The sequence below is a fragment of the Lonchura striata genome, chromosome 11, assembly GCF_046129695.1.
Source record: "Lonchura striata isolate bLonStr1 chromosome 11, bLonStr1.mat, whole genome shotgun sequence".
Taxonomy (NCBI): Eukaryota; Metazoa; Chordata; class Aves; order Passeriformes; family Estrildidae; genus Lonchura; species Lonchura striata.
The window spans coordinates 596,624-739,499 of record NC_134613.1 but is presented as its reverse complement, the minus strand read 5'-3'; positions in this window follow the sequence as shown (position 1 = coordinate 739,499).

The window sequence follows — 142,876 nt, the reverse complement described above, 5'->3', positions numbered from 1 at the left end:
TGGACATTGATGAGGAAGATGAAGAGGAGGCCATGGTCCTGGGATGAAGAGCGATGCCAGCAGCAGGACAGGCATGTGGTCCCCACAGGCACAGTGGGTTCCCTGCAGCCAGGCTGGGGCGGGATTGGGCTGGCTGGTCCCTGCTCAGGAACGTGGTACCCAGTGCCTTGGGTTCTGCTGGCCATGCCCAGCCTGTCCTGTTCTTGCTTTGGGCCACACAAGCCCCATGGCAGTGCCTGGGGCACAGCCCCCAGACCCAGCCAGCCTCAGCTCTGGCAGCAGAGTCCCAGTGTGCCAGCCTGGGGACACACGGAAGAGCCCTCTGTGCCTGACTGGAGTGACCATGGCACCTGCTTTTCTTCCCGGACTGATGGAGATCCTGGACTGAAATGGCACCTTTTTGTACATAGTTTTTAGAGTTTGTTCTTGTTTTTGGCATATAGGTTTTAGGGCTTCGTTTTGTCTTCTGTAAATACATTTCAAATATTGTTGTTAGATATGTTCTTAGGTATATACCTTCTATAAATTGTTGTTATTACAAATATTCTTACAAAAGTAAATGTGTTCTGTGTTTTCATTGCTGTTCTTATGTAAATAAACAACCTTGGGTTTTCACACCCCAGTTCTCTTTCCATTTGCTTCCGGCACAGGCAGTATTGGCCAAGTTGTGTTTTCCACTTGCTCCCGCTTCCCAGGGCTGGAGGTTCATGGGGGAGCTGGCACAGCCACCCCAGCAGTGGTCGTCCCACTCAGAGGGTTCCGCTGACAGAGGTCACTGTCTCCTTGCTGTCTCTCTGGACACACTGGGGAGCTGCAGGGGCGAATCCCAGCCTGCCCTGTCCCATGGGATCCCATGTTGGGACTCAATGTCCCAGCCCGGGTGAGCATTGGTTGTGGCCCTGGGCTCAGCATGGCAGGCCTGGTGCTCACAGCAGTGCAGACTTCAAGCTGGCCATGCACAGCTCCTTGTTTCTCCCAAAAATATCACTGCTGCAGCACCTGGGGTTCCCCAGTGCTGGGCTTTTTATCCCCACTGCATGGAGGATCACATGGCAGGGCAAAGGATGGATCCCATGTGGCATCCAACCTGCCCTGATCCAGGCTGGGCACAGCCTGATGAAGGATGAGCACATCTCACATGGATATGGAAACCTCCCCTGAAAACCCAGTTCAGGCAGAGCCTGAGCTCTTTTGTGGCTCTGGGCAGGAAGATGCTCAGGATCTCCCAGAGAGGCTCAGCGGGCAGTAGGATTGTGCCTGGATCTCGCTCTGGACATGCCAGTGGCTCAAGTGACAGCTGTGGGAATGATTTATAATGCACCGAGAGGGGCCACAGTCCTGCAAGGCTCTTACATCAGGAGCAAAGAGCAGCCTGCAGGGTGGGGAAGGCTGGAGCTGTAGCACTGTGTGCTCATCCCTCACCTTCATGGGGAGCTGCCCCCAGAGTTGCTATGTATCACTTTGATGGTTCTCCTGTTGGGTGTATTTTGGAGCAGCTGTTATCTGTGGCTTTTTATGGTGATCCTGTGGAAAGCAGCCATTTACCTGCTGTGATGAACTCAAAACTAATACTAACTCTTCATTCCCTTTGGTTTTATTTGGGGTTTTTTTAGTCTCTTTCTTTGATTGGTTTGCATGGGTTCGTTTGTTTCTAGGTTTTGTCTGTTTTGGTTTGAGTCTTTTGTTTGCTTTTTCATAAGACTCAGGTGAAGTTGGCATAGCCAAAGTCAAGAGAATGTACACCAGGCTTGACTTTCCAGAAATTCCTTTTGGCTGGGTTTAACTGCATTCTCTAGGCTCAGGATGACCAGTCCATTTGCAGGATTTGCTCTGCAACATCAGCTTGCCCAGACTCTGCTCGGTGATTCACAAATGGAGAAGACAATGGATATTGTGCCAAGCTTCCTTTCAAACAGCCAAAAGTGCAACGGCATGAGAGAAAAAAAGAAAAAAACAGAGACTATATTCACCAATTAGAGCAGAAGCAGTGTCCCACCATCTTGCCCTCCACTCTTATTAATTTTGTACATTGAGAGGCAATCCTGGGCCTAAAGCTTCCGTCTCTCAGTTCCTGATGCCATTTGACTCCAGCCTGGACTCCCCCTGATCACACTGCCTGCTTTCCACGTGGGGCTGGGGATGCTCAGCCTGGAAAGAGGAGACCCTGGGGAGGCCTCACTGCAGCTCTGCAGGACTGCAAGGGTGCCACAAGAAAGATTGGGACAGGGTGTTCCACAGGGCCTGTGGCAACAGGACAAGGGGGGGACGGCTTTCAGCTGCAGGAGGCTGATTGAAGTTGGATCTGAGGAAGCTGCTCTCTTCCACTGAGGGTGCTGAGGCACTGGCCCAGGCTGTGGATGCTCCATCCTTGGGAACAGGGCTCTGAGCACCATGGTCTGGGGGAACGTTGCTAAGCATGGAACCAAAGGCTCTCTAGCTCAGTGGTCATGTCACAATCCATGTCCCATCTGGTCCTGCCAGCAGGCAGCAAGCAGCACAACACAGCCGTTGGCCCTGGGCTCAGCACACGCTGCACGCTGCTCCTGCTGCTCCTGTCACCCTTCTTGTTCCTGCCCCCGAGACCTCATCTCATCAGTCTCAAAAGCTGCCTAAGGCCTGGATTGTGTCATCCATCCCTGCAGGATGCTCACATTTGTCCTGAGGAAGGTACGGTGCCATTCCATGGAGGTGGATCCCCCCAGCTGCCCGGGTGTGGGCTGGAGTTCTGGGGGGATGGGGTGGGACAGGGACCCCACTCTGAGGTTTTGCTACCTCTGCAGGCTGTTGCAGGTAGAGAAGACAAGATGGAGGTGGACAGACAGACTGATAGAGAGGAGAAGATGGAAGTGGAGGGAGAAAAGAGAGGAGAGGAAGAGATGGAGGTGGGCACCATAATGGATACGGAGGAGGAGATGGAGGTGGATGGAGAACAGACTGGAGAGGAAGAGATGGAGGTTGATGAGGATGAGGAGATGGACGTGGAAATGGAAGAGTACACCCAGGAGATGGACATTGATGAGGAAGATGAAGAGGAGGCCATGGTCCTGGGATGAAGAGCGATGCCAGCAGCAGGACAGGCATGTGGTCCCCACAGGCACAGTGGGTTCCCTGCAGCCAGGCTGGGGCGGGATTGGGCTGGCTGGTCCCTGCTCAGGAACGTGGTACCCAGTGCCTTGGGTTCTGCTGGCCATGCCCAGCCTGTCCTGTTCTTGCTGCGGGCCACACAAGCCCCATGGCAGTGCCTGGGGCACAGCCCCCAGACCCAGCCAGCCTCAGCTCTGGCAGCAGAGTCCCAGTGTGCCAGCCTGGGGACACACGGAAGAGCCCTCTGTGCCTGACTGGAGTGACCATGGCACCTGCTTTTCTTCCCGGACTGATGGAGATCCTGGACTGAAATGGCACCTTTTTGTACATAGTTTTTAGAGTTTGTTCTTGTTTTTGGCATATAGGTTTTAGGGCTTCGTTTTGTCTTCTGTAAATACATTTCAAATATTGTTGTTAGATATGTTCTTAGGTATATACCTTCTATAAATTGTTGTTATTACAAATATTCTTACAAAAGTAAATGTGTTCTGTGTTTTCATTGCTGTTCTTATGTAAATAAACAACCTTGGGTTTTCACACCCCAGTTCTCTTTCCATTTGCTTCTGGCACAGGCAGTATTGGCCAAGTTGTGTTTTCCACTTGCTCCCGCTTCCCAGGGCTGGAGGTTCATGGGGGAGCTGGCACAGCCACCCCAGCAGTGGTCGTCCCACTCAGAGGGTTCCGCTGACAGAGGTCACTGTCTCCTTGCTGTCTCTCTGGACGCACTGGGGAGCTGCAGGGGCGAATCCCAGCGTGCCCTGTCCCATGGGATCCCATGTTGGGACTCAATATCCCAGCCCGGGTGAGCACTGCTTGTGGCCCTGGGCTCAGCATGGCAGGCCTGGTGCTCACAGCAGTGCAGACTTCAAGCTGGCCATGCACAGCTCCGTGTTTCTCCCAAAAATATCACTGCTGCAGCACCTGGGGTTCCCCAGTGCTGGGCTTTTTATCCCCACTGCATGGAGGATCACATGGCAGGGCAAAGGATGGGATCCCATGTGGCCTCCAACCTGCCCTGATCCAGGCTGGGCACAGCCTGATGAAGGATGAGCACATCTCGCAGGGATATGGAAACCTCCCCTGAAAACCCAGTTCAGGCAGAGCCTGAGCTCTTTTGTGGCTCTGGGCAGGAAGATGCTCAGGATCTCCCAGAGAGGCTCAGCGGGCAGTAGGATTGTGCCTGGATCTCGCTCTGGACATGCCAGTGGCTCAAGTGAGAGCTGTGGGAATGATTTATAATGCACCGAGAGGGGCCACAGTCCTGCAAGGCTCTTACATCAGGAGCAAAGAGCAGCCTGCAGGGTGGGGAAGGCTGGGGCTGTAGCACTGTGTGCTCATCCCTCACCTTAATGGGGAGCTGCCCCCAGAGTTGCTATGTATCACTTTGATGGTTCTCCTGTTGGGTGTATTTTGGAGCAGCTGTTATCTATGTCTTTTTATGATGATCCTGTGGAAAGCAGCCATTTACCTGCTGTGATGAACTCAAAACTAATACTAACTCTTCATTCCCTTTGGTTTTATTTGGGGTTTTTTTAGTCTCTTTGTTTGATTGGTTTGCATGGGTTCGTTTGTTTCTAGGTTTTGTCTGTTTTGGTTTGAGTCTTTTGTTTGCTTTTTCATAAGACTCAGGTGAAGTTGGCATAGCCAAAGTCAAGAGAATGTACACCAGGCTTGACTTTCCAGAAATTCCTTTTGGCTGGGTTTAACTGCATTCTCCAGGCTCAGGATGACCAGTCCATTTGCAGGATTTGCTCTGCAACATCAGCTTGCCCAGACTCTGCTCGGTGATTCACAAATGGAGAAGACAATGGATATTGTGCCAAGCTTCCTTTCAAACAGCCAAAAGTGCAACGGCATGAGAGAAAAAAAGAAAAAAACAGAGACTATATTCACCAATTAGAGCAGAAGCAGTGTCCCACCATCTTGCCCTCCACTCTTATTAATTTTGTACATTGAGAGGCAATCCTGGGCCTAAAGCTTCCGTCTCTCAGTTCCTGATGCCATTTGACTCCAGCCTGGACTCCCCCTGATCACACTGCCTGCTTTCCACGTGGGGCTGGGGATGCTCAGCCTGGAAAGAGGAGACCCTGGGGAGGCCTCACTGCAGCTCTGCAGGACTGCAAGGGTGCCACAAGAAAGATTGGGACAGGGTGTTCCACAGGGCCTGTGGCAACAGGACAAGGGGGGGACGGCTTTCAGCTGCAGGAGGCTGATTGAAGTTGGATCTGAGGAAGCTGCTCTCTTCCACTGAGGGTGCTGAGGCACTGGCCCAGGCTGTGGATGCTCCATCCTTGGGAACAGGGCTCTGAGCACCATGGTCTGGGGGAACGTTGCTAAGCATGGAACCAAAGGCTCTCTAGCTCAGTGGTCATGTCACAATCCATGTCCCATCTGGTCCTGCCAGCAGGCAGCAAGCAGCACAACACAGCCGTTGGCCCTGGGCTCAGCACACGCTGCACGCTGCTCCTGCTGCTCCTGTCACCCTTCTTGTTCCTGCCCCCGAGACCTCATCTCATCAGTCTCAAAAGCTGCCTAAGGCCTGGATTGTGTCATCCATCCCTGCAGGATGCTCACATTTGTCCTGAGGAAGGTACGGTGCCATTCCATGGAGGTGGATCCCCCCAGCTGCCCGGGTGTGGGCTGGAGTTCTGGGGGGATGGGGTGGGACAGGGACCCCACTCTGAGGTTTTGCTACCTCTGCAGGCTGTTGCAGGTAGAGAAGACAAGATGGAGGTGGACAGACAGACTGATAGAGAGGAGAAGATGGAAGTGGAGGGAGAAAAGAGAGGAGAGGAAGAGATGGAGGTGGGCACCATAATGGATACGGAGGAGGAGATGGAGGTGGATGGAGAACAGACTGGAGAGGAAGAGATGGAGGTTGATGAGGATGAGGAGATGGACGTGGAAATGGAAGAGTACACCCAGGAGATGGACATTGATGAGGAAGATGAAGAGGAGGCCATGGTCCTGGGATGAAGAGCGATGCCAGCAGCAGGACAGGCATGTGGTCCCCACAGGCACAGTGGGTTCCCTGCAGCCAGGCTGGGGCGGGATTGGGCTGGCTGGTCCCTGCTCAGGAACGTGGTACCCAGTGCCTTGGGTTCTGCTGGCCATGCCCAGCCTGTCCTGTTCTTGCTTTGGGCCACACAAGCCCCATGGCAGTGCCTGGGGCACAGCCCCCAGACCCAGCCAGCCTCAGCTCTGGCAGCAGAGTCCCAGTGTGCCAGCCTGGGGACACACGGAAGAGCCCTCTGTGCCTGACTGGAGTGACCATGGCACCTGCTTTTCTTCCCGGACTGATGGAGATCCTGGACTGAAATGGCACCTTTTTGTACATAGTTTTTAGAGTTTGTTCTTGTTTTTGGCATATAGGTTTTAGGGCTTCGTTTTGTCTTCTGTAAATACATTTCAAATATTGTTGTTAGATATGTTCTTAGGTATATACCTTCTATAAATTGTTGTTATTACAAATATTCTTACAAAAGTAAATGTGTTCTGTGTTTTCATTGCTGTTCTTATGTAAATAAACAACCTTGGGTTTTCACACCCCAGTTCTCTTTCCATTTGCTTCTGGCACAGGCAGTATTGGCCAAGTTGTGTTTTCCACTTGCTCCCGCTTCCCAGGGCTGGAGGTTCATGGGGGAGCTGGCACAGCCACCCCAGCAGTGGTCGTCCCACTCAGAGGGTTCCGCTGACAGAGGTCACTGTCTCCTTGCTGTCTCTCTGGACACACTGGGGAGCTGCAGGGGCGAATCCCAGCGTGCCCTGTCCCATGGGATCCCATGTTGGGACTCAATGTCCCAGCCCGGGTGAGCACTGGTTGTGGCCCTGGGCTCAGCATGGCAGGCCTGGTGCTCACAGCAGTGCAGACTTCAAGCTGGCCATGCACAGCTCCGTGTTGCTCCCAAAAATATCACTGCTGCAGCACCTGGGGTTCCCCAGTGCTGGGCTTTTTATCCCCACTGCATGGAGGATCACATGGCAGGGCAAAGGATGGGATCCCATGTGGCCTCCAACCTGCCCTGATCCAGGCTGGGCACAGCCTGATGAAGGATGAGCACATCTCGCAGGGATATGGAAACCTCCCCTGAAAACCCAGTTCAGGCAGAGCCTGAGCTCTTTTGTGGCTCTGGGCAGGAAGATGCTCAGGATCTCCCAGAGAGGCTCAGCGGGCAGTAGGATTGTGCCTGGATCTCGCTCTGGACATGCCAGTGGCTCAAGTGCGAGCTGTGGGAATGATTTATAATGCACCGAGAGGGGCCACAGTCCTGCAAGGCTCTTACATCAGGAGCAAAGAGCAGCCTGCAGGGTGGGGAAGGCTGGAGCTGTAGCACTGTGTGCTCATCCCTCACCTTCATGGGGAGCTGCCCCCAGAGTTGCTATGTATCACTTTGATGGTTCTCCTGTTGGGTGTATTTTGGAGCAGCTGTTATCTGTGGCTTTTTATGGTGATCCTGTGGAAAGCAGCCATTTACCTGCTGTGATGAACTCAAAACTAATACTAACTCTTCATTCCCTTTGGTTTTATTTGGGGTTTTTTTAGTCTCTTTGTTTGATTGGTTTGCATGGGTTCGTTTGTTTCTAGGTTTTGTCTGTTTTGGTTTGAGTCTTTTGTTTGCTTTTTCATAAGACTCAGGTGAAGTTGGCATAGCCAAAGTCAAGAGAATGTACACCAGGCTTGACTTTCCAGAAATTCCTTTTGGCTGGGTTTAACTGCATTCTCTAGGCTCAGGATGACCAGTCCATTTGCAGGATTTGCTCTGCAACATCAGCTTGCCCAGACTCTGCTCGGTGATTCACAAATGGAGAAGACAATGGATATTGTGCCAAGCTTCCTTTCAAACAGCCAAAAGTGCAACGGCATGAGAGAAAAAAAGAAAAAAACAGAGACTATATTCACCAATTAGAGCAGAAGCAGTGTCCCACCATCTTGCCCTCCACTCTTATTAATTTTGTACATTGAGAGGCAATCCTGGGCCTAAAGCTTCCGTCTCTCAGTTCCTGATGCCATTTGACTCCAGCCTGGACTCCCCCTGATCACACTGCCTGCTTTCCACGTGGGGCTGGGGATGCTCAGCCTGGAAAGAGGAGACCCTGGGGAGGCCTCACTGCAGCTCTGCAGGACTGCAAGGGTGCCACAAGAAAGATTGGGACAGGGTGTTCCACAGTGCCTGTGGCAACAAGACAAGGGGGGACGGCTTTCAGCTGCAGGAGGCTGATTGAAGTTGGATCTGAGGAAGCTGCTCTCTTCCACTGAGGGTGCTGAGGCACTGGCCCAGGCTGTGGATGCTCCATCCTTGGGAACAGGGCTCTGAGCACCATGGTCTGGGGGAACGTTGCTAAGCATGGAACCAAAGGCTCTCTAGCTCAGTGGTCATGTCACAATCCATGTCCCATCTGGTCCTGCCAGCAGGCAGCAAGCAGCACAACACAGCCGTTGGCCCTGGGCTCAGCACACGCTGCACGCTGCTCCTGCTGCTCCTGTCACCCTTCTTGTTCCTGCCCCCGAGACCTCATCTCATCAGTCTCAAAAGCTGCCTAAGGCCTGGATTGTGTCATCCATCCCTGCAGGATGCTCACATTTGTCCTGAGGAAGGTACGGTGCCATTCCATGGAGGTGGATCCCCCCAGCTGCCCGGGTGTGGGCTGGAGTTCTGGGGGGATGGGGTGGGACAGGGACCCCACTCTGAGGTTTTGCTACCTCTGCAGGCTGTTGCAGGTAGAGAAGACAAGATGGAGGTGGACAGACAGACTGATAGAGAGGAGAAGATGGAAGTGGAGGGAGAAAAGAGAGGAGAGGAAGAGATGGAGGTGGGCACCATAATGGATACGGAGGAGGAGATGGAGGTGGATGGAGAACAGACTGGAGAGGAAGAGATGGAGGTTGATGAGGATGAGGAGATGGACGTGGAAATGGAAGAGTACACCCAGGAGATGGACATTGATGAGGAAGATGAAGAGGAGGCCATGGTCCTGGGATGAAGAGCGATGCCAGCAGCAGGACAGGCATGTGGTCCCCACAGGCACAGTGGGTTCCCTGCAGCCAGGCTGGGGCGGGATTGGGCTGGCTGGTCCCTGCTCAGGAACGTGGTACCCAGTGCCTTGGGTTCTGCTGGCCATGCCCAGCCTGTCCTGTTCTTGCTGCGGGCCACACAAGCCCCATGGCAGTGCCTGGGGCACAGCCCCCAGACCCAGCCAGCCTCAGCTCTGGCAGCAGAGTCCCAGTGTGCCAGCCTGGGGACACACGGAAGAGCCCTCTGTGCCTGACTGGAGTGACCATGGCACCTGCTTTTCTTCCCGGACTGATGGAGATCCTGGACTGAAATGGCACCTTTTTGTACATAGTTTTTAGAGTTTGTTCTTGTTTTTGGCATATAGGTTTTAGGGCTTCGTTTTGTCTTCTGTAAATACATTTCAAATATTGTTGTTAGATATGTTCTTAGGTATATACCTTCTATAAATTGTTGTTATTACAAATATTCTTACAAAAGTAAATGTGTTCTGTGTTTTCATTGCTGTTCTTATGTAAATAAACAACCTTGGGTTTTCACACCCCAGTTCTCTTTCCATTTGCTTCTGGCACAGGCAGTATTGGCCAAGTTGTGTTTTCCACTTGCTCCCGCTTCCCAGGGCTGGAGGTTCATGGGGGAGCTGGCACAGCCACCCCAGCAGTGGTCGTCCCACTCAGAGGGTTCCGCTGACAGAGGTCACTGTCTCCTTGCTGTCTCTCTGGACGCACTGGGGAGCTGCAGGGGCGAATCCCAGCGTGCCCTGTCCCATGGGATCCCATGTTGGGACTCAATATCCCAGCCCGGGTGAGCACTGCTTGTGGCCCTGGGCTCAGCATGGCAGGCCTGGTGCTCACAGCAGTGCAGACTTCAAGCTGGCCATGCACAGCTCCGTGTTTCTCCCAAAAATATCACTGCTGCAGCACCTGGGGTTCCCCAGTGCTGGGCTTTTTATCCCCACTGCATGGAGGATCACATGGCAGGGCAAAGGATGGGATCCCATGTGGCCTCCAACCTGCCCTGATCCAGGCTGGGCACAGCCTGATGAAGGATGAGCACATCTCGCAGGGATATGGAAACCTCCCCTGAAAACCCAGTTCAGGCAGAGCCTGAGCTCTTTTGTGGCTCTGGGCAGGAAGATGCTCAGGATCTCCCAGAGAGGCTCAGCGGGCAGTAGGATTGTGCCTGGATCTCGCTCTGGACATGCCAGTGGCTCAAGTGAGAGCTGTGGGAATGATTTATAATGCACCGAGAGGGGCCACAGTCCTGCAAGGCTCTTACATCAGGAGCAAAGAGCAGCCTGCAGGGTGGGGAAGGCTGGGGCTGTAGCACTGTGTGCTCATCCCTCACCTTAATGGGGAGCTGCCCCCAGAGTTGCTATGTATCACTTTGATGGTTCTCCTGTTGGGTGTATTTTGGAGCAGCTGTTATCTATGTCTTTTTATGATGATCCTGTGGAAAGCAGCCATTTACCTGCTGTGATGAACTCAAAACTAATACTAACTCTTCATTCCCTTTGGTTTTATTTGGGGTTTTTTTAGTCTCTTTGTTTGATTGGTTTGCATGGGTTCGTTTGTTTCTAGGTTTTGTCTGTTTTGGTTTGAGTCTTTTGTTTGCTTTTTCATAAGACTCAGGTGAAGTTGGCATAGCCAAAGTCAAGAGAATGTACACCAGGCTTGACTTTCCAGAAATTACTTTTGGCTGGGTTTAACTGCATTCTCCAGGCTCAGGATGACCAGTCCATTTGCAGGATTTGCTCTGCAACATCAGCTTGCCCAGACTCTGCTCGGTGATTCACAAATGGAGAAGACAATGGATATTGTGCCAAGCTTCCTTTCAAACAGCCAAAAGTGCAACGGCATGAGAGAAAAAAAGAAAAAAACAGAGACTATATTCACCAATTAGAGCAGAAGCAGTGTCCCACCATCTTGCCCTCCACTCTTATTAATTTTGTACATTGAGAGGCAATCCTGGGCCTAAAGCTTCCGTCTCTCAGTTCCTGATGCCATTTGACTCCAGCCTGGACTCCCCCTGATCACACTGCCTGCTTTCCACGTGGGGCTGGGGATGCTCAGCCTGGAAAGAGGAGACCCTGGGGAGGCCTCACTGCAGCTCTGCAGGACTGCAAGGGTGCCACAAGAAAGATTGGGACAGGGTGTTCCACAGGGCCTGTGGCAACAGGACAAGGGGGGGACGGCTTTCAGCTGCAGGAGGCTGATTGAAGTTGGATCTGAGGAAGCTGCTCTCTTCCACTGAGGGTGCTGAGGCACTGGCCCAGGCTGTGGATGCTCCATCCTTGGGAACAGGGCTCTGAGCACCATGGTCTGGGGGAACGTTGCTAAGCATGGAACCAAAGGCTCTCTAGCTCAGTGGTCATGTCACAATCCATGTCCCATCTGGTCCTGCCAGCAGGCAGCAAGCAGCACAACACAGCCGTTGGCCCTGGGCTCAGCACACGCTGCACGCTGCTCCTGCTGCTCCTGTCACCCTTCTTGTTCCTGCCCCCAAGACCTCATCTCATCAGTCTCAAAAGCTGCCTAAGGCCTGGATTGTGTCATCCATCCCTGCAGGATGCTCACATTTGTCCTGAGGAAGGTACGGTGCCATTCCATGGAGGTGGATCCCCCCAGCTGCCCGGGTGTGGGCTGGAGTTCTGGGGGGATGGGGTGGGACAGGGACCCCACTCTGAGGTTTTGCTACCTCTGCAGGCTGTTGCAGGTAGAGAAGACAAGATGGAGGTGGACAGACAGACTGATAGAGAGGAGAAGATGGAAGTGGAGGGAGAAAAGAGAGGAGAGGAAGAGATGGAGGTGGGCACCATAATGGATACGGAGGAGGAGATGGAGGTGGATGGAGAACAGACTGGAGAGGAAGAGATGGAGGTTGATGAGGATGAGGAGATGGACGTGGAAATGGAAGAGTACACCCAGGAGATGGACATTGATGAGGAAGATGAAGAGGAGGCCATGGTCCTGGGATGAAGAGCGATGCCAGCAGCAGGACAGGCATGTGGTCCCCACAGGCACAGTGGGTTCCCTGCAGCCAGGCTGGGGCGGGATTGGGCTGGCTGGTCCCTGCTCAGGAACGTGGTACCCAGTGCCTTGGGTTCTGCTGGCCATGCCCAGCCTGTCCTGTTCTTGTTTGGGCCACACAAGCCCCATGGCAGTGCCTGGGGCACAGCCCCCAGACCCAGCCAGCCTCAGCTCTGGCAGCAGAGTCCCAGTGTGCCAGCCTGGGGACACACGGAAGAGCCCTCTGTGCCTGACTGGAGTGACCATGGCACCTGCTTTTCTTCCCGGACTGATGGAGATCCTGGACTGAAATGGCACCTTTTTGTACATAGTTTTTAGAGTTTGTTCTTGTTTTTGGCATATAGGTTTTAGGGCTTCGTTTTGTCTTCTGTAAATACATTTCAAATATTGTTGTTAGATATGTTCTTAGGTATATACCTTCTATAAATTGTTGTTATTACAAATATTCTTACAAAAGTAAATGTGTTCTGTGTTTTCATTGCTGTTCTTATGTAAATAAACAACCTTGGGTTTTCACACCCCAGTTCTCTTTCCATTTGCTTCTGGCACAGGCAGTATTGGCCAAGTTGTGTTTTCCACTTGCTCCCGCTTCCCAGGGCTGGAGGTTCATGGGGGAGCTGGCACAGCCACCCCAGCAGTGGTCGTCCCACTCAGAGGGTTCCGCTGACAGAGGTCACTGTCTCCTTGCTGTCTCTCTGGACACACTGGGGAGCTGCAGGGGCGAATCCCAGCGTGCCCTGTCCCATGGGATCCCATGTTGGGACTCAATGTCCCAGCCCGGGTGAGCACTGGTTGTGGCCCTGGGCTCAGCATGGCAGGCCTGGTGCTCACAGCAGTGCAGACTTCAAGCTGGCCATGCACAGCTCCGTGTTGCTCCCAAAAATATCACTGCTGCAGCACCTGGGGTTCCCCAGTGCTGGGCTTTTTATCCCCACTGCATGGAGGATCACATGGCAGGGCAAAGGATGGGATCCCATGTGGCCTCCAACCTGCCCTGATCCAGGCTGGGCACAGCCTGATGAAGGATGAGCACATCTCGCAGGGATATGGAAACCTCCCCTGAAAACCCAGTTCAGGCAGAGCCTGAGCTCTTTTGTGGCTCTGGGCAGGAAGATGCTCAGGATCTCCCAGAGAGGCTCAGCGGGCAGTAGGATTGTGCCTGGATCTCGCTCTGGACATGCCAGTGGCTCAAGTGCGAGCTCTGGGAATGATTTATAATGCACCGAGAGGGGCCACAGTCCTGCAAGGCTCTTACATCAGGAGCAAAGAGCAGCCTGCAGGGTGGGGAAGGCTGGAGCTGTAGCACTGTGTGCTCATCCCTCACCTTCATGGGGAGCTGCCCCCAGAGTTGCTATGTATCACTTTGATGGTTCTCCTGTTGGGTGTATTTTGGAGCAGCTGTTATCTGTGGCTTTTTATGGTGATCCTGTGGAAAGCAGCCATTTACCTGCTGTGATGAACTCAAAACTAATACTAACTCTTCATTCCCTTTGGTTTTATTTGGGGTTTTTTTAGTCTCTTTGTTTGATTGGTTTGCATGGGTTCGTTTGTTTCTAGGTTTTGTCTGTTTTGGTTTGAGTCTTTTGTTTGCTTTTTCATAAGACTCAGGTGAAGTTGGCATAGCCAAAGTCAAGAGAATGTACACCAGGCTTGACTTTCCAGAAATTCCTTTTGGCTGGGTTTAACTGCATTCTCTAGGCTCAGGATGACCAGTCCATTTGCAGGATTTGCTCTGCAACATCAGCTTGCCCAGACTCTGCTCGGTGATTCACAAATGGAGAAGACAATGGATATTGTGCCAAGCTTCCTTTCAAACAGCCAAAAGTGCAACGGCATGAGAGAAAAAAAGAAAAAAACAGAGACTATATTCACCAATTAGAGCAGAAGCAGTGTCCCACCATCTTGCCCTCCACTCTTATTAATTTTGTACATTGAGAGGCAATCCTGGGCCTAAAGCTTCCGTCTCTCAGTTCCTGATGCCATTTGACTCCAGCCTGGACTCCCCCTGATCACACTGCCTGCTTTCCACGTGGGGCTGGGGATGCTCAGCCTGGAAAGAGGAGACCCTGGGGAGGCCTCACTGCAGCTCTGCAGGACTGCAAGGGTGCCACAAGAAAGATTGGGACAGGGTGTTCCACAGTGCCTGTGGCAACAGGACAAGGGGGGGACGGCTTTCAGCTGCAGGAGGCTGATTGAAGTTGGATCTGAGGAAGCTGCTCTCTTCCACTGAGGGTGCTGAGGCACTGGCCCAGGCTGTGGATGCTCCATCCTTGGGAACAGGGCTCTGAGCACCATGGTCTGGGGGAACGTTGCTAAGCATGGAACCAAAGGCTCTCTAGCTCAGTGGTCATGTCACAATCCATGTCCCATCTGGAACTGCCAGCAGGCAGCAAGCAGCACAACACAGCCGTTGGCCCTGGGCTCAGCACACGCTGCACGCTGCTCCTGCTGCTCCTGTCACCCTTCTTGTTCCTGCCCCCGAGACCTCATCTCATCAGTCTCAAAAGCTGCCTAAGGCCTGGATTGTGTCATCCATCCCTGCAGGATGCTCACATTTGTCCTGAGGAAGGTACGGTGCCATTCCATGGAGGTGGATCCCCCCAGCTGCCCGGGTGTGGGCTGGAGTTCTGGGGGGATGGGGTGGGACAGGGACCCCACTCTGAGGTTTTGCTACCTCTGCAGGCTGTTGCAGGTAGAGAAGACAAGATGGAGGTGGACAGACAGACTGATAGAGAGGAGAAGATGGAAGTGGAGGGAGAAAAGAGAGGAGAGGAAGAGATGGAGGTGGGCACCATAATGGATACGGAGGAGGAGATGGAGGTGGATGGAGAACAGACTGGAGAGGAAGAGATGGAGGTTGATGAGGATGAGGAGATGGACGTGGAAATGGAAGAGTACACCCAGGAGATGGACATTGATGAGGAAGATGAAGAGGAGGCCATGGTCCTGGGATGAAGAGCGATGCCAGCAGCAGGACAGGCATGTGGTCCCCACAGGCACAGTGGGTTCCCTGCAGCCAGGCTGGGGCGGGATTGGGCTGGCTGGTCCCTGCTCAGGAACGTGGTACCCAGTGCCTTGGGTTCTGCTGGCCATGCCCAGCCTGTCCTGTTCTTGCTTTGGGCCACACAAGCCCCATGGCAGTGCCTGGGGCCCAGCCCCCAGACCCAGCCAGCCTCAGCTCTGGCAGCAGAGTCCCAGTGTGCCAGCCTGGGGACACACGGAAGAGCCCTCTGTGCCTGACTGGAGTGACCATGGCACCTGCTTTTCTTCCCGGACTGATGGAGATCCTGGACTGAAATGGCACCTTTTTGTACATAGTTTTTAGAGTTTGTTCTTCTTTTTGGCATATAGGTTTTAGGGCTTCGTTTTGTCTTCTGTAAATACATTTCAAATATTGTTGTTAGATATGTTCTTAGGTATATACCTTCTATAAATTGTTCTTATTACAAATATTCTTACAAAAGTAAATGTGTTCTGTGTTTTCATTGCTGTTCTTATGTAAATAAACAACCTTGGGTTTTCACACCCCAGTTCTCTTTCCATTTGCTTCTGGCACAGGCAGTATTGGCCAAGTTGTGTTTTCCACTTGCTCCCGCTTCCCAGGGCTGGAGGTTCATGGGGGAGCTGGCACAGCCACCCCAGCAGTGGTCGTCCCACTCAGAGGGTTCCGCTGACAGAGGTCACTGTCTCCTTGCTGTCTCTCTGGACACACTGGGGAGCTGCAGGGGCGAATCCCAGCGTGCCCTGTCCCATGGGATCCCATGTTGGGACTCAATATCCCAGCCCGGGTGAGCACTGGTTGTGGCCCTGGGCTCAGCATGGCAGGCCTGGTGCTCACAGCAGTGCAGACTTCAAGCTGGCCATGCACAGCTCCGTGTTTCTCCCAAAAATATCACTGCTGCAGCACCTGGGGTTCCCCAGTGCTGGGCTTTTTATCCCCACTGCATGGAGGATCACATGGCAGGGCAAAGGATGGGATCCCATGTGGCCTCCAACCTGCCCTGATCCAGGCTGGGCACAGCCTGATGAAGGATGAGCACATCTCGCAGGGATATGGAAACCTCCCCTGAAAACCCAGTTCAGGCAGAGCCTGAGCTCTTTTGTGGCTCTGGGCAGGAAGATGCTCAGGATCTCCCAGAGAGGCTCAGCGGGCAGTAGGATTGTGCCTGGATCTCGCTCTGGACATGCCAGTGGCTCAAGTGAGTGCTCTGGGAATGATTTATAATGCACCGAGAGGGGCCACAGTCCTGCAAGGCTCTTACATCAGGAGCAAAGAGCAGCCTGCAGGGTGGGGAAGGCTGGAGCTGTAGCACTGTGTGCTCATCCCTCACCTTCATGGGGAGCTGCCCCCAGAGTTGCAATGTATCACTTTGATGGTTCTCCTGTTGGGTGTATTTTGGAGCAGCTGTTATCTGTGGCTTTTTATGGTGATCCTGTGGAAAGCAGCCATTTACCTGCTGTGATGAACTCAAAACTAATACTAACTCTTCATTCCCTTTGGTTTTATTTGGGGTTTTTTTAGTCTCTTTGTTTGATTGGTTTGCATGGGTTCGTTTGTTTCTAGGTTTTATCTGTTTTGGTTTGAGTCTTTTGTTTGCTTTTTCATAAGACTCAGGTGAAGTTGGCATAGCCAAAGTCAAGAGAATGTACACCAGGCTTGACTTTCCAGAAATTACTTTTGGCTGGGTTTAACTGCATTCTCCAGGCTCAGGATGACCAGTCCATTTGCAGGATTTGCTCTGCAACATCAGCTTGCCCAGACTCTGCTCGGTGATTCACAAATGGAGAAGACAATGGATATTGTGCCAAGCTTCCTTTCAAACAGCCAAAAGTGCAACGGCATGAGAGAAAAAAAGAAAAAAACAGAGACTATATTCACCAATTAGAGCAGAAGCAGTGTCCCACCATCTTGCCCTCCACTCTTATTAATTTTGTACATTGAGAGGCAATCCTGGGCCTAAAGCTTCCGTCTCTCAGTTCCTGATGCCATTTGACTCCAGCCTGGACTCCCCCTGATCACACTGCCTGCTTTCCACGTGGGGCTGGGGATGCTCAGCCTGGAATGAGGAGACCCTGGGGAGGCCTCACTGCAGCTCTGCAGGACTGCAAGGGTGCCACAAGAAAGATTGGGACAGGGTGTTCCACAGGGCCTGTGGCAACAGGACAAGGGGGGGACGGCTTTCAGCTGCAGGAGGCTGATTGAAGTTGGATCTGAGGAAGCTGCTCTCTTCCACTGAGGGTGCTGAGGCACTGGCCCAGGCTGTGGATGCTCCATCCTTGGGAACAGGGCTCTGAGCACCATGGTCTGGGGGAACGTTGCTAAGCATGGAACCAAAGGCTCTCTAGCTCAGTGGTCATGTCACAATCCATGTCCCATCTGGTCCTGCCAGCAGGCAGCAAGCAGCACAACACAGCCGTTGGCCCTGGGCTCAGCACACGCTGCACGCTGCTCCTGCTGCTCCTGTCACCCTTCTTGTTCCTGCCCCCGAGACCTCATCTCATCAGTCTCAAAAGCTGCCTAAGGCCTGGATTGTGTCATCCATCCCTGCAGGATGCTCACATTTGTCCTGAGGAAGGTACGGTGCCATTCCATGGAGGTGGATCCCCCCAGCTGCCCGGGTGTGGGCTGGAGTTCTGGGGGGATGGGGTGGGACAGGGACCCCACTCTGAGGTTTTGCTACCTCTGCAGGCTGTTGCAGGTAGAGAAGACAAGATGGAGGTGGACAGACAGACTGATAGAGAGGAGAAGATGGAAGTGGAGGGAGAAAAGAGAGGAGAGGAAGAGATGGAGGTGGGCACCATAATGGATACGGAGGAGGAGATGGAGGTGGATGGAGAACAGACTGGAGAGGAAGAGATGGAGGTTGATGAGGATGAGGAGATGGACGTGGAAATGGAAGAGTACACCCAGGAGATGGACATTGATGAGGAAGATGAAGAGGAGGCCAGGGTCCTGGGATGAAGAGCGATGCCAGCAGCAGGACAGGCATGTGGTCCCCACAGGCACAGTGGGTTCCCTGCAGCCAGGCTGGGGCGGGATTGGGCTGGCTGGTCCCTGCTCAGGCACGTGGTACCCAGTGCCTTGGGTTCTGCTGGCCATGCCCAGCCTGTCCTGTTCTTGCTTTGGGCCACACAAGCCCCATGGCAGTGCCTGGGGCCCAGCCCCCAGACCCAGCCAGCCTCAGCTCTGGCAGCAGAGTCCCAGTGTGCCAGCCTGGGGACACACGGAAGAGCCCTCTGTGCCTGACTGGAGTGACCATGGCACCTGCTTTTCTTCCCGGACTGATGGAGATCCTGGACTGAAATGGCACCTTTTTGTACATAGTTTTTAGAGTTTGTTCTTCTTTTTGGCATATAGGTTTTAGGGCTTCGTTTTGTCTTCTGTAAATACATTTCAAATATTGTTGTTAGATATGTTCTTAGGTATATACCTTCTATAAATTGTTGTTATTACAAATATTCTTACAAAAGTAAATGTGTTCTGTGTTTTCATTGCTGTTCTTATGTAAATAAACAACCTTGGGTTTTCACACCCCAGTTCTCTTTCCATTTGCTTCCGGCACAGGCAGTATTGGCCAAGTTGTGTTTTCCACTTGCTCCCGCTTCCCAGGGCTGGAGGTTCATGGGGGAGCTGGCACAGCCACCCCAGCAGTGGTCGTCCCACTCAGAGGGTTCCGCTGACAGAGGTCACTGTCTCCTTGCTGTCTCTCTGGACACACTGGGGAGCTGCAGGGGCGAATCCCAGCCTGCCCTGTCCCATGGGATCCCATGTTGGGACTCAATGTCCCAGCCCGGGTGAGCACTGGTTGTGGCCCTGGGCTCAGCATGGCAGGCCTGGTGCTCACAGCAGTGCAGACTTCAAGCTGGCCATGCACAGCTCCGTGTTGCTCCCAAAAATATCACTGCTGCAGCACCTGGGGTTCCCCAGTGCTGGGCTTTTTATCCCCACTGCATGGAGGATCACATGGCAGGGCAAAGGATGGGATCCCATGTGGCCTCCAACCTGCCCTGATCCAGGCTGGGCACAGCCTGATGAAGGATGAGCACATCTCGCAGGGATATGGAAACCTCCCCTGAAAACCCAGTTCAGGCAGAGCCTGAGCTCTTTTGTGGCTCTGGGCAGGAAGATGCTCAGGATCTCCCAGAGAGGCTCAGCGGGCAGTAGGATTGTGCCTGGATCTCGCTCTGGACATGCCAGTGGCTCAAGTGCGAGCTCTGGGAATGATTTATAATGCACCGAGAGGGGCCACAGTCCTGCAAGGCTCTTACATCAGGAGCAAAGAGCAGCCTGCAGGGTGGGGAAGGCTGGAGCTGTACCACTCTGTGCTCATCCCTCACCTTCATGGGGAGCTGCCCCCAGAGTTGCTATGTATCACTTTGATGGTTCTCCTGTTGGGTGTATTTTGGAGCAGCTGTTATCTGTGGCTTTTTATGGTGATCCTGTGGAAAGCAGCCATTTACCTGCTGTGATGAACTCAAAACTAATACTAACTCTTCATTCCCTTTGGTTTTATTTGGGGTTTTTTTAGTCTCTTTGTTTGATTGGTTTGCATGGGTTCGTTTGTTTCTAGGTTTTGTCTGTTTTGGTTTGAGTCTTTTGTTTGCTTTTTCATAAGACTCAGGTGAAGTTGGCATAGCCAAAGTCAAGAGAATGTACACCAGGCTTGACTTTCCAGAAATTCCTTTTGGCTGGGTTTAACTGCATTCTCTAGGCTCAGGATGACCAGTCCATTTGCAGGATTTGCTCTGCAACATCAGCTTGCCCAGACTCTGCTCGGTGATTCACAAATGGAGAAGACAATGGATATTGTGCCAAGCTTCCTTTCAAACAGCCAAAAGTGCAACGGCATGAGAGAAAAAAAGAAAAAAACAGAGACTATATTCACCAATTAGAGCAGAAGCAGTGTCCCACCATCTTGCCCTCCACTCTTATTAATTTTGTACATTGAGAGGCAATCCTGGGCCTAAAGCTTCCGTCTCTCAGTTCCTGATGCCATTTGACTCCAGCCTGGACTCCCCCTGATCACACTGCCTGCTTTCCACGTGGGGCTGGGGATGCTCAGCCTGGAATGAGGAGACCCTGGGGAGGCCTCACTGCAGCTCTGCAGGACTGCAAGGGTGCCACAAGAAAGATTGGGACAGGGTGTTCCACAGGGCCTGTGGCAACAGGACAAGGGGGGGACGGCTTTCAGCTGCAGGAGGCTGATTGAAGTTGGATCTGAGGAAGCTGCTCTCTTCCACTGAGGGTGCTGAGGCACTGGCCCAGGCTGTGGATGCTCCATCCTTGGGAACAGGGCTCTGAGCACCATGGTCTGGGGGAACGTTGCTAAGCATGGAACCAAAGGCTCTCTAGCTCAGTGGTCATGTCACAATCCATGTCCCATCTGGAACTGCCAGCAGGCAGCAAGCAGCACAACACAGCCGTTGGCCCTGGGCTCAGCACACGCTGCACGCTGCTCCTGCTGCTCCTGTCACCCTTCTTGTTCCTGCCCCCGAGACCTCATCTCATCAGTCTCAAAAGCTGCCTAAGGCCTGGATTGTGTCATCCATCCCTGCAGGATGCTCACATTTGTCCTGAGGAAGGTACGGTGCCATTCCATGGAGGTGGATCCCCCCAGCTGCCCGGGTGTGGGCTGGAGTTCTGGGGGGATGGGGTGGGACAGGGACCCCACTCTGAGGTTTTGCTACCTCTGCAGGCTGTTGCAGGTAGAGAAGACAAGATGGAGGTGGACAGACAGACTGATAGAGAGGAGAAGATGGAAGTGGAGGGAGAAAAGAGAGGAGAGGAAGAGATGGAGGTGGGCACCATAATGGATACGGAGGAGGAGATGGAGGTGGATGGAGAACAGACTGGAGAGGAAGAGATGGAGGTTGATGAGGATGAGGAGATGGACGTGGAAATGGAAGAGTACACCCAGGAGATGGACATTGATGAGGAAGATGAAGAGGAGGCCATGGTCCTGGGATGAAGAGCGATGCCAGCAGCAGGACAGGCATGTGGTCCCCACAGGCACAGTGGGTTCCCTGCAGCCAGGCTGGGGCGGGATTGGGCTGGCTGGTCCCTGCTCAGGAACGTGGTACCCAGTGCCTTGGGTTCTGCTGGCCATGCCCAGCCTGTCCTGTTCTTGCTTTGGGCCACACAAGCCCCATGGCAGTGCCTGGGGCACAGCCCCCAGACCCAGCCAGCCTCAGCTCTGGCAGCAGAGTCCCAGTGTGCCAGCCTGGGGACACACGGAAGAGCCCTCTGTGCCTGACTGGAGTGACCATGGCACCTGCTTTTCTTCCCGGACTGATGGAGATCCTGGACTGAAATGGCACCTTTTTGTACATAGTTTTTAGAGTTTGTTCTTGTTTTTGGCATATAGGTTTTAGGGCTTCGTTTTGTCTTCTGTAAATACATTTCAAATATTGTTGTTAGATATGTTCTTAGGTATATACCTTCTATAAATTGTTGTTATTACAAATATTCTTACAAAAGTAAATGTGTTCTGTGTTTTCATTGCTGTTCTTATGTAAATAAACAACCTTGGGTTTTCACACCCCAGTTCTCTTTCCATTTGCTTCTGGCACAGGCAGTATTGGCCAAGTTGTGTTTTCCACTTGCTCCCGCTTCCCAGGGCTGGAGGTTCATGGGGGAGCTGGCACAGCCACCCCAGCAGTGGTCGTCCCACTCAGAGGGTTCCGCTGACAGAGGTCACTGTCTCCTTGCTGTCTCTCTGGACACACTGGGGAGCTGCAGGGGCGAATCCCAGCGTGCCCTGTCCCATGGGATCCCATGTTGGGACTCAATATCCCAGCCCGGGTGAGCACTGCTTGTGGCCCTGGGCTCAGCATGGCAGGCCTGGTGCTCACAGCAGTGCAGACTTCAAGCTGGCCATGCACAGCTCCGTGTTTCTCCCAAAAATATCACTGCTGCAGCACCTGGGGTTCCCCAGTGCTGGGCTTTTTATCCCCACTGCATGGAGGATCACATGGCAGGGCAAAGGATGGGATCCCATGTGGCCTCCAACCTGCCCTGATCCAGGCTGGGCACAGCCTGATGAAGGATGAGCACATCTCGCAGGGATATGGAAACCTCCCCTGAAAACCCAGTTCAGGCAGAGCCTGAGCTCTTTTGTGGCTCTGGGCAGGAAGATGCTCAGGATCTCCCAGAGAGGCTCAGCGGGCAGTAGGATTGTGCCTGGATCTCGCTCTGGACATGCCAGTGGCTCAAGTGAGTGCTCTGGGAATGATTTATAATGCACCGAGAGGGGCCACAGTCCTGCAAGGCTCTTACATCAGGAGCAAAGAGCAGCCTGCAGGGTGGGGAAGGCTGGAGCTGTAGCACTGTGTGCTCATCCCTCACCTTCATGGGGAGCTGCCCCCAGAGTTGCAATGTATCACTTTGATGGTTCTCCTGTTGGGTGTATTTTGGAGCAGCTGTTATCTGTGGCTTTTTATGGTGATCCTGTGGAAAGCAGCCATTTACCTGCTGTGATGAACTCAAAACTAATACTAACTCTTCATTCCCTTTGGTTTTATTTGGGGTTTTTTTAGTCTCTTTGTTTGATTGGTTTGCATGGGTTCGTTTGTTTCTAGGTTTTATCTGTTTTGGTTTGAGTCTTTTGTTTGCTTTTTCATAAGACTCAGGTGAAGTTGGCATAGCCAAAGTCAAGAGAATGTACACCAGGCTTGACTTTCCAGAAATTACTTTTGGCTGGGTTTAACTGCATTCTCCAGGCTCAGGATGACCAGTCCATTTGCAGGATTTGCTCTGCAACATCAGCTTGCCCAGACTCTGCTCGGTGATTCACAAATGGAGAAGACAATGGATATTGTGCCAAGCTTCCTTTCAAACAGCCAAAAGTGCAACGGCATGAGAGAAAAAAAGAAAAAAACGGAGACTATATTCACCAATTAGAGCAGAAGCAGTGTCCCACCATCTTGCCCTCCACTCTTATTAATTTTGTACATTGAGAGGCAATCCTGGGCCTAAAGCTTCCGTCTCTCAGTTCCTGATGCCATTTGACTCCAGCCTGGACTCCCCCTGATCACACTGCCTGCTTTCCACGTGGGGCTGGGGATGCTCAGCCTGGAAAGAGGAGACCCTGGGGAGGCCTCACTGCAGCTCTGCAGGACTGCAAGGGTGCCACAAGAAAGATTGGGACAGGGTGTTCCACAGTGCCTGTGGCAACAGGACAAGGGGGGGACGGCTTTCAGCTGCAGGAGGCTGATTGAAGTTGGATCTGAGGAAGCTGCTCTCTTCCACTGAGGGTGCTGAGGCACTGGCCCAGGCTGTGGATGCTCCATCCTTGGGAACAGGGCTCTGAGCACCATGGTCTGGGGGAACGTTGCTAAGCATGGAACCAAAGGCTCTCTAGCTCAGTGGTCATGTCACAATCCATGTCCCATCTGGTCCTGCCAGCAGGCAGCAAGCAGCACAACACAGCCGTTGGCCCTGGGCTCAGCACACGCTGCACGCTGCTCCTGCTGCTCCTGTCACCCTTCTTGTTCCTGCCCCCGAGACCTCATCTCATCAGTCTCAAAAGCTGCCTAAGGCCTGGATTGTGTCATCCATCCCTGCAGGATGCTCACATTTGTCCTGAGGAAGGTACGGTGCCATTCCATGGAGGTGGATCCCCCCAGCTGCCCGGGTGTGGGCCGGAGTTCTGGGGGGATGGGGTGGGACAGGGACCCCACTCTGAGGTTTTGCTACCTCTGCAGGCTGTTGCAGGTAGAGAAGACAAGATGGAGGTGGACAGACAGACTGATAGAGAGGAGAAGATGGAAGTGGAGGGAGAAAAGAGAGGAGAGGAAGAGATGGAGGTGGGCACCATAATGGATACGGAGGAGGAGATGGAGGTGGATGGAGAACAGACTGGAGAGGAAGAGATGGAGGTTGATGAGGATGAGGAGATGGACGTGGAAATGGAAGAGTACACCCAGGAGATGGACATTGATGAGGAAGATGAAGAGGAGGCCAGGGTCCTGGGATGAAGAGCGATGCCAGCAGCAGGACAGGCATGTGGTCCCCACAGGCACAGTGGGTTCCCTGCAGCCAGGCTGGGGCGGGATTGGGCTGGCTGGTCCCTGCTCAGGCACGTGGTACCCAGTGCCTTGGGTTCTGCTGGCCATGCCCAGCCTGTCCTGTTCTTGCTTTGGGCCACACAAGCCCCATGGCAGTGCCTGGGGCCCAGCCCCCAGACCCAGCCAGCCTCAGCTCTGGCAGCAGAGTCCCAGTGTGCCAGCCTGGGGACACACGGAAGAGCCCTCTGTGCCTGACTGGAGTGACCATGGCACCTGCTTTTCTTCCCGGACTGATGGAGATCCTGGACTGAAATGGCACCTTTTTGTACATAGTTTTTAGAGTTTGTTCTTCTTTTTGGCATATAGGTTTTAGGGCTTCGTTTTGTCTTCTGTAAATACATTTCAAATATTGTTGTTAGATATGTTCTTAGGTATATACCTTCTATAAATTGTTGTTATTACAAATATTCTTACAAAAGTAAATGTGTTCTGTGTTTTCATTGCTGTTCTTATGTAAATAAACAACCTTGGGTTTTCACACCCCAGTTCTCTTTCCATTTGCTTCCGGCACAGGCAGTATTGGCCAAGTTGTGTTTTCCACTTGCTCCCGCTTCCCAGGGCTGGAGGTTCATGGGGGAGCTGGCACAGCCACCCCAGCAGTGGTCGTCCCACTCAGAGGGTTCCGCTGACAGAGGTCACTGTCTCCTTGCTGTCTCTCTGGACACACTGGGGAGCTGCAGGGGCGAATCCCAGCCTGCCCTGTCCCATGGGATCCCATGTTGGGACTCAATGTCCCAGCCCGGGTGAGCACTAGTTGTGGCCCTGGGCTCAGCATGGCAGGCCTGGTGCTCACAGCAGTGCAGACTTCAAGCTGGCCATGCACAGCTCCGTGTTTCTCCCAAAAATATCACTGCTGCAGCACCTGGGGTTCCCCAGTGCTGGGCTTTTTATCCCCACTGCATGGAGGATCACATGGCAGGGCAAAGGATGGGATCCCATGTGGCCTCCAACCTGCCCTGATCCAGGCTGGGCACAGCCTGATGAAGGATGAGCACATCTCGCAGGGATATGGAAACCTCCCCTGAAAACCCAGTTCAGGCAGAGCCTGAGCTCTTTTGTGGCTCTGGGCAGGAAGATGCTCAGGATCTCCCAGAGAGGCTCAGCGGGCAGTAGGATTGTGCCTGGATCTCGCTCTGGACATGCCAGTGGCTCAAGTGAGAGCTGTGGGAATGATTTATAATGCACCGAGAGGGGCCACAGTCCTGCAAGGCTCTTACATCAGGAGCAAAGAGCAGCCTGCAGGGTGGGGAAGGCTGGAGCTGTAGCACTCTGTGCTCATCCCTCACCTTAATGGGGAGCTGCCCCCAGAGTTGCTATGTATTACTTTGATGGTTCTCCTTTTGGGTGTATCTTGGAGCAGCTGTTATCTGTGGCTTTTTATGGTGATCCTGTGGAAAGCAGCCATTTACCTGCTGTGATGAACTCAAAACTAATACTAACTCTTCATTCCCTTTGGTTTTATTTGGGTTTTTTTAGTCTCTTTGTTTGATTGGTTTGCATGGGTTTGTTTGTTTCTAGGTTTTGTCTGTTTTGGTTTGAGTCTTTTGTTTGCTTTTTCATAAGACTCAGGTGAAGTTGGCATAGCCAAAGTCAAGAGAATGTACACCAGGCTTGACTTTCCAGAAATTACTTTTGGCTGGGTTTAACTGCATTCTCCAGGCTCAGGATGACCAGTACATTTGCAGGATTTGCTCTGCAACATCAGCTTGCCCTGACTCTGCTCGGTGATTCACAAATGGAGAAGACAATGGATATTGTGCCAAGCTTCCTTTCAAACAGCCAAAACTGCAACGGCATGAGAGAAAAAAAGAAAAAAAACAGAGACTATATTCACCAATTAGAGCAGAAGCAGTGTCCCATCATCTTGCCCTCCACTCTTATTAATTTTGTACATTGAGAGGCAAACCTGGGCCTAAAGCTTCCGTCTCTCAGTTCCTGATGCCATTTGACTCCAGCCTGGACTCCCCCAGATCACACTGCCTGCTTTCCACGTGGGGCTGGGGATGCTCAGCCTGGAAAGAGGAGACCCTGGGGAGGCCTCACTGCAGCTCTGCAGGACTGCAAGGGTGCCACAAGAAAGATTGGGACAGGGTGTTCCACAGGGCCTGTGGCAACAGGACAAGGGGGGACGGCTTTCAGCTGCAGGAGGCTGATTGAAGTTGGATCTGAGGAAGCTGCTCTCTTCCACTGAGGGTGCTGAGGCACTGGCCCAGGCTGTGGATGCTCCATCCTTGGGAACAGGGCTCTGAGCACCATGGTCTGGGGGAACGTTGCTAAGCATGGAACCAAAGGCTCTCTAGCTCAATGGTCATGTCACAATCCATGTCCCATCTGGAACTGCCAGCAGCCAGCAAGCAGCACAACACGACCGTTGGCCCTGGGCTCAGCACACGCTGCACGCTGCTCCTGCTGCTCCTGTCGCCCTTCTTGTTCCTGCCCCCGAGACCTCATCTCATCAGTCTCAAAAGCTGCCTAAGGCCTGGATTGTGTCATCCATCCCTGCAGGATGTTCACATTTGTCCTGAGGAAGGTACGGTGCCATTCCATGGAGGTGGATCCCCCCAGCTGCCCGGGTGTGGGCTGGAGTTCTGGGGGGATGGGGTGGGACAGGGACCCCACTCTGAGGTTTTGCTACCTCTGCAGGCTGTTGCAGGTAGAGAAGACAAGATGGAGGTGGACAGACAGACTGATAGAGAGGAGAAGATGGAAGTGGAGGGAGAAAAGAGAGGAGAGGAAGAGATGGAGGTGGACACAATAATGCATACGGAGGAGGAGATGGAGGTGGATGGAGAACAGACTGGAGAGGAAGAGATGGAGGTTGATGAGGATGAGGAGATGGACGTGGAAATGGAAGAGTACACCGAGGAGATGGACATTGATGAGGAAGATGAAGAGGAGGCCATGGTCCTGGGATGAAGAGCGATGCCAGCAGCAGGATAGACATGTGGTCCCCACAGGCACAGTGGGTTCCCTGCAGCCACTCTGGGGCGGGATTGGGCTGGGTGGTCCCTGCTCAGGCACGTGGTACCCAGTGCCTTGGGTTCTGGTGGCCATGCCCAGCCTGTCCTGTGCTTGCTTTGGGCCACACAAGCCCCATGGCAGTGCCTGGGGCCCAGCCCCCAGACCCAGCCAGCCTCAGCTCTGGCAGCAGAGTCCCAGTGTGCCAGCCTGGGAACACACGGTAGAGCCCTCTGTGCCTGACTGGAGTGACCATGGCACCTGCTTTTCTTCCCGGACTGATGGAGATCCTGGACTGAAATGGCACCCTTTTGTACATAGTTTTTAGAGTTTGTTCTTGTTTTTGCCATATAGGTTTTAGGGCTTCGTTTTGTCTTCTGTAAATACATTTCAAATATTGTTGTTAGATATGTTCTTAGGTATATGCATTCTATAAATTGTTGTTATTACAAATATTCTTACAAAAGTAAATGTGTTCTGTGTTTTCATTGCTGTTCTTATGTAAATAAACAACCTTGGCTTTTCACACCCCAGTTCTCTTTCCATTTGCTTCCGGCACAGGCAGTATTGGCCAGGTTGTGTTTTCCACTTGCTCCCGGTTCCCAGGGCTGGAGGTTCATGGGGGAGCTGGCACAGCCACCCCAGCAGTGGTTGTCCCACTCAGAGGGTTCCGCTGACAGAGGTCACTGTCTCCTTGCTGTCTCTCTGGACACACTGGGGAGCTGCAGGGGCGAATCCCAGCGTGCCCTGTCCCATGGGATGCCATGTTGGGACTCAATGTCCCAGCCCGGGTGAGCACTGGTTGTGGCCCTGGGCTCAGCATGGCAGGCCTGGTGCTCACAGCAGTGCAGACTTCAAGCTGGCCATGCACAGCTCCGTGTTTCTCCCAAAAATATCACTGCTGCAGCACCTGGGGTTCCCCAGTGCTGGGCTTTTTATCCCCACTGCATGGAGGATCACATGGCAGGGCAAAGGATGGATCCCATGTGGCATCCAACCTGCCCTGATCCAGGCTGGGCACAGCCTGATGAAGGATGAGCACATCTCGCAGGGATATGGAAACCTCCCCTGACAACCCAGTTCAGGCAGAGCCTGAGCTCTTTTGTGGCTCTGGGCAGGAAGATGCTCAGGATCTCCCAGAGAGGCTCAGCGGGCAGTAGGATTGTGCCTGGATCTCGCTCTGGACATGCCAGTGGCTCAAGTGAGAGCTGTGGGAATGATTTATAATGCACCGAGAGGGGCCACAGTCCTGCAAGGCTCTTACATCAGGAGCAAAGAGCAGCCTGCAGGGTGGGGAAGGCTGGAGCTGTAGCACTCTGTGCTCATCCCTCACCTTAATGGGGAGCTGCCCCCAGAGTTGCTATGTATTACTTTGATGGTTCTCCTTTTGGGTGTATCTTGGAGCAGCTGTTATCTGTGGCTTTTTATGGTGATCCTGTGGAAAGCAGCCATTTACCTGCTGTGATGAACTCAAAACTAATACTAACTCTTCATTCCCTTTGGTTTTATTTGGGTTTTTTTAGTCTCTTTGTTTGATGGGTTTGCATGGGTTTGTTTGTTTCTAGGTTTTGTCTGTTTTGGTTTGAGTCTTTTGTTTGCTTTTTCATAAGACTCAGGTGAAGTTGGCATAGCCAAAGTCAAGAGAATGTACACCAGGCTTGACTTTCCAGAAATTACTTTTGGCTGGGTTTAACTGCATTCTCCAGGCTCAGGATGACCAGTACATTTGCAGGATTTGCTCTGCAACATCAGCTTGCCCTGACTCTGCTCGGTGATTCACAAATGGAGAAGACAATGGATATTGTGCCAAGCTTCCTTTCAAACAGCCAAAACTGCAATGGCATGAGAGAAAAAAAGAAAAAAAACAGAGACTATATTCACCAATTAGAGCAGAAGCAGTGTCCCATCATCTTGCCCTCCACTCTTATTAATTTTGTACATTGAGAGGCAAACCTGGGCCTAAAGCTTCCGTCTCTCATTTCCTGATGCCATTTGACTCCAGCCTGGACTCCCCCAGATCACACTGCCTGCTTTCCACGTGGGGCTGGGGATGCTCAGCCTGGAAAGAGGAGACCCTGGGGAGGCCTCACTGCAGCTCTGCAGGACTGCAAGGGTGCCACAAGAAAGATTGGGACAGGGTGTTCCACAGGGCCTGTGGCAACAGGACAAGGGGGGACGGCTTTCAGCTGCAGGAGGCTGATTGAAGTTGGATCTGAGGAAGCTGCTCTCTTCCACTGAGGGTGCTGAGGCACTGGCCCAGGCTGTGGATGCTCCATCCTTGGGAACAGGGCTCTGAGCACCATGGTCTGGGGGAACGTTGCTAAGCATGGAACCAAAGGCTCTCTAGCTCAATGGTCATGTCACAATCCATGTCCCATCTGGAACTGCCAGCAGCCAGCAAGCAGCACAACACGACCGTTGGCCCTGGGCTCAGCACACGCTGCACGCTGCTCCTGCTGCTCCTGTCGCCCTTCTTGTTCCTGCCCCCGAGACCTCATCTCATCAGTCTCAAAAGCTGCCTAAGGCCTGGATTGTGTCATCCATCCCTGCAGGATGTTCACATTTGTCCTGAGGAAGGTACGGTGCCATTCCATGGAGGTGGATCCCCCCAGCTGCCCGGGTGTGGGCTGGAGTTCTGGGGGGATGGGGTGGGACAGGGACCCCACTCTGAGGTTTTGCTACCTCTGCAGGCTGTTGCAGGTAGAGAAGACAAGATGGAGGTGGACAGACAGACTGATAGAGAGGAGAAGATGGAAGTGGAGGGAGAAAAGAGAGGAGAGGAAGAGATGGAGGTGGACACAATAATGCATACGGAGGAGGAGATGGAGGTGGATGGAGAACAGACTGGAGAGGAAGAGATGGAGGTTGATGAGGATGAGGAGATGGACGTGGAAATGGAAGAGTACACCGAGGAGATGGACATTGATGAGGAAGATGAAGAGGAGGCCATGGTCCTGGGATGAAGAGCGATGCCAGCAGCAGGATAGACATGTGGTCCCCACAGGCACAGTGGGTTCCCTGCAGCCACTCTGGGGCGGGATTGGGCTGGGTGGTCCCTGCTCAGGCACGTGGTACCCAGTGCCTTGGGTTCTGGTGGCCATGCCCAGCCTGTCCTGTGCTTGCTTTGGGCCACACAAGCCCCATGGCAGTGCCTGGGGCCCAGCCCCCAGACCCAGCCAGCCTCAGCTCTGGCAGCAGAGTCCCAGTGTGCCAGCCTGGGAACACACGGTAGAGCCCTCTGTGCCTGACTGGAGTGACCATGGCACCTGCTTTTCTTCCCGGACTGATGGAGATCCTGGACTGAAATGGCACCCTTTTGTACATAGTTTTTAGAGTTTGTTCTTGTTTTTGCCATATAGGTTTTAGGGCTTCGTTTTGTCTTCTGTAAATACATTTCAAATATTGTTGTTAGATATGTTCTTAGGTATATGCATTCTATAAATTGTTGTTATTACAAATATTCTTACAAAAGTAAATGTGTTCTGTGTTTTCATTGCTGTTCTTATGTAAATAAACAACCTTGGCTTTTCACACCCCAGTTCTCTTTCCATTTGCTTCCGGCACAGGCAGTATTGGCCAGGTTGTGTTTTCCACTTGCTCCCGGTTCCCAGGGCTGGAGGTTCATGGGGGAGCTGGCACAGCCACCCCAGCAGTGGTTGTCCCACTCAGAGGGTTCCGCTGACAGAGGTCACTGTCTCCTTGCTGTCTCTCTGGACACACTGGGGAGCTGCAGGGGCGAATCCCAGCGTGCCCTGTCCCATGGGATGCCATGTTGGGACTCAATGTCCCAGCCCGGGTGAGCACTGGTTGTGGCCCTGGGCTCAGCATGGCAGGCCTGGTGCTCACAGCAGTGCAGACTTCAAGCTGGCCATGCACAGCTCCGTGTTTCTCCCAAAAATATCACTGCTGCAGCACCTGGGGTTCCCCAGTGCTGGGCTTTTTATCCCCACTGCATGGAGGATCACATGGCAGGGCAAAGGATGGATCCCATGTGGCATCCAACCTGCCCTGATCCAGGCTGGGCACAGCCTGATGAAGGATGAGCACATCTCGCAGGGATATGGAAACCTCCCCTGACAACCCAGTTCAGGCAGAGCCTGAGCTCTTTTGTGGCTCTGGGCAGGAAGATGCTCAGGATCTCCCAGAGAGGCTCAGCGGGCAGTAGGATTGTGCCTGGATCTCGCTCTGGACATGCCAGTGGCTCAAGTGAGAGCTGTGGGAATGATTTATAATGCACCGAGAGGGGCCACAGTCCTGCAAGGCTCTTACATCAGGAGCAAAGAGCAGCCTGCAGGGTGGGGAAGGCTGGAGCTGTAGCACTCTGTGCTCATCCCTCACCTTAATGGGGAGCTGCCCCCAGAGTTGCTATGTATTACTTTGATGGTTCTCCTTTTGGGTGTATCTTGGAGCAGCTGTTATCTGTGGCTTTTTATGGTGATCCTGTGGAAAGCAGCCATTTACCTGCTGTGATGAACTCAAAACTAATACTAACTCTTCATTCCCTTTGGTTTTATTTGGGTTTTTTTAGTCTCTTTGTTTGATGGGTTTGCATGGGTTTGTTTGTTTCTAGGTTTTGTCTGTTTTGGTTTGAGTCTTTTGTTTGCTTTTTCATAAGACTCAGGTGAAGTTGGCATAGCCAAAGTCAAGAGAATGTACACCAGGCTTGACTTTCCAGAAATTACTTTTGGCTGGGTTTAACTGCATTCTCCAGGCTCAGGATGACCAGTACATTTGCAGGATTTGCTCTGCAACATCAGCTTGCCCTGACTCTGCTCGGTGATTCACAAATGGAGAAGACAATGGATATTGTGCCAAGCTTCCTTTCAAACAGCCAAAACTGCAATGGCATGAGAGAAAAAAAGAAAAAAAACAGAGACTATATTCACCAATTAGAGCAGAAGCAGTGTCCCATCATCTTGCCCTCCACTCTTATTAATTTTGTACATTGAGAGGCAAACCTGGGCCTAAAGCTTCCGTCTCTCATTTCCTGATGCCATTTGACTCCAGCCTGGACTCCCCCAGATCACACTGCCTGCTTTCCACGTGGGGCTGGGGATGCTCAGCCTGGAAAGAGGAGACCCTGGGGAGGCCTCACTGCAGCTCTGCAGGACTGCAAGGGTGCCACAAGAAAGATTGGGACAGGGTGTTCCACAGGGCCTGTGGCAACAGGACAAGGGGGGACGGCTTTCAGCTGCAGGAGGCTGATTGAAGTTGGATCTGAGGAAGCTGCTCTCTTCCACTGAGGGTGCTGAGGCACTGGCCCAGGCTGTGGATGCTCCATCCTTGGGAACAGGGCTCTGAGCACCATGGTCTGGGGGAACGTTGCTAAGCATGGAACCAAAGGCTCTCTAGCTCAATGGTCATGTCACAATCCATGTCCCATCTGGAACTGCCAGCAGCCAGCAAGCAGCACAACACGACCGTTGGCCCTGGGCTCAGCACACGCTGCACGCTGCTCCTGCTGCTCCTGTCGCCCTTCTTGTTCCTGCCCCCGAGACCTCATCTCATCAGTCTCAAAAGCTGCCTAAGGCCTGGATTGTGTCATCCATCCCTGCAGGATGCTCACATTTGTCCTGAGGAAGGTACGGTGCCATTCCATGGAGGTGGATCCCCCCAGCTGCCCGGGTGTGGGCTGGAGTTCTGGGGGGATGGGGTGGGACAGGGACCCCACTCTGAGGTTTTGCTACCTCTGCAGGCTGTTGCAGGTAGAGAAGACAAGATGGAGGTGGACAGACAGACTGATAGAGAGGAGAAGATGGAAGTGGAGGGAGAAAAGAGAGGAGAGGAAGAGATGGAGGTGGACACAATAATGCATACGGAGGAGGAGATGGAGGTGGATGGAGAACAGACTGGAGAGGAAGAGATGGAGGTTGATGAGGATGAGGAGATGGACGTGGAAATGGAAGAGTACACCGAGGAGATGGACATTGATGAGGAAGATGAAGAGGAGGCCATGGTCCTGGGATGAAGAGCGATGCCAGCAGCAGGATAGACATGTGGTCCCCACAGGCACAGTGGGTTCCCTGCAGCCACTCTGGGGCGGGATTGGGCTGGGTGGTCCCTGCTCAGGCACGTGGTACCCAGTGCCTTGGGTTCTGGTGGCCATGCCCAGCCTGTCCTGTGCTTGCTTTGGGCCACACAAGCCCCATGGCAGTGCCTGGGGCCCAGCCCCCAGACCCAGCCAGCCTCAGCTCTGGCAGCAGAGTCCCAGTGTGCCAGCCTGGGAACACACGGTAGAGCCCTCTGTGCCTGACTGGAGTGACCATGGCACCTGCTTTTCTTCCCGGACTGATGGAGATCCTGGACTGAAATGGCACCCTTTTGTACATAGTTTTTAGAGTTTGTTCTTGTTTTTGCCATATAGGTTTTAGGGCTTCGTTTTGTCTTCTGTAAATACATTTCAAATATTGTTGTTAGATATGTTCTTAGGTATATGCATTCTATAAATTGTTGTTATTACAAATATTCTTACAAAAGTAAATGTGTTCTGTGTTTTCATTGCTGTTCTTATGTAAATAAACAACCTTGGCTTTTCACACCCCAGTTCTCTTTCCATTTGCTTCCGGCACAGGCAGTATTGGCCAGGTTGTGTTTTCCACTTGCTCCCGGTTCCCAGGGCTGGAGGTTCATGGGGGAGCTGGCACAGCCACCCCAGCAGTGGTTGTCCCACTCAGAGGGTTCCGCTGACAGAGGTCACTGTCTCCTTGCTGTCTCTCTGGACACACTGGGGAGCTGCAGGGGCGAATCCCAGCGTGCCCTGTCCCATGGGATGCCATGTTGGGACTCAATGTCCCAGCCCGGGTGAGCACTGGTTGTGGCCCTGGGCTCAGCATGGCAGGCCTGGTGCTCACAGCAGTGCAGACTTCAAGCTGGCCATGCACAGCTCCGTGTTTCTCCCAAAAATATCACTGCTGCAGCACCTGGGGTTCCCCAGTGCTGGGCTTTTTATCCCCACTGCATGGAGGATCACATGGCAGGGCAAAGGATGGATCCCATGTGGCATCCAACCTGCCCTGATCCAGGCTGGGCACAGCCTGATGAAGGATGAGCACATCTCGCAGGGATATGGAAACCTCCCCTGACAACCCAGTTCAGGCAGAGCCTGAGCTCTTTTGTGGCTCTGGGCAGGAAGATGCTCAGGATCTCCCAGAGAGGCTCAGCGGGCAGTAGGATTGTGCCTGGATCTCGCTCTGGACATGCCAGTGGCTCAAGTGAGAGCTGTGGGAATGATTTATAATGCACCGAGAGGGGCCACAGTCCTGCAAGGCTCTTACATCAGGAGCAAAGAGCAGCCTGCAGGGTGGGGAAGGCTGGAGCTGTAGCACTCTGTGCTCATCCCTCACCTTAATGGGGAGCTGCCCCCAGAGTTGCTATGTATTACTTTGATGGTTCTCCTTTTGGGTGTATCTTGGAGCAGCTGTTATCTGTGGCTTTTTATGGTGATCCTGTGGAAAGCAGCCATTTACCTGCTGTGATGAACTCAAAACTAATACTAACTCTTCATTCCCTTTGGTTTTATTTGGGTTTTTTTAGTCTCTTTGTTTGATGGGTTTGCATGGGTTTGTTTGTTTCTAGGTTTTGTCTGTTTTGGTTTGAGTCTTTTGTTTGCTTTTTCATAAGACTCAGGTGAAGTTGGCATAGCCAAAGTCAAGAGAATGTACACCAGGCTTGACTTTCCAGAAATTACTTTTGGCTGGGTTTAACTGCATTCTCCAGGCTCAGGATGACCAGTACATTTGCAGGATTTGCTCTGCAACATCAGCTTGCCCTGACTCTGCTCGGTGATTCACAAATGGAGAAGACAATGGATATTGTGCCAAGCTTCCTTTCAAACAGCCAAAACTGCAATGGCATGAGAGAAAAAAAGAAAAAAAACAGAGACTATATTCACCAATTAGAGCAGAAGCAGTGTCCCATCATCTTGCCCTCCACTCTTATTAATTTTGTACATTGAGAGGCAAACCTGGGCCTAAAGCTTCCGTCTCTCATTTCCTGATGCCATTTGACTCCAGCCTGGACTCCCCCAGATCACACTGCCTGCTTTCCACGTGGGGCTGGGGATGCTCAGCCTGGAAAGAGGAGACCCTGGGGAGGCCTCACTGCAGCTCTGCAGGACTGCAAGGGTGCCACAAGAAAGATTGGGACAGGGTGTTCCACAGGGCCTGTGGCAACAGGACAAGGGGGGACGGCTTTCAGCTGCAGGAGGCTGATTGAAGTTGGATCTGAGGAAGCTGCTCTCTTCCACTGAGGGTGCTGAGGCACTGGCCCAGGCTGTGGATGCTCCATCCTTGGGAACAGGGCTCTGAGCACCATGGTCTGGGGGAACGTTGCTAAGCATGGAACCAAAGGCTCTCTAGCTCAATGGTCATGTCACAATCCATGTCCCATCTGGAACTGCCAGCAGCCAGCAAGCAGCACAACACGACCGTTGGCCCTGGGCTCAGCACACGCTGCACGCTGCTCCTGCTGCTCCTGTCGCCCTTCTTGTTCCTGCCCCCGAGACCTCATCTCATCAGTCTCAAAAGCTGCCTAAGGCCTGGATTGTGTCATCCATCCCTGCAGGATGCTCACATTTGTCCTGAGGAAGGTACGGTGCCATTCCATGGAGGTGGATCCCCCCAGCTGCCCGGGTGTGGGCTGGAGTTCTGGGGGGATGGGGTGGGACAGGGACCCCACTCTGAGGTTTTGCTACCTCTGCAGGCTGTTGCAGGTAGAGAAGACAAGATGGAGGTGGACAGACAGACTGATAGAGAGGAGAAGATGGAAGTGGAGGGAGAAAAGAGAGGAGAGGAAGAGATGGAGGTGGACACAATAATGCATACGGAGGAGGAGATGGAGGTGGATGGAGAACAGACTGGAGAGGAAGAGATGGAGGTTGATGAGGATGAGGAGATGGACGTGGAAATGGAAGAGTACACCGAGGAGATGGACATTGATGAGGAAGATGAAGAGGAGGCCATGGTCCTGGGATGAAGAGCGATGCCAGCAGCAGGACAGGCATGTGGTCCCCACAGGCACAGTGGGTTCCCTGCAGCCACTCTGGGGCGGGATTGGGCTGGGTGGTCCCTGCTCAGGCACGTGGTACCCAGTGCCTTGGGTTCTGGTGGCCATGCCCAGCCTGTCCTGTGCTTGCTTTGGGCCACACAAGCCCCATGGCAGTGCCTGGGGCCCAGCCCCCAGACCCAGCCAGCCTCAGCTCTGGCAGCAGAGTCCCAGTGTGCCAGCCTGGGAACACACGGTAGAGCCCTCTGTGCCTGACTGGAGTGACCATGGCACCTGCTTTTCTTCCCGGACTGATGGAGATCCTGGACTGAAATGGCACCCTTTTGTACATAGTTTTTAGAGTTTGTTCTTGTTTTTGCCATATAGGTTTTAGGGCTTCGTTTTGTCTTCTGTAAATACATTTCAAATATTGTTGTTAGATATGTTCTTAGGTATATGCATTCTATAAATTGTTGTTATTACAAATATTCTTACAAAAGTAAATGTGTTCTGTGTTTTCATTGCTGTTCTTATGTAAATAAACAACCTTGGCTTTTCACACCCCAGTTCTCTTTCCATTTGCTTCCGGCACAGGCAGTATTGGCCAGGTTGTGTTTTCCACTTGCTCCCGGTTCCCAGGGCTGGAGGTTCATGGGGGAGCTGGCACAGCCACCCCAGCAGTGGTTGTCCCACTCAGAGGGTTCCGCTGACAGAGGTCACTGTCTCCTTGCTGTCTCTCTGGACACACTGGGCAGCTGCAGGGGCGAATCCCAGCGTGCCCTGTCCCATGGGATCCCATGTTGGGACTCAATGTCCCAGCCCGGGTGAGCACTGGTTGTGGCCCTGGGCTCAGCATGGCAGGCCTGGTGCTCACAGCAGTGCAGACTTCAAGCTGGCCATGCACAGCTCCGTGTTTCTCCCAAAAATATCACTGCTGCAGCACCTGGGGTTCCCCAGTGCTGGGCTTTTTATCCCCACTGCATGGAGGATCACATGGCAGGGCAAAGGATGGATCCCATGTGGCATCCAACCTGCCCTGATCCAGGCTGGGCACAGCCTGATGAAGGATGAGCACATCTCGCAGGGATATGGAAACCTCCCCTGACAACCCAGTTCAGGCAGAGCCTGAGCTCTTTTGTGGCTCTGGGCAGGAAGATGCTCAGGATCTCCCAGAGAGGCTCAGCGGGCAGTAGGATTGTGCCTGGATCTCGCTCTGGACATGCCAGTGGCTCAAGTGAGAGCTGTGGGAATGATTTATAATGCACCGAGAGGGGCCACAGTCCTGCAAGGCTCTTACATCAGGAGCAAAGAGCAGCCTGCAGGGTGGGGAAGGCTGGAGCTGTAGCACTCTGTGCTCATCCCTCACCTTAATGGGGAGCTGCCCCCAGAGTTGCTATGTATTACTTTGATGGTTCTCCTTTTGGGTGTATCTTGGAGCAGCTGTTATCTGTGGCTTTTTATGGTGATCCTGTGGAAAGCAGCCATTTACCTGCTGTGATGAACTCAAAACTAATACTAACTCTTCATTCCCTTTGGTTTTATTTGGGTTTTTTTAGTCTCTTTGTTTGATTGGTTTGCATGGGTTTGTTTGTTTCTAGGTTTTGTCTGTTTTGGTTTGAGTCTTTTGTTTGCTTTTTCATAAGACTCAGGTGAAGTTGGCATAGCCAAAGTCAAGAGAATGTACACCAGGCTTGACTTTCCAGAAATTACTTTTGGCTGGGTTTAACTGCATTCTCCAGGCTCAGGATGACCAGTACATTTGCAGGATTTGCTCTGCAACATCAGCTTGCCCTGACTCTGCTCGGTGATTCACAAATGGAGAAGACAATGGATATTGTGCCAAGCTTCCTTTCAAACAGCCAAAACTGCAACGGCATGAGAGAAAAAAAGAAAAAAAACAGAGACTATATTCACCAATTAGAGCAGAAGCAGTGTCCCATCATCTTGCCCTCCACTCTTATTAATTTTGTACATTGAGAGGCAAACCTGGGCCTAAAGCTTCCGTCTCTCATTTCCTGATGCCATTTGACTCCAGCCTGGACTCCCCCAGATCACACTGCCTGCTTTCCACGTGGGGCTGGGGATGCTCAGCCTGGAAAGAGGAGACCCTGGGGAGGCCTCACTGCAGCTCTGCAGGACTGCAAGGGTGCCACAAGAAAGATTGGGACAGGGTGTTCCACAGGGCCTGTGGCAACAGGACAAGGGGGGACGGCTTTCAGCTGCAGGAGGCTGATTGAAGTTGGATCTGAGGAAGCTGCTCTCTTCCACTGAGGGTGCTGAGGCACTGGCCCAGGCTGTGGATGCTCCATCCTTGGGAACAGGGCTCTGAGCACCATGGTCTGGGGGAACGTTGCTAAGCATGGAACCAAAGGCTCTCTAGCTCAGTGGTCATGTCACAATCCATGTCCCATCTGGAACTGCCAGCAGCCAGCAAGCAGCACAACACGACCGTTGGCCCTGGGCTCAGCACACGCTGCACGCTGCTCCTGCTGCTCCTGTCGCCCTTCTTGTTCCTGCCCCCGAGACCTCATCTCATCAGTCTCAAAAGCTGCCTAAGGCCTGGATTGTGTCATCCATCCCTGCAGGATGCTCACATTTGTCCTGAGGAAGGTACGGTGCCATTCCATGGAGGTGGATCCCCCCAGCTGCCCGGGTGTGGGCTGGAGTTCTGGGGGGATGGGGTGGGACAGGGACCCCACTCTGAGGTTTTGCTACCTCTGCAGGCTGTTGCAGGTAGAGAAGACAAGATGGAGGTGGACAGACAGACTGATAGAGAGGAGAAGATGGAAGTGGAGGGAGAAAAGAGAGGAGAGGAAGAGATGGAGGTGGACACAATAATGCATACGGAGGAGGAGATGGAGGTGGATGGAGAACAGACTGGAGAGGAAGAGATGGAGGTTGATGAGGATGAGGAGATGGACGTGGAAATGGAAGAGTACACCCAGGAGATGGACATTGATGAGGAAGATGAAGAGGAGGCCATGGTCCTGGGATGAAGAGCGATGCCAGCAGCAGGATAGACATGTGGTCCCCACAGGCACAGTGGGTTCCCTGCAGCCACTCTGGGGCGGGATTCGGCTGGGTGGTCCCTGCTCATGCACGTGGTACCCAGTGCCTTGGGTTCTGGTGGCCATGCCCAGCCTGTCCTGTGCTTGCTTTGGGCCACACAAGCCCCATGGCAGTGCCTGGGGCCCAGCCCCCAGACCCAGCCAGCCTCAGCTCTGGCAGCAGAGTCCCAGTGTGCCAGCCTGGGAACACACGGTAGAGCCCTCTGTGCCTGACTGGAGTGACCATGGCACCTGCTTTTCTTCCCGGACTGATGGAGATCCTGGACTGAAATGGCACCCTTTTGTACATAGTTTTTAGAGTTTGTTCTTGTTTTTGCCATATAGGTTTTAGGGCTTCGTTTTGTCTTCTGTAAATACATTTCAAATATTGTTGTTAGATATGTTCTTAGGTATATGCATTCTATAAATTGTTGTTATTACAAATATTCTTACAAAAGTAAATGTGTTCTGTGTTTTCATTGCTGTTCTTATGTAAATAAACAACCTTGGCTTTTCACACCCCAGTTCTCTTTCCATTTGCTTCCGGCACAGGCAGTATTGGCCAGGTTGTGTTTTCCACTTGCTCCCGGTTCCCAGGGCTGGAGGTTCATGGGGGAGCTGGCACAGCCACCCCAGCAGTGGTTGTCCCACTCAGAGGGTTCCGCTGACAGAGGTCACTGTCTCCTTGCTGTCTCTCTGGACACACTGGGCAGCTGCAGGGGCGAATCCCAGCGTGCCCTGTCCCATGGGATCCCATGTTGGGACTCAATGTCCCAGCCCGGGTGAGCACTGGTTGTGGCCCTGGGCTCAGCATGGCAGGCCTGGTGCTCACAGCAGTGCAGACTTCAAGCTGGCCATGCACAGCTCCGTGTTTCTCCCAAAAATATCACTGCTGCAGCACCTGGGGTTCCCCAGTGCTGGGCTTTTTATCCCCACTGCATGGAGGATCACATGGCAGGGCAAAGGATGGATCCCATGTGGCATCCAACCTGCCCTGATCCAGGCTGGGCACAGCCTGATGAAGGATGAGCACATCTCGCAGGGATAGGCAAACCTCCCCTGACAACCCAGTTCAGGCAGAGCCTGAGCTCTTTTGTGGCTCTGGGCAGGAAGATGCTCAGGATCTCCCAGAGAGGCTCAGCGGGCAGTAGGATTGTGCCTGGATCTCGCTCTGGACATGCCAGTGGCTCAAGTGAGAGCTGTGGGAATGATTTATAATGCACCGAGAGGGGCCACAGTCCTGCAAGGCTCTTACATCAGGAGCAAAGAGCAGCCTGCAGGGTGGGGAAGGCTGGAGCTGTAGCACTCTGTGCTCATCCCTCACCTTAATGGGGAGCTGCCCCCAGAGTTGCTATGTATTACTTTGATGGTTCTCCTTTTGGGTGTATCTTGGAGCAGCTGTTATCTGTGGCTTTTTATGGTGATCCTGTGGAAAGCAGCCATTTACCTGCTGTGATGAACTCAAAACTAATACTAACTCTTCATTCCCTTTGGTTTTATTTGGGTTTTTTTAGTCTCTTTGTTTGATTGGTTTGCATGGGTTTGTTTGTTTCTAGGTTTTGTCTGTTTTGGTTTGAGTCTTTTGTTTGCTTTTTCATAAGACTCAGGTGAAGTTGGCATAGCCAAAGTCAAGAGAATGTACACCAGGCTTGACTTTCCAGAAATTACTTTTGGCTGGGTTTAACTGCATTCTCCAGGCTCAGGATGACCAGTACATTTGCAGGATTTGCTCTGCAACATCAGCTTGCCCTGACTCTGCTCGGTGATTCACAAATGGAGAAGACAATGGATATTGTGCCAAGCTTCCTTTCAAACAGCCAAAACTGCAACGGCATGAGAGAAAAAAAGAAAAAAAACAGAGACTATATTCACCAATTAGAGCAGAAGCAGTGTCCCATCATCTTGCCCTCCACTCTTATTAATTTTGTACATTGAGAGGCAAACCTGGGCCTAAAGCTTCCGTCTCTCATTTCCTGATGCCATTTGACTCCAGCCTGGACTCCCCCAGATCACACTGCCTGCTTTCCACGTGGGGCTGGGGATGCTCAGCCTGGAAAGAGGAGACCCTGGGGAGGCCTCACTGCAGCTCTGCAGGACTGCAAGGGTGCCACAAGAAAGACTGGGACAGGGTGTTCCACAGGGCCTGTGGCAACAGGACAAGGGGGGACGGCTTTCAGCTGCAGGAGGCTGATTGAAGTTGGATCTGAGGAAGCTGCTCTCTTCCACTGAGGGTGCTGAGGCACTGGCCCAGGCTGTGGATGCTCCATCCTTGGGAACAGGGCTCTGAGCACCATGGTCTGGGGGAACGTTGCTAAGCATGGAACCAAAGGCTCTCTAGCTCAGTGGTCATGTCACAATCCATGTCCCATCTGGAACTGCCAGCAGCCAGCAAGCAGCACAACACGACCGTTGGCCCTGGGCTCAGCACACGCTGCACGCTGCTCCTGCTGCTCCTGTCGCCCTTCTTGTTCCTGCCCCCGAGACCTCATCTCATCAGTCTCAAAAGCTGCCTAAGGCCTGGATTGTGTCATCCATCCCTGCAGGATGCTCACATTTGTCCTGAGGAAGGTACGGTGCCATTCCATGGAGGTGGATCCCCCCAGCTGCCCGGGTGTGGGCTGGAGTTCTGGGGGGATGGGGTGGGACAGGGACCCCACTCTGAGGTTTTGCTACCTCTGCAGGCTGTTGCAGGTAGAGAAGACAAGATGGAGGTGGACAGACAGACTGATAGAGAGGAGAAGATGGAAGTGGAGGGAGAAAAGAGAGGAGAGGAAGAGATGGAGGTGGACACAATAATGCATACGGAGGAGGAGATGGAGGTGGATGGAGAACAGACTGGAGAGGAAGAGATGGAGGTTGATGAGGATGAGGAGATGGACGTGGAAATGGAAGAGTACACCCAGGAGATGGACATTGATGAGGAAGATGAAGAGGAGGCCATGGTCCTGGGATGAAGAGCGATGCCAGCAGCAGGATAGACATGTGGTCCCCACAGGCACAGTGGGTTCCCTGCAGCCACTCTGGGGCGGGATTGGGCTGGGTGGTCCCTGCTCAGGCACGTGGTACCCAGTGCCTTGGGTTCTGGTGGCCATGCCCAGCCTGTCCTGTGCTTGCTTTGGGCCACACAAGCCCCATGGCAGTGCCTGGGGCCCAGCCCCCAGACCCAGCCAGCCTCAGCTCTGGCAGCAGAGTCCCAGTGTGCCAGCCTGGGAACACACGGTAGAGCCCTCTGTGCCTGACTGGAGTGACCATGGCACCTGCTTTTCTTCCCGGACTGATGGAGATCCTGGACTGAAATGGCACCCTTTTGTACATAGTTTTTAGAGTTTGTTCTTGTTTTTGCCATATAGGTTTTAGGGCTTCGTTTTGTCTTCTGTAAATACATTTCAAATATTGTTGTTAGATATGTTCTTAGGTATATGCATTCTATAAATTGTTGTTATTACAAATATTCTTACAAAAGTAAATGTGTTCTGTGTTTTCATTGCTGTTCTTATGTAAATAAACAACCTTGGCTTTTCACACCCCAGTTCTCTTTCCATTTGCTTCCGGCACAGGCAGTATTGGCCAGGTTGTGTTTTCCACTTGCTCCCGGTTCCCAGGGCTGGAGGTTCATGGGGGAGCTGGCACAGCCACCCCAGCAGTGGTTGTCCCACTCAGAGGGTTCCGCTGACAGAGGTCACTGTCTCCTTGCTGTCTCTCTGGACACACTGGGCAGCTGCAGGGGCGAATCCCAGCGTGCCCTGTCCCATGGGATCCCATGTTGGGACTCAATGTCCCAGCCCGGGTGAGCACTGGTTGTGGCCCTGGGCTCAGCATGGCAGGCCTGGTGCTCACAGCAGTGCAGACTTCAAGCTGGCCATGCACAGCTCCGTGTTTCTCCCAAAAATATCACTGCTGCAGCACCTGGGGTTCCCCAGTGCTGGGCTTTTTATCCCCACTGCATGGAGGATCACATGGCAGGGCAAAGGATGGATCCCATGTGGCATCCAACCTGCCCTGATCCAGGCTGGGCACAGCCTGATGAAGGATGAGCACATCTCGCAGGGATATGGAAACCTCCCCTGACAACCCAGTTCAGGCAGAGCCTGAGCTCTTTTGTGGCTCTGGGCAGGAAGATGCTCAGGATCTCCCAGAGAGGCTCAGCGGGCAGTAGGATTGTGCCTGGATCTCGCTCTGGACATGCCAGTGGCTCAAGTGAGAGCTGTGGGAATGATTTATAATGCACCGAGAGGGGCCACAGTCCTGCAAGGCTCTTACATCAGGAGCAAAGAGCAGCCTGCAGGGTGGGGAAGGCTGGAGCTGTAGCACTCTGTGCTCATCCCTCACCTTAATGGGGAGCTGCCCCCAGAGTTGCTATGTATTACTTTGATGGTTCTCCTTTTGGGTGTATCTTGGAGCAGCTGTTATCTGTGGCTTTTTATGGTGATCCTGTGGAAAGCAGCCATTTACCTGCTGTGATGAACTCAAAACTAATACTAACTCTTCATTCCCTTTGGTTTTATTTGGGGTTTTTTAGTCTCTTTGTTTGATTGGTTTGCATGGGTTTGTTTGTTTCTAGGTTTTGTCTGTTTTGGTTTGAGTCTTTTGTTTGCTTTTTCATAAGACTCAGGTGAAGTTGGCATAGCCAAAGTCAAGAGAATGTACACCAGGCTTGACTTTCCAGAAATTACTTTTGGCTGGGTTTAACTGCATTCTCCAGGCTCAGGATGACCAGTACATTTGCAGGATTTGCTCTGCAACATCAGCTTGCCCTGACTCTGCTCGGTGATTCACAAATGGAGAAGACAATGGATATTGTGCCAAGCTTCCTTTCAAACAGCCAAAACTGCAACGGCATGAGAGAAAAAAAGAAAAAAAACAGAGACTATATTCACCAATTAGAGCAGAAGCAGTGTCCCATCATCTTGCCCTCCACTCTTATTAATTTTGTACATTGAGAGGCAAACCTGGGCCTAAAGCTTCCGTCTCTCATTTCCTGATGCCATTTGACTCCAGCCTGGACTCCCCCAGATCACACTGCCTGCTTTCCACGTGGGGCTGGGGATGCTCAGCCTGGAAAGAGGAGACCCTGGGGAGGCCTCACTGCAGCTCTGCAGGACTGCAAGGGTGCCACAAGAAAGATTGGGACAGGGTGTTCCACAGGGCCTGTGGCAACAGGACAAGGGGGGACGGCTTTCAGCTGCAGGAGGCTGATTGAAGTTGGATCTGAGGAAGCTGCTCTCTTCCACTGAGGGTGCTGAGGCACTGGCCCAGGCTGTGGATGCTCCATCCTTGGGAACAGGGCTCTGAGCACCATGGTCTGGGGGAACGTTGCTAAGCATGGAACCAAAGGCTCTCTAGCTCAGTGGTCATGTCACAATCCATGTCCCATCTGGAACTGCCAGCAGCCAGCAAGCAGCACAACACGACCGTTGGCCCTGGGCTCAGCACACGCTGCACGCTGCTCCTGCTGCTCCTGTCGCCCTTCTTGTTCCTGCCCCCGAGACCTCATCTCATCAGTCTCAAAAGCTGCCTAAGGCCTGGATTGTGTCATCCATCCCTGCAGGATGCTCACATTTGTCCTGAGGAAGGTACGGTGCCATTCCATGGAGGTGGATCCCCCCAGCTGCCCGGGTGTGGGCTGGAGTTCTGGGGGGATGGGGTGGGACAGGGACCCCACTCTGAGGTTTTGCTACCTCTGCAGGCTGTTGCAGGTAGAGAAGACAAGATGGAGGTGGACAGACAGACTGATAGAGAGGAGAAGATGGAAGTGGAGGGAGAAAAGAGAGGAGAGGAAGAGATGGAGGTGGACACAATAATGCATACGGAGGAGGAGATGGAGGTGGATGGAGAACAGACTGGAGAGGAAGAGATGGAGGTTGATGAGGATGAGGAGATGGACGTGGAAATGGAAGAGTACACCCAGGAGATGGACATTGATGAGGAAGATGAAGAGGAGGCCATGGTCCTGGGATGAAGAGCGATGCCAGCAGCAGGATAGACATGTGGTCCCCACAGGCACAGTGGGTTCCCTGCAGCCACTCTGGGGCGGGATTGGGCTGGGTGGTCCCTGCTCAGGCACGTGGTACCCAGTGCCTTGGGTTCTGGTGGCCATGCCCAGCCTGTCCTGTGCTTGCTTTGGGCCACACAAGCCCCATGGCAGTGCCTGGGGCCCAGCCCCCAGACCCAGCCAGCCTCAGCTCTGGCAGCAGAGTCCCAGTGTGCCAGCCTGGGAACACACGGTAGAGCCCTCTGTGCCTGACTGGAGTGACCATGGCACCTGCTTTTCTTCCCGGACTGATGGAGATCCTGGACTGAAATGGCACCCTTTTGTACATAGTTTTTAGAGTTTGTTCTTGTTTTTGCCATATAGGTTTTAGGGCTTCGTTTTGTCTTCTGTAAATACATTTCAAATATTGTTGTTAGATATGTTCTTAGGTATATGCATTCTATAAATTGTTGTTATTACAAATATTCTTACAAAAGTAAATGTGTTCTGTGTTTTCATTGCTGTTCTTATGTAAATAAACAACCTTGGCTTTTCACACCCCAGTTCTCTTTCCATTTGCTTCCGGCACAGGCAGTATTGGCCAGGTTGTGTTTTCCACTTGCTCCCGGTTCCCAGGGCTGGAGGTTCATGGGGGAGCTGGCACAGCCACCCCAGCAGTGGTTGTCCCACTCAGAGGGTTCCGCTGACAGAGGTCACTGTCTCCTTGCTGTCTCTCTGGACACACTGGGCAGCTGCAGGGGCGAATCCCAGCGTGCCCTGTCCCATGGGATCCCATGTTGGGACTCAATGTCCCAGCCCGGGTGAGCACTGGTTGTGGCCCTGGGCTCAGCATGGCAGGCCTGGTGCTCACAGCAGTGCAGACTTCAAGCTGGCCATGCACAGCTCCGTGTTTCTCCCAAAAATATCACTGCTGCAGCACCTGGGGTTCCCCAGTGCTGGGCTTTTTATCCCCACTGCATGGAGGATCACATGGCAGGGCAAAGGATGGATCCCATGTGGCATCCAACCTGCCCTGATCCAGGCTGGGCACAGCCTGATGAAGGATGAGCACATTTCGCAGGGATATGGAAACCTCCCCTGACAACCCAGTTCAGGCAGAGCCTGAGCTCTTTTGTGGCTCTGGGCAGGAAGATGCTCAGGATCTCCCAGAGAGGCTCAGCGGGCAGTAGGATTGTGCCTGGATCTCGCTCTGGACATGCCAGTGGCTCAAGTGAGAGCTGTGGGAATGATTTATAATGCACCGAGAGGGGCCACAGTCCTGCAAGGCTCTTACATCAGGAGCAAAGAGCAGCCTGCAGGGTGGGGAAGGCTGGAGCTGTAGCACTCTGTGCTCATCCCTCACCTTAATGGGGAGCTGCCCCCAGAGTTGCTATGTATTACTTTGATGGTTCTCCTTTTGGGTGTATCTTGGAGCAGCTGTTATCTGTGGCTTTTTATGGTGATCCTGTGGAAAGCAGCCATTTACCTGCTGTGATGAACTCAAAACTAATACTAACTCTTCATTCCCTTTGGTTTTATTTGGGTTTTTTTAGTCTCTTTGTTTGATTGGTTTGCATGGGTTTGTTTGTTTCTAGGTTTTGTCTGTTTTGGTTTGAGTCTTTTGTTTGCTTTTTCATAAGACTCAGGTGAAGTTGGCATAGCCAAAGTCAAGAGAATGTACACCAGGCTTGACTTTCCAGAAATTACTTTTGGCTGGGTTTAACTGCATTCTCCAGGCTCAGGATGACCAGTACATTTGCAGGATTTGCTCTGCAACATCAGCTTGCCCTGACTCTGCTCGGTGATTCACAAATGGAGAAGACAATGGATATTGTGCCAAGCTTCCTTTCAAACAGCCAAAACTGCAACGGCATGAGAGAAAAAAAGAAAAAAAACAGAGACTATATTCACCAATTAGAGCAGAAGCAGTGTCCCATCATCTTGCCCTCCACTCTTATTAATTTTGTACATTGAGAGGCAAACCTGGGCCTAAAGCTTCCGTCTCTCATTTCCTGATGCCATTTGACTCCAGCCTGGACTCCCCCAGATCACACTGCCTGCTTTCCACGTGGGGCTGGGGATGCTCAGCCTGGAAAGAGGAGACCCTGGGGAGGCCTCACTGCAGCTCTGCAGGACTGCAAGGGTGCCACAAGAAAGATTGGGACAGGGTGTTCCACAGGGCCTGTGGCAACAGGACAAGGGGGGACGGCTTTCAGCTGCAGGAGGCTGATTGAAGTTGGATCTGAGGAAGCTGCTCTCTTCCACTGAGGGTGCTGAGGCACTGGCCCAGGCTGTGGATGCTCCATCCTTGGGAACAGGGCTCTGAGCACCATGGTCTGGGGGAACGTTGCTAAGCATGGAACCAAAGGCTCTCTAGCTCAGTGGTCATGTCACAATCCATGTCCCATCTGGAACTGCCAGCAGCCAGCAAGCAGCACAACACGACCGTTGGCCCTGGGCTCAGCACACGCTGCACGCTGCTCCTGCTGCTCCTGTCGCCCTTCTTGTTCCTGCCCCCGAGACCTCATCTCATCAGTCTCAAAAGCTGCCTAAGGCCTGGATTGTGTCATCCATCCCTGCAGGATGCTCACATTTGTCCTGAGGAAGGTACGGTGCCATTCCATGGAGGTGGATCCCCCCAGCTGCCCGGGTGTGGGCTGGAGTTCTGGGGGGATGGGGTGGGACAGGGACCCCACTCTGAGGTTTTGCTACCTCTGCAGGCTGTTGCAGGTAGAGAAGACAAGATGGAGGTGGACAGACAGACTGATAGAGAGGAGAAGATGGAAGTGGAGGGAGAAAAGAGAGGAGAGGAAGAGATGGAGGTGGACACAATAATGCATACGGAGGAGGAGATGGAGGTGGATGGAGAACAGACTGGAGAGGAAGAGATGGAGGTTGATGAGGATGAGGAGATGGACGTGGAAATGGAAGAGTACACCCAGGAGATGGACATTGATGAGGAAGATGAAGAGGAGCCCATGGTCCTGGGATGAAGAGCGATGCCAGCAGCAGGATAGACATGTGGTCCCCACAGGCACAGTGGGTTCCCTGCAGCCACTCTGGGGCGGGATTGGGCTGGGTGGTCCCTGCTCAGGCACGTGGTACCCAGTGCCTTGGGTTCTGGTGGCCATGCCCAGCCTGTCCTGTGCTTGCTTTGGGCCACACAAGCCCCATGGCAGTGCCTGGGGCCCAGCCCCCAGACCCAGCCAGCCTCAGCTCTGGCAGCAGAGTCCCAGTGTGCCAGCCTGGGAACACACGGTAGAGCCCTCTGTGCCTGACTGGAGTGACCATGGCACCTGCTTTTCTTCCCGGACTGATGGAGATCCTGGACTGAAATGGCACCCTTTTGTACATAGTTTTTAGAGTTTGTTCTTGTTTTTGCCATATAGGTTTTAGGGCTTCGTTTTGTCTTCTGTAAATACATTTCAAATATTGTTGTTAGATATGTTCTTAGGTATATGCATTCTATAAATTGTTGTTATTACAAATATTCTTACAAAAGTAAATGTGTTCTGTGTTTTCATTGCTGTTCTTATGTAAATAAACAACCTTGGCTTTTCACACCCCAGTTCTCTTTCCATTTGCTTCCGGCACAGGCAGTATTGGCCAGGTTGTGTTTTCCACTTGCTCCCGGTTCCCAGGGCTGGAGGTTCATGGGGGAGCTGGCACAGCCACCCCAGCAGTGGTTGTCCCACTCAGAGGGTTCCGCTGACAGAGGTCACTGTCTCCTTGCTGTCTCTCTGGACACACTGGGGAGATGCAGGGGCGAATCCCAGCGTGCCCTGTCCCATGGGATCCCATGTTGGGACTCAATGTCCCAGCCCGGGTGAGCACTGGTTGTGGCCCTGGGCTCAGCATGGCAGGCCTGGTGCTCACAGCAGTGCAGACTTCAAGCTGGCCATGCACAGCTCCGTGTTTCTCCCAAAAATATCACTGCTGCAGCACCTGGGGTTCCCCAGTGCTGGGCTTTTTATCCCCACTGCATGGAGGATCACATGGCAGGGCAAAGGATGGATCCCATGTGGCATCCAACCTGCCCTGATCCAGGCTGGGCACAGCCTGATGAAGGATGAGCACATCTCGCAGGGATATGGAAACCTCCCCTGACAACCCAGTTCAGGCAGAGCCTGAGCTCTTTTGTGGCTCTGGGCAGGAAGATGCTCAGGATCTCCCAGAGAGGCTCAGCGGGCAGTAGGATTGTGCCTGGATCTCGCTCTGGACATGCCAGTGGCTCAAGTGAGAGCTGTGGGAATGATTTATAATGCACCGAGAGGGGCCACAGTCCTGCAAGGCTCTTACATCAGGAGCAAAGAGCAGCCTGCAGGGTGGGGAAGGCTGGAGCTGTAGCACTCTGTGCTCATCCCTCACCTTAATGGGGAGCTGCCCCCAGAGTTGCTATGTATTACTTTGATGGTTCTCCTTTTGGGTGTATCTTGGAGCAGCTGTTATCTGTGGCTTTTTATGGTGATCCTGTGGAAAGCAGCCATTTACCTGCTGTGATGAACTCAAAACTAATACTAACTCTTCATTCCCTTTGGTTTTATTTGGGTTTTTTTAGTCTCTTTGTTTGATTGGTTTGCATGGGTTCGTTTGTTTCTAGGTTTTGTCTGTTTTGGTTTGAGTCTTTTGTTTGCTTTTTCATAAGACTCAGGTGAAGTTGGCATAGCCAAAGTCAAGAGAATGTACACCAGGCTTGACTTTCCAGAAATTACTTTTGGCTGGGTTTAACTGCATTCTCCAGGCTCAGGATGACCAGTACATTTGCAGGATTTGCTCTGCAACATCAGCTTGCCCTGACTCTGCTCGGTGATTCACAAATGGAGAAGACAATGGATATTGTGCCAAGCTTCCTTTCAAACAGCCAAAACTGCAACGGCATGAGAGAAAAAAAGAAAAAAAACAGAGACTATATTCACCAATTAGAGCAGAAGCAGTGTCCCATCATCTTGCCCTCCACTCTTATTAATTTTGTACATTGAGAGGCAAACCTGGGCCTAAAGCTTCCGTCTCTCATTTCCTGATGCCATTTGACTCCAGCCTGGACTCCCCCAGATCACACTGCCTGCTTTCCACGTGGGGCTGGGGATGCTCAGCCTGGAAAGAGGAGACCCTGGGGAGGCCTCACTGCAGCTCTGCAGGACTGCAAGGGTGCCACAAGAAAGACTGGGACAGGGTGTTCCACAGGGCCTGTGGCAACAGGACAAGGGGGGACGGCTTTCAGCTGCAGGAGGCTGATTGAAGTTGGATCTGAGGAAGCTGCTCTCTTCCACTGAGGGTGCTGAGGCACTGGCCCAGGCTGTGGATGCTCCATCCTTGGGAACAGGGCTCTGAGCACCATGGTCTGGGGGAACGTTGCTAAGCATGGAACCAAAGGCTCTCTAGCTCAGTGGTCATGTCACAATCCATGTCCCATCTGGAACTGCCAGCAGCCAGCAAGCAGCACAACACGACCGTTGGCCCTGGGCTCAGCACACGCTGCACGCTGCTCCTGCTGCTCCTGTCGCCCTTCTTGTTCCTGCCCCCGAGACCTCATCTCATCAGTCTCAAAAGCTGCCTAAGGCCTGGATTGTGTCATCCATCCCTGCAGGATGCTCACATTTGTCCTGAGGAAGGTACGGTGCCATTCCATGGAGGTGGATCCCCCCAGCTGCCCGGGTGTGGGCTGGAGTTCTGGGGGGATGGGGTGGGACAGGGACCCCACTCTGAGGTTTTGCTACCTCTGCAGGCTGTTGCAGGTAGAGAAGACAAGATGGAGGTGGACAGACAGACTGATAGAGAGGAGAAGATGGAAGTGGAGGGAGAAAAGAGAGGAGAGGAAGAGATGGAGGTGGACACAATAATGCATACGGAGGAGGAGATGGAGGTGGATGGAGAACAGACTGGAGAGGAAGAGATGGAGGTTGATGAGGATGAGGAGATGGACGTGGAAATGGAAGAGTACACCCAGGAGATGGACATTGATGAGGAAGATGAAGAGGAGCCCATGGTCCTGGGATGAAGAGCGATGCCAGCAGCAGGATAGACATGTGGTCCCCACAGGCACAGTGGGTTCCCTGCAGCCACTCTGGGGCGGGATTGGGCTGGGTGGTCCCTGCTCAGGCACGTGGTACCCAGTGCCTTGGGTTCTGGTGGCCATGCCCAGCCTGTCCTGTGCTTGCTTTGGGCCACACAAGCCCCATGGCAGTGCCTGGGGCCCAGCCCCCAGACCCAGCCAGCCTCAGCTCTGGCAGCAGAGTCCCAGTGTGCCAGCCTGGGAACACACGGTAGAGCCCTCTGTGCCTGACTGGAGTGACCATGGCACCTGCTTTTCTTCCCGGACTGATGGAGATCCTGGACTGAAATGGCACCCTTTTGTACATAGTTTTTAGAGTTTGTTCTTGTTTTTGCCATATAGGTTTTAGGGCTTCGTTTTGTCTTCTGTAAATACATTTCAAATATTGTTGTTAGATATGTTCTTAGGTATATGCATTCTATAAATTGTTGTTATTACAAATATTCTTACAAAAGTAAATGTGTTCTGTGTTTTCATTGCTGTTCTTATGTAAATAAACAACCTTGGCTTTTCACACCCCAGTTCTCTTTCCATTTGCTTCCGGCACAGGCAGTATTGGCCAGGTTGTGTTTTCCACTTGCTCCCGGTTCCCAGGGCTGGAGGTTCATGGGGGAGCTGGCACAGCCACCCCAGCAGTGGTTGTCCCACTCAGAGGGTTCCGCTGACAGAGGTCACTGTCTCCTTGCTGTCTCTCTGGACACACTGGGCAGCTGCAGGGGCGAATCCCAGCGTGCCCTGTCCCATGGGATCCCATGTTGGGACTCAATGTCCCAGCCCGGGTGAGCACTGGTTGTGGCCCTGGGCTCAGCATGGCAGGCCTGGTGCTCACAGCAGTGCAGACTTCAAGCTGGCCATGCACAGCTCCGTGTTTCTCCCAAAAATATCACTGCTGCAGCACCTGGGGTTCCCCAGTGCTGGGCTTTTTATCCCCACTGCATGGAGGATCACATGGCAGGGCAAAGGATGGATCCCATGTGGCATCCAACCTGCCCTGATCCAGGCTGGGCACAGCCTGATGAAGGATGAGCACATCTCGCAGGGATATGGAAACCTCCCCTGACAACCCAGTTCAGGCAGAGCCTGAGCTCTTTTGTGGCTCTGGGCAGGAAGATGCTCAGGATCTCCCAGAGAGGCTCAGCGGGCAGTAGGATTGTGCCTGGATCTCGCTCTGGACATGCCAGTGGCTCAAGTGAGAGCTGTGGGAATGATTTATAATGCACCGAGAGGGGCCACAGTCCTGCAAGGCTCTTACATCAGGAGCAAAGAGCAGCCTGCAGGGTGGGGAAGGCTGGAGCTGTAGCACTCTGTGCTCATCCCTCACCTTAATGGGGAGCTGCCCCCAGAGTTGCTATGTATTACTTTGATGGTTCTCCTTTTGGGTGTATCTTGGAGCAGCTGTTATCTGTGGCTTTTTATGGTGATCCTGTGGAAAGCAGCCATTTACCTGCTGTGATGAACTCAAAACTAATACTAACTCTTCATTCCCTTTGGTTTTATTTGGGTTTTTTTAGTCTCTTTGTTTGATTGGTTTGCATGGGTTTGTTTGTTTCTAGGTTTTGTCTGTTTTGGTTTGAGTCTTTTGTTTGCTTTTTCATAAGACTCAGGTGAAGTTGGCATAGCCAAAGTCAAGAGAATGTACACCAGGCTTGACTTTCCAGAAATTACTTTTGGCTGGGTTTAACTGCATTCTCCAGGCTCAGGATGACCAGTACATTTGCAGGATTTGCTCTGCAACATCAGCTTGCCCTGACTCTGCTCGGTGATTCACAAATGGAGAAGACAATGGATATTGTGCCAAGCTTCCTTTCAAACAGCCAAAACTGCAACGGCATGAGAGAAAAAAAGAAAAAAAACAGAGACTATATTCACCAATTAGAGCAGAAGCAGTGTCCCATCATCTTGCCCTCCACTCTTATTAATTTTGTACATTGAGAGGCAAACCTGGGCCTAAAGCTTCCGTCTCTCATTTCCTGATGCCATTTGACTCCAGCCTGGACTCCCCCAGATCACACTGCCTGCTTTCCACGTGGGGCTGGGGATGCTCAGCCTGGAAAGAGGAGACCCTGGGGAGGCCTCACTGCAGCTCTGCAGGACTGCAAGGGTGCCACAAGAAAGATTGGGACAGGGTGTTCCACAGGGCCTGTGGCAACAGGACAAGGGGGGACGGCTTTCAGCTGCAGGAGGCTGATTGAAGTTGGATCTGAGGAAGCTGCTCTCTTCCACTGAGGGTGCTGAGGCACTGGCCCAGGCTGTGGATGCTCCATCCTTGGGAACAGGGCTCTGAGCACCATGGTCTGGGGGAACGTTGCTAAGCATGGAACCAAAGGCTCTCTAGCTCAGTGGTCATGTCACAATCCATGTCCCATCTGGAACTGCCAGCAGCCAGCAAGCAGCACAACACGACCGTTGGCCCTGGGCTCAGCACACGCTGCACGCTGCTCCTGCTGCTCCTGTCGCCCTTCTTGTTCCTGCCCCCGAGACCTCATCTCATCAGTCTCAAAAGCTGCCTAAGGCCTGGATTGTGTCATCCATCCCTGCAGGATGCTCACATTTGTCCTGAGGAAGGTACGGTGCCATTCCATGGAGGTGGATCCCCCCAGCTGCCCGGGTGTGGGCTGGAGTTCTGGGGGGATGGGGTGGGACAGGGACCCCACTCTGAGGTTTTGCTACCTCTGCAGGCTGTTGCAGGTAGAGAAGACAAGATGGAGGTGGACAGACAGACTGATAGAGAGGAGAAGATGGAAGTGGAGGGAGAAAAGAGAGGAGAGGAAGAGATGGAGGTGGACACAATAATGCATACGGAGGAGGAGATGGAGGTGGATGGAGAACAGACTGGAGAGGAAGAGATGGAGGTTGATGAGGATGAGGAGATGGACGTGGAAATGGAAGAGTACACCCAGGAGATGGACATTGATGAGGAAGATGAAGAGGAGGCCATGGTCCTGGGATGAAGAGCGATGCCAGCAGCAGGATAGACATGTGGTCCCCACAGGCACAGTGGGTTCCCTGCAGCCACTCTGGGGCGGGATTGGGCTGGGTGGTCCCTGCTCAGGCACGTGGTACCCAGTGCCTTGGGTTCTGGTGGCCATGCCCAGCCTGTCCTGTGCTTGCTTTGGGCCACACAAGCCCCATGGCAGTGCCTGGGGCCCAGCCCCCAGACCCAGCCAGCCTCAGCTCTGGCAGCAGAGTCCCAGTGTGCCAGCCTGGGAACACACGGTAGAGCCCTCTGTGCCTGACTGGAGTGACCATGGCACCTGCTTTTCTTCCCGGACTGATGGAGATCCTGGACTGAAATGGCACCCTTTTGTACATAGTTTTTAGAGTTTGTTCTTGTTTTTGCCATATAGGTTTTAGGGCTTCGTTTTGTCTTCTGTAAATACATTTCAAATATTGTTGTTAGATATGTTCTTAGGTATATGCATTCTATAAATTGTTGTTATTACAAATATTCTTACAAAAGTAAATGTGTTCTGTGTTTTCATTGCTGTTCTTATGTAAATAAACAACCTTGGCTTTTCACACCCCAGTTCTCTTTCCATTTGCTTCCGGCACAGGCAGTATTGGCCAGGTTGTGTTTTCCACTTGCTCCCGGTTCCCAGGGCTGGAGGTTCATGGGGGAGCTGGCACAGCCACCCCAGCAGTGGTTGTCCCACTCAGAGGGTTCCGCTGACAGAGGTCACTGTCTCCTTGCTGTCTCTCTGGACACACTGGGGAGCTGCAGGGGCGAATCCCAGCGTGCCCTGTCCCATGGGATCCCATGTTGGGACTCAATGTCCCAGCCCGGGTGAGCACTGGTTGTGGCCCTGGGCTCAGCATGGCAGGCCTGGTGCTCACAGCAGTGCAGACTTCAAGCTGGCCATGCACAGCTCCGTGTTTCTCCCAAAAATATCACTGCTGCAGCACCTGGGGTTCCCCAGTGCTGGGCTTTTTATCCCCACTGCATGGAGGATCACATGGCAGGGCAAAGGATGGATCCCATGTGGCATCCAACCTGCCCTGATCCAGGCTGGGCACAGCCTGATGAAGGATGAGCACATCTCGCAGGGATATGGAAACCTCCCCTGACAACCCAGTTCAGGCAGAGCCTGAGCTCTTTTGTGGCTCTGGGCAGGAAGATGCTCAGGATCTCCCAGAGAGGCTCAGCGGGCAGTAGGATTGTGCCTGGATCTCGCTCTGGACATGCCAGTGGCTCAAGTGAGAGCTGTGGGAATGATTTATAATGCACCGAGAGGGGCCACAGTCCTGCAAGGCTCTTACATCAGGAGCAAAGAGCAGCCTGCAGGGTGGGGAAGGCTGGAGCTGTAGCACTCTGTGCTCATCCCTCACCTTAATGGGGAGCTGCCCCCAGAGTTGCTATGTATTACTTTGATGGTTCTCCTTTTGGGTGTATCTTGGAGCAGCTGTTATCTGTGGCTTTTTATGGTGATCCTGTGGAAAGCAGCCATTTACCTGCTGTGATGAACTCAAAACTAATACTAACTCTTCATTCCCTTTGGTTTTATTTGGGTTTTTTTAGTCTCTTTGTTTGATTGGTTTGCATGGGTTCGTTTGTTTCTAGGTTTTGTCTGTTTTGGTTTGAGTCTTTTGTTTGCTTTTTCATAAGACTCAGGTGAAGTTGGCATAGCCAAAGTCAAGAGAATGTACACCAGGCTTGACTTTCCAGAAATTACTTTTGGCTGGGTTTAACTGCATTCTCCAGGCTCAGGATGACCAGTACATTTGCAGGATTTGCTCTGCAACATCAGCTTGCCCAGACTCTGCTCGGTGATTCACAAATGGAGAAGACAATGGATATTGTGCCAAGCTTCCTTTCAAACAGCCAAAACTTCAATGGCATGAGAGAAAAAAAGAAAAAAAACAGAGACTATATTCACCAATTAGAGCAGAAGCAGTGTCCCATCATCTTGCCCTCCACTCTTATTAATTTTGTACATTGAGAGGCAAACCTGGGCCTAAAGCTTCCGTCTCTCAGTTCCTGATGCCATTTGACTCCAGCCTGGACTCCCCCAGATCACACTGCCTGCTTTCCACGTGGGGCTGGGGATGCTCAGCCTGGAAAAAGGAGACCCTGGGGAGGCCTCACTGCAGCTTTGCAGGACTGCAAGGGTGCCACAAGAAAGATTGGGACAGGGTGTTCCACAGGGCCTGTGGCAACAGGACAAGGGGGGACGGCTTTCAGCTGCAGGAGGCTGATTGAAGTTGGATCTGAGGAAGCTGCTCTCTTCCACTGAGGGTGCTGAGGCACTGGCCCAGGCTGTGGATGCTCCATCCTTGGGAACAGGGCTCTGAGCACCATCCCCTGGGGGAACGTTGCTAAGCATGGAACCAAAGGCTCTCTAGCTCAGTGGTCATGTAACAATCCATGTCCCATCTGGAACTGCCAGCAGCCAGCAAGCAGCACAACACAACCGTTGGGCCTGGGCTCAGCACACGCTGCACGCTGCTCCTGCTGCTCCTGTCACCCTTCTTGTTCCTGCCCCCGAGACCTCATCTCATCAGTCTCAAAAGCTGCCTAAGGCCTGGATTGTGTCATCCATCCCTGCAGGATGCTCACATTTGTCCTGAGGAAGATACTGTGCCATTCCATGGAGGTGGATCCCCCCAGCTGCCCGGGTGTGGGCTGGAGTTCTGGGGGGATGGGGTGGGACAGGGACCCCACTCTGAGGTTTTGCTACCTCTGCAGGCTGTTGCAGGTAGAGAAGACAAGATGGAGGTGGACAGACAGACTGATAGAGAGGAGAAGATGGAAGTGGAGGGAGAAAAGAGAGGAGAGGAAGAGATGGAGGTGGACACAATAATGCATACGGAGGAGGAGATGGAGGTGGATGGAGAACAGACTGGAGAGGAAGAGATGGAGGTTGATGAGGATGAGGAGATGGACGTGGAAATGGAAGAGTACACCGAGGAGATGGACATTGATGAGGAAGATGAAGAGGAGGCCATGGTCCTGGGATGAAGAGCAATGCCAGCAGCAGGACAGGCATGTGGTCCCCACAGGCACAGTGGGTTCCCTGCAGCCAGGCTGGGGCGGGATTGGGCTGGGTGGTCCCTGCTCAGGCAGGTGGTACCCAGTGCCTTGGGTTCTGGTGGCCATGCCCAGCCTGTCCTGTGCTTGCTTTGGGCCACACAAGCCCCATGGCAGTGCCTGGGGCCCAGCCCCCAGACCCAGCCAGCCTCAGCTCTGGCAGCAGTGTCTCAGTGTACCAGCCTGGGGACACACGGAAGAGCCCTCCGTGCCTGACTGGAGTGACCATGGCACCTGCTTTTCTTCCCGGACTGATGGAGATCCTGGACTGAAATGGCACCCTTTTGTACATAGTTTTTAGAGTTTGTTCTTGTTTTTGCCATATAGGTTTTAGGGCTTCGTTTTGTCTTCTGTAAATACATTTCAAATATTGTTGTTAGATATGTTCTTAGGTATATGCATTCTATAAATTGTTGTTATTACAAATATTCTTACAAAAGTAAATGTGTTCTGTGTTTTCATTGCTGTTCTTATGTAAATAAACAACCTTGGCTTTTCACACCCCAGTTCTCTTTCCATTTGCTTCCGGCACCGGCAGTATTGGCCAGGTTGTGTTTTCCACTTGCTCCCGGTTCCCAGGGCTGGAGGTTCATGGGGGAGCTGGCACAGCCACCCCAGCAGTGGTTGTCCCACTCAGAGGGTTCCGCTGACAGAGGTCACTGTCTCCGTGCTGTCTCTCTGGACACACTGGGGAGCTGCAGGGGCGAATCCCAGCGTGCCCTGTCCCATGGGATCCCATGTTGGGACTCAATGTCCCAGCCCGGGTGAGCACTGGTTGTGGCCCTGGGCTCAGCATGGCAGGCCTGGTGCTCACAGCAGTGCAGACTTCAAGCTGGCCATGCACAGCTCCGTGTTTCTCCCAAAAATATCACTGCTGCAGCACCTGGGGTTCCCCAGTGCTGGGCTTTTTATCCCCACTGCATGGAGGATCACATGGCAGGGCAAAGGATGGATCCCATGTGGCATCCAACCTGCCCTGATCCAGGCTGGGCACAGCCTGATGAAGGATGAGCACATCTCGCAGGGATATGGAAACCTCCCCTGACAACCCAGTTCAGGCAGAGCCTGAGCTCTTTTGTGGCTCTGGGCAGGAAGATGCTCAGGATCTCCCAGAGAGGCTCAGCGGGCAGTAGGATTGTGCCTGGATCTCGCTCTGGACATGCCAGTGGCTCAAGTGAGAGCTGTGGGAATGATTTATAATGCACCGAGAGGGGCCACAGTCCTGCAAGGCTCTTACATCAGGAGCAAAGAGCAGCCTGCAGGGTGGGGAAGGCTGGAGCTGTAGCACTCTGTGCTCATCCCTCACCTTAATGGGGAGCTGCCCCCAGAGTTGCTATGTATCACTTTGATGGTTCTCCTGTTGGGTGTATTTTGGAGCAGCTGTTATCTGTGGCTTTTTATGGTGATCCTGTGGAAAGCAGCCATTTACCTGCTGTGATGAACTCAAAACTAATACTAACTCTTCATTCCCTTTGGTTTTATTTGGGGTTTTTTTAGTCTCTTTGTTTGATTGGTTTGCATGGGTTTGTTTTTTTCTAGGTTTTGTCTGTTTTGGTTTGAGTCTTTTGTTTGCTTTTTCATAAGACTCAGGTGAAGTTGGCATAGCCAAAGTCAAGAGAATGTACACCAGGCTTGACTTTCCAGAAATTACTTTTGGCTGGGTTTAACTGCATTCTCCAGGCTCAGGATGACCAGTACATTTGCAGGATTTGCTCTGCAACATCAGCTTGCTCAGACTCTGCTCGGTGATTCACAAATGGAGAAGACAATGGATATTGTGCCAAGCTTCCTTTCAAACAGCCAAAACTTCAATGGCATGAGAGAAAAAAAGAAAAAAACAGAGACTATATTCACCAATTAGAGCAGAAGCAGTGTCCCATCATCTTGCCCTCCACTCTTATTAATTTTGTACATTGAGAGGCAAACCTGGGCCTAAAGCTTCCGTCTCTCAGTTCCTGATGCCATTTGACTCCAGCCTGGACTCCCCCAGATCACACTGCCTGCTTTCTACGTGGGGCTGGGGATGCTCAGCCTGGAAAAAGGAGACCCTGGGGAGGCCTCACTGCAGCTTTGCAGGACTGCAAGGGTGCCACAAGAAAGATTGGGACAGGGTGTTCCACAGGGCCTGTGGCAACAGGACAAGGGGGGACGGCTTTCAGCTGCAGGAGGCTGATTGAAGTTGGATCTGAGGAAGCTGCTCTCTTCCACTGAGGGTGCTGAGGCACTGGCCCAGGCTGTGGATGCTCCATCCTTGGGAACAGGGCTCTGAGCACCATCCCCTGGGGGAACGTTGCTAAGCATGGAACCAAAGGCTCTCTAGCTCAGTGGTCATGTAACAATCCATGTCCCATCTGGAACTGCCAGCAGCCAGCAAGCAGCACAACACAACCGTTGGGCCTGGGCTCAGCACACGCTGCACGCTGCTCCTGCTGCTCCTGTCACCCTTCTTGTTCCTGCCCCCGAGACCTCATCTCATCAGTCTCAAAAGCTGCCTAAGGCCTGGATTGTGTCATCCATCCCTGCAGGATGCTCACATTTGTCCTGAGGAAGATACTGTGCCATTCCATGGAGGTGGATCCCCCCAGCTGCCCGGGTGTGGGCTGGAGTTCTGGGGGGATGGGGTGGGACAGGGACCCCACTCTGAGGTTTTGCTACCTCTGCAGGCTGTTGCAGGTAGAGAAGACAAGATGGAGGTGGACAGACAGACTGATAGAGAGGAGAAGATGGAAGTGGAGGGAGAAAAGAGAGGAGAGGAAGAGATGGAGGTGGACACAATAATGCATACGGAGGAGGAGATGGAGGTGGATGGAGAACAGACTGGAGAGGAAGAGATGGAGGTTGATGAGGATGAGGAGATGGACGTGGAAATGGAAGAGTACACCGAGGAGATGGACATTGATGAGGAAGATGAAGAGGAGGCCATGGTCCTGGGATGAAGAGCAATGCCAGCAGCAGGACAGGCATGTGGTCCCCACAGGCACAGTGGGTTCCCTGCAGCCAGGCTGGGGCGGGATTGGGCTGGGTGGTCCCTGCTCAGGCAGGTGGTACCCAGTGCCTTGGGTTCTGGTGGCCATGCCCAGCCTGTCCTGTGCTTGCTTTGGGCCACACAAGCCCCATGGCAGTGCCTGGGGCCCAGCCCCCAGACCCAGCCAGCCTCAGCTCTGGCAGCAGTGTCTCAGTGTACCAGCCTGGGGACACACGGAAGAGCCCTCCGTGCCTGACTGGAGTGACCATGGCACCTGCTTTTCTTCCCGGACTGATGGAGATCCTGGACTGAAATGGCACCCTTTTGTACATAGTTTTTAGAGTTTGTTCTTGTTTTTGCCATATAGGTTTTAGGGCTTCGTTTTGTCTTCTGTAAATACATTTCAAATATTGTTGTTAGATATGTTCTTAGGTATATGCATTCTATAAATTGTTGTTATTACAAATATTCTTACAAAAGTAAATGTGTTCTGTGTTTTCATTGCTGTTCTTATGTAAATAAACAACCTTGGCTTTTCACACCCCAGTTCTCTTTCCATTTGCTTCCGGCACCGGCAGTATTGGCCAGGTTGTGTTTTCCACTTGCTCCCGGTTCCCAGGGCTGGAGGTTCATGGGGGAGCTGGCACAGCCACCCCAGCAGTGGTTGTCCCACTCAGAGGGTTCCGCTGACAGAGGTCACTGTCTCCGTGCTGTCTCTCTGGACACACTGGGGAGCTGCAGGGGCGAATCCCAGCGTGCCCTGTCCCATGGGATCCCATGTTGGGACTCAATGTCCCAGCCCGGGTGAGCACTGGTTGTGGCCCTGGGCTCAGCATGGCAGGCCTGGTGCTCACAGCAGTGCAGACTTCAAGCTGGCCATGCACAGCTCCGTGTTTCTCCCAAAAATATCACTGCTGCAGCACCTGGGGTTCCCCAGTGCTGGGCTTTTTATCCCCACTGCATGGAGGATCACATGGCAGGGCAAAGGATGGATCCCATGTGGCATCCAACCTGCCCTGATCCAGGCTGGGCACAGCCTGATGAAGGATGAGCACATCTCGCAGGGATATGGAAACCTCCCCTGAAAACCCAGTTCAGGCAGAGCCTGAGCTCTTTTGTGGCTCTGGGCAGGAAGATGCTCAGGATCTCCCAGAGAGGCTCAGCGGGCAGTAGGATTGTGCCTGGATCTCGCTCTGGACATGCCAGTGGCTCAAGTGAGAGCTGTGGGAATGATTTATAATGCACCGAGAGGGGCCACAGTCCTGCAAGGCTCTTACATCAGGAGCAAAGAGCAGCCTGCAGGGTGGGGAAGGCTGGAGCTGTAGCACTCTGTGCTCATCCCTCACCTTAATGGGGAGCTGCCCCCAGAGTTGCTATGTATCACTTTGATGGTTCTCCTGTTGGGTGTATTTTGGAGCAGCTGTTATCTGTGGCTTTTTATGGTGATCCTGTGGAAAGCAGCCATTTACCTGCTGTGATGAACTCAAAACTAATACTAACTCTTCATTCCCTTTGGTTTTATTTGGGGTTTTTTTAGTCTCTTTGTTTGATTGGTTTGCATGGGTTTGTTTTTTTCTAGGTTTTGTCTCTTTTGGTTTGAGTCTTTTGTTTGCTTTTTCATAAGACTCAGGTGAAGTTGGCATAGCCAAAGTCAAGAGAATGTACACCAGGCTTGACTTTCCAGAAATTACTTTTGGCTGGGTTTAACTGCATTCTCCAGGCTCAGGATGACCAGTACATTTGCAGGATTTGCTCTGCAACATCAGCTTGCTCAGACTCTGCTCGGTGATTCACAAATGGAGAAGACAATGGATATTGTGCCAAGCTTCCTTTCAAACAGCCAAAACTTCAATGGCATGAGAGAAAAAAAGAAAAAAACAGAGACTATATTCACCAATTAGAGCAGAAGCAGTGTCCCATCATCTTGCCCTCCACTCTTATTAATTTTGTACATTGAGAGGCAAACCTGGGCCTAAAGCTTCCGTCTCTCAGTTCCTGATGCCATTTGACTCCATCCTGGACTCCCCCAGATCACACTGCCTGCTTTCTACGTGGGGCTGGGGATGCTCAGCCTGGAAAAAGGAGACCCTGGGGAGGCCTCACTGCAGCTTTGCAGGACTGCAAGGGTGCCACAAGAAAGATTGGGACAGGGTGTTCCACAGGGCCTGTGGCAACAGGACAAGGGGGGACGGCTTTCAGCTGCAGGAGGCTGATTGAAGTTGGATCTGAGGAAGCTGCTCTCTTCCACTGAGGGTGCTGAGGCACTGGCCCAGGCTGTGGATGCTCCATCCTTGGGAACAGGGCTCTGAGCACCATCCCCTGGGGGAACGTTGCTAAGCATGGAACCAAAGGCTCTCTAGCTCAGTGGTCATGTAACAATCCATGTCCCATCTGGAACTGCCAGCAGCCAGCAAGCAGCATAACACAACCGTTGGGCCTGGGCTCAGCACACGCTGCACGCTGCTCCTGCTGCTCCTGTCACCCTTCTTGTTCCTGCCCCCGAGACCTCATCTCATCAGTCTCAAAAGCTGCCTAAGGCCTGGATTGTGTCATCCATCCCTGCAGGATGCTCACATTTGTCCTGAGGAAGATACTGTGCCATTCCATGGAGGTGGATCCCCCCAGCTGCCCGGGTGTGGGCTGGAGTTCTGGGGGGATGGGGTGGGACAGGGACCCCACTCTGAGGTTTTGCTACCTCTGCAGGCTGTTGCAGGTAGAGAAGACAAGATGGAGGTGGACAGACAGACTGATAGAGAGGAGAAGATGGAAGTGGAGGGAGAAAAGAGAGGAGAGGAAGAGATGGAGGTGGACACAATAATGCATACGGAGGAGGAGATGGAGGTGGATGGAGAACAGACTGGAGAGGAAGAGATGGAGGTTGATGAGGATGAGGAGATGGACGTGGAAATGGAAGAGTACACCGAGGAGATGGACATTGATGAGGAAGATGAAGAGGAGGCCATGGTCCTGGGATGAAGAGCAATGCCAGCAGCAGGACAGGCATGTGGTCCCCACAGGCACAGTGGGTTCCCTGCAGCCAGGCTGGGGCGGGATTGGGCTGGGTGGTCCCTGCTCAGGCAGGTGGTACCCAGTGCCTTGGGTTCTGGTGGCCATGCCCAGCCTGTCCTGTGCTTGCTTTGGGCCACACAAGCCCCATGGCAGTGCCTGGGGCCCAGCCCCCAGACCCAGCCAGCCTCAGCTCTGGCAGCAGTGTCTCAGTGTACCAGCCTGGGGACACACGGAAGAGCCCTCCGTGCCTGACTGGAGTGACCATGGCACCTGCTTTTCTTCCCGGACTGATGGAGATCCTGGACTGAAATGGCACCCTTTTGTACATAGTTTTTAGAGTTTGTTCTTGTTTTTGCCATATAGGTTTTAGGGCTTCGTTTTGTCTTCTGTAAATACATTTCAAATATTGTTGTTAGATATGTTCTTAGGTATATGCATTCTATAAATTGTTGTTATTACAAATATTCTTACAAAAGTAAATGTGTTCTGTGTTTTCATTGCTGTTCTTATGTAAATAAACAACCTTGGCTTTTCACACCCCAGTTCTCTTTCCATTTGCTTCCGGCACCGGCAGTATTGGCCAGGTTGTGTTTTCCACTTGCTCCCGGTTCCCAGGGCTGGAGGTTCATGGGGGAGCTGGCACAGCCACCCCAGCAGTGGTTGTCCCACTCAGAGGGTTCCGCTGACAGAGGTCACTGTCTCCGTGCTGTCTCTCTGGACACACTGGGGAGCTGCAGGGGCGAATCCCAGCGTGCCCTGTCCCATGGGATCCCATGTTGGGACTCAATGTCCCAGCCCGGGTGAGCACTGGTTGTGGCCCTGGGCTCAGCATGGCAGGCCTGGTGCTCACAGCAGTGCAGACTTCAAGCTGGCCATGCACAGCTCCGTGTTTCTCCCAAAAATATCACTGCTGCAGCACCTGGGGTTCCCCAGTGCTGGGCTTTTTATCCCCACTGCATGGAGGATCACATGGCAGGGCAAAGGATGGATCCCATGTGGCATCCAACCTGCCCTGATCCAGGCTGGGCACAGCCTGATGAAGGATGAGCACATCTCGCAGGGATATGGAAACCTCCCCTGAAAACCCAGTTCAGGCAGAGCCTGAGCTCTTTTGTGGCTCTGGGCAGGAAGATGCTCAGGATCTCCCAGAGAGGCTCAGCGGGCAGTAGGATTGTGCCTGGATCTCGCTCTGGACATGCCAGTGGCTCAAGTGAGAGCTGTGGGAATGATTTATAATGCACCGAGAGGGGCCACAGTCCTGCAAGGCTCTTACATCAGGAGCAAAGAGCAGCCTGCAGGGTGGGGAAGGCTGGAGCTGTAGCACTCTGTGCTCATCCCTCACCTTAATGGGGAGCTGCCCCCAGAGTTGCTATGTATCACTTTGATGGTTCTCCTGTTGGGTGTATTTTGGAGCAGCTGTTATCTGTGGCTTTTTATGGTGATCCTGTGGAAAGCAGCCATTTACCTGCTGTGATGAACTCAAAACTAATACTAACTCTTCATTCCCTTTAGTTTTATTTGGGGTTTTTTTAGTCTCTTTGTTTGATTGGTTTGCATGGGTTTGTTTTTTTCTAGGTTTTGTCTGTTTTGGTTTGAGTCTTTTGTTTGCTTTTTCATAAGACTCAGGTGAAGTTGGCATAGCCAAAGTCAAGAGAATGTACACCAGGCTTGACTTTCCAGAAATTACTTTTGGCTGGGTTTAACTGCATTCTCCAGGCTCAGGATGACCAGTACATTTGCAGGATTTGCTCTGCAACATCAGCTTGCTCAGACTCTGCTCGGTGATTCACAAATGGAGAAGACAATGGATATTGTGCCAAGCTTCCTTTCAAACAGCCAAAACTTCAATGGCATGAGAGAAAAAAAGAAAAAAACAGAGACTATATTCACCAATTAGAGCAGAAGCAGTGTCCCATCATCTTGCCCTCCACTCTTATTAATTTTGTACATTGAGAGGCAAACCTGGGCCTAAAGCTTCCGTCTCTCAGTTCCTGATGCCATTTGACTCCATCCTGGACTCCCCCAGATCACACTGCCTGCTTTCTACGTGGGGCTGGGGATGCTCAGCCTGGAAAAAGGAGACCCTGGGGAGGCCTCACTGCAGCTCTGCAGGACTGCAAGGGTGCCACAAGAAAGATTGGGACAGGGTGTTCCACAGGGCCTGTGGCAACAGGACAAGGGGGGACGGCTTTCAGCTGCAGGAGGCTGATTGAAGTTGGATCTGAGGAAGCTGCTCTCTTCCACTGAGGGTGCTGAGGCACTGGCCCAGGCTGTGGATGCTCCATCCTTGGGAACAGGGCTCTGAGCACCATCCCCTGGGGGAACGTTGCTAAGCATGGAACCAAAGGCTCTCTAGCTCAGTGGTCATGTCACAATCCATGTCCCATCTGGAACTGCCAGCAGCCAGCAAGCAGCACAACACAACCGTTGGGCCTGGGCTCAGCACACGCTGCACGCTGCTCCTGCTGCTCCTGTCACCCTTCTTGTTCCTGCCCCCGAGACCTCATCTCATCAGTCTCAAAAGCTGCCTAAGGCCTGGATTGTGTCATCCATCCCTGCAGGATGCTCACATTTGTCCTGAGGAAGATACTGTGCCATTCCATGGAGGTGGATCCCCCCAGCTGCCCGGGTGTGGGCTGGAGTTCTGGGGGGATGGGGTGGGACAGGGACCCCACTCTGAGGTTTTGCTACCTCTGCAGGCTGTTGCAGGTAGAGAAGACAAGATGGAGGTGGACAGACAGACTGATAGAGAGGAGAAGATGGAAGTGGAGGGAGAAAAGAGAGGAGAGGAAGAGATGGAGGTGGACACAATAATGCATACGGAGGAGGAGATGGAGGTGGATGGAGAACAGACTGGAGAGGAAGAGATGGAGGTTGATGAGGATGAGGAGATGGACGTGGAAATGGAAGAGTACACCGAGGAGATGGACATTGATGAGGAAGATGAAGAGGAGGCCATGGTCCTGGGATGAAGAGCAATGCCAGCAGCAGGACAGGCATGTGGTCCCCACAGGCACAGTGGGTTCCCTGCAGCCAGGCTGGGGCGGGATTGGGCTGGGTGGTCCCTGCTCAGGCAGGTGGTACCCAGTGCCTTGGGTTCTGGTGGCCATGCCCAGCCTGTCCTGTGCTTGCTTTGGGCCACACAAGCCCCATGGCAGTGCCTGGGGCCCAGCCCCCAGACCCAGCCAGCCTCAGCTCTGGCAGCAGTGTCTCAGTGTACCAGCCTGGGGACACACGGAAGAGCCCTCCGTGCCTGACTGGAGTGACCATGGCACCTGCTTTTCTTCCCGGACTGATGGAGATCCTGGACTGAAATGGCACCCTTTTGTACATAGTTTTTAGAGTTTGTTCTTGTTTTTGCCATATAGGTTTTAGGGCTTCGTTTTGTCTTCTGTAAATACATTTCAAATATTGTTGTTAGATATGTTCTTAGGTATATACATTCTATAAATTGTTGTTATTACAAATATTCTTACAAAAGTAAATGTGTTCTGTGTTTTCATTGCTGTTCTTATGTAAATAAACAACCTTGGCTTTTCACAGCCCAGTTCTCTTTCCATTTGCTTCCGGCACAGGCAGTATTGGCCAGGTTGTGTTTTCCACTTGCTCCCGGTTCCCAGGGCTGGAGGTTCATGGGGGAGCTGGCACAGCCACCCCAGCAGTGGTTGTCCCACTCAGAGGGTTCCGCTGACAGAGGTCACTGTCTCCTTGCTGTCTCTCTGGACACACTGGGGAGATGCAGGGGCGAATCCCAGCGTGCCCTGTCCCATGGGATCCCATGTTGGGACTCAATGTCCCAGCCCGGGTGAGCACTGGTTGTGGCCCTGGGCTCAGCATGGCAGGCCTGGTGCTCACAGCAGTGCAGACTTCAAGCTGGCCATGCACAGCTCCGTGTTTCTCCCAAAAATATCACTGCTGCAGCACCTGGGGTTCCCCAGTGCTGGGCTTTTTATCCCCACTGCATGGAGGATCACATGGCAGGGCAAAGGATGGATCCCATGTGGCATCCAACCTGCCCTGATCCAGGCTGGGCACAGCCTGATGAAGGATGAGCACATCTCGCAGGGATATGGAAACCTCCCCTGACAACCCAGTTCAGGCAGAGCCTGAGCTCTTTTGTGGCTCTGGGCAGGAAGATGCTCAGGATCTCCCAGAGAGGCTCAGCGGGCAGTAGGATTGTGCCTGGATCTCGCTCTGGACATGCCAGTGGCTCAAGTGAGAGCTGTGGGAATGATTTATAATGCACCGAGAGGGGCCACAGTCCTGCAAGGCTCTTACATCAGGAGCAAAGAGCAGCCTGCAGGGTGGGGAAGGCTGGAGCTGTAGCACTCTGTGCTCATCCCTCACCTTAATGGGGAGCTGCCCCCAGAGTTGCTATGTATTACTTTGATGGTTCTCCTTTTGGGTGTATCTTGGAGCAGCTGTTATCTGTGGCTTTTTATGGTGATCCTGTGGAAAGCAGCCATTTACCTGCTGTGATGAACTCAAAACTAATACTAACTCTTCATTCCCTTTGGTTTTATTTGGGTTTTTTTAGTCTCTTTGTTTGATTGGTTTGCATGGGTTCGTTTGTTTCTAGGTTTTGTCTGTTTTGGTTTGAGTCTTTTGTTTGCTTTTTCATAAGACTCAGGTGAAGTTGGCATAGCCAAAGTCAAGAGAATGTACACCAGGCTTGACTTTCCAGAAATTACTTTTGGCTGGGTTTAACTGCATTCTCCAGGCTCAGGATGACCAGTACATTTGCAGGATTTGCTCTGCAACATCAGCTTGCCCTGACTCTGCTCGGTGATTCACAAATGGAGAAGACAATGGATATTGTGCCAAGCTTCCTTTCAAACAGCCAAAACTGCAACGGCATGAGAGAAAAAAAGAAAAAAAACAGAGACTATATTCACCAATTAGAGCAGAAGCAGTGTCCCATCATCTTGCCCTCCACTCTTATTAATTTTGTACATTGAGAGGCAAACCTGGGCCTAAAGCTTCCGTCTCTCATTTCCTGATGCCATTTGACTCCAGCCTGGACTCCCCCAGATCACACTGCCTGCTTTCTACGTGGGGCTGGGGATGCTCAGCCTGGAAAGAGGAGACCCTGGGGAGGCCTCACTGCAGCTCTGCAGGACTGCAAGGGTGCCACAAGAAAGACTGGGACAGGGTGTTCCACAGGGCCTGTGGCAACAGGACAAGGGGGGACGGCTTTCAGCTGCAGGAGGCTGATTGAAGTTGGATCTGAGGAAGCTGCTCTCTTCCACTGAGGGTGCTGAGGCACTGGCCCAGGCTGTGGATGCTCCATCCTTGGGAACAGGGCTCTGAGCACCATGGTCTGGGGGAACGTTGCTAAGCATGGAACCAAAGGCTCTCTAGCTCAATGGTCATGTCACAATCCATGTCCCATCTGGAACTGCCAGCAGCCAGCAAGCAGCACAACACGACCGTTGGCCCTGGGCTCAGCACACGCTGCACGCTGCTCCTGCTGCTCCTGTCGCCCTTCTTGTTCCTGCCCCCGAGACCTCATCTCATCAGTCTCAAAAGCTGCCTAAGGCCTGGATTGTGTCATCCATCCCTGCAGGATGCTCACATTTGTCCTGAGGAAGGTACGGTGCCATTCCATGGAGGTGGATCCCCCCAGCTGCCCGGGTGTGGGCTGGAGTTCTGGGGGGATGGGGTGGGACAGGGACCCCACTCTGAGGTTTCGCTACCTCTGCAGGCTGTTGCAGGTAGAGAAGACAAGATGGAGGTGGACAGACAGACTGATAGAGAGGAGAAGATGGAAGTGGAGGGAGAAAAGAGAGGAGAGGAAGAGATGGAGGTGGACACAATAATGCATACGGAGGAGGAGATGGAGGTGGATGGAGAACAGACTGGAGAGGAAGAGATGGAGGTTGATGAGGATGAGGAGATGGACGTGGAAATGGAAGAGTACACCCAGGAGATGGACATTGATGAGGAAGATGAAGAGGAGGCCATGGTCCTGGGATGAAGAGCGATGCCAGCAGCAGGATAGACATGTGGTCCCCACAGGCACAGTGGGTTCCCTGCAGCCACTCTGGGGCGGGATTGGGCTGGGTGGTCCCTGCTCAGGCACGTGGTACCCAGTGCCTTGGGTTCTGGTGGCCATGCCCAGCCTGTCCTGTGCTTGCTTTGGGCCACACAAGCCCCATGGCAGTGCCTGGGGCCCAGCCCCCAGACCCAGCCAGCCTCAGCTCTGGCAGCAGAGTCCCAGTGTGCCAGCCTGGGAACACACGGTAGAGCCCTCTGTGCCTGACTGGAGTGACCATGGCACCTGCTTTTCTTCCCGGACTGATGGAGATCCTGGACTGAAATGGCACCCTTTTGTACATAGTTTTTAGAGTTTGTTCTTGTTTTTGCCATATAGGTTTTAGGGCTTCGTTTTGTCTTCTGTAAATACATTTCAAATATTGTTGTTAGATATGTTCTTAGGTATATGCATTCTATAAATTGTTGTTATTACAAATATTCTTACAAAAGTAAATGTGTTCTGTGTTTTCATTGCTGTTCTTATGTAAATAAACAACCTTGGCTTTTCACACCCCAGTTCTCTTTCCATTTGCTTCCGGCACAGGCAGTATTGGCCAGGTTGTGTTTCCCACTTGCTCCCGGTTCCCAGGGCTGGAGGTTCATGGGGGAGCTGGCACAGCCACCCCAGCAGTGGTTGTCCCACTCAGAGGGTCCTGCTGACAGAGGTCACTGTCTCCTTGCTGTCTCTCTGGACACACTGGTCAGCTGCAGGGGCGAATCCCAGCGTGCCCTGTCCCATGGGATCCCATGTTGGGACTCAATGTCCCAGCCCGGGTGAGCACTGGTTGTGGCCCTGGGCTCAGCATGGCAGGCCTGGTGCTCACAGCAGTGCAGACTTCAAGCTGGCCATGCACAGCTCCGTGTTTCTCCCAAAAATATCACTGCTGCAGCACCTGGGGTTCCCCAGTGCTGGGCTTTTTATCCCCACTGCATGGAGGATCACATGGCAGGGCAAAGGATGGATCCCATGTGGCATCCAACCTGCCCTGATCCAGGCTGGGCACAGCCTGATGAAGGATGAGCACATCTCGCAGGGATAGGCAAACCTCCCCTGACAACCCAGTTCAGGCAGAGCCTGAGCTCTTTTGTGGCTCTGGGCAGGAAGATGCTCAGGATCTCCCAGAGAGGCTCAGCGGGCAGTAGGATTGTGCCTGGATCTCGCTCTGGACATGCCAGTGGCTCAAGTGAGAGCTGTGGGAATGATTTATAATGCACCGAGAGGGGCCGCAGTCCTGCAAGGCTCTTACATCAGGAGCAAAGAGCAGCCTGCAGGGTGGGGAAGGCTGGAGCTGTAGCACTCTGTGCTCATCCCTCACCTTAATGGGGAGCTGCCCCCAGAGTTGCTATGTATCACTTTGATGGTTCTCCTGTTGGGTGTATTTTGGAGCAGCTGTTATCTGTGGCTTTTTATGGTGATCCTGTGGAAAGCAGCCATTTACCTGCTGTGATGAACTCAAAACTAATATTAACTCTTCATTCCCTTTGGTTTTATTTGGGGTTTTTTTAGTCTCTTTGTTTGATTGGTTTGCATGGGTTTGTTTTTTTCTAGGTTTTGTCTGTTTTGGTTTGAGTCTTTTGTTTGCTTTTTCATAAGACTCAGGTGAAGTTGGCATAGCCAAAGTCAAGAGAATGTACACCAGGCTTGACTTTCCAGAAATTACTTTTGGCTGGGTTTAACTGCATTCTCCAGGCTCAGGATGACCAGTACATTTGCAGGATTTGCTCTGCAACATCAGCTTGCTCAGACTCTGCTCGGTGATTCACAAATGGAGAAGACAATGGATATTGTGCCAAGCTTCCTTTCAAACAGCCAAAACTTCAATGGCATGAGAGAAAAAAAGAAAAAAACAGAGACTATATTCACCAATTAGAGCAGAAGCAGTGTCCCATCATCTTGCCCTCCACTCTTATTAATTTTGTACATTGAGAGGCAAACCTGGGCCTAAAGCTTCCGTCTCTCAGTTCCTGATGCCATTTGACTCCAGCCTGGACTCCCCCAGATCACACTGCCTGCTTTCTACGTGGGGCTGGGGATGCTCAGCCTGGAAAAAGGAGACCCTGGGGAGGCCTCACTGCAGCTCTGCAGGACTGCAAGGGTGCCACAAGAAAGATTGGGACAGGGTGTTCCACAGGGCCTGTGGCAACAGGACAAGGGGGGACGGCTTTCAGCTGCAGGAGGCTGATTGAAGTTGGATCTGAGGAAGCTGCTCTCTTCCACTGAGGGTGCTGAGGCACTGGCCCAGGCTGTGGATGCTCCATCCTTGGGAACAGGGCTCTGAGCACCATCCCCTGGGGGAACGTTGCTAAGCATGGAACCAAAGGCTCTCTAGCTCAGTGGTCATGTAACAATCCATGTCCCATCTGGAACTGCCAGCAGCCAGCAAGCAGCACAACACAACCGTTGGGCCTGGGCTCAGCACACGCTGCACGCTGCTCCTGCTGCTCCTGTCACCCTTCTTGTTCCTGCCCCCGAGACCTCATCTCATCAGTCTCAAAAGCTGCCTAAGGCCTGGATTGTGTCATCCATCCCTGCAGGATGCTCACATTTGTCCTGAGGAAGATACTGTGCCATTCCATGGAGGTGGATCCCCCCAGCTGCCCGGGTGTGGGCTGGAGTTCTGGGGGGATGGGGTGGGACAGGGACCCCACTCTGAGGTTTTGCTACCTCTGCAGGCTGTTGCAGGTAGAGAAGACAAGATGGAGGTGGACAGACAGACTGATAGAGAGGAGAAGATGGAAGTGGAGGGAGAAAAGAGAGGAGAGGAAGAGATGGAGGTGGACACAATAATGCATACGGAGGAGGAGATGGAGGTGGATGGAGAACAGACTGGAGAGGAAGAGATGGAGGTTGATGAGGATGAGGAGATGGACGTGGAAATGGAAGAGTACACCGAGGAGATGGACATTGATGAGGAAGATGAAGAGGAGGCCATGGTCCTGGGATGAAGAGCAATGCCAGCAGCAGGACAGGCATGTGGTCCCCACAGGCACAGTGGGTTCCCTGCAGCCAGGCTGGGGCGGGATTGGGCTGGGTGGTCCCTGCTCAGGCACGTGGTACCCAGTGCCTTGGGTTCTGGTGGCCATGCCCAGCCTGTCCTGTGCTTGCTTTGGGCCACACAAGCCCCATGGCAGTGCCTGGGGCCCAGCCCCCAGACCCAGCCAGCCTCAGCTCTGGCAGCAGTGTCTCAGTGTACCAGCCTGGGGACACACGGAAGAGCCCTCCGTGCCTGACTGGAGTGACCATGGCACCTGCTTTTCTTCCCGGACTGATGGAGATCCTGGACTGAAATGGCACCCTTTTGTACATAGTTTTTAGAGTTTGTTCTTGTTTTTGCCATATAGGTTTTAGGGCTTCGTTTTGTCTTCTGTAAATACATTTCAAATATTGTTGTTAGATATGTTCTTAGGTATATACATTCTATAAATTGTTGTTATTACAAATATTCTTACAAAAGTAAATGTGTTCTGTGTTTTCATTGCTGTTCTTATGTAAATAAACAACCTTGGGTTTTCACAGCCCAGTTCTCTTTCCATTTGCTTCCGGCACAGGCAGTATTGGCCAGGTTGTGTTTTCCACTTGCTCCCGGTTCCCAGGGCTGGAGGTTCATGGGGGAGCTGGCACAGCCACCCCAGCAGTGGTTGTCCCACTCAGAGGGTTCCGCTGACAGAGGTCACTGTCTCCTTGCTGTCTCTCTGGACACACTGGGGAGATGCAGGGGCGAATCCCAGCGTGCCCTGTCCCATGGGATCCCATGTTGGGACTCAATGTCCCAGCCCGGGTGAGCACTGGTTGTGGCCCTGGGCTCAGCATGGCAGGCCTGGTGCTCACAGCAGTGCAGACTTCAAGCTGGCCATGCACAGCTCCGTGTTTCTCCCAAAAATATCACTGCTGCAGCACCTGGGGTTCCCCAGTGCTGGGCTTTTTATCCCCACTGCATGGAGGATCACATGGCAGGGCAAAGGATGGATCCCATGTGGCATCCAACCTGCCCTGATCCAGGCTGGGCACAGCCTGATGAAGGATGAGCACATCTCGCAGGGATATGGAAACCTCCCCTGACAACCCAGTTCAGGCAGAGCCTGAGCTCTTTTGTGGCTCTGGGCAGGAAGATGCTCAGGATCTCCCAGAGAGGCTCAGCGGGCAGTAGGATTGTGCCTGGATCTCGCTCTGGACATGCCAGTGGCTCAAGTGACAGCTGTGGGAATGATTTATAATGCACCGAGAGGGGCCACAGTCCTGCAAGGCTCTTACATCAGGAGCAAAGAGCAGCCTGCAGGGTGGGGAAGGCTGGAGCTGTAGCACTCTGTGCTCATCCCTCACCTTAATGGGGAGCTGCCCCCAGAGTTGCTATGTATTACTTTGATGGTTCTCCTTTTGGGTGTATCTTGGAGCAGCTGTTATCTGTGGCTTTTTATGGTGATCCTGTGGAAAGCAGCCATTTACCTGCTGTGATGAACTCAAAACTAATACTAACTCTTCATTCCCTTTGGTTTTATTTGGGTTTTTTTAGTCTCTTTGTTTGATTGGTTTGCATGGGTTCGTTTGTTTCTAGGTTTTGTCTGTTTTGGTTTGAGTCTTTTGTTTGCTTTTTCATAAGACTCAGGTGAAGTTGGCATAGCCAAAGTCAAGAGAATGTACACCAGGCTTGACTTTCCAGAAATTACTTTTGGCTGGGTTTAACTGCATTCTCCAGGCTCAGGATGACCAGTACATTTGCAGGATTTGCTCTGCAACATCAGCTTGCCCTGACTCTGCTCGGTGATTCACAAATGGAGAAGACAATGGATATTGTGCCAAGCTTCCTTTCAAACAGCCAAAACTGCAACGGCATGAGAGAAAAAAAGAAAAAAAACAGAGACTATATTCACCAATTAGAGCAGAAGCAGTGTCCCATCATCTTGCCCTCCACTCTTATTAATTTTGTACATTGAGAGGCAAACCTGGGCCTAAAGCTTCCGTCTCTCATTTCCTGATGCCATTTGACTCCAGCCTGGACTCCCCCAGATCACACTGCCTGCTTTCCACGTGGGGCTGGGGATGCTCAGCCTGGAAAGAGGAGACCCTGGGGAGGCCTCACTGCAGCTCTGCAGGACTGCAAGGGTGCCACAAGAAAGACTGGGACAGGGTGTTCCACAGGGCCTGTGGCAACAGGACAAGGGGGGACGGCTTTCAGCTGCAGGAGGCTGATTGAAGTTGGATCTGAGGAAGCTGCTCTCTTCCACTGAGGGTGCTGAGGCACTGGCCCAGGCTGTGGATGCTCCATCCTTGGGAACAGGGCTCTGAGCACCATGGTCTGGGGGAACGTTGCTAAGCATGGAACCAAAGGCTCTCTAGCTCAATGGTCATGTCACAATCCATGTCCCATCTGGAACTGCCAGCAGCCAGCAAGCAGCACAACACGACCGTTGGCCCTGGGCTCAGCACACGCTGCACGCTGCTCCTGCTGCTCCTGTCGCCCTTCTTGTTCCTGCCCCCGAGACCTCATCTCATCAGTCTCAAAAGCTGCCTAAGGCCTGGATTGTGTCATCCATCCCTGCAGGATGCTCACATTTGTCCTGAGGAAGGTACGGTGCCATTCCATGGAGGTGGATCCCCCCAGCTGCCCGGGTGTGGGCTGGAGTTCTGGGGGGATGGAGTGGGACAGGGACCCCACTCTGAGGTTTCGCTACCTCTGCAGGCTGTTGCAGGTAGAGAAGACAAGATGGAGGTGGACAGACAGACTGATAGAGAGGAGAAGATGGAAGTGGAGGGAGAAAAGAGAGGAGAGGAAGAGATGGAGGTGGACACAATAATGCATACGGAGGAGGAGATGGAGGTGGATGGAGAACAGACTGGAGAGGAAGAGATGGAGGTTGATGAGGATGAGGAGATGGACGTGGAAATGGAAGAGTACACCGAGGAGATGGACATTGATGAGGAAGATGAAGAGGAGGCCATGGTCCTGGGATGAAGAGCGATGCCAGCAGCAGGATAGACATGTGGTCCCCACAGGCACAGTGGGTTCCCTGCAGCCACTCTGGGGCGGGATTGGGCTGGGTGGTCCCTGCTCAGGCACGTGGTACCCAGTGCCTTGGGTTCTGGTGGCCATGCCCAGCCTGTCCTGTGCTTGCTTTGGGCCACACAAGCCCCATGGCAGTGCCTGGGGCCCAGCCCCCAGACCCAGCCAGCCTCAGCTCTGGCAGCAGAGTCCCAGTGTGCCAGCCTGGGAACACACGGTAGAGCCCTCTGTGCCTGACTGGAGTGACCATGGCACCTGCTTTTCTTCCCGGACTGATGGAGATCCTGGACTGAAATGGCACCCTTTTGTACATAGTTTTTAGAGTTTGTTCTTGTTTTTGCCATATAGGTTTTAGGGCTTCGTTTTGTCTTCTGTAAATACATTTCAAATATTGTTGTTAGATATGTTCTTAGGTATATGCATTCTATAAATTGTTGTTATTACAAATATTCTTACAAAAGTAAATGTGTTCTGTGTTTTCATTGCTGTTCTTATGTAAATAAACAACCTTGGCTTTTCACACCCCAGTTCTCTTTCCATTTGCTTCCGGCACAGGCAGTATTGGCCAGGTTGTGTTTTCCACTTGCTCCCGGTTCCCAGGGCTGGAGGTTCATGGGGGAGCTGGCACAGCCACCCCAGCAGTGGTTGTCCCACTCAGAGGGTTCCGCTGACAGAGGTCACTGTCTCCTTGCTGTCTCTCTGGACACACTGGGGAGATGCAGGGGCGAATCCCAGCGTGCCCTGTCCCATGGGATCCCATGTTGGGACTCAATGTCCCAGCCAGGGTGAGCACTGGTTGTGGCCCTGGGCTCAGCATGGCAGGCCTGGTGCTCACAGCAGTGCAGACTTCAAGCTGGCCATGCACAGCTCCGTGTTTCTCCCAAAAATATCACTGCTGCAGCACCTGGGGTTCCCCAGTGCTGGGCTTTTTATCCCCACTGCATGGAGGATCACATGGCAGGGCAAAGGATGGATCCCATGTGGCATCCAACCTGCCCTGATCCAGGCTGGGCACAGCCTGATGAAGGATGAGCACATCTCGCAGGGATATGGAAACCTCCCCTGACAACCCAGTTCAGGCAGAGCCTGAGCTCTTTTGTGGCTCTGGGCAGGAAGATGCTCAGGATCTCCCAGAGAGGCTCAGCGGGCAGTAGGATTGTGCCTGGATCTCGCTCTGGACATGCCAGTGGCTCAAGTGAGAGCTGTGGGAATGATTTATAATGCACCGAGAGGGGCCACAGTCCTGCAAGGCTCTTACATCAGGAGCAAAGAGCAGCCTGCAGGGTGGGGAAGGCTGGAGCTGTAGCACTCTGTGCTCATCCCTCACCTTAATGGGGAGCTGCCCCCAGAGTTGCTATGTATCACTTTGATGGTTCTCCTTTTGGGTGTATCTTGGAGCAGCTGTTATCTGTGGCTTTTTATGGTGATCCTGTGGAAAGCAGCCATTTACCTGCTGTGATGAAGTCAAAACTAATACTAACTCTTCATTCCCTTTGGTTTTATTTGGGTTTTTTTAGTCTCTTTGTTTGATTGGTTTGCATGGGTTTGTTTGTTTCTAGGTTTTGTCTGTTTTGGTTTGAGTCTTTTGTTTGCTTTTTCATAAGACTCAGGTGAAGTTGGCATAGCCAAAGTCAAGAGAATGTACACCAGGCTTGACTTTCCAGAAATTACTTTTGGCTGGGTTTAACTGCATTCTCCAGGCTCAGGATGACCAGTACATTTGCAGGATTTGCTCTGCAACATCAGCTTGCCCTGACTCTGCTCGGTGATTCACAAATGGAGAAGACAATGGATATTGTGCCAAGCTTCCTTTCAAACAGCCAAAACTGCAACGGCATGAGAGAAAAAAAGAAAAAAAACAGAGACTATATTCACCAATTAGAGCAGAAGCAGTGTCCCATCATCTTGCCCTCCACTCTTATTAATTTTGTACATTGAGAGGCAAACCTGGGCCTAAAGCTTCCGTCTCTCATTTCCTGATGCCATTTGACTCCAGCCTGGACTCCCCCAGATCACACTGCCTGCTTTCCACGTGGGGCTGGGGATGCTCAGCCTGGAAAGAGGAGACCCTGGGGAGGCCTCACTGCAGCTCTGCAGGACTGCAAGGGTGCCACAAGAAAGACTGGGACAGGGTGTTCCACAGGGCCTGTGGCAACAGGACAAGGGGGGACGGCTTTCAGCTGCAGGAGGCTGATTGAAGTTGGATCTGAGGAAGCTGCTCTCTTCCACTGAGGGTGCTGAGGCACTGGCCCAGGCTGTGGATGCTCCATCCTTGGGAACAGGGCTCTGAGCACCATGGTCTGGGGGAACGTTGCTAAGCATGGAACCAAAGGCTCTCTAGCTCAGTGGTCATGTCACAATCCATGTCCCATCTGGAACTGCCAGCAGCCAGCAAGCAGCACAACACGACCGTTGGCCCTGGGCTCAGCACACGCTGCACGCTGCTCCTGCTGCTCCTGTCGCCCTTCTTGTTCCTGCCCCCGAGACCTCATCTCATCAGTCTCAAAAGCTGCCTAAGGCCTGGATTGTGTCATCCATCCCTGCAGGATGCTCACATTTGTCCTGAGGAAGGTACAGTGCCATTCCATGGAGGTGGATCCCCCCAGCTGCCCGGGTGTGGGCTGGAGTTCTGGGGGGATGGGGTGGGACAGGGACCCCACTCTGAGGTTTTGCTACCTCTGCAGGCTGTTGCAGGTAGAGAAGACAAGATGGAGGTGGACAGACAGACTGATAGAGAGGAGAAGATGGAAGTGGAGGGAGAAAAGAGAGGAGAGGAAGAGATGGAGGTGGACACAATAATGCATACGGAGGAGGAGATGGAGGTGGATGGAGAACAGACTGGAGAGGAAGAGATGGAGGTTGATGAGGATGAGGAGATGGACGTGGAAATGGAAGAGTACACCCAGGAGATGGACATTGATGAGGAAGATGAAGAGGAGGCCATGGTCCTGGGATGAAGAGCGATGCCAGCAGCAGGATAGACATGTGGTCCCCACAGGCACAGTGGGTTCCCTGCAGCCACTCTGGGGCGGGATTGGGCTGGGTGGTCCCTGCTCAGGCACGTGGTACCCAGTGCCTTGGGTTCTGGTGGCCATGCCCAGCCTGTCCTGTGCTTGCTTTGGGCCACACAAGCCCCATGGCAGTGCCTGGGGCCCAGCCCCCAGACCCAGCCAGCCTCAGCTCTGGCAGCAGAGTCCCAGTGTGCCAGCCTGGGAACACACGGTAGAGCCCTCTGTGCCTGACTGGAGTGACCATGGCACCTGCTTTTCTTCCCGGACTGATGGAGATCCTGGACTGAAATGGCACCCTTTTGTACATAGTTTTTAGAGTTTGTTCTTGTTTTTGCCATATAGGTTTTAGGGCTTCGTTTTGTCTTCTGTAAATACATTTCAAATATTGTTGTTAGATATGTTCTTAGGTATATGCATTCTATAAATTGTTGTTATTACAAATATTCTTACAAAAGTAAATGTGTTCTGTGTTTTCATTGCTGTTCTTATGTAAATAAACAACCTTGGCTTTTCACACCCCAGTTCTCTTTCCATTTGCTTCCGGCACAGGCAGTATTGGCCAGGTTGTGTTTTCCACTTGCTCCCGGTTCCCAGGGCTGGAGGTTCATGGGGGAGCTGGCACAGCCACCCCAGCAGTGGTTGTCCCACTCAGAGGGTCCCGCTGACAGAGGTCACTGTCTCCTTGCTGTCTCTCTGGACACACTGGGCAGCTTCAGGGGCGAATCCCAGCGTGCCCTGTCCCATGGGATCCCATGTTGGGACTCAATGTCCCAGCCCGGGTGAGCACTGGTTGTGGCCCTGGGCTCAGCATGGCAGGCCTGGTGCTCACAGCAGTGCAGACTTCAAGCTGGCCATGCACAGCTCCGTGTTTCTCCCAAAAATATCACTGCTGCAGCACCTGGGGTTCCCCAGTGCTGGGCTTTTTATCCCCACTGCATGGAGGATCACATGGCAGGGCAAAGGATGGATCCCATGTGGCATCCAACCTGCCCTGATCCAGGCTGGGCACAGCCTGATGAAGGATGAGCACATCTCGCAGGGATAGGCAAACCTCCCCTGACAACCCAGTTCAGGCAGAGCCTGAGCTCTTTTGTGGCTCTGGGCAGGAAGATGCTCAGGATCTCCCAGAGAGGCTCAGCGGGCAGTAGGATTGTGCCTGGATCTCGCTCTGGACATGCCAGTGGCTCAAGTGAGAGCTGTGGGAATGATTTATAATGCACCGAGAGGGGCCGCAGTCCTGCAAGGCTCTTACATCAGGAGCAAAGAGCAGCCTGCAGGGTGGGGAAGGCTGGAGCTGTAGCACTCTGTGCTCATCCCTCACCTTAATGGGGAGCTGCCCCCAGAGTTGCTATGTATCACTTTGATGGTTCTCCTGTTGGGTGTATTTTGGAGCAGCTGTTATCTGTGGCTTTTTATGGTGATCCTGTGGAAAGCAGCCATTTACCTGCTGTGATGAACTCAAAACTAATATTAACTCTTCATTCCCTTTGGTTTTATTTGGGGTTTTTTTAGTCTCTTTGTTTGATTGGTTTGCATGGGTTTGTTTTTTTCTAGGTTTTGTCTGTTTTGGTTTGAGTCTTTTGTTTGCTTTTTCATAAGACTCAGGTGAAGTTGGCATAGCCAAAGTCAAGAGAATGTACACCAGGCTTGACTTTCCAGAAATTACTTTTGGCTGGGTTTAACTGCATTCTCCAGGCTCAGGATGACCAGTACATTTGCAGGATTTGCTCTGCAACATCAGCTTGCTCAGACTCTGCTCGGTGATTCACAAATGGAGAAGACAATGGATATTGTGCCAAGCTTCCTTTCAAACAGCCAAAACTTCAATGGCATGAGAGAAAAAAAGAAAAAAACAGAGACTATATTCACCAATTAGAGCAGAAGCAGTGTCCCATCATCTTGCCCTCCACTCTTATTAATTTTGTACATTGAGAGGCAAACCTGGGCCTAAAGCTTCCGTCTCTCAGTTCCTGATGCCATTTGACTCCAGCCTGGACTCCCCCAGATCACACTGCCTGCTTTCTACGTGGGGCTGGGGATGCTCAGCCTGGAAAAAGGAGACCCTGGGGAGGCCTCACTGCAGCTCTGCAGGACTGCAAGGGTGCCACAAGAAAGATTGGGACAGGGTGTTCCACAGGGCCTGTGGCAACAGGACAAGGGGGGACGGCTTTCAGCTGCAGGAGGCTGATTGAAGTTGGATCTGAGGAAGCTGCTCTCTTCCACTGAGGGTGCTGAGGCACTGGCCCAGGCTGTGGATGCTCCATCCTTGGGAACAGGGCTCTGAGCACCATCCCCTGGGGGAACGTTGCTAAGCATGGAACCAAAGGCTCTCTAGCTCAGTGGTCATGTAACAATCCATGTCCCATCTGGAACTGCCAGCAGCCAGCAAGCAGCACAACACAACCGTTGGGCCTGGGCTCAGCACACGCTGCACGCTGCTCCTGCTGCTCCTGTCACCCTTCTTGTTCCTGCCCCCGAGACCTCATCTCATCAGTCTCAAAAGCTGCCTAAGGCCTGGATTGTGTCATCCATCCCTGCAGGATGCTCACATTTGTCCTGAGGAAGATACTGTGCCATTCCATGGAGGTGGATCCCCCCAGCTGCCCGGGTGTGGGCTGGAGTTCTGGGGGGATGGGGTGGGACAGGGACCCCACTCTGAGGTTTTGCTACCTCTGCAGGCTGTTGCAGGTAGAGAAGACAAGATGGAGGTGGACAGACAGACTGATAGAGAGGAGAAGATGGAAGTGGAGGGAGAAAAGAGAGGAGAGGAAGAGATGGAGGTGGACACAATAATGCATACGGAGGAGGAGATGGAGGTGGATGGAGAACAGACTGGAGAGGAAGAGATGGAGGTTGATGAGGATGAGGAGATGGACGTGGAAATGGAAGAGTACACCGAGGAGATGGACATTGATGAGGAAGATGAAGAGGAGGCCATGGTCCTGGGATGAAGAGCAATGCCAGCAGCAGGACAGGCATGTGGTCCCCACAGGCACAGTGGGTTCCCTGCAGCCAGGCTGGGGCGGGATTGGGCTGGGTGGTCCCTGCTCAGGCACGTGGTACCCAGTGCCTTGGGTTCTGGTGGCCATGCCCAGCCTGTCCTGTGCTTGCTTTGGGCCACACAAGCCCCATGGCAGTGCCTGGGGCCCAGCCCCCAGACCCAGCCAGCCTCAGCTCTGGCAGCAGTGTCTCAGTGTACCAGCCTGGGGACACACGGAAGAGCCCTCCGTGCCTGACTGGAGTGACCATGGCACCTGCTTTTCTTCCCGGACTGATGGAGATCCTGGACTGAAATGGCACCCTTTTGTACATAGTTTTTAGAGTTTGTTCTTGTTTTTGCCATATAGGTTTTAGGGCTTCGTTTTGTCTTCTGTAAATACATTTCAAATATTGTTGTTAGATATGTTCTTAGGTATATACATTCTATAAATTGTTGTTATTACAAATATTCTTACAAAAGTAAATGTGTTCTGTGTTTTCATTGCTGTTCTTATGTAAATAAACAACCTTGGGTTTTCACAGCCCAGTTCTCTTTCCATTTGCTTCCGGCACAGGCAGTATTGGCCAGGTTGTGTTTTCCACTTGCTCCCGGTTCCCAGGGCTGGAGGTTCATGGGGGAGCTGGCACAGCCACCCCAGCAGTGGTTGTCCCACTCAGAGGGTTCCGCTGACAGAGGTCACTGTCTCCTTGCTGTCTCTCTGGACACACTGGGGAGATGCAGGGGCGAATCCCAGCGTGCCCTGTCCCATGGGATCCCATGTTGGGACTCAATGTCCCAGCCCGGGTGAGCACTGGTTGTGGCCCTGGGCTCAGCATGGCAGGCCTGGTGCTCACAGCAGTGCAGACTTCAAGCTGGCCATGCACAGCTCCGTGTTTCTCCCAAAAATATCACTGCTGCAGCACCTGGGGTTCCCCAGTGCTGGGCTTTTTATCCCCACTGCATGGAGGATCACATGGCAGGGCAAAGGATGGATCCCATGTGGCATCCAACCTGCCCTGATCCAGGCTGGGCACAGCCTGATGAAGGATGAGCACATCTCGCAGGGATATGGAAACCTCCCCTGACAACCCAGTTCAGGCAGAGCCTGAGCTCTTTTGTGGCTCTGGGCAGGAAGATGCTCAGGATCTCCCAGAGAGGCTCAGCGGGCAGTAGGATTGTGCCTGGATCTCGCTCTGGACATGCCAGTGGCTCAAGTGACAGCTGTGGGAATGATTTATAATGCACCGAGAGGGGCCACAGTCCTGCAAGGCTCTTACATCAGGAGCAAAGAGCAGCCTGCAGGGTGGGGAAGGCTGGAGCTGTAGCACTCTGTGCTCATCCCTCACCTTAATGGGGAGCTGCCCCCAGAGTTGCTATGTATTACTTTGATGGTTCTCCTTTTGGGTGTATCTTGGAGCAGCTGTTATCTGTGGCTTTTTATGGTGATCCTGTGGAAAGCAGCCATTTACCTGCTGTGATGAACTCAAAACTAATACTAACTCTTCATTCCCTTTGGTTTTATTTGGGTTTTTTTAGTCTCTTTGTTTGATTGGTTTGCATGGGTTCGTTTGTTTCTAGGTTTTGTCTGTTTTGGTTTGAGTCTTTTGTTTGCTTTTTCATAAGACTCAGGTGAAGTTGGCATAGCCAAAGTCAAGAGAATGTACACCAGGCTTGACTTTCCAGAAATTACTTTTGGCTGGGTTTAACTGCATTCTCCAGGCTCAGGATGACCAGTACATTTGCAGGATTTGCTCTGCAACATCAGCTTGCCCTGACTCTGCTCGGTGATTCACAAATGGAGAAGACAATGGATATTGTGCCAAGCTTCCTTTCAAACAGCCAAAACTGCAACGGCATGAGAGAAAAAAAGAAAAAAAACAGAGACTATATTCACCAATTAGAGCAGAAGCAGTGTCCCATCATCTTGCCCTCCACTCTTATTAATTTTGTACATTGAGAGGCAAACCTGGGCCTAAAGCTTCCGTCTCTCATTTCCTGATGCCATTTGACTCCAGCCTGGACTCCCCCAGATCACACTGCCTGCTTTCCACGTGGGGCTGGGGATGCTCAGCCTGGAAAGAGGAGACCCTGGGGAGGCCTCACTGCAGCTCTGCAGGACTGCAAGGGTGCCACAAGAAAGACTGGGACAGGGTGTTCCACAGGGCCTGTGGCAACAGGACAAGGGGGGACGGCTTTCAGCTGCAGGAGGCTGATTGAAGTTGGATCTGAGGAAGCTGCTCTCTTCCACTGAGGGTGCTGAGGCACTGGCCCAGGCTGTGGATGCTCCATCCTTGGGAACAGGGCTCTGAGCACCATGGTCTGGGGGAACGTTGCTAAGCATGGAACCAAAGGCTCTCTAGCTCAATGGTCATGTCACAATCCATGTCCCATCTGGAACTGCCAGCAGCCAGCAAGCAGCACAACACGACCGTTGGCCCTGGGCTCAGCACACGCTGCACGCTGCTCCTGCTGCTCCTGTCGCCCTTCTTGTTCCTGCCCCCGAGACCTCATCTCATCAGTCTCAAAAGCTGCCTAAGGCCTGGATTGTGTCATCCATCCCTGCAGGATGCTCACATTTGTCCTGAGGAAGGTACGGTGCCATTCCATGGAGGTGGATCCCCCCAGCTGCCCGGGTGTGGGCTGGAGTTCTGGGGGGATGGAGTGGGACAGGGACCCCACTCTGAGGTTTCGCTACCTCTGCAGGCTGTTGCAGGTAGAGAAGACAAGATGGAGGTGGACAGACAGACTGATAGAGAGGAGAAGATGGAAGTGGAGGGAGAAAAGAGAGGAGAGGAAGAGATGGAGGTGGACACAATAATGCATACGGAGGAGGAGATGGAGGTGGATGGAGAACAGACTGGAGAGGAAGAGATGGAGGTTGATGAGGATGAGGAGATGGACGTGGAAATGGAAGAGTACACCGAGGAGATGGACATTGATGAGGAAGATGAAGAGGAGGCCATGGTCCTGGGATGAAGAGCGATGCCAGCAGCAGGATAGACATGTGGTCCCCACAGGCACAGTGGGTTCCCTGCAGCCACTCTGGGGCGGGATTGGGCTGGGTGGTCCCTGCTCAGGCACGTGGTACCCAGTGCCTTGGGTTCTGGTGGCCATGCCCAGCCTGTCCTGTGCTTGCTTTGGGCCACACAAGCCCCATGGCAGTGCCTGGGGCCCAGCCCCCAGACCCAGCCAGCCTCAGCTCTGGCAGCAGAGTCCCAGTGTGCCAGCCTGGGAACACACGGTAGAGCCCTCTGTGCCTGACTGGAGTGACCATGGCACCTGCTTTTCTTCCCGGACTGATGGAGATCCTGGACTGAAATGGCACCCTTTTGTACATAGTTTTTAGAGTTTGTTCTTGTTTTTGCCATATAGGTTTTAGGGCTTCGTTTTGTCTTCTGTAAATACATTTCAAATATTGTTGTTAGATATGTTCTTAGGTATATGCATTCTATAAATTGTTGTTATTACAAATATTCTTACAAAAGTAAATGTGTTCTGTGTTTTCATTGCTGTTCTTATGTAAATAAACAACCTTGGCTTTTCACACCCCAGTTCTCTTTCCATTTGCTTCCGGCACAGGCAGTATTGGCCAGGTTGTGTTTTCCACTTGCTCCCGGTTCCCAGGGCTGGAGGTTCATGGGGGAGCTGGCACAGCCACCCCAGCAGTGGTTGTCCCACTCAGAGGGTTCCGCTGACAGAGGTCACTGTCTCCTTGCTGTCTCTCTGGACACACTGGGGAGATGCAGGGGCGAATCCCAGCGTGCCCTGTCCCATGGGATCCCATGTTGGGACTCAATGTCCCAGCCAGGGTGAGCACTGGTTGTGGCCCTGGGCTCAGCATGGCAGGCCTGGTGCTCACAGCAGTGCAGACTTCAAGCTGGCCATGCACAGCTCCGTGTTTCTCCCAAAAATATCACTGCTGCAGCACCTGGGGTTCCCCAGTGCTGGGCTTTTTATCCCCACTGCATGGAGGATCACATGGCAGGGCAAAGGATGGATCCCATGTGGCATCCAACCTGCCCTGATCCAGGCTGGGCACAGCCTGATGAAGGATGAGCACATCTCGCAGGGATATGGAAACCTCCCCTGACAACCCAGTTCAGGCAGAGCCTGAGCTCTTTTGTGGCTCTGGGCAGGAAGATGCTCAGGATCTCCCAGAGAGGCTCAGCGGGCAGTAGGATTGTGCCTGGATCTCGCTCTGGACATGCCAGTGGCTCAAGTGAGAGCTGTGGGAATGATTTATAATGCACCGAGAGGGGCCACAGTCCTGCAAGGCTCTTACATCAGGAGCAAAGAGCAGCCTGCAGGGTGGGGAAGGCTGGAGCTGTAGCACTCTGTGCTCATCCCTCACCTTAATGGGGAGCTGCCCCCAGAGTTGCTATGTATCACTTTGATGGTTCTCCTTTTGGGTGTATCTTGGAGCAGCTGTTATCTGTGGCTTTTTATGGTGATCCTGTGGAAAGCAGCCATTTACCTGCTGTGATGAAGTCAAAACTAATACTAACTCTTCATTCCCTTTGGTTTTATTTGGGTTTTTTTAGTCTCTTTGTTTGATTGGTTTGCATGGGTTTGTTTGTTTCTAGGTTTTGTCTGTTTTGGTTTGAGTCTTTTGTTTGCTTTTTCATAAGACTCAGGTGAAGTTGGCATAGCCAAAGTCAAGAGAATGTACACCAGGCTTGACTTTCCAGAAATTACTTTTGGCTGGGTTTAACTGCATTCTCCAGGCTCAGGATGACCAGTACATTTGCAGGATTTGCTCTGCAACATCAGCTTGCCCTGACTCTGCTCGGTGATTCACAAATGGAGAAGACAATGGATATTGTGCCAAGCTTCCTTTCAAACAGCCAAAACTGCAACGGCATGAGAGAAAAAAAGAAAAAAAACAGAGACTATATTCACCAATTAGAGCAGAAGCAGTGTCCCATCATCTTGCCCTCCACTCTTATTAATTTTGTACATTGAGAGGCAAACCTGGGCCTAAAGCTTCCGTCTCTCATTTCCTGATGCCATTTGACTCCAGCCTGGACTCCCCCAGATCACACTGCCTGCTTTCCACGTGGGGCTGGGGATGCTCAGCCTGGAAAGAGGAGACCCTGGGGAGGCCTCACTGCAGCTCTGCAGGACTGCAAGGGTGCCACAAGAAAGACTGGGACAGGGTGTTCCACAGGGCCTGTGGCAACAGGACAAGGGGGGACGGCTTTCAGCTGCAGGAGGCTGATTGAAGTTGGATCTGAGGAAGCTGCTCTCTTCCACTGAGGGTGCTGAGGCACTGGCCCAGGCTGTGGATGCTCCATCCTTGGGAACAGGGCTCTGAGCACCATGGTCTGGGGGAACGTTGCTAAGCATGGAACCAAAGGCTCTCTAGCTCAGTGGTCATGTCACAATCCATGTCCCATCTGGAACTGCCAGCAGCCAGCAAGCAGCACAACACGACCGTTGGCCCTGGGCTCAGCACACGCTGCACGCTGCTCCTGCTGCTCCTGTCGCCCTTCTTGTTCCTGCCCCCGAGACCTCATCTCATCAGTCTCAAAAGCTGCCTAAGGCCTGGATTGTGTCATCCATCCCTGCAGGATGCTCACATTTGTCCTGAGGAAGGTACGGTGCCATTCCATGGAGGTGGATCCCCCCAGCTGCCCGGGTGTGGGCTGGAGTTCTGGGGGGATGGGGTGGGACAGGGACCCCACTCTGAGGTTTTGCTACCTCTGCAGGCTGTTGCAGGTAGAGAAGACAAGATGGAGGTGGACAGACAGACTGATAGAGAGGAGAAGATGGAAGTGGAGGGAGAAAAGAGAGGAGAGGAAGAGATGGAGGTGGACACAATAATGCATACGGAGGAGGAGATGGAGGTGGATGGAGAACAGACTGGAGAGGAAGAGATGGAGGTTGATGAGGATGAGGAGATGGACGTGGAAATGGAAGAGTACACCCAGGAGATGGACATTGATGAGGAAGATGAAGAGGAGGCCATGGTCCTGGGATGAAGAGCGATGCCAGCAGCAGGATAGACATGTGGTCCCCACAGGCACAGTGGGTTCCCTGCAGCCACTCTGGGGCGGGATTGGGCTGGGTGGTCCCTGCTCAGGCACGTGGTACCCAGTGCCTTGGGTTCTGGTGGCCATGCCCAGCCTGTCCTGTGCTTGCTTTGGGCCACACAAGCCCCATGGCAGTGCCTGGGGCCCAGCCCCCAGACCCAGCCAGCCTCAGCTCTGGCAGCAGAGTCCCAGTGTGCCAGCCTGGGAACACACGGTAGAGCCCTCTGTGCCTGACTGGAGTGACCATGGCACCTGCTTTTCTTCCCGGACTGATGGAGATCCTGGACTGAAATGGCACCCTTTTGTACATAGTTTTTAGAGTTTGTTCTTGTTTTTGCCATATAGGTTTTAGGGCTTCTTTTTGTCTTCTGTAAATACATTTCAAATATTGTTGTTAGATATGTTCTTAGGTATATGCATTCTATAAATTGTTGTTATTACAAATATTCTTACAAAAGTAAATGTGTTCTGTGTTTTCATTGCTGTTCTTATGTAAATAAACAACCTTGGCTTTTCACACCCCAGTTCTCTTTCCATTTGCTTCCGGCACAGGCAGTATTGGCCAGGTTGTGTTTTCCACTTGCTCCCGGTTCCCAGGGCTGGAGGTTCATGGGGGAGCTGGCACAGCCACCCCAGCAGTGGTTGTCCCACTCAGAGGGTTCCGCTGACAGAGGTCACTGTCTCCTTGCTGTCTCTCTGGACACACTGGGGAGATGCAGGGGCGAATCCCAGCGTGCCCTGTCCCATGGGATCCCATGCTGGGACTCAATGTCCCAGCCCGGGTGAGCACTGGTTGTGGCCCTGGGCTCAGCATGGCAGGCCTGGTGCTCAGAGCAGTGCAGACTTCAAGCTGGCCATGCACAGCTCCGTGTTTCTCCCAAAACTATCACTGCTGCAGCACCTGGGGTTCCCCAGTGCTGGGCTTTTTATCCCCACTGCATGGAGGATCACATGGCAGGGCAAAGGATGGATCCCATGTGGCATCCAACCTGCCCTGATCCAGGCTGGGCACAGCCTGATGAAGGATGAGCACATCTCGCAGGGATATGGAAACCTCCCCTGAAAACCCAGTTCAGGCAGAGCCTGAGCTCTTTTGTGGCTCTGGGCAGGAAGATGCTCAGGATCTCCCAGAGAGGCTCAGCGGGCAGTAGGATTGTGCCTGGATCTCGCTCTGGACATGCCAGTGGCTCAAGTGAGAGCTGTGGGAATGATTTATAATGCACCGAGAGGGGCCACAGTCCTGCAAGGCTCTTACATCAGGAGCAAAGAGCAGCCTGCAGGGTGGGGAAGGCTGGAGCTGTAGCACTCTGTGCTCATCCCTCACCTTCATGGGGAGCTGCCCCCAGAGTTGCTATGTATCACTTTGATGGTTCTCCTGTTGGGTGTATTTTGGAGCAGCTGTTATCTGTGGCTTTTTATGGTGATCCTGTGGAAAGCAGCCATTTACCTGCTGTGATGAACTCAAAACTAATACTAACTCTTCATTCCCTTTGGTTTTATTTGGGGTTTTTTTAGTCTCTTTGTTTGATTGGTTTGCATGGGTTTGTTTTTTTCTAGGTTTTGTCTGTTTTGGTTTGAGTCTTTTGTTTGCTTTTTCATAAGACTCAGGTGAAGTTGGCATAGCCAAAGTCAAGAGAATGTACACCAGGCTTGACTTTCCAGAAATTACTTTTGGCTGGGTTTAACTGCATTCTCCAGGCTCAGGATGACCAGTACATTTGCAGGATTTGCTCTGCAACATCAGCTTGCTCAGACTCTGCTCGGTGATTCACAAATGGAGAAGACAATGGATATTGTGCCAAGCTTCCTTTCAAACAGCCAAAACTTCAATGGCATGAGAGAAAAAAAGAAAAAAACAGAGACTATATTCACCAATTAGAGCAGAAGCAGTGTCCCATCATCTTGCCCTCCACTCTTATTAATTTTGTACATTGAGAGGCAAACCTGGGCCTAAAGCTTCCGTCTCTCAGTTCCTGATGCCATTTGACTCCAGCCTGGACTCCCCCAGATCACACTGCCTGCTTTCTACGTGGGGCTGGGGATGCTCAGCCTGGAAAAAGGAGACCCTGGGGAGGCCTCACTGCAGCTCTGCAGGACTGCAAGGGTGCCACAAGAAAGATTGGGACAGGGTGTTCCACAGGGCCTGTGGCAACAGGACAAGGGGGGACGGCTTTCAGCTGCAGGAGGCTGATTGAAGTTGGATCTGAGGAAGCTGCTCTCTTCCACTGAGGGTGCTGAGGCACTGGCCCAGGCTGTGGATGCTCCATCCTTGGGAACAGGGCTCTGAGCACCATCCCCTGGGGGAACGTTGCTAAGCATGGAACCAAAGGCTCTCTAGCTCAGTGGTCATGTAACAATCCATGTCCCATCTGGAACTGCCAGCAGCCAGCAAGCAGCACAACACAACCGTTGGGCCTGGGCTCAGCACACGCTGCACGCTGCTCCTGCTGCTCCTGTCACCCTTCTTGTTCCTGCCCCCGAGACCTCATCTCATCAGTCTCAAAAGCTGCCTAAGGCCTGGATTGTGTCATCCATCCCTGCAGGATGCTCACATTTGTCCTGAGGAAGATACTGTGCCATTCCATGGAGGTGGATCCCCCCAGCTGCCCGGGTGTGGGCTGGAGTTCTGGGGGGATGGGGTGGGACAGGGACCCCACTCTGAGGTTTTGCTACCTCTGCAGGCTGTTGCAGGTAGAGAAGACAAGATGGAGGTGGACAGACAGACTGATAGAGAGGAGAAGATGGAAGTGGAGGGAGAAAAGAGAGGAGAGGAAGAGATGGAGGTGGACACAATAATGCATACGGAGGAGGAGATGGAGGTGGATGGAGAACAGACTGGAGAGGAAGAGATGGAGGTTGATGAGGATGAGGAGATGGACGTGGAAATGGAAGAGTACACCGAGGAGATGGACATTGATGAGGAAGATGAAGAGGAGGCCATGGTCCTGGGATGAAGAGCAATGCCAGCAGCAGGACAGGCATGTGGTCCCCACAGGCACAGTGGGTTCCCTGCAGCCAGGCTGGGGCGGGATTGGGCTGGGTGGTCCCTGCTCAGGCAGGTGGTACCCAGTGCCTTGGGTTCTGGTGGCCATGCCCAGCCTGTCCTGTGCTTGCTTTGGGCCACACAAGCCCCATGGCAGTGCCTGGGGCCCAGCCCCCAGACCCAGCCAGCCTCAGCTCTGGCAGCAGTGTCTCAGTGTACCAGCCTGGGGACACACGGAAGAGCCCTCCGTGCCTGACTGGAGTGACCATGGCACCTGCTTTTCTTCCCGGACTGATGGAGATCCTGGACTGAAATGGCACCCTTTTGTACATAGTTTTTAGAGTTTGTTCTTGTTTTTGCCATATAGGTTTTAGGGCTTCGTTTTGTCTTCTGTAAATACATTTCAAATATTGTTGTTAGATATGTTCTTAGGTATATGCATTCTATAAATTGTTGTTATTACAAATATTCTTACAAAAGTAAATGTGTTCTGTGTTTTCATTGCTGTTCTTATGTAAATAAACAACCTTGGCTTTTCACACCCCAGTTCTCTTTCCATTTGCTTCCGGCACAGGCAGTATTGGCCAGGTTGTGTTTTCCACTTGCTCCCGGTTCCCAGGGCTGGAGGTTCATGGGGGAGCTGGCACAGCCACCCCAGCAGTGGTTGTCCCACTCAGAGGGTTCCGCTGACAGAGGTCACTGTCTCCGTGCTGTCTCTCTGGACACACTGGGGAGATGCAGGGGCGAATCCCAGCGTGCCCTGTCCCATGGGATCCCATGTTGGGACTCAATGTCCCAGCCCGGGTGAGCACTGGTTGTGGCCCTGGGCTCAGCATGGCAGGCCTGGTGCTCACAGCAGTGCAGACTTCAAGCTGGCCATGCACAGCTCCGTGTTTCTCCCAAAAATATCACTGCTGCAGCACCTGGGGTTCCCCAGTGCTGGGCTTTTTATCCCCACTGCATGGAGGATCACATGGCAGGGCAAAGGATGGATCCCATGTGGCATCCAACCTGCCCTGATCCAGGCTGGGCACAGCCTGATGAAGGATGAGCACATCTCGCAGGGATATGGAAACCTCCCCTGAAAACCCAGTTCAGGCAGAGCCTGAGCTCTTTTGTGGCTCTGGGCAGGAAGATGCTCAGGATCTCCCAGAGAGGCTCAGCGGGCAGTAGGATTGTGCCTGGATCTCGCTCTGGACATGCCAGTGGCTCAAGTGAGAGCTGTGGGAATGATTTATAATGCACCGAGAGGGGCCACAGTCCTGCAAGGCTCTTACATCAGGAGCAAAGAGCAGCCTGCAGGGTGGGGAAGGCTGGAGCTGTAGCACTCTGTGCTCATCCCTCACCTTAATGGGGAGCTGCCCCCAGAGTTGCTATGTATCACTTTGATGGTTCTCCTGTTGGGTGTATTTTGGAGCAGCTGTTATCTGTGGCTTTTTATGGTGATCCTGTGGAAAGCAGCCATTTACCTGCTGTGATGAACTCAAAACTAATACTAACTCTTCATTCCCTTTGGTTTTATTTGGGGTTTTTTTAGTCTCTTTGTTTGATTGGTTTGCATGGGTTTGTTTTTTTCTAGGTTTTGTCTGTTTTGGTTTGAGTCTTTTGTTTGCTTTTTCATAAGACTCAGGTGAAGTTGGCATAGCCAAAGTCAAGAGAATGTACACCAGGCTTGACTTTCCAGAAATTACTTTTGGCTGGGTTTAACTGCATTCTCCAGGCTCAGGATGACCAGTACATTTGCAGGATTTGCTCTGCAACATCAGCTTGCTCAGACTCTGCTCGGTGATTCACAAATGGAGAAGACAATGGATATTGTGCCAAGCTTCCTTTCAAACAGCCAAAACTTCAATGGCATGAGAGAAAAAAAGAAAAAAACAGAGACTATATTCACCAATTAGAGCAGAAGCAGTGTCCCATCATCTTGCCCTCCACTCTTATTAATTTTGTACATTGAGAGGCAAACCTGGGCCTAAAGCTTCCGTCTCTCAGTTCCTGATGCCATTTGACTCCAGCCTGGACTCCCCCAGATCACACTGCCTGCTTTCTACGTGGGGCTGGGGATGCTCAGCCTGGAAAAAGGAGACCCTGGGGAGGCCTCACTGCAGCTCTGCAGGACTGCAAGGGTGCCACAAGAAAGATTGGGACAGGGTGTTCCACAGGGCCTGTGGCAACAGGACAAGGGGGGACGGCTTTCAGCTGCAGGAGGCTGATTGAAGTTGGATCTGAGGAAGCTGCTCTCTTCCACTGAGGGTGCTGAGGCACTGGCCCAGGCTGTGGATGCTCCATCCTTGGGAACAGGGCTCTGAGCACCATCCCCTGGGGGAACGTTGCTAAGCATGGAACCAAAGGCTCTCTAGCTCAGTGGTCATGTAACAATCCATGTCCCATCTGGAACTGCCAGCAGCCAGCAAGCAGCACAACACGACCGTTGGGCCTGGGCTCAGCACACGCTGCACGCTGCTCCTGCTGCTCCTGTCACCCTTCTTGTTCCTGCCCCCGAGACCTCATCTCATCAGTCTCAAAAGCTGCCTAAGGCCTGGATTGTGTCATCCATCCCTGCAGGATGCTCACATTTGTCCTGAGGAAGATACTGTGCCATTCCATGGAGGTGGATCCCCCCAGCTGCCCGGGTGTGGGCTGGAGTTCTGGGGGGATGGGGTGGGACAGGGACCCCACTCTGAGGTTTTGCTACCTCTGCAGGCTGTTGCAGGTAGAGAAGACAAGATGGAGGTGGACAGACAGACTGATAGAGAGGAGAAGATGGAAGTGGAGGGAGAAAAGAGAGGAGAGGAAGAGATGGAGGTGGACACAATAATGCATACGGAGGAGGAGATGGAGGTGGATGGAGAACAGACTGGAGAGGAAGAGATGGAGGTTGATGAGGATGAGGAGATGGACGTGGAAATGGAAGAGTACACCGAGGAGATGGACATTGATGAGGAAGATGAAGAGGAGGCCATGGTCCTGGGATGAAGAGCAATGCCAGCAGCAGGACAGGCATGTGGTCCCCACAGGCACAGTGGGTTCCCTGCAGCCAGGCTGGGGCGGGATTGGGCTGGGTGGTCCCTGCTCAGGCAGGTGGTACCCAGTGCCTTGGGTTCTGGTGGCCATGCCCAGCCTGTCCTGTGCTTGCTTTGGGCCACACAAGCCCCATGGCAGTGCCTGGGGCCCAGCCCCCAGACCCAGCCAGCCTCAGCTCTGGCAGCAGTGTCTCAGTGTACCAGCCTGGGGACACACGGAAGAGCCCTCCGTGCCTGACTGGAGTGACCATGGCACCTGCTTTTCTTCCCGGACTGATGGAGATCCTGGACTGAAATGGCACCCTTTTGTACATAGTTTTTAGAGTTTGTTCTTGTTTTTGCCATATAGGTTTTAGGGCTTCGTTTTGTCTTCTGTAAATACATTTCAAATATTGTTGTTAGATATGTTCTTAGGTATATGCATTCTATAAATTGTTGTTATTACAAATATTCTTACAAAAGTAAATGTGTTCTGTGTTTTCATTGCTGTTCTTATGTAAATAAACAACCTTGGCTTTTCACACCCCAGTTCTCTTTCCATTTGCTTCCGGCACAGGCAGTATTGGCCAGGTTGTGTTTTCCACTTGCTCCCGGTTCCCAGGGCTGGAGGTTCATGGGGGAGCTGGCACAGCCACCCCAGCAGTGGTTGTCCCACTCAGAGGGTTCCGCTGACAGAGGTCACTGTCTCCTTGCTGTCTCTCTGGACACACTGGGGAGATGCAGGGGCGAATCCCAGCGTGCCCTGTCCCATGGGATGCCATGTTGGGACTCAATGTCCCAGCCCGGGTGAGCACTGGTTGTGGCCCTGGGCTCAGCATGGCAGGCCTGGTGCTCACAGCAGTGCAGACTTCAAGCTGGCCATGCACAGCTCCGTGTTTCTCCCAAAAATATCACTGCTGCAGCACCTGGGGTTCCCCAGTGCTGGGCTTTTTATCCCCACTGCATGGAGGATCACATGGCAGGGCAAAGGATGGATCCCATGTGGCATCCAACCTGCCCTGATCCAGGCTGGGCACAGCCTGATGAAGGATGAGCACATCTCGCAGGGATATGGAAACCTCCCCTGACAACCCAGTTCAGGCAGAGCCTGAGCTCTTTTGTGGCTCTGGGCAGGAAGATGCTCAGGATCTCCCAGAGAGGCTCAGCGGGCAGTAGGATTGTGCCTGGATCTCGCTCTGGACATGCCAGTGGCTCAAGTGAGAGCTGTGGGAATGATTTATAATGCACCGAGAGGGGCCACAGTCCTGCAAGGCTCTTACATCAGGAGCAAAGAGCAGCCTGCAGGGTGGGGAAGGCTGGAGCTGTAGCACTCTGTGCTCATCCCTCACCTTAATGGGGAGCTGCCCCCAGAGTTGCTATGTATTACTTTGATGGTTCTCCTTTTGGGTGTATCTTGGAGCAGCTGTTATCTGTGGCTTTTTATGGTGATCCTGTGGAAAGCAGCCATTTACCTGCTGTGATGAACTCAAAACTAATACTAACTCTTCATTCCCTTTGGTTTTATTTGGGTTTTTTTAGTCTCTTTGTTTGATTGGTTTGCATGGGTTCGTTTGTTTCTAGGTTTTGTCTGTTTTGGTTTGAGTCTTTTGTTTGCTTTTTCATAAGACTCAGGTGAAGTTGGCATAGCCAAAGTCAAGAGAATGTACACCAGGCTTGACTTTCCAGAAATTACTTTTGGCTGGGTTTAACTGCATTCTCCAGGCTCAGGATGACCAGTACATTTGCAGGATTTGCTCTGCAACATCAGCTTGCCCTGACTCTGCTCGGTGATTCACAAATGGAGAAGACAATGGATATTGTGCCAAGCTTCCTTTCAAACAGCCAAAACTGCAACGGCATGAGAGAAAAAAAGAAAAAAAACAGAGACTATATTCACCAATTAGAGCAGAAGCAGTGTCCCATCATCTTGCCCTCCACTCTTATTAATTTTGTACATTGAGAGGCAAACCTGGGCCTAAAGCTTCCGTCTCTCATTTCCTGATGCCATTTGACTCCAGCCTGGACTCCCCCAGATCACACTGCCTGCTTTCTACGTGGGGCTGGGGATGCTCAGCCTGGAAAGAGGAGACCCTGGGGAGGCCTCACTGCAGCTCTGCAGGACTGCAAGGGTGCCACAAGAAAGACTGGGACAGGGTGTTCCACAGGGCCTGTGGCAACAGGACAAGGGGGGACGGCTTTCAGCTGCAGGAGGCTGATTGAAGTTGGATCTGAGGAAGCTGCTCTCTTCCACTGAGGGTGCTGAGGCACTGGCCCAGGCTGTGGATGCTCCATCCTTGGGAACAGGGCTCTGAGCACCATGGTCTGGGGGAACGTTGCTAAGCATGGAACCAAAGGCTCTCTAGCTCAATGGTCATGTCACAATCCATGTCCCATCTGGAACTGCCAGCAGCCAGCAAGCAGCACAACACGACCGTTGGCCCTGGGCTCAGCACACGCTGCACGCTGCTCCTGCTGCTCCTGTCACCCTTCTTGTTCCTGCCCCCGAGACCTCATCTCATCAGTCTCAAAAGCTGCCTAAGGCCTGGATTGTGTCATCCATCCCTGCAGGATGCTCACATTTGTCCTGAGGAAGGTACGGTGCCATTCCATGGAGGTGGATCCCCCCAGCTGCCCGGGTGTGGGCTGGAGTTCTGGGGGGATGGGGTGGGACAGGGACCCCACTCTGAGGTTTTGCTACCTCTGCAGGCTGTTGCAGGTAGAGAAGACAAGATGGAGGTGGACAGACAGACTGATAGAGAGGAGAAGATGGAAGTGGAGGGAGAAAAGAGAGGAGAGGAAGAGATGGAGGTGGACACAATAATGCATACGGAGGAGGAGATGGAGGTGGATGGAGAACAGACTGGAGAGGAAGAGATGGAGGTTGATGAGGATGAGGAGATGGACGTGGAAATGGAAGAGTACACCCAGGAGATGGACATTGATGAGGAAGATGAAGAGGAGGCCATGGTCCTGGGATGAAGAGCGATGCCAGCAGCAGGATAGACATGTGGTCCCCACAGGCACAGTGGGTTCCCTGCAGCCACTCTGGGGCGGGATTGGGCTGGGTGGTCCCTGCTCAGGCACGTGGTACCCAGTGCCTTGGGTTCTGGTGGCCATGCCCAGCCTGTCCTGTGCTTGCTTTGGGCCACACAAGCCCCATGGCAGTGCCTGGGGCCCAGCCCCCAGACCCAGCCAGCCTCAGCTCTGGCAGCAGAGTCCCAGTGTGCCAGCCTGGGAACACACGGTAGAGCCCTCTGTGCCTGACTGGAGTGACCATGGCACCTGCTTTTCTTCCCGGACTGATGGAGATCCTGGACTGAAATGGCACCCTTTTGTACATAGTTTTTAGAGTTTGTTCTTGTTTTTGCCATATAGGTTTTAGGGCTTCGTTTTGTCTTCTGTAAATACATTTCAAATATTGTTGTTAGATATGTTCTTAGGTATATGCATTCTATAAATTGTTGTTATTACAAATATTCTTACAAAAGTAAATGTGTTCTGTGTTTTCATTGCTGTTCTTATGTAAATAAACAACCTTGGCTTTTCACACCCCAGTTCTCTTTCCATTTGCTTCCGGCACAGGCAGTATTGGCCAGGTTGTGTTTTCCACTTGCTCCCGGTTCCCAGGGCTGGAGGTTCATGGGGGAGCTGGCACAGCCACCCCAGCAGTGGTTGTCCCACTCAGAGGGTTCCGCTGACAGAGGTCACTGTCTCCTTGCTGTCTCTCTGGACACACTGGGGAGATGCAGGGGCGAATCCCAGCGTGCCCTGTCCCATGGGATCCCATGTTGGGACTCAATGTCCCAGCCCGGGTGAGCACTGGTTGTGGCCCTGGGCTCAGCATGGCAGGCCTGGTGCTCACAGCAGTGCACACTTCAAGCTGGCCATGCACAGCTCCGTGTTTCTCCCAAAAATATCACTGCTGCAGCACCTGGGGTTCCCCAGTGCTGGGCTTTTTATCCCCACTGCATGGAGGATCACATGGCAGGGCAAAGGATGGATCCCATGTGGCATCCAACCTGCCCTGATCCAGGCTGGGCACAGCCTGATGAAGGATGAGCACATCTCGCAGGGATATGGAAACCTCCCCTGACAACCCAGTTCAGGCAGAGCCTGAGCTCTTTTGTGGCTCTGGGCAGGAAGATGCTCAGGATCTCCCAGAGAGGCTCAGCGGGCAGTAGGATTGTGCCTGGATCTCGCTCTGGACATGCCAGTGGCTCAAGTGACAGCTGTGGGAATGATTTATAATGCACCGAGAGGGGCCACAGTCCTGCAAGGCTCTTACATCAGGAGCAAAGAGCAGCCTGCAGGGTGGGGAAGGCTGGAGCTGTAGCACTCTGTGCTCATCCCTCACCTTAATGGGGAGCTGCCCCCAGAGTTGCTATGTATCACTTTGATGGTTCTCCTTTTGGGTGTATCTTGGAGCAGCTGTTATCTGTGGCTTTTTATGGTGATCCTGTGGAAAGCAGCCATTTACCTGCTGTGATGAACTCAAAACTAATACTAACTCTTCATTCCCTTTGGTTTTATTTGGGTTTTTTTAGTCTCTTTGTTTGATTGGTTTGCATGGGTTTGTTTGTTTCTAGGTTTTGTCTGTTTTGGTTTGAGTCTTTTGTTTGCTTTTTCATAAGACTCAGGTGAAGTTGGCATAGCCAAAGTCAAGAGAATGTACACCAGGCTTGACTTTCCAGAAATTACTTTTGGCTGGGTTTAACTGCATTCTCCAGGCTCAGGATGACCAGTACATTTGCAGGATTTGCTCTGCAACATCAGCTTGCCCTGACTCTGCTCGGTGATTCACAAATGGAGAAGACAATGGATATTGTGCCAAGCTTCCTTTCAAACAGCCAAAACTGCAACGGCATGAGAGAAAAAAAGAAAAAAAACAGAGACTATATTCACCAATTAGAGCAGAAGCAGTGTCCCATCATCTTGCCCTCCACTCTTATTAATTTTGTACATTGAGAGGCAAACCTGGGCCTAAAGCTTCCGTCTCTCATTTCCTGATGCCATTTGACTCCAGCCTGGACTCCTCCAGATCACACTGCCTGCTTTCCACGTGGGGCTGGGGATGCTCAGCCTGGAAAGAGGAGACCCTGGGGAGGCCTCACTGCAGCTCTGCAGGACTGCAAGGGTGCCACAAGAAAGACTGGGACAGGGTGTTCCACAGGGCCTGTGGCAACAGGACAAGGGGGGACGGCTTTCAGCTGCAGGAGGCTGATTGAAGTTGGATCTGAGGAAGCTGCTCTCTTCCACTGAGGGTGCTGAGGCACTGGCCCAGGCTGTGGATGCTCCATCCTTGGGAACAGGGCTCTGAGCACCATGGTCTGGGGGAACGTTGCTAAGCATGGAACCAAAGGCTCTCTAGCTCAGTGGTCATGTCACAATCCATGTCCCATCTGGAACTGCCAGCAGCCAGCAAGCAGCACAACACGACCGTTGGCCCTGGGCTCAGCACACGCTGCACGCTGCTCCTGCTGCTCCTGTCGCCCTTCTTGTTCCTGCCCCCGAGACCTCATCTCATCAGTCTCAAAAGCTGCCTAAGGCCTGGATTGTGTCATCCATCCCTGCAGGATGCTCACATTTGTCCTGAGGAAGGTACGGTGCCATTCCATGGAGGTGGATCCCCCCAGCTGCCCGGGTGTGGGCTGGAGTTCTGGGGGGATGGGGTGGGACAGGGACCCCACTCTGAGGTTTTGCTACCTCTGCAGGCTGTTGCAGGTAGAGAAGACAAGATGGAGGTGGACAGACAGACTGATAGAGAGGAGAAGATGGAAGTGGAGGGAGAAAAGAGAGGAGAGGAAGAGATGGAGGTGGACACAATAATGCATACGGAGGAGGAGATGGAGGTGGATGGAGAACAGACTGGAGAGGAAGAGATGGAGGTTGATGAGGATGAGGAGATGGACGTGGAAATGGAAGAGTACACCGAGGAGATGGACATTGATGAGGAAGATGAAGAGGAGGCCATGGTCCTGGGATGAAGAGCGATGCCAGCAGCAGGATAGACATGTGGTCCCCACAGGCACAGTGGGTTCCCTGCAGCCACTCTGGGGCGGGATTGGGCTGGGTGGTCCCTGCTCAGGCACGTGGTACCCAGTGCCTTGGGTTCTGGTGGCCATGCCCAGCCTGTCCTGTGCTTGCTTTGGGCCACACAAGCCCCATGGCAGTGCCTGGGGCCCAGCCCCCAGACCCAGCCAGCCTCAGCTCTGGCAGCAGAGTCCCAGTGTGCCAGCCTGGGAACACACGGTAGAGCCCTCTGTGCCTGACTGGAGTGACCATGGCACCTGCTTTTCTTCCCGGACTGATGGAGATCCTGGACTGAAATGGCACCCTTTTGTACATAGTTTTTAGAGTTTGTTCTTGTTTTTGCCATATAGGTTTTAGGGCTTCGTTTTGTCTTCTGTAAATACATTTCAAATATTGTTGTTAGATATGTTCTTAGGTATATGCATTCTATAAATTGTTGTTATTACAAATATTCTTACAAAAGTAAATGTGTTCTGTGTTTTCATTGCTGTTCTTATGTAAATAAACAACCTTGGCTTTTCACACCCCAGTTCTCTTTCCATTTGCTTCCGGCACAGGCAGTATTGGCCAGGTTGTGTTTTCCACTTGCTCCCGGTTCCCAGGGCTGGAGGTTCATGGGGGAGCTGGCACAGCCACCCCAGCAGTGGTTGTCCCACTCAGAGGGTCCTGCTGACAGAGGTCACTGTCTCCTTGCTGTCTCTCTGGACACACTGGGCAGCTGCAGGGGCGAATCCCAGCGTGCCCTGTCCCATGGGATCCCATGTTGGGACTCAATGTCCCAGCCCGGGTGAGCACTGGTTGTGGCCCTGGGCTCAGCATGGCAGGCCTGGTGCTCACAGCAGTGCAGACTTCAAGCTGGCCATGCACAGCTCCGTGTTTCTCCCAAAAATATCACTGCTGCAGCACCTGGGGTTCCCCAGTGCTGGGCTTTTTATCCCCACTGCATGGAGGATCACATGGCAGGGCAAAGGATGGATCCCATGTGGCATCCAACCTGCCCTGATCCAGGCTGGGCACAGCCTGATGAAGGATGAGCACATCTCGCAGGGATAGGCAAACCTCCCCTGAAAACCCAGTTCAGGCAGAGCCTGAGCTCTTTTGTGGCTCTGGGCAGGAAGATGCTCAGGATCTCCCAGAGAGGCTCAGCGGGCAGTAGGATTGTGCCTGGATCTCGCTCTGGACATGCCAGTGGCTCAAGTGAGAGCTGTGGGAATGATTTATAATGCACCGAGAGGGGCCGCAGTCCTGCAAGGCTCTTACATCAGGAGCAAAGAGCAGCCTGCAGGGTGGGGAAGGCTGGAGCTGTAGCACTCTGTGCTCATCCCTCACCTTAATGGGGAGCTGCCCCCAGAGTTGCTATGTATCACTTTGATGGTTCTCCTGTTGGGTGTATTTTGGAGCAGCTGTTATCTGTGGCTTTTTATGGTGATCCTGTGGAAAGCAGCCATTTACCTGCTGTGATGAACTCAAAACTAATATTAACTCTTCATTCCCTTTGGTTTTATTTGGGGTTTTTTTAGTCTCTTTGTTTGATTGGTTTGCATGGGTTTGTTTTTTTCTAGGTTTTGTCTGTTTTGGTTTGAGTCTTTTGTTTGCTTTTTCATAAGACTCAGGTGAAGTTGGCATAGCCAAAGTCAAGAGAATGTACACCAGGCTTGACTTTCCAGAAATTACTTTTGGCTGGGTTTAACTGCATTCTCCAGGCTCAGGATGACCAGTACATTTGCAGGATTTGCTCTGCAACATCAGCTTGCCCTGACTCTGCTCGGTGATTCACAAATGGAGAAGACAATGGATATTGTGCCAAGCTTCCTTTCAAACAGCCAAAACTGCAACGGCATGAGAGAAAAAAAGAAAAAAAACAGAGACTATATTCACCAATTAGAGCAGAAGCAGTGTCCCATCATCTTGCCCTCCACTCTTATTAATTTTGTACATTGAGAGGCAAACCTGGGCCTAAAGCTTCCGTCTCTCATTTCCTGATGCCATTTGACTCCAGCCTGGACTCCCCCAGATCACACTGCCTGCTTTCCACGTGGGGCTGGGGATGCTCAGCCTGGAAAGAGGAGACCCTGGGGAGGCCTCACTGCAGCTCTGCAGGACTGCAAGGGTGCCACAAGAAAGACTGGGACAGGGTGTTCCACAGGGCCTGTGGCAACAGGACAAGGGGGGACGGCTTTCAGCTGCAGGAGGCTGATTGAAGTTGGATCTGAGGAAGCTGCTCTCTTCCACTGAGGGTGCTGAGGCACTGGCCCAGGCTGTGGATGCTCCACCCTTGGGAACAGGGCTCTGAGCACCATCCCCTGGGGGAACGTTGCTAAGCATGGAACCAAAGGCTCTCTAGCTCAGTGGTCATGTCACAATCCATGTCCCATCTGGAACTGCCAGCAGCCAGCAAGCAGCACAACACGACCGTTGGCCCTGGGCTCAGCACACGCTGCACGCTGCTCCTGCTGCTCCTGTCGCCCTTCTTGTTCCTGCCCCCGAGACCTCATCTCATCAGTCTCAAAAGCTGCCTAAGGCCTGGATTGTGTCATCCATCCCTGCAGGATGCTCACATTTGTCCTGAGGAAGGTACAGTGCCATTCCATGGAGGTGGATCCCCCCAGCTGCCCGGGTGTGGGCTGGAGTTCTGGGGGGATGGGGTGGGACAGGGACCCCACTCTGAGGTTTTGCTACCTCTGCAGGCTGTTGCAGGTAGAGAAGACAAGATGGAGGTGGACAGACAGACTGATAGAGAGGAGAAGATGGAAGTGGAGGGAGAAAAGAGAGGAGAGGAAGAGATGGAGGTGGACACAATAATGCATACGGAGGAGGAGATGGAGGTGGATGGAGAACAGACTGGAGAGGAAGAGATGGAGGTTGATGAGGATGAGGAGATGGACGTGGAAATGGAAGAGTACACCCAGGAGATGGACATTGATGAGGAAGATGAAGAGGAGGCCATGGTCCTGGGATGAAGAGCGATGCCAGCAGCAGGATAGACATGTGGTCCCCACAGGCACAGTGGGTTCCCTGCAGCCACTCTGGGGCGGGATTGGGCTGGGTGGTCCCTGCTCAGGCACGTGGTACCCAGTGCCTTGGGTTCTGGTGGCCATGCCCAGCCTGTCCTGTGCTTGCTTTGGGCCACACAAGCCCCATGGCAGTGCCTGGGGCCCAGCCCCCAGACCCAGCCAGCCTCAGCTCTGGCAGCAGAGTCCCAGTGTGCCAGCCTGGGAACACACGGTAGAGCCCTCTGTGCCTGACTGGAGTGACCATGGCACCTGCTTTTCTTCCCGGACTGATGGAGATCCTGGACTGAAATGGCACCCTTTTGTACATAGTTTTTAGAGTTTGTTCTTGTTTTTGCCATATAGGTTTTAGGGCTTCGTTTTGTCTTCTGTAAATACATTTCAAATATTGTTGTTAGATATGTTCTTAGGTATATGCATTCTATAAATTGTTGTTATTACAAATATTCTTACAAAAGTAAATGTGTTCTGTGTTTTCATTGCTGTTCTTATGTAAATAAACAACCTTGGCTTTTCACACCCCAGTTCTCTTTCCATTTGCTTCCGGCACAGGCAGTATTGGCCAGGTTGTGTTTTCCACTTGCTCCCGGTTCCCAGGGCTGGAGGTTCATGGGGGAGCTGGCACAGCCACCCCAGCAGTGGTTGTCCCACTCAGAGGGTCCTGCTGACAGAGGTCACTGTCTCCTTGCTGTCTCTCTGGACACACTGGGCAGCTGCAGGGGCGAATCCCAGCGTGCCCTGTCCCATGGGATCCCATGTTGGGACTCAATGTCCCAGCCCGGGTGAGCACTGGTTGTGGCCCTGGGCTCAGCATGGCAGGCCTGGTGCTCACAGCAGTGCAGACTTCAAGCTGGCCATGCACAGCTCCGTGTTTCTCCCAAAAATATCACTGCTGCAGCACCTGGGGTTCCCCAGTGCTGGGCTTTTTATCCCCACTGCATGGAGGATCACATGGCAGGGCAAAGGATGGATCCCATGTGGCATCCAACCTGCCCTGATCCAGGCTGGGCACAGCCTGATGAAGGATGAGCACATCTCGCAGGGATAGGCAAACCTCCCCTGAAAACCCAGTTCAGGCAGAGCCTGAGCTCTTTTGTGGCTCTGGGCAGGAAGATGCTCAGGATCTCCCAGAGAGGCTCAGCGGGCAGTAGGATTGTGCCTGGATCTCGCTCTGGACATGCCAGTGGCTCAAGTGAGAGCTGTGGGAATGATTTATAATGCACCGAGAGGGGCCGCAGTCCTGCAAGGCTCTTACATCAGGAGCAAAGAGCAGCCTGCAGGGTGGGGAAGGCTGGAGCTGTAGCACTCTGTGCTCATCCCTCACCTTAATGGGGAGCTGCCCCCAGAGTTGCTATGTATCACTTTGATGGTTCTCCTGTTGGGTGTATTTTGGAGCAGCTGTTATCTGTGGCTTTTTATGGTGATCCTGTGGAAAGCAGCCATTTACCTGCTGTGATGAACTCAAAACTAATATTAACTCTTCATTCCCTTTGGTTTTATTTGGGGTTTTTTTAGTCTCTTTGTTTGATTGGTTTGCATGGGTTTGTTTTTTTCTAGGTTTTGTCTGTTTTGGTTTGAGTCTTTTGTTTGCTTTTTCATAAGACTCAGGTGAAGTTGGCATAGCCAAAGTCAAGAGAATGTACACCAGGCTTGACTTTCCAGAAATTACTTTTGGCTGGGTTTAACTGCATTCTCCAGGCTCAGGATGACCAGTACATTTGCAGGATTTGCTCTGCAACATCAGCTTGCCCTGACTCTGCTCGGTGATTCACAAATGGAGAAGACAATGGATATTGTGCCAAGCTTCCTTTCAAACAGCCAAAACTGCAACGGCATGAGAGAAAAAAAGAAAAAAAACAGAGACTATATTCACCAATTAGAGCAGAAGCAGTGTCCCATCATCTTGCCCTCCACTCTTATTAATTTTGTACATTGAGAGGCAAACCTGGGCCTAAAGCTTCCGTCTCTCATTTCCTGATGCCATTTGACTCCAGCCTGGACTCCCCCAGATCACACTGCCTGCTTTCCACGTGGGGCTGGGGATGCTCAGCCTGGAAAGAGGAGACCCTGGGGAGGCCTCACTGCAGCTCTGCAGGACTGCAAGGGTGCCACAAGAAAGACTGGGACAGGGTGTTCCACAGGGCCTGTGGCAACAGGACAAGGGGGGACGGCTTTCAGCTGCAGGAGGCTGATTGAAGTTGGATCTGAGGAAGCTGCTCTCTTCCACTGAGGGTGCTGAGGCACTGGCCCAGGCTGTGGATGCTCCATCCTTGGGAACAGGGCTCTGAGCACCATGGTCTGGGGGAACGTTGCTAAGCATGGAACCAAAGGCTCTCTAGCTCAGTGGTCATGTCACAATCCATGTCCCATCTGGAACTGCCAGCAGCCAGCAAGCAGCACAACACGACCGTTGGCCCTGGGCTCAGCACACGCTGCACGCTGCTCCTGCTGCTCCTGTCGCCCTTCTTGTTCCTGCCCCCGAGACCTCATCTCATCAGTCTCAAAAGCTGCCTAAGGCCTGGATTGTGTCATCCATCCCTGCAGGATGCTCACATTTGTCCTGAGGAAGGTACAGTGCCATTCCATGGAGGTGGATCCCCCCAGCTGCCCGGGTGTGGGCTGGAGTTCTGGGGGGATGGGGTGGGACAGGGACCCCACTCTGAGGTTTTGCTACCTCTGCAGGCTGTTGCAGGTAGAGAAGACAAGATGGAGGTGGACAGACAGACTGATAGAGAGGAGAAGATGGAAGTGGAGGGAGAAAAGAGAGGAGAGGAAGAGATGGAGGTGGACACAATAATGCATACGGAGGAGGAGATGGAGGTGGATGGAGAACAGACTGGAGAGGAAGAGATGGAGGTTGATGAGGATGAGGAGATGGACGTGGAAATGGAAGAGTACACCCAGGAGATGGACATTGATGAGGAAGATGAAGAGGAGGCCATGGTCCTGGGATGAAGAGCGATGCCAGCAGCAGGATAGACATGTGGTCCCCACAGGCACAGTGGGTTCCCTGCAGCCACTCTGGGGCGGGATTGGGCTGGGTGGTCCCTGCTCAGGCAGGTGGTACCCAGTGCCTTGGGTTCTGGTGGCCATGCCCAGCCTGTCCTGTGCTTGCTTTGGGCCACACAAGCCCCATGGCAGTGCCTGGGGCCCAGCCCCCAGACCCAGCCAGCCTCAGCTCTGGCAGCAGAGTCCCAGTGTGCCAGCCTGGGAACACACGGTAGAGCCCTCTGTGCCTGACTGGAGTGACCATGGCACCTGCTTTTCTTCCCGGACTGATGGAGATCCTGGACTGAAATGGCACCCTTTTGTACATAGTTTTTAGAGTTTGTTCTTGTTTTTGCCATATAGGTTTTAGGGCTTCGTTTTGTCTTCTGTAAATACATTTCAAATATTGTTGTTAGATATGTTCTTAGGTATATGCATTCTATAAATTGTTGTTATTACAAATATTCTTACAAAAGTAAATGTGTTCTGTGTTTTCATTGCTGTTCTTATGTAAATAAACAACCTTGGCTTTTCACACCCCAGTTCTCTTTCCATTTGCTTCCGGCACAGGCAGTATTGGCCAGGTTGTGTTTTCCACTTGCTCCCGGTTCCCAGGGCTGGAGGTTCATGGGGGAGCTGGCACAGCCACCCCAGCAGTGGTTGTCCCACTCAGAGGGTCCTGCTGACAGAGGTCACTGTCTCCTTGCTGTCTCTCTGGACACACTGGGCAGCTGCAGGGGCGAATCCCAGCGTGCCCTGTCCCATGGGATCCCATGTTGGGACTCAATGTCCCAGCCCGGGTGAGCACTGGTTGTGGCCCTGGGCTCAGCATGGCAGGCCTGGTGCTCACAGCAGTGCAGACTTCAAGCTGGCCATGCACAGCTCCGTGTTTCTCCCAAAAATATCACTGCTGCAGCACCTGGGGTTCCCCAGTGCTGGGCTTTTTATCCCCACTGCATGGAGGATCACATGGCAGGGCAAAGGATGGATCCCATGTGGCATCCAACCTGCCCTGATCCAGGCTGGGCACAGCCTGATGAAGGATGAGCACATCTCGCAGGGATAGGCAAACCTCCCCTGAAAACCCAGTTCAGGCAGAGCCTGAGCTCTTTTGTGGCTCTGGGCAGGAAGATGCTCAGGATCTCCCAGAGAGGCTCAGCGGGCAGTAGGATTGTGCCTGGATCTCGCTCTGGACATGCCAGTGGCTCAAGTGAGAGCTGTGGGAATGATTTATAATGCACCGAGAGGGGCCGCAGTCCTGCAAGGCTCTTACATCAGGAGCAAAGAGCAGCCTGCAGGGTGGGGAAGGCTGGAGCTGTAGCACTCTGTGCTCATCCCTCACCTTAATGGGGAGCTGCCCCCAGAGTTGCTATGTATCACTTTGATGGTTCTCCTGTTGGGTGTATTTTGGAGCAGCTGTTATCTGTGGCTTTTTATGGTGATCCTGTGGAAAGCAGCCATTTACCTGCTGTGATGAACTCAAAACTAATATTAACTCTTCATTCCCTTTGGTTTTATTTGGGGTTTTTTTAGTCTCTTTGTTTGATTGGTTTGCATGGGTTTGTTTTTTTCTAGGTTTTGTCTGTTTTGGTTTGAGTCTTTTGTTTGCTTTTTCATAAGACTCAGGTGAAGTTGGCATAGCCAAAGTCAAGAGAATGTACACCAGGCTTGACTTTCCAGAAATTACTTTTGGCTGGGTTTAACTGCATTCTCCAGGCTCAGGATGACCAGTACATTTGCAGGATTTGCTCTGCAACATCAGCTTGCCCTGACTCTGCTCGGTGATTCACAAATGGAGAAGACAATGGATATTGTGCCAAGCTTCCTTTCAAACAGCCAAAACTGCAACGGCATGAGAGAAAAAAAGAAAAAAAACAGAGACTATATTCACCAATTAGAGCAGAAGCAGTGTCCCATCATCTTGCCCTCCACTCTTATTAATTTTGTACATTGAGAGGCAAACCTGGGCCTAAAGCTTCCGTCTCTCATTTCCTGATGCCATTTGACTCCAGCCTGGACTCCCCCAGATCACACTGCCTGCTTTCCACGTGGGGCTGGGGATGCTCAGCCTGGAAAGAGGAGACCCTGGGGAGGCCTCACTGCAGCTCTGCAGGACTGCAAGGGTGCCACAAGAAAGACTGGGACAGGGTGTTCCACAGGGCCTGTGGCAACAGGACAAGGGGGGACGGCTTTCAGCTGCAGGAGGCTGATTGAAGTTGGATCTGAGGAAGCTGCTCTCTTCCACTGAGGGTGCTGAGGCACTGGCCCAGGCTGTGGATGCTCCATCCTTGGGAACAGGGCTCTGAGCACCATGGTCTGGGGGAACGTTGCTAAGCATGGAACCAAAGGCTCTCTAGCTCACTGGTCATGTCACAATCCATGTCCCATCTGGAACTGCCAGCAGCCAGCAAGCAGCACAACACGACCGTTGGCCCTGGGCTCAGCACACGCTGCACGCTGCTCCTGCTGCTCCTGTCGCCCTTCTTGTTCCTGCCCCCGAGACCTCATCTCATCAGTCTCAAAAGCTGCCTAAGGCCTGGATTGTGTCATCCATCCCTGCAGGATGCTCACATTTGTCCTGAGGAAGGTACGGTGCCATTCCATGGAGGTGGATCCCCCCAGCTGCCCGGGTGTGGGCTGGAGTTCTGGGGGGATGGGGTGGGACAGGGACCCCACTCTGAGGTTTTGCTACCTCTGCAGGCTGTTGCAGGTAGAGAAGACAAGATGGAGGTGGACAGACAGACTGATAGAGAGGAGAAGATGGAAGTGGAGGGAGAAAAGAGAGGAGAGGAAGAGATGGAGGTGGACACAATAATGCATACGGAGGAGGAGATGGAGGTGGATGGAGAACAGACTGGAGAGGAAGAGATGGAGGTTGATGAGGATGAGGAGATGGACGTGGAAATGGAAGAGTACACCCAGGAGATGGACATTGATGAGGAAGATGAAGAGGAGGCCATGGTCCTGGGATGAAGAGCGATGCCAGCAGCAGGATAGACATGTGGTCCCCACAGGCACAGTGGGTTCCCTGCAGCCACTCTGGGGCGGGATTGGGCTGGGTGGTCCCTGCTCAGGCACGTGGTACCCAGTGCCTTGGGTTCTGGTGGCCATGCCCAGCCTGTCCTGTGCTTGCTTTGGGCCACACAAGCCCCATGGCAGTGCCTGGGGCCCAGCCCCCAGACCCAGCCAGCCTCAGCTCTGGCAGCAGAGTCCCAGTGTGCCAGCCTGGGAACACACGGTAGAGCCCTCTGTGCCTGACTGGAGTGACCATGGCACCTGCTTTTCTTCCCGGACTGATGGAGATCCTGGACTGAAATGGCACCCTTTTGTACATAGTTTTTAGAGTTTGTTCTTGTTTTTGCCATATAGGTTTTAGGGCTTCGTTTTGTCTTCTGTAAATACATTTCAAATATTGTTGTTAGATATGTTCTTAGGTATATGCATTCTATAAATTGTTGTTATTACAAATATTCTTACAAAAGTAAATGTGTTCTGTGTTTTCATTGCTGTTCTTATGTAAATAAACAACCTTGGCTTTTCACACCCCAGTTCTCTTTCCATTTGCTTCCGGCACAGGCAGTATTGGCCAGGTTGTGTTTTCCACTTGCTCCCGGTTCCCAGGGCTGGAGGTTCATGGGGGAGCTGGCACAGCCACCCCAGCAGTGGTTGTCCCACTCAGAGGGTTCCGCTGACAGAGGTCACTGTCTCCTTGCTGTCTCTCTGGACACACTGGGGAGATGCAGGGGCGAATCCCAGCGTGCCCTGTCCCATGGGATCCCATGCTGGGACTCAATGTCCCAGCCCGGGTGAGCACTGGTTGTGGCCCTGGGCTCAGCATGGCAGGCCTGGTGCTCACAGCAGTGCAGACTTCAAGCTGGCCATGCACAGCTCCGTGTTTCTCCCAAAAATATCACTGCTGCAGCACCTGGGGTTCCCCAGTGCTGGGCTTTTTATCCCCACTGCATGGAGGATCACATGGCAGGGCAAAGGATGGATCCCATGTGGCATCCAACCTGCCCTGATCCAGGCTGGGCACAGCCTGATGAAGGATGAGCACATCTCGCAGGGATATGGAAACCTCCCCTGAAAACCCAGTTCAGGCAGAGCCTGAGCTCTTTTGTGGCTCTGGGCAGGAAGATGCTCAGGATCTCCCAGAGAGGCTCAGCGGGCAGTAGGATTGTGCCTGGATCTCGCTCTGGACATGCCAGTGGCTCAAGTGAGAGCTGTGGGAATGATTTATAATGCACCGAGAGGGGCCGCAGTCCTGCAAGGCTCTTACATCAGGAGCAAAGAGCAGCCTGCAGGGTGGGGAAGGCTGGAGCTGTAGCACTCTGTGCTCATCCCTCACCTTAATGGGGAGCTGCCCCCAGAGTTGCTATGTATCACTTTGATGGTTCTCCTTTTGGGTGTATCTTGGAGCAGCTGTTATCTGTGGCTTTTTATGGTGATCCTGTGGAAAGCAGCCATTTACCTGCTGTGATGAAGTCAAAACTAATACTAACTCTTCATTCCCTTTGGTTTTATTTGGGTTTTTTTAGTCTCTTTGTTTGATTGGTTTGCATGGGTTTGTTTGTTTCTAGGTTTTGTCTGTTTTGGTTTGAGTCTTTTGTTTGCTTTTTCATAAGACTCAGGTGAAGTTGGCATAGCCAAAGTCAAGAGAATGTACACCAGGCTTGACTTTCCAGAAATTACTTTTGGCTGGGTTTAACTGCATTCTCCAGGCTCAGGATGACCAGTACATTTGCAGGATTTGCTCTGCAACATCAGCTTGCCCTGACTCTGCTCGGTGATTCACAAATGGAGAAGACAATGGATATTGTGCCAAGCTTCCTTTCAAACAGCCAAAACTGCAACGGCATGAGAGAAAAAAAGAAAAAAAACAGAGACTATATTCACCAATTAGAGCAGAAGCAGTGTCCCATCATCTTGCCCTCCACTCTTATTAATTTTGTACATTGAGAGGCAAACCTGGGCCTAAAGCTTCCGTCTCTCATTTCCTGATGCCATTTGACTCCAGCCTGGACTCCCCCAGATCACACTGCCTGCTTTCCACGTGGGGCTGGGGATGCTCAGCCTGGAAAGAGGAGACCCTGGGGAGGCCTCACTGCAGCTCTGCAGGACTGCAAGGGTGCCACAAGAAAGACTGGGACAGGGTGTTCCACAGGGCCTGTGGCAACAGGACAAGGGGGGACGGCTTTCAGCTGCAGGAGGCTGATTGAAGTTGGATCTGAGGAAGCTGCTCTCTTCCACTGAGGGTGCTGAGGCACTGGCCCAGGCTGTGGATGCTCCATCCTTGGGAACAGGGCTCTGAGCACCATGGTCTGGGGGAACGTTGCTAAGCATGGAACCAAAGGCTCTCTAGCTCAGTGGTCATGTCACAATCCATGTCCCATCTGGAACTGCCAGCAGCCAGCAAGCAGCACAACACGACCGTTGGCCCTGGGCTCAGCACACGCTGCACGCTGCTCCTGCTGCTCCTGTCGCCCTTCTTGTTCCTGCCCCCGAGACCTCATCTCATCAGTCTCAAAAGCTGCCTAAGGCCTGGATTGTGTCATCCATCCCTGCAGGATGCTCACATTTGTCCTGAGGAAGGTACAGTGCCATTCCATGGAGGTGGATCCCCCCAGCTGCCCGGGTGTGGGCTGGAGTTCTGGGGGGATGGGGTGGGACAGGGACCCCACTCTGAGGTTTTGCTACCTCTGCAGGCTGTTGCAGGTAGAGAAGACAAGATGGAGGTGGACAGACAGACTGATAGAGAGGAGAAGATGGAAGTGGAGGGAGAAAAGAGAGGAGAGGAAGAGATGGAGGTGGACACAATAATGCATACGGAGGAGGAGATGGAGGTGGATGGAGAACAGACTGGAGAGGAAGAGATGGAGGTTGATGAGGATGAGGAGATGGACGTGGAAATGGAAGAGTACACCCAGGAGATGGACATTGATGAGGAAGATGAAGAGGAGGCCATGGTCCTGGGATGAAGAGCGATGCCAGCAGCAGGATAGACATGTGGTCCCCACAGGCACAGTGGGTTCCCTGCAGCCACTCTGGGGCGGGATTGGGCTGGGTGGTCCCTGCTCAGGCACGTGGTACCCAGTGCCTTGGGTTCTGGTGGCCATGCCCAGCCTGTCCTGTGCTTGCTTTGGGCCACACAAGCCCCATGGCAGTGCCTGGGGCCCAGCCCCCAGACCCAGCCAGCCTCAGCTCTGGCAGCAGAGTCCCAGTGTGCCAGCCTGGGAACACACGGTAGAGCCCTCTGTGCCTGACTGGAGTGACCATGGCACCTGCTTTTCTTCCCGGACTGATGGAGATCCTGGACTGAAATGGCACCCTTTTGTACATAGTTTTTAGAGTTTGTTCTTGTTTTTGCCATATAGGTTTTAGGGCTTCGTTTTGTCTTCTGTAAATACATTTCAAATATTGTTGTTAGATATGTTCTTAGGTATATGCATTCTATAAATTGTTGTTATTACAAATATTCTTACAAAAGTAAATGTGTTCTGTGTTTTCATTGCTGTTCTTATGTAAATAAACAACCTTGGCTTTTCACACCCCAGTTCTCTTTCCATTTGCTTCCGGCACAGGCAGTATTGGCCAGGTTGTGTTTTCCACTTGCTCCCGGTTCCCAGGGCTGGAGGTTCATGGGGGAGCTGGCACAGCCACCCCAGCAGTGGTTGTCCCACTCAGAGGGTTCCGCTGACAGAGGTCACTGTCTCCTTGCTGTCTCTCTGGACACACTGGGGAGATGCAGGGGCGAATCCCAGCGTGCCCTGTCCCATGGGATCCCATGCTGGGACTCAATGTCCCAGCCCGGGTGAGCACTGGTTGTGGCCCTGGGCTCAGCATGGCAGGCCTGGTGCTCACAGCAGTGCAGACTTCAAGCTGGCCATGCACAGCTCCGTGTTTCTCCCAAAAATATCACTGCTGCAGCACCTGGGGTTCCCCAGTGCTGGGCTTTTTATCCCCACTGCATGGAGGATCACATGGCAGGGCAAAGGATGGATCCCATGTGGCATCCAACCTGCCCTGATCCAGGCTGGGCACAGCCTGATGAAGGATGAGCACATCTCGCAGGGATATGGAAACCTCCCCTGAAAACCCAGTTCAGGCAGAGCCTGAGCTCTTTTGTGGCTCTGGGCAGGAAGATGCTCAGGATCTCCCAGAGAGGCTCAGCGGGCAGTAGGATTGTGCCTGGATCTCGCTCTGGACATGCCAGTGGCTCAAGTGAGAGCTGTGGGAATGATTTATAATGCACCGAGAGGGGCCGCAGTCCTGCAAGGCTCTTACATCAGGAGCAAAGAGCAGCCTGCAGGGTGGGGAAGGCTGGAGCTGTAGCACTCTGTGCTCATCCCTCACCTTAATGGGGAGCTGCCCCCAGAGTTGCTATGTATCACTTTGATGGTTCTCCTTTTGGGTGTATCTTGGAGCAGCTGTTATCTGTGGCTTTTTATGGTGATCCTGTGGAAAGCAGCCATTTACCTGCTGTGATGAAGTCAAAACTAATACTAACTCTTCATTCCCTTTGGTTTTATTTGGGTTTTTTTAGTCTCTTTGTTTGATTGGTTTGCATGGGTTTGTTTGTTTCTAGGTTTTGTCTGTTTTGGTTTGAGTCTTTTGTTTGCTTTTTCATAAGACTCAGGTGAAGTTGGCATAGCCAAAGTCAAGAGAATGTACACCAGGCTTGACTTTCCAGAAATTACTTTTGGCTGGGTTTAACTGCATTCTCCAGGCTCAGGATGACCAGTACATTTGCAGGATTTGCTCTGCAACATCAGCTTGCCCTGACTCTGCTCGGTGATTCACAAATGGAGAAGACAATGGATATTGTGCCAAGCTTCCTTTCAAACAGCCAAAACTGCAACGGCATGAGAGAAAAAAAGAAAAAAAACAGAGACTATATTCACCAATTAGAGCAGAAGCAGTGTCCCATCATCTTGCCCTCCACTCTTATTAATTTTGTACATTGAGAGGCAAACCTGGGCCTAAAGCTTCCGTCTCTCATTTCCTGATGCCATTTGACTCCAGCCTGGACTCCCCCAGATCACACTGCCTGCTTTCCACGTGGGGCTGGGGATGCTCAGCCTGGAAAGAGGAGACCCTGGGGAGGCCTCACTGCAGCTCTGCAGGACTGCAAGGGTGCCACAAGAAAGACTGGGACAGGGTGTTCCACAGGGCCTGTGGCAACAGGACAAGGGGGGACGGCTTTCAGCTGCAGGAGGCTGATTGAAGTTGGATCTGAGGAAGCTGCTCTCTTCCACTGAGGGTGCTGAGGCACTGGCCCAGGCTGTGGATGCTCCATCCTTGGGAACAGGGCTCTGAGCACCATGGTCTGGGGGAACGTTGCTAAGCATGGAACCAAAGGCTCTCTAGCTCAGTGGTCATGTCACAATCCATGTCCCATCTGGAACTGCCAGCAGCCAGCAAGCAGCACAACACGACCGTTGGCCCTGGGCTCAGCACACGCTGCACGCTGCTCCTGCTGCTCCTGTCGCCCTTCTTGTTCCTGCCCCCGAGACCTCATCTCATCAGTCTCAAAAGCTGCCTAAGGCCTGGATTGTGTCATCCATCCCTGCAGGATGCTCACATTTGTCCTGAGGAAGGTACAGTGCCATTCCATGGAGGTGGATCCCCCCAGCTGCCCGGGTGTGGGCTGGAGTTCTGGGGGGATGGGGTGGGACAGGGACCCCACTCTGAGGTTTTGCTACCTCTGCAGGCTGTTGCAGGTAGAGAAGACAAGATGGAGGTGGACAGACAGACTGATAGAGAGGAGAAGATGGAAGTGGAGGGAGAAAAGAGAGGAGAGGAAGAGATGGAGGTGGACACAATAATGCATACGGAGGAGGAGATGGAGGTGGATGGAGAACAGACTGGAGAGGAAGAGATGGAGGTTGATGAGGATGAGGAGATGGACGTGGAAATGGAAGAGTACACCCAGGAGATGGACATTGATGAGGAAGATGAAGAGGAGGCCATGGTCCTGGGATGAAGAGCGATGCCAGCAGCAGGATAGACATGTGGTCCCCACAGGCACAGTGGGTTCCCTGCAGCCACTCTGGGGCGGGATTGGGCTGGGTGGTCCCTGCTCAGGCACGTGGTACCCAGTGCCTTGGGTTCTGGTGGCCATGCCCAGCCTGTCCTGTGCTTGCTTTGGGCCACACAAGCCCCATGGCAGTGCCTGGGGCCCAGCCCCCAGACCCAGCCAGCCTCAGCTCTGGCAGCAGAGTCCCAGTGTGCCAGCCTGGGAACACACGGTAGAGCCCTCTGTGCCTGACTGGAGTGACCATGGCACCTGCTTTTCTTCCCGGACTGATGGAGATCCTGGACTGAAATGGCACCCTTTTGTACATAGTTTTTAGAGTTTGTTCTTGTTTTTGCCATATAGGTTTTAGGGCTTCGTTTTGTCTTCTGTAAATACATTTCAAATATTGTTGTTAGATATGTTCTTAGGTATATGCATTCTATAAATTGTTGTTATTACAAATATTCTTACAAAAGTAAATGTGTTCTGTGTTTTCATTGCTGTTCTTATGTAAATAAACAACCTTGGCTTTTCACACCCCAGTTCTCTTTCCATTTGCTTCCGGCACAGGCAGTATTGGCCAGGTTGTGTTTTCCACTTGCTCCCGGTTCCCAGGGCTGGAGGTTCATGGGGGAGCTGGCACAGCCACCCCAGCAGTGGTTGTCCCACTCAGAGGGTTCCGCTGACAGAGGTCACTGTCTCCTTGCTGTCTCTCTGGACACACTGGGCAGCTGCAGGGGCGAATCCCAGCGTGCCCTGTCCCATGGGATCCCATGTTGGGACTCAATGTCCCAGCCTGGGTGAGCACTGGTTGTGGCCCTGGGCTCAGCATGGCAGGCCTGGTGCTCACAGCAGTGCAGACTTCAAGCTGGCCATGCACAGCTCCGTGTTTCTCCCAAAAATATCACTGCTGCAGCACCTGGGGTTCCCCAGTGCTGGGCTTTTTATCCCCACTGCATGGAGGATCACATGGCAGGGCAAAGGATGGATCCCATGTGGCATCCAACCTGCCCTGATCCAGGCTGGGCACAGCCTGATGAAGGATGAGCACATCTCGCAGGGATAGGCAAACCTCCCCTGAAAACCCAGTTCAGGCAGAGCCTGAGCTCTTTTGTGGCTCTGGGCAGGAAGATGCTCAGGATCTCCCAGAGAGGCTCAGCGGGCAGTAGGATTGTGCCTGGATCTCGCTCTGGACATGCCAGTGGCTCAAGTGAGAGCTGTGGGAATGATTTATAATGCACCGAGAGGGGCCGCAGTCCTGCAAGGCTCTTACATCAGGAGCAAAGAGCAGCCTGCAGGGTGGGGAAGGCTGGAGCTGTAGCACTCTGTGCTCATCCCTCACCTTAATGGGGAGCTGCCCCCAGAGTTGCTATGTATCACTTTGATGGTTCTCCTGTTGGGTGTATTTTGGAGCAGCTGTTATCTGTGGCTTTTTATGGTGATCCTGTGGAAAGCAGCCATTTACCTGCTGTGATGAACTCAAAACTAATATTAACTCTTCATTCCCTTTGGTTTTATTTGGGGTTTTTTTAGTCTCTTTGTTTGATTGGTTTGCATGGGTTTGTTTTTTTCTAGGTTTTGTCTGTTTTGGTTTGAGTCTTTTGTTTGCTTTTTCATAAGACTCAGGTGAAGTTGGCATAGCCAAAGTCAAGAGAATGTACACCAGGCTTGACTTTCCAGAAATTACTTTTGGCTGGGTTTAACTGCATTCTCCAGGCTCAGGATGACCAGTACATTTGCAGGATTTGCTCTGCAACATCAGCTTGCCCTGACTCTGCTCGGTGATTCACAAATGGAGAAGACAATGGATATTGTGCCAAGCTTCCTTTCAAACAGCCAAAACTGCAACGGCATGAGAGAAAAAAAGAAAAAAAACAGAGACTATATTCACCAATTAGAGCAGAAGCAGTGTCCCATCATCTTGCCCTCCACTCTTATTAATTTTGTACATTGAGAGGCAAACCTGGGCCTAAAGCTTCCGTCTCTCATTTCCTGATGCCATTTGACTCCAGCCTGGACTCCCCCAGATCACACTGCCTGCTTTCCACGTGGGGCTGGGGATGCTCAGCCTGGAAAGAGGAGACCCTGGGGAGGCCTCACTGCAGCTCTGCAGGACTGCAAGGGTGCCACAAGAAAGACTGGGACAGGGTGTTCCACAGGGCCTGTGGCAACAGGACAAGGGGGGACGGCTTTCAGCTGCAGGAGGCTGATTGAAGTTGGATCTGAGGAAGCTGCTCTCTTCCACTGAGGGTGCTGAGGCACTGGCCCAGGCTGTGGATGCTCCATCCTTGGGAACAGGGCTCTGAGCACCATGGTCTGGGGGAACGTTGCTAAGCATGGAACCAAAGGCTCTCTAGCTCAGTGGTCATGTCACAATCCATGTCCCATCTGGAACTGCCAGCAGCCAGCAAGCAGCACAACACGACCGTTGGCCCTGGGCTCAGCACACGCTGCACGCTGCTCCTGCTGCTCCTGTCGCCCTTCTTGTTCCTGCCCCCGAGACCTCATCTCATCAGTCTCAAAAGCTGCCTAAGGCCTGGATTGTGTCATCCATCCCTGCAGGATGCTCACATTTGTCCTGAGGAAGGTACGGTGCCATTCCATGGAGGTGGATCCCCCCAGCTGCCCGGGTGTGGGCTGGAGTTCTGGGGGGATGGGGTGGGACAGGGACCCCACTCTGAGGTTTTGCTACCTCTGCAGGCTGTTGCAGGTAGAGAAGACAAGATGGAGGTGGACAGACAGACTGATAGAGAGGAGAAGATGGAAGTGGAGGGAGAAAAGAGAGGAGAGGAAGAGATGGAGGTGGACACAATAATGCATACGGAGGAGGAGATGGAGGTGGATGGAGAACAGACTGGAGAGGAAGAGATGGAGGTTGATGAGGATGAGGAGATGGACGTGGAAATGGAAGAGTACACCCAGGAGATGGACATTGATGAGGAAGATGAAGAGGAGGCCATGGTCCTGGGATGAAGAGCGATGCCAGCAGCAGGATAGACATGTGGTCCCCACAGGCACAGTGGGTTCCCTGCAGCCACTCTGGGGCGGGATTGGGCTGGGTGGTCCCTGCTCAGGCACGTGGTACCCAGTGCCTTGGGTTCTGGTGGCCATGCCCAGCCTGTCCTGTGCTTGCTTTGGGCCACACAAGCCCCATGGCAGTGCCTGGGGCCCAGCCCCCAGACCCAGCCAGCCTCAGCTCTGGCAGCAGAGTCCCAGTGTGCCAGCCTGGGAACACACGGTAGAGCCCTCTGTGCCTGACTGGAGTGACCATGGCACCTGCTTTTCTTCCCGGACTGATGGAGATCCTGGACTGAAATGGCACCCTTTTGTACATAGTTTTTAGAGTTTGTTCTTGTTTTTGCCATATAGGTTTTAGGGCTTCGTTTTGTCTTCTGTAAATACATTTCAAATATTGTTGTTAGATATGTTCTTAGGTATATGCATTCTATAAATTGTTGTTATTACAAATATTCTTACAAAAGTAAATGTGTTCTGTGTTTTCATTGCTGTTCTTATGTAAATAAACAACCTTGGCTTTTCACACCCCAGTTCTCTTTCCATTTGCTTCCGGCACAGGCAGTATTGGCCAGGTTGTGTTTTCCACTTGCTCCCGGTTCCCAGGGCTGGAGGTTCATGGGGGAGCTGGCACAGCCACCCCAGCAGTGGTTGTCCCACTCAGAGGGTTCCGCTGACAGAGGTCACTGTCTCCTTGCTGTCTCTCTGGACACACTGGGCAGCTGCAGGGGCGAATCCCAGCGTGCCCTGTCCCATGGGATCCCATGTTGGGACTCAATGTCCCAGCCTGGGTGAGCACTGGTTGTGGCCCTGGGCTCAGCATGGCAGGCCTGGTGCTCACAGCAGTGCAGACTTCAAGCTGGCCATGCACAGCTCCGTGTTTCTCCCAAAAATATCACTGCTGCAGCACCTGGGGTTCCCCAGTGCTGGGCTTTTTATCCCCACTGCATGGAGGATCACATGGCAGGGCAAAGGATGGATCCCATGTGGCATCCAACCTGCCCTGATCCAGGCTGGGCACAGCCTGATGAAGGATGAGCACATCTCGCAGGGATAGGCAAACCTCCCCTGAAAACCCAGTTCAGGCAGAGCCTGAGCTCTTTTGTGGCTCTGGGCAGGAAGATGCTCAGGATCTCCCAGAGAGGCTCAGCGGGCAGTAGGATTGTGCCTGGATCTCGCTCTGGACATGCCAGTGGCTCAAGTGAGAGCTGTGGGAATGATTTATAATGCACCGAGAGGGGCCGCAGTCCTGCAAGGCTCTTACATCAGGAGCAAAGAGCAGCCTGCAGGGTGGGGAAGGCTGGAGCTGTAGCACTCTGTGCTCATCCCTCACCTTAATGGGGAGCTGCCCCCAGAGTTGCTATGTATCACTTTGATGGTTCTCCTGTTGGGTGTATTTTGGAGCAGCTGTTATCTGTGGCTTTTTATGGTGATCCTGTGGAAAGCAGCCATTTACCTGCTGTGATGAACTCAAAACTAATACTAACTCTTCATTCCCTTTGGTTTTATTTGGGGTTTTTTTAGTCTCTTTGTTTGATTGGTTTGCATGGGTTTGTTTTTTTCTAGGTTTTGTCTGTTTTGGTTTGAGTCTTTTGTTTGCTTTTTCATAAGACTCAGGTGAAGTTGGCATAGCCAAAGTCAAGAGAATGTACACCAGGCTTGACTTTCCAGAAATTACTTTTGGCTGGGTTTAACTGCATTCTCCAGGCTCAGGATGACCAGTACATTTGCAGGATTTGCTCTGCAACATCAGCTTGCTCAGACTCTGCTCGGTGATTCACAAATGGAGAAGACAATGGATATTGTGCCAAGCTTCCTTTCAAACAGCCAAAACTTCAATGGCATGAGAGAAAAAAAGAAAAAAACAGAGACTATATTCACCAATTAGAGCAGAAGCAGTGTCCCATCATCTTGCCCTCCACTCTTATTAATTTTGTACATTGAGAGGCAAACCTGGGCCTAAAGCTTCTGTCTCTCAGTTCCTGATGCCATTTGACTCCAGCCTGGACTCCCCCAGATCACACTGCCTGCTTTCTACGTGGGGCTGGGGATGCTCAGCCTGGAAAAAGGAGACCCTGGGGAGGCCTCACTGCAGCTCTGCAGGACTGCAAGGGTGCCACAAGAAAGATTGGGACAGGGTGTTCCACAGGGCCTGTGGCAACAGGACAAGGGGGGACGGCTTTCAGCTGCAGGAGGCTGATTGAAGTTGGATCTGAGGAAGCTGCTCTCTTCCACTGAGGGTGCTGAGGCACTGGCCCAGGCTGTGGATGCTCCACCCTTGGGAACAGGGCTCTGAGCACCATCCCCTGGGGGAACGTTGCTAAGCATGGAACCAAAGGCTCTCTAGCTCAGTGGTCATGTCACAATCCATGTCCCATCTGGAACTGCCAGCAGCCAGCAAGCAGCACAACACGACCGTTGGCCCTGGGCTCAGCACACGCTGCACGCTGCTCCTGCTGCTCCTGTCGCCCTTCTTGTTCCTGCCCCCGAGACCTCATCTCATCAGTCTCAAAAGCTGCCTAAGGCCTGGATTGTGTCATCCATCTCTGCAGGATGCTCACATTTGTCCTGAGGAAGTTACGGTGCCATTCCATGGAGGTGGATCCCCCCAGCTGCCCGGGTGTGGGCTGGAGTTCTGGGGGGATGGGGTGGGACAGGGACCCCACTCTGAGGTTTTGCTACCTCTGCAGGCTGTTGCAGGTAGAGAAGACAAGATGGAGGTGGACAGACAGACTGATAGAGAGGAGAAGATGGAAGTGGAGGGAGAAAAGAGAGGAGAGGAAGAGATGGAGGTGGACACAATAATGCATACGGAGGAGGAGATGGAGGTGGATGGAGAACAGACTGGAGAGGAAGAGATGGAGGTTGATGAGGATGAGGAGATGGACGTGGAAATGGAAGAGTACACCGAGGAGATGGACATTGATGAGGAAGATGAAGAGGAGGCCATGGTCCTGGGATGAAGAGCGATGCCAGCAGCAGGATAGACATGTGGTCCCCACAGGCACAGTGGGTTCCCTGCAGCCACTCTGGGGCGGGATTGGGCTGGGTGGTCCCTGCTCATGCACGTGGTACCCAGTGCCTTGGGTTCTGGTGGCCATGCCCAGCCTGTCCTGTGCTTGCTTTGGGCCACACAAGCCCCATGGCAGTGCCTGGGGCCCAGCCCCCAGACCCAGCCAGCCTCAGCTCTGGCAGCAGAGTCCCAGTGTGCCAGCCTGGGAACACACGGTAGAGCCCTCTGTGCCTGACTGGAGTGACCATGGCACCTGCTTTTCTTCCCGGACTGATGGAGATCCTGGACTGAAATGGCACCCTTTTGTACATAGTTTTTAGAGTTTGTTCTTGTTTTTGCCATATAGGTTTTAGGGCTTCGTTTTGTCTTCTGTAAATACATTTCAAATATTGTTGTTAGATATGTTCTTAGGTATATGCATTCTATAAATTGTTGTTATTACAAATATTCTTACAAAAGTAAATGTGTTCTGTGTTTTCATTGCTGTTCTTATGTAAATAAACAACCTTGGCTTTTCACACCCCAGTTCTCTTTCCATTTGCTTCCGGCACAGGCAGTATTGGCCAGGTTGTGTTTTCCACTTGCTCCCGGTTCCCAGGGCTGGAGGTTCATGGGGGAGCTGGCACAGCCACCCCAGCAGTGGTTGTCCCACTCAGAGGGTTCCGCTGACAGAGGTCACTGTCTCCTTGCTGTCTCTCTGGACACACTGGGGAGCTGCAGGGGCGAATCCCAGCGTGCCCTGTCCCATGGGATCCCATGTTGGGACTCAATGTCCCAGCCCGGGTGAGCACTGGTTGTGGCCCTGGGCTCAGCATGGCAGGCCTGGTGCTCACAGCAGTGCAGACTTCAAGCTGGCCATGCACAGCTCCGTGTTTCTCCCAAAAATATCACTGCTGCAGCACCTGGGGTTCCCCAGTGCTGGGCTTTTTATCCCCACTGCATGGAGGATCACATGGCAGGGCAAAGGATGGATCCCATGTGGCATCCAACCTGCCCTGATCCAGGCTGGGCACAGCCTGATGAAGGATGAGCACATCTCGCAGGGATATGGAAACCTCCCCTGAAAACCCAGTTCAGGCAGAGCCTGAGCTCTTTTGTGGCTCTGGGCAGGAAGATGCTCAGGATCTCCCAGAGAGGCTCAGCGGGCAGTAGGATTGTGCCTGGATCTCGCTCTGGACATGCCAGTGGCTCAAGTGACAGCTGTGGGAATGATTTATAATGCACCGAGAGGGGCCACAGTCCTGCAAGGCTCTTACATCAGGAGCAAAGAGCAGCCTGCAGGGTGGGGAAGGCTGGAGCTGTAGCACTGTGTGCTCATCCCTCACCTTAATGGGGAGCTGCCCCCAGAGTTGCTATGTATCACTTTGATGGTTCTCCTGTTGGGTGTATTTTGGAGCAGCTGTTATCTGTGGCTTTTTATGGTGATCCTGTGGAAAGCAGCCATTTACCTGCTGTGATGAACTCAAAACTAATACTAACTCTTCATTCCCTTTGGTTTTATTTGGGGTTTTTTTAGTCTCTTTGTTTGATTGGTTTGCATGGGTTTGTTTTTTTCTAGGTTTTGTCTGTTTTGGTTTGAGTCTTTTGTTTGCTTTTTCATAAGACTCAGGTGAAGTTGGCATAGCCAAAGTCAAGAGAATGTACACCAGGCTTGACTTTCCAGAAATTACTTTTGGCTGGTTTTAACTGCATTCTCCAGGCTCAGGATCACCAGTACATTTGCAGGATTTGCTCTGCAACATCAGCTTGCTCAGACTCTGCTCGGTGATTCACAAATGGAGAAGACAATGGATATTGTGCCAAGCTTCCTTTCAAACAGCCAAAACTTCAATGGCATGAGAGAAAAAAAGAAAAAAACAGAGACTATATTCACCAATTAGAGCAGAAGCAGTGTCCCATCATCTTGCCCTCCACTCTTATTAATTTTGTACATTGAGAGGCAAACCTGGGCCTAAAGCTTCCGTCTCTCAGTTCCTGATGCCATTTGACTCCAGCCTGGACTCCCCCAGATCACACTGCCTGCTTTCTACGTGGGGCTGGGGATGCTCAGCCTGGAAAGAGGAGACCCTGGGGAGGCCTCACTGCAGCTCTGCAGGACTGCAAGGGTGCCACAAGAAAGATTGGGACAGGGTGTTCCACAGGGCCTGTGGCAACAGGACAAGGGGGGACGGCTTTCAGCTGCAGGAGGCTGATTGAAGTTGGATCTGAGGAAGCTGCTCTCTTCCACTGAGGGTGCTGAGGCACTGGCCCAGGCTGTGGATGCTCCATCCTTGGGAACAGGGCTCTGAGCACCATGGTCTGGGGGAACGTTGCTAAGCATGGAACCAAAGGCTCTCTAGCTCAGTGGTCATGTCACAATCCATGTCCCATCTGGAACTGCCAGCAGCCAGCAAGCAGCACAACACGACCGTTGGCCCTGGGCTCAGCACACGCTGCACGCTGCTCCTGCTGCTCCTGTCGCCCTTCTTGTTCCTGCCCCCGAGACCTCATCTCATCAGTCTCAAAAGCTGCCTAAGGCCTGGATTGTGTCATCCATCTCTGCAGGATGCTCACATTTGTCCTGAGGATGGTACGGTGCCATTCCATGGAGGTGAATCCCCCCAGCTGCCCGGGTGTGGGCTGGAGTTCTGGGGGGATGGGGTGGGACAGGGACCCCACTCTGAGGTTTTGCTAACTCTGCAGGCTGTTGCAGGTAGAGAAGACAAGATGGAGGTGGACAGACAGACTGATAGAGAGGAGAAGATGGATGTGGAGGGAGAAAAGAGAGGAGAGGAAGAGATGGAGGTGGACACAATAATGGATACGGAGGAGGAGATGGAGGTGGATGGAGAACAGACTGGAGAGGAAGAGATGGAGGTTGATGAGGATGAGGAGATGGACGTGGAAATGGAAGAGTACACCCAGGAGATGGACATTGATGAGGAAGATGAAGAGGAGCCCATGGTCCTGGGATGAAGAGCGATGCCAGCAGCACGACAGGCATGTGGTCCCCACAGGCACAGTGGGTTCCCTGCAGCCACTCTGGGGCGGGATTGGGCTGGGTGGTCCCTGCTCAGGCACGTGGTACCCAGTGCCTTGGGTTCTGGTGGCCATGCCCAGCCTGTCCTGTGCTTGCTTTGGGCCACACAAGCCCCATGGCAGTGCCTGGGGCCCAGCCCCCAGACCCAGCCAGCCTCAGCTCTGGCAGCAGTGTCTCAGTGTACCAGCCTGGGGACACACGGAAGAGCCCTCTGTGCCTGACTGGAGTGACCATGGCACCTGCTTTTCTTCCCGGACTGATGGAGATCCTGGACTGAAATGGCACCCTTTTGTACATAGTTTTTAGAGTTTGTTCTTGTTTTTGCCATATAGGTTTTAGGGCTTCGTTTTGTCTTCTGTAAATACATTTCAAATATTGTTGTTAGATATGTTCTTAGGTATATGCATTCTATAAATTGTTGTTATTACAAATATTCTTACAAAAGTAAATGTGTTCTGTGTTTTCATTGCTGTTCTTATGTAAATAAACAACCTTGGGTTTTCACAGCCCAGTTCTCTTTCCATTTGCTTCCGGCACCGGCAGTATTGGCCAAGTTGTGTTTTCCACTTCCTCCCGGTTCCCAGGGCTGGAGGTTCATGGGGGAGCTGGCACAGCCACCCCAGCAGTGGTCGTCCCACTCAGAGGGTCTCGCTGACAGAGGTCACTGTCTCCTTGCTGTCTCTCTGGACACACTGGGGAGCTGCAGGGGCGAATCCCAGCGTGCCCTGTCCCATGGGATCCCATGTTGGGACTCAATGTCCCAGCCTGGGTGAGCACTGGTTGTGGCCCTGGGCTCAGCATGGCAGGCCTGGTGCTCACAGCAGTGCACACTTCAAGCTGGCCATGCACAGCTCCGTGTTTCTCCCAAAACTATCACTGCTGCAGCACCTGGGGTTCCCCAGTGCTGGGCTTTTTATCCCCACTGCATGGAGGATCACATGGCAGGGCAAAGGATGGATCCCATGTGGCATCCAACCTGCCCTGATCCAGGCTGGGCACAGCCTGATGAAGGATGAGCACATCTCGCAGGGATAGGCAAACCTCCCCTGAAAACCCAGTTCAGGCAGAGCCTGAGCTCTTTTGTGGCTCTGGGCAGGAAGATGCTCAGGATCTCCCAGAGAGGCTCAGCGGGCAGTAGGATTGTGCCTGGATCTCGCTCTGGACATGCCAGATGAAGAGAGCCTGACAGAGGAATGGTTGAACAACAAGGGACATGATACTGTAAAGTTAATCCGAATAGGGAGGGCTACGTGACTGCTGCAAAGTTCGCATGGCCCTGAAGAATAGATGATGTGCAGAAAGCAGGATATTGAAACTGCTTGGTATGTAGAAATAGATAGAGAAGAACAAAGAAGTACTAAGCTGTTCTAACTGCAAGGCCAGCAGGACAGGCAAGTATCATTCACAAAGATACTTTTAAGATAATAGTACAAGTCACATAGCAACCAATCATGAGCTCGGCTTTTGCAATATGTATGAGCTAATTAACAAACATATATAAACTGTGTAATCTGTCACAATAAACTGAGACTTGATGATCATGATATCATGAGTCTTGTCTCCCACGGCACCCTCCAACTGGCGCCCGAAAGCAGGGACCTGATCCGAGCCTAAGGCGAGAGAGGTGCTGCGTTGGAGTGCGGGTCCTGCAGCTGGAAGGACGGCGAAAGTAAAGAGAAGAGGCGAAACGCTCTGCTCCGCGCCCTGAGTGACCGTAGAAGCGGGCTCAGCCGATACGTGCTGCCGAAGCCTGAAAGAGCCAGCAACGGTACCGACGTAATCATGGAAAGGCAAGCAGCATATGATTTATTTAGTGCTTCTCTTAGAAAAAGGCAGATTAGGGGGATTGACTTAGATAAGGATCTCCCTTCGCTATTGCATCATGCTGAGTCTTACAGCTTTTTCATTAACCCCCATAGTGTTCATAAACTTTCAGAATGGAGAAGATATGGGGATAAGTTGTGGGAATTAGTGTTAGATGAGGATAAACCAGGCAAGAAAATGAGTAAACTTTGGAGAGTGGTTGATAACGAATTGTTAATGTGTCAGGCAGAAAAGAGGGCGGTGGAAGTGATACGGACAGCTCTGGAGAAAAATAAGGAATGTAAACGCTCGCTTCTCTCCAGTGAGCCAAACCCTCCGGTTCTCACAAATTTTCCCATTCCCATCTGCTTCTGAAATGCCTGTACCTCCCATAGACACTAGTAGCATTGAGGTGCTGGAAATTGAGATCCAAATTGCTTTATGGCAACGGGACTGGGATCCCAAATTCACTTTGTGTGAACGGGGATCAGGTAGAACGGAGCGGGCGCGGGGCCAGACAGAGCGGGGCCGGCCAGCACCGAGCCGGAGGCGAGCCCGGGGCGGAGCGGACATCAGCCGAGAGACGGAAGGCTCCTTGCTGCCGAGCAGCAGCGCAAGGGGGGAGAGGGGCGTTCCTGGGGCTCAGCCGCGCTGGAGCCGGAGCAGGCAGGGCGCGGCCGTGGCGGGGGTGTCTCTTCTCCCATCCACAAGGTGACACAACAAGGACGGGAGCGAGGCGGCGCCGCCCCTCATCTCCCCGCAGCGCCCAGCAATGGCGGCGGAGATGGCGGCACAGTCCTGGTTGCCATGGCAGCGACAACGCCGAGAGCAGCAGCGCCGCCGATGGCGGGATCGCGACACTACAGCAAAAATTTCAACAGCATCTTCCCAATTTCTTACAAGAGTCAGAGACGTAATGAAAAAGTACAGCAGTACCGAGTGTTTTCCAAAATACCAAGAAGGATGAACATTATGTGAATCAATGTTATTTCAAATATGATATAGATAAAAATCACTGTATAAAGATAGAAATGTTAGTAATGATTTAATTACCAAAAATGTCTCTGAAAACAAAGAGTTGAGAAAATGTCATCTGATGGAATTTTAGTATTGAGTTTGTAATCTCTGTCTTTGAGTTTTTATAGATAATAATATAAGTAATAGTGATTTTTAAGTTTTATAGATAATACGATAAATAGTGATTGTTAAGTTTTTGTAAGTAATGATAAGTAGTGATTGTTACTAATGTTATATGAGTGCTTTAAAAGGATTGTGTTAAACTATTTTAAACATTTCTTGTTAATAGGTTGATCATAAAATGCGAGTTGTCTGATTTTTGTGATAAGAATTATTATTAAGGTATTAAGGTATTAAGGTGTTGTTATAGTATTTACAGTCAGTTTTCATATGTTTTATTGTCTCTTTAGGTGATTGATTACAAGATATTTTTTCAGGATCCTGTGTTTTTGATTTTTTAACTACTCATGTGTTTTCTTTATCCAATCTTTTATGCAGCTGCAATTCATCTTCCTTTAAAAATTCATTGTCCAAATTTTAGTTCAAGATTTCAGACTTCAAATTTTCAGATTTCTGAAGAAAGGGTTTGTTGTATTTAGAGAATTTTTGTCTTGAAAGAGATTTTAGACAGGTTCAATTATTTGATAGTTTGATAAAGTTTTAATAATAAGGTTTTTTACTTATAACTGTTATTTCTAGGACTTTTGTTTTATAATGTGTTAAAACATATCCTCCAATTAGAGTTTGAGCTCTGGCCAAGCTCTGGCTCTACGTGGATGGTGTGATTGACCCAGGTGTTTTCTGCATCAAAAAGTATTCAAGTCCTTTTGGCTTGACAATTTGACCATATAAGGCAGCTGAGCCTCAAAGGGAGTTTTGGAGAGACATGATCCGGACATGTTTTATCCAAATCTCTGTTGTTTTAAGGTTTATCAGCTGCTGCAGACTCTGGGATGACAATTTAATAGTATAGCACTTGGTAACTGTGATTTTATATGTAATATTAATTGTGTATTATCTGATTAATTTTTATTTGTTGTTAGTTTCTTTACTATATGCATTGTTTTGTTTTTGATGTTTTTTCATGTTTATTATAAAGATGTTGATATTTCCATTTCTTCATGCAAATTTTAATAAACAGAATTGAGAGAGGACCCTCCAGTCCCTGTGGGGAGTGTTGAGTTTGTTTGTGTTTTAGCAGGTGCAGAATCTGGATAGATTTCATTGAAGAATGTTAAACTTATCAATTTCAAGAGAACACTAATCTCTCCACAAGTAAATCAGAGGATGCACAGCAAAAGTGGATTGTGCAAAGATTTGTGTTTCACCCACAGAAGATTGTAGATTTTGGGTTTTTTCATAAGTGTGTTTTTAATTATGTTATAGACTTTTTTGCTAAGTTTTAATGAGTTTTAGTAATGCCTGTGATTTTTCTGTTCATTTTACCATTGCTTTTCAATGGCAAAAGAAAAAGAGGAACAATCAATTAGATAATCAAAAGCATAACATTAAGTTTATCATAAATATAGTTTGTATTTAGAATTAAGTTTGTTTCTTTCATGTTAAACAGAACAATCAAAACCATGAGAAATATGAAGTGGGGTGCACTTCTGTAATATAACCTCATTTTTCACCCCACGAGTTGCTTCAGTGCAAGCTCTCACACAATTGAAAATCCTAGCCTACTGGACAAAAAGGTAAATTAGTATTCCATCTAAAATGTTGAGTGAGCTTGCCACAAATATAAGTAGTATCTGTCATGCAGTTCTGCAAAACAGAGTAGCTACCACTAATTTACTTCTTCTAGCCCAAGGTCATAGTTGTGAAGAATTTGAAGGAGTGTGCTGTATGAACTTATCTGATCACTCTACATCTATCCATAAGCAAATAAAAAAATTGACCGAGCTAACTCAACAGTTAAAGGTAGAAGATAGATTAGATTTAAAAAGATAGCTAAAAAGATTAGGGATCAGACCATAGTTAAGAGACATCATCAAATATGGCATAATAGTTCTAAGCATAATTGTGATACTTTTGCTTGTTTTGCCCTGTGTGTTTACTTGCTTACAAGGCTTGATGCAGGAGCTTTTGCAGAAAATGTTGAATGCACACCTTCTTGTCCAAAAGGAAAACGGGGAAGATGAAGAGAGCCTGACAGAGGAATGGTTGAACAACAAGGGACATGATACTGTAAAGTTAATCCGAATAGGGAGGGCTACGTGACTGCTGCAAAGTTCGCATGGCCCTGAAGAATAGATGATGTGCAGAAAGCAGGATATTGAAATTGCTTAGTATGTAGAAGTAGATAGAGAAGAACAAAGGGGGTACTAAGCTGTTCTAACTGCAAGGCCAGCCGGACAGGCAGGTATCGATCATAAAGATACTTTTAAGATAATAGTACAAGTCACATAGCAACCAATCATGAGCTTGGCTTTTGCAATATGTATGAGCTAATTAACGAACATATATAAACTATGTAATCTGTTACAATAAACTGAGACTTGATGATCATGATATCATGAGTCTTGTCTCCCGCGGCATCTCTCTAACAGCCAGTGGCTCAAGTGAGAGCTGTGGGAATGATTTATAATGCACCGAGAGGGGCCACAGTCCTGCAAGGCTCTTACATCAGGAGCAAAGAGCAGCCTGCAGGGTGGGGAAGGCTGGAGCTGTACCACTCTGTGCTCATCCCTCAACTTAATGGGGAGCTGCCCCCAGACTTGCTATGTATTACTTTGATGGTTCTCCTTTTGGGTGTATCTTGGAGCAGCTGTTGTCTGTGGCTTTTTATGGTGATACTGTGGAAAGCAGCCATTTACCTGCTGTGATGAACTCAAAACTAATACTAACTCTTCATTCCCTTTGGTTTTATTTGGGGTTTTTTTAGTCTCTTTGTTTGATTGGTTTGCATGGGTTTGTTTTTTTCTAGGTTTTGTCTGTTTTGGTTTGAGTCTTTTGTTTGCTTTTTCATAAGACTCAGGTGAAGTTGGCATAGCCAAAGTCAAGAGAATGTACACCAGGCTTGACTTTCCAGAAATTACTTTTGGCTGAGTTTAACTGCATTCTCCAGGCTCAGGATGACCAGTACATTTGCAGGATTTGCTCTGCAACATCAGCTTGCTCAGACTCTGCTCGGTGATTCACAAATGGAGAAGACAATGGATATTGTGCCAAGCTTCCTTTCAAACAGCCAAAACTGCAACGGCATGAGAGAACAAAAGAAAAAAAACAGAGACTATATTCACCAATTAGAGCAGAAGCAGTGTCCCATCATCTTGCCCTCCACTCTTATTAATTTTGTACATTGAGAGGCAAACCTGGGCCTAAAGCTTCCGTCTCTCAGTTCCTGATGCCATTTGACTCCAGCTTGGACTCCCCCAGATCACACTGCCTGCTTTCCACGTGGGGCTGGGGATGCTCAGCCTGGAAAGAGGAGACCCTGGGGAGGCCTCACTGCAGCTCTGCAGGACTGCAAGTGTGCCACAAGAAAGACTGGGACAGGGTGTTCCACAGGGCCTGTGGCAACAGGACAAGGGGGGACGGCTTTCAGCTGCAGGAGGCTGATTGAAGTTGGATCTGAGGAAGCTGCTCTCTTCCACTGAGGGTGCTGAGGCACTGGCCCAGGCTGTGGATGCTCCATCCTTGGGAACAGGGCTCTGAGCACCATGGTCTGGGGGAACGTTGCTAAGCATGGAACCAAAGGCTCTCTAGCTCAGTGGTCATGTCACAATCCATGTCCCATCTGGAACTGCCAGCAGCCAGCAAGCAGCACAACACGACCGTTGGCCCTGGGCTCAGCACACGCTGCACGCTGCTCCTGCTGCTCCTGTTACCCTTCTTGTTCCTGCCCCCGAGACCTCATCTCATCAGTCTCAAAAGCTGCCTAAGGCCTGGATTGTGTCATCCATCCCTGCAGGATGCTCACATTTGCCCTGAGGAAGGTACGGTGCCATTCCATGGAGGTGAATCCCCCCAGCTGCCCGGGTGTGGGCTGGAGTTCTGGGGGGATGGGGTGGGACAGGGACCCCACTCTGAGGTTTTGCTACCTCTGCAGGCTGTTGCAGGTAGAGAAGACAAGATGGAGGTGGACAGACAGACTGATAGAGAGGAGAAGATGGATGTGGAGGGAGAAAAGAGAGGAGAGGAAGAGATGGAGGTGGACACAATAATGGATACGGAGGAGGAGATGGAGGTGGATGGAGAACAGACTGGAGAGGAAGAGATGGAGGTTGATGAGGATGAGGAGATGGACGTGGAAATGGAAGAGTACACCGAGGAGATGGACATTGATGAGGAAGATGAAGAAGAGGCCATGGTCCTGGGATGAAGAGCGATGCCAGCAGCACGACAGGCATGTGGTCCCCACAGGCACAGTGGGTTCCCTGCAGCCAGGCTGGGGCGGGATTGGGCTCGGTGGTCCCTGCTCAGGCACGTGGTACCCAGTGCCTTGGGTTCTGGTGGCCATGCCCAGCCTGTCCTGTGCTTGCTTTGGGCCACACAAGCCCCATGGCAGTGCCTGGGGCCCAGCCCCCAGACCCAGCCAGCCTCAGCTCTGGCAGCAGAGTCTCAGTGTACCAGCCTGGGGACACACGGAAGAGCCCTCTGTGCCTGACTTGAGTGACCATGGCACCTGCTTTTCTTCCCGGACTGATGGAGATCCTGGACTGAAATGGCACCCTTTTGTACATAGTTTTTAGAGTTTGTTCTTGTTTTTGCCATATAGGTTTTAGGGCTTTGTTTTGTCTTCTGTAAATACATTTCAAATATTGTTGTTAGGTATGTTCTTAGGTATATACATTCTATAAATTGTTGTTATTACAAATATTCTTACAAAAGTAAATGTGTTCTGTGTTTTCATTGCTGTTCTAATGTAAATAAACAACCTTGGGTTTTCACACCCCAGTTCTCTTTCCATTTGCTTCCGGCACAGGCAGTATTGGCCAGGTTGTGTTTTCCACTTGCTCCCGGTTCCCAGGGCTGGAGGTTCATGGGGGAGCTGGCACAGCCACCCCAGCAGTGGTTGTCCCACTCAGAGGGTTCCGCTGACAGAGGTCACTGTCTCCTTGCTGTCTCTCTGGACACACTGGGTAGCTGCGGGGGCGAATCCCAGCGTGCCCTGTCCCATGGGATCCCATGTTGGGACTCAATGTCCCAGCCCGGGTGAGCACTGGTTGTGGCCCTGGGCTCAGCATGGCAGGCCTGGTGCTCACAGCAGTGCACACTTCAAGCTGGCCATGCACAGCTCCGTGTTTCTCCCAAAAATATCACTGCTGCAGCACCTGGGGTTCCCCAGTGCTGGGCTTTTTATCCCCACTGCATGGAGGATCACATGGCAGGGCAAAGGATGGATCCCATGTGGCATCCAACCTGCCCTGATCCAGGCTGGGCACAGCCTGATGAAGGATGAGCACATCTCGCAGGGATAGGCAAACCTCCCCTGAAAACCCAGTTCAGGCAGAGCCTGAGCTCTTTTGTGGCTCTGGGCAGGAAGATGCTCAGGATCTCCCAGAGAGGCTCAGCGGGCAGTAGGATTGTGCCTGGATCTCGCTCTGGACATGCCAGTGGCTCAAGTGAGAGCTGTGGGAATGATTTATAATGCACCGAGAGGGGCCACAGTCCTGCAAGGCTCTTACATCAGGAGCAAAGAGCAGCCTGCAGGGTGGGGAAGGCTGGAGCTGTAGCACTCTGTGCTCATCCCTCACCTTCATGGGGAGCTGCCCCCAGAGTTGCTATGTATCACTTTGATGGTTCTCCTGTTGGGTGTATTTTGGAGCAGCTGTTATCTGTGGCTTTTTATGGTGATCCTGTGGAAAGCAGCCATTTACCTGCTGTGATGAACTCAAAACTAATACTAACTCTTCATTCCCTTTGGTTTTATTTGGGGTTTTTTTAGTCTCTTTGTTTGATTGGTTTGCATGGGTTCCTTTGTTTCTAGGTTTTGTCTGTTTTGGTTTGAGTCTTTTGTTTGCTTTTTCATAAGACTCAGGTGAAGTTGGCATAGCCAAAGTCAAGAGAATGTACACCAGGCTTGACTTTCCAGAAATTACTTTTGGCTGGGTTTAACTGCATTCTCCAGGCTCAGGATGACCAGTACATTTGCAGGATTTGCTCTGCAACATCAGCTTGCCCAGACTCGGCTCGGTGATTCACAAATGGAGAAGACAATGGATATTGTGCCAAGCTTCCTTTCAAACAGCCAAAACTGCAACGGCATGAGAGAAAAAAAGAAAAAAACAGAGACTATATTCACCAATTAGAGCAGAAGCAGTGTCCCACCATCTTGCCCTCCACTCTTATCAATTTTGTACATTGAGAGGCAAACCTGGGCCTAAAGCTTCCGTCTCTCAGTTCCTGATGCCATTTGACTCCAGCCTGGACTCCCCCAGATCACACTGCCTGCTTTCCACGTGGGGCTGGGGATGCTCAGCCTGGAAAGAGGAGACCCTGGGGAGGCCTCACTGCAGCTCTGCAGGACTGCAAGGGTGCCACAAGAAAGACTGGGACAGGGTGTTCCACAGGGCCTGTGGCAACAGGACAAGGGGGGACGGCTTTCAGCTGCAGGAGGCTGATTGAAGTTGGATCTGAGGAAGCTGCTCTCTTCCACTGAGGGTGCTGAGGCACTGGCCCAGGCTGTGGATGCTCCATCCTTGGGAACAGGGCTCTGAGCACCATGGTCTGGGGGAACGTTGCTAAGCATGGAACCAAAGGCTCTCTAGCTCAGTGGTCATGTCACAATCCATGTCCCATCTGGAACTGCCAGCAGCCAGCAAGCAGCACAACACGACCGTTGGCCCTGGGCTCAGCACACGCTGCACGCTGCTCCTGCTGCTCCTGTCACCCTTCTTGTTCCTGCCCCCGAGACCTCATCTCATCAGTCTCAAAAGCTGCCTAAGGCCTGGATTGTGTCATCCATCCCTGCAGGATGCTCACATTTGTCCTGAGGAAGGTACGGTGCCATTCCATGGAGGTGGATCCCCCCAGCTGCCTGGGTGTGGGCTGGAGTTCTGGGGGGATGGGGTGGGACAGGGACCCCACTCTGAGGTTTTGCTACCTCTGCAGGCTGTTGCAGGTAGAGAAGACAAGATGGAGGTGGACAGACAGACTGATAGAGAGGAGAAGATGGAAGTGGAGGGAGAAAAGAGAGGAGAGGAAGAGATGGAGGTGGACACAATAATGGATACGGAGGAGGAGATGGAGGTGGATGGAGAACAGACTGGAGAGGAAGAGATGGAGGTTGATGAGGATGAGGAGATGGACGTGGAAATGGAAGAGTACACCCAGGAGATGGACATTGATGAGGAAGATGAAGAGGAGCCCATGGTCCTGGGATGAAGAGCGATGCCAGCAGCACGACAGGCATGTGGTCCCCACAGGCACAGTGGGTTCCCTGCAGCCAGGCTGGGGCGGGATTGGGCTGGGTGGTCCCTGCTCAGGCAGGTGGTACCCAGTGCCTTGGGTTCTGGTGGCCATGCCCAGCCTGTCCTGTTCTTGCTTTGGGCCACACAAGCCCCATGGCAGTGCCTGGGGCCCAGCCCCCAGACCCAGCCAGCCTCAGCTCTGGCAGCAGAGTCCCAGTGTGCCAGCCTGGGGACACACGGAAGAGCTCTCTGTGCCTGACTTGAGTGACCACGGCACCTGCTTTTCTTCCCGGACTGATGGAGATCCTGGACTGAAATGGCACCCTTTTGTACATAGTTTTTAGAGTTTGTTCTTGTTTTTGCCATATAGGTTTTAGGGCTTTGTTTTGTCTTCTGTAAATACATTTCAAATATTGTTGTTAGGTATGTTCTTAGGTATATACATTCTATAAATTGTTGTTATTACAAATATTCTTACAAAAGTAAATGTGTTCTGTGTTTTCATTGCTGTTCTAATGTAAATAAACAACCTTGGCTTTTCACACCCCAGTTCTCTTTCCATTTGCTTCCAGCACAGGCAGTATTGGCCAAGTTGTGTTTTCCACTTGCTCCCGGTTCCCAGGGCTGGAGGTTCATGGGGGATCTGGCACAGCCACCCCAGCAGTGGTTGTCCCACTCAGAGGGTCCCGCTGACAGAGGTCACTGTCTCCTTGCTGTCTCTCTGGACACACTGGGGAGCTGCAGGGGCGAATCCCAGCGTGCCCTGTCCCATGGGATGCCATGTTGGGACTCAATGTCCCAGCCCGGGTGAGCACTGGTTGTGGCCCTGGGCTCAGCATGGCAGGCCTGGTGCTCACAGCAGTGCAGACTTCAAGCTGGCCATGCACAGCTCCGTGTTTTTCCCAAAACTATCACTGCTGCAGCACCTGGGGTTCCCCAGTGCTGGGCTTTTTATCCCCACTGCATGGAGGATCACATGGCAGGGCAAAGGATGGATCCCATGTGGCATCCAACCTGCCCTGATCCAGGCTGGGCACAGCCTGATGAAGGATGAGCACATCTCGCAGGGATATGGAAACCTCCCCTGAAAACCCAGTTCAGGCAGAGCCTGAGCTCTTTTGTGGCTCTGGGCAGGAAGATGCTCAGGATCTCCCAGAGAGGCTCAGCGGGCAGTAGGATTGTGCCTGCATCTCGCTCTGGAGATGCCAGTGGCTCAAGTGACAGCTGTGGGAATGATTTATAATGCACCGAGAGGGGCCACAGTCCTGCAAGGCTCTTACATCAGGAGCAAAGAGCAGCCTGCAGGGTGGGGAAGGCTGGAGCTGTAGCACTGTGTGCTCATCCCTCACCTTCATGGGGAGCTGCCCCCAGACTTGCTATGTATCACTTTGATGGTTCTCCTGTTGGGTGTATTTTGGAGCAGCTGTTATCTGTGGCTTTTTATGGTGATCCTGTGGAAAGCAGCCATTTACCTGCTGTGATGAACTCAAAACTAATACTAACTCTTCATTCCCTTTGGTTTTATTTGGGGTTTTTTTAGTCTCTTTGTTTGATTGGTTTGCATGGGTTTGTTTTTTTCTAGGTTTTGTCTGTTTTGGTTTGAGTCTTTTGTTTGCTTTTTCATAAGACTCAGGTGAAGTTGGCATAGCCAAAGTCAAGAGAATGTACACCAGGCTTGACTTTCCAGAAATTACTTTTGGCTGGGTTTAACTGCATTCTCCAGGCTCAGGATGACCAGTACATTTGCAGGATTTGCTCTGCAACATCAGCTTGCCCAGACTCGGCTCGGTGATTCACAAATGGAGAAGACAATGGATATTGTGCCAAGCTTCCTTTCAAACAGCCAAAACTTCAACGGCATGAGAGAAAAAAAGAAAAAAAACAGAGACTATATTCACCAATTAGAGCAGAAGCAGTGCCCCAACATCTTGCCCTCCACTCTTATTAATTTTGTACATTGAGAGGCAAACCTGGGACTAAAGCTTCCGTGTCTCAGTTCCTGATGCCATTTGACTCCAGCCTGGACTCCCCCAGATCACACTGCCTGCTTTCTACGTGGGGCTGGGGATGCTCAGCCTGGAAAGAGGAGACCCTGGGGAGGCCTCACTGCAGCTCTGCAGGACTGCAAGGGTGCCACAAGAAAGATTGGGACAGGGTGTTCCACAGGGCCTGTGGCAACAGGACAAGGGGGGACGGCTTTCAGCTGCAGGAGGCTGATTGAAGTTGGATCTGAGGAAGCTGCTCTCTTCCACTGAGGGTGCTGAGGCACTGGCCCAGGCTGTGGATGCTCCATCCTTGGGAACAGGGCTCTGAGCACCATGGTCTGGGGGAACGTTGCTAAGCATGGAACCAAAGGCTCTCTAGCTCAGTGGTCATGTCACAATCCATGTCCCATCTGGAACTGCCAGCAGCCAGCAAGCAGCACAACACGACCGTTGGCCCTGGGCTCAGCACACGCTGCACGCTGCTCCTGCTGCTCCTGTCACCCTTCTTGTTCCTGCCCCCGAGACCTCATCTCATCAGTCTCAAAAGCTGCCTAAGGCCTGGATTGTGTCATCCATCCCTGCAGGATGCTCACATTTGTCCTGAGGAAGGTACAGTGCCATTCCATGGAGGTGGATCCCCCCAGCTGCCCGGGTGTGGGCTGGAGTTCTGGGGGGATGGGGTGGGACAGGGACCCCACTCTGAGGTTTTGCTACCTCTGCAGGCTGTTGCAGGTAGAGAAGACAAGATGGAGGTGGACAGACAGACTGATAGAGAGGAGAAGATGGAAGTGGAGGGAGAAAAGAGAGGAGAGGAAGAGATTGCGGTGGACACAATAATGGATACGGAGGAGGAGATGGAGGTGGATGGAGAACAGACTGGAGAGGAAGAGATGGAGGTTGATGAGGATGAGGAGATGGACGTGGAAATGGAAGAGTACACCCAGGAGATGGACATTGATGAGGAAGATGAAGAGGAGCCCATGGTCCTGGGATGAAGAGCGATGCCAGCAGCACGACAGGCATGTGGTCCCCACAGGCACAGTGGGTTCCCTGCAGCCAGGCTGGGGCGGGATTGGGCTGGGTGGTCCCTGCTCATGCACGTGGTACCCAGTGCCTTGGGTTCTGGTGGCCATGCCCAGCCTGTCCTGTTCTTGCTTTGGGCCACACAAGCCCCATGGCAGTGCCTGGGGCCCAGCCCCCAGACCCAGCCAGCCTCAGCTCTGGCAGCAGAGTCCCAGTGTGCCAGCCTGGGGACACACGGAAGAGCTCTCTGTGCCTGACTTGAGTGACCATGGCACCTGCTTTTCTTCCCGGACTGATGGAGATCCTGGACTGAAATGGCACCCTTTTGTACATAGTTTTTAGAGTTTGTTCTTGTTTTTGCCATATAGGTTTTAGGGCTTTGTTTTGTCTTCTGTAAATACATTTCAAATATTGTTGTTACGTATGTTCTTAGGTATATACATTCTATAAATTGTTGTTATTACAAATATTCTTACAAAAGTAAATGTGTTCTGTGTTTTCATTGCTGTTCTAATGTAAATAAACAACCTTGGGTTTTCACACCCCAGTTCTCTTTCCATTTGCTTCCGGCACAGGCAGTATTGGCCAAGTTGTGTTTTCCACTTGCTCCCGGTTCCCAGGGCTGGAGGTTCATGGGGGATCTGGCACAGCCACCCCAGCAGTGGTTGTCCCACTCAGAGGGTCCCGCTGACAGAGGTCACTGTCTCCTTGCTGTCTCTCTGGACACACTGGGGAGCTGCAGGGGCGAATCCCAGCGTGCCCTGTCCCATGGGATGCCATGTTGGGACTCAATGTCCCAGCCCGGGTGAGCACTGGTTGTGGCCCTGGGCTCAGCATGGCAGGCCTGGTGCTCACAGCAGTGCAGACTTCAAGCTGGCCATGCACAGCTCCGTGTTTCTCCCAAAACTATCACTGCTGCAGCACCTGGGGTTCCCCAGTGCTGGGCTTTTTATCCCCACTGCATGGAGGATCACATGGCAGGGCAAAGGATGGATCCCATGTGGCATCCAACCTGCCCTGATCCAGGCTGGGCACAGCCTGATGAAGGATGAGCACATCTCGCAGGGATATGGAAACCTCCCCTGAAAACCCAGTTCAGGCAGAGCCTAAGCTCTTTTGTGGCTCTGGGCAGGAAGATGCTCAGGATCTCCCAGAGAGGCTCAGCGGGCAGTAGGATTGTGCCTGGATCTCGCTCTGGACATGCCAGTGGCTCAAGTGACAGCTGTGGGAATGATTTATAATGCACCGAGAGGGGCCACAGTCCTGCAAGGCTCTTGCATCAGGAGCAAAGAGCAGCCTGCAGGGTGGGGAAGGCTGGAGCTGTAGCACTCTGTGCTCATCCCTCACCTTAATGGGGAGCTGCCCCCAGAGTTGCTATGTATTACATTGATGGTTCTCCTGTTGGGTGTATTTTGGAGCAGCTGTTATCTGTGGCTTTTTATGGTGATCCTGTGGAAAGCAGCCATTTACCTGCTGTGATGAACTCAAAACTAATACTAACTCTTCATTCCCTTTGGTTTTATTTGGGGTTTTTTTAGTCTCTTCGTTTGATTGGTTTGCATGGGTTGGTTTGTTTCTAGGTTTTGTCTGTTTTGGTTTGAGTCTTTTGTTTGCTTTTTCATAAGACTCAGGTGAAGTTGGCATAGCCAAAGTCAAGAGAATGTACACCAGGCTTGACTTTCCAGAAATTACTTTTGGCTGGGTTTAACTGCATTCTCCAGGCTCAGGATGACCAGTACATTTGCAGGATTTGCTCTGCAACATCAGCTTGCCCAGACTCTGCTCGGTGATTCACAAATGGAGAAGACAATGGATATTGTGCCAAGCTTCCTTTCAAACAGCCAAAACTGCAACGGCATGAGAGAAAAAAAGAAAAAAACAGAGACTATATTCACCAATTAGAGCAGAAGCAGTGTCCCACCATCTTGCCCTCCACTCTTATTAATTTTGTACATTGAGAGGCAAACCTGGGCCTAAAGCTTCCGTCTCTCAGTTCCTGATGCCATTTGACTCCAGCCTGGACTCCCCCAGATCACACTGCCTGCTTTCTACGTGGGGCTGGGGATCCTCAGCCTGGAAAGAGGAGACCCTGGGGAGGCCTCACTGCAGCTCTGCAGGACTGCAAGGGTGCCACAAGAAAGATTGGGACAGGGTGTTCCACAGGGCCTGTGGCAACAGGACAAGGGGGGACGGCTTTCAGCTGCAGGAGGCTGATTGAAGTTGGATCTGAGGAAGCTGCTCTCTTCCACTGAGGGTGCTGAGGCACTGGCCCAGGCTGTGGATGCTCCATCCTTGGGAACAGGGCTCTGAGCACCATGGTCTGGGGGAACGTTGCTAAGCATGGAACCAAAGGCTCTCTAGCTCAGTGGTCATGTCACAATCCATGTCCCATCTGGAACTGCCAGCAGCCAGCAAGCAGCACAACACGACCGTTGGCCCTGGGCTCAGCACACGCTGCACGCTGCTCCTGCTGCTCCTGTCACCCTTCTTGTTCCTGCCCCCGAGACCTCATCTCATCAGTCTCAAAAGCTGCCTAAGGCCTGGATTGTGTCATCCATCCCTGCAGGATGCTCACATTTGTCCTGAGGAAGGTACAGTGCCATTCCATGGAGGTGGATCCCCCCAGCTGCCCGGGTGTGGGCTGGAGTTCTGGGGGGATGGGGTGGGACAGGGACCCCACTCTGAGGTTTTGCTACCTCTGCAGGCTGTTGCAGGTAGAGAAGACAAGATGGAGGTGGACAGACAGACTGATAGAGAGGAGAAAATGGAAGTGGAGGGAGAAAAGAGAGGAGAGGAAGAGATGGAGGTGGACACAATAATGGATACGGAGGAGGAGATGGAGGTGGATGGAGAACAGACTGGAGAGGAAGAGATGGAGGTTGATGAGGATGAGGAGATGGACGTGGAAATGGAAGAGTACACCCAGGAGATGGACATTGATGAGGAAGATGAAGAGGAGCCCATGGTCCTGGGATGAAGAGCGATGCCAGCAGCACGACAGGCATGTGGTCCCCACAGGCACAGTGGGTTCCCTGCAGCCAGGCTGGGGCGGGATTGGGCTGGGTGGTCCCTGCTCATGCACGTGGTACCCAGTGCCTTGGGTTCTGGTGGCCATGCCCAGCCTGTCCTGTTCTTGCTTTGGGCCACACAAGCCCCATGGCAGTGCCTGGGGCCCAGCCCCCAGACCCAGCCAGCCTCAGCTCTGGCAGCAGAGTCCCAGTGTGCCAGCCTGGGGACACACGGAAGAGCTCTCTGTGCCTGACTTGAGTGACCATGGCACCTGCTTTTCTTCCCGGACTGATGGAGATCCTGGACTGAAATGGCACCCTTTTGTACATAGTTTTTAGAGTTTGTTCTTGTTTTTGCCATATAGGTTTTAGGGCTTTGTTTTGTCTTCTGTAAATACATTTCAAATATTGTTGTTAGGTATGTTCTTAGGTATATACATTCTATAAATTGTTGTTATTACAAATATTCTTACAAAAGTAAATGTGTTCTGTGTTTTCATTGCTGTTCTAATGTAAATAAACAACCTTGGGTTTTCACACCCCAGTTCTCTTTCCATTTGCTTCCGGCACAGGCAGTATTGGCCAAGTTGTGTTTTCCACTTGCTCCCGGTTCCCAGGGCTGGAGGTTCATGGGGGATCTGGCACAGCCACCCCAGCAGTGGTTGTCCCACTCAGAGTGTCCCGCTGACAGAGGTCACTGTCTCCTTGCTGTCTCTCTGGACACACTGGGGAGCTGCAGGGGCAAATCCCAGCGTGCCCTGTCCCATGGGATGCCATGTTGGGACTCAATGTCCCAGCCCGGGTGAGCACTGGTTGTGGCCCTGGGCTCAGCATGGCAGGCCTGGTGCTCACAGCAGTGCAGACTTCAAGCTGGCCATGCACAGCTCCGTGTTTCTCCCAAAACTATCACTGCTGCAGCACCTGGGGTTCCCCAGTGCTGGGCTTTTTATCCCCACTGCATGGAGGATCACATGGCAGGGCAAAGGATGGATCCCATGTGGCATCCAACCTGCCCTGATCCAGGCTGGGCACAGCCTGATGAAGGATGAGCACATCTCGCAGGGATATGGAAACCTCCCCTGAAAACCCAGTTCAGGCAGAGCCTGAGCTCTTTTGTGGCTCTGGGCAGGAAGATGCTCAGGATCTCCCAGAGAGGCTCAGCGGGCAGTAGGATTGTGCCTGGATCTCGCTCTGGACATGCCAGTGGCTCAAGTGACAGCTGTGGGAATGATTTATAATGCACCGAGAGGGGCCACAGTCCTGCAAGGCTCTTGCATCAGGAGCAAAGAGCAGCCTGCAGGGTGGGGAAGGCTGGAGCTGTAGCACTCTGTGCTCATCCCTCACCTTAATGGGGAGCTGCCCCCAGAGTTGCTATGTATTACATTGATGGTTCTCCTGTTGGGTGTATTTTGGAGCAGCTGTTATCTGTGGCTTTTTATGGTGATCCTGTGGAAAGCAGCCATTTACCTGCTGTGATGAACTCAAAACTAATACTAACTCTTCATTCCCTTTGGTTTTATTTGGGGTTTTTTTAGTCTCTTCGTTTGATTGGTTTGCATGGGTTGGTTTGTTTCTAGGTTTTGTCTGTTTTGGTTTGAGTCTTTTGTTTGCTTTTTCATAAGACTCAGGTGAAGTTGGCATAGCCAAAGTCAAGAGAATGTACACCAGGCTTGACTTTCCAGAAATTACTTTTGGCTGGGTTTAACTGCATTCTCCAGGCTCAGGATGACCAGTACATTTGCAGGATTTGCTCTGCAACATCAGCTTGCCCAGACTCTGCTCGGTGATTCACAAATGGAGAAGACAATGGATATTGTGCCAAGCTTCCTTTCAAACAGCCAAAACTGCAACGGCATGAGAGAAAAAAAGAAAAAAACAGAGACTATATTCACCAATTAGAGCAGAAGCAGTGTCCCACCATCTTGCCCTCCACTCTTATTAATTTTGTACATTGAGAGGCAAACCTGGGCCTAAAGCTTCCGTGTCTCAGTTCCTGATGCCATTTGACTCCAGCCTGGACTCCCCCAGATCACACTGCCTGCTTTCTACGTGGGGCTGGGGATCCTCAGCCTGGAAAGAGGAGACCCTGGGGAGGCCTCACTGCAGCTCTGCAGGACTGCAAGGGTGCCACAAGAAAGATTGGGACAGGGTGTTCCACAGGGCCTGTGGCAACAGGACAAGGGGGGACGGCTTTCAGCTGCAGGAGGCTGATTGAAGTTGGATCTGAGGAAGCTGCTCTCTTCCACTGAGGGTGCTGAGGCACTGGCCCAGGCTGTGGATGCTCCATCCTTGGGAACAGGGCTCTGAGCACCATGGTCTGGGGGAACGTTGCTAAGCATGGAACCAAAGGCTCTCTAGCTCAGTGGTCATGTCACAATCCATGTCCCATCTGGAACTGCCAGCAGCCAGCAAGCAGCACAACACGACCGTTGGCCCTGGGCTCAGCACACGCTGCACGCTGCTCCTGCTGCTCCTGTCACCCTTCTTGTTCCTGCCCCCGAGACCTCATCTCATCAGTCTCAAAAGCTGCCTAAGGCCTGGATTGTGTCATCCATCCCTGCAGGATGCTCACATTTGTCCTGAGGAAGGTACAGTGCCATTCCATGGAGGTGGATCCCCCCAGCTGCCTGGGTGTGGGCTGGAGTTCTGGGGGGATGGGGTGGGACAGGGACCCCACTCTGAGGTTTTGCTACCTCTGCAGGCTGTTGCAGGTAGAGAAGACAAGATGGAGGTGGACAGACAGACTGATAGAGAGGAGAAGATGGAAGTGGAGGGAGAAAAGAGAGGAGAGGAAGAGATTGCGGTGGACACAATAATGGATACGGAGGAGGAGATGGAGGTGGATGGAGAACAGACTGGAGAGGAAGAGATGGAGGTTGATGAGGATGAGGAGATGGACGTGGAAATGGAAGAGTACACCCAGGAGATGGACATTGATGAGGAAGATGAAGAGGAGCCCATGGTCCTGGGATGAAGAGCGATGCCAGCAGCACGACAGGCATGTGGTCCCCACAGGCACAGTGGGTTCCCTGCAGCCAGGCTGGGGCGGGATTGGGCTGGGTGGTCCCTGCTCATGCACGTGGTACCCAGTGCCTTGGGTTCTGGTGGCCATGCCCAGCCTGTCCTGTTCTTGCTTTGGGCCACACAAGCCCCATGGCAGTGCCTGGGGCCCAGCCCCCAGACCCAGCCAGCCTCAGCTCTGGCAGCAGAGTCCCAGTGTGCCAGCCTGGGGACACACGGAAGAGCTCTCTGTGCCTGACTTGAGTGACCATGGCACCTGCTTTTCTTCCCGGACTGATGGAGATCCTGGACTGAAATGGCACCCTTTTGTACATAGTTTTTAGAGTT